Here is a 123,895-nt window from a genome sequence, read left to right as displayed (position 1 = left end):
ACGGGAGAGGGGGAGAGAGAGATGGAAATATGAATGATGAGAGAAAATCATTGATCGGCTGCCTCCTGCACGCCCCCTCCTGGGGATCGAGCCCACAACCCAGGCATGTGCCCTTAAACAGAATCTAACCCAGGACCCTTCAGTCCGAAGGCTCTATCCACTGAGACAAACCTGCTAGGGCTGAATGTGATCTTATTTAGAAAAGGGTCTTTGCAGGTGTAGGATAGGATGTGGAGATGAGATCATCCTGGACTATCTGAGGGAGCCTAAATCCAATCACCACAGTCCTTATAAGAAAAGGAAAGTGTACAGACACGGGAAGAAGGCCACTTGAAGACAGAAGCAGAGGTTTGAGTGATGTGGCCACTAGCTAAGAAGCCTGTGGAGCCCCCAGAAGCTGGCAGAGACAGGAAGATCCCTCCTCTAGAGCCTTTGGAGGGAGCGTGTCCCTGCTGACACCTAGACTTCAGACTTCTCGCCCCCAGACCAGTGAGAATAATGTGTGACAGCCGACTCAGGAGAGTAACATGTCTGGGAAAGTATGTGATGTTCCTTTTTGTCTTTTCTGGAGGCTGTGTACTCATCCCGCCATCTATTCACTCACTCACTCAGCCCTTCCTGTCCAGGGCGCTGTCAGGGTCAGGGCATGGGGTGGGAGACAACATGGCATTGCAGGCTGGGATGGCACCCACTCAGGGCTAAAACCCTGCCCTGTCACTTGCCAGTGAAGACCTTTTCTTTCATTAATTTTTTACTTTGATTTTAGAGAGGAAGGAAGAGAGAGAGAAACCTCAATCGGTTGCCTCCCATATGCACTCTGACCAGGGATCGAACCCACAATCTTTTGTTGTACAGACAATGCTCCAGCCAACCAAGCCACCCGGCCAGGGCGCCGGTGATGACCTTTTGAGCCACTGGCTTTCCCTGCCTGAGCCCGGTTCCTGCTCTGTGAGCGATGGCAGCACCCCCTTGGGATTGGGTGAGCGCTGGGTCACAGTGAGCACTGCTCCCCTGGAGGCAGAGTAAACACTGCTGGAGACAGGCCCCCCCCCCCCCCCCCCCCGCTCTCAGCCCCTCGGCCATAATCCTGCTCCCTTCTCCCTGGTGCATGCTGGGAGGCCGGCCGCACTGCAGGTCAAGCGTTTATTGACCACCTGTTGTGCGGAGCCTGTAAAGGTATGAAGAGAGTGGGCCCCAAGGAAGTGACACAGTTAGAAACTTCATGGAGAAAAAGTGTGGGGCGGATCTGGTGTCCTGCAGATAAGGGCTGATGGGCTGAGGCTCTGGGCATTGAAGATGTTTTTAACATGAGGCAGCGGTTCTCAAAGTGGGGTCCCCAGCCCAGCAGCATCAACACCATCTGGGAGCTGGTTAGCAAAGGCGATTCTCAGACCCACTGAATCAGAAACGCTAGGGATGGGCCCCCACAATCTGTGTTTTAACACACCCTCACCCAGGGTTTTGAGCCTTGGGTACCGGGGATAAACAGTCACATCTGAATTCAAGATCTGACTCTCCTAGGCCTGCATTTTCTGGAACAGGACCATTTTTTATACTCTGCCAGCTTAGTTGGCAATGTGTGGGATCAGATTGGTGGTCTCTACTCAAAGGGTGGCCCGGGGACCAGCAGCACCTGCCTCCTGGAGCTTGTGAGAAATGTGATTCTCAACTCCTCTCAAGATGGGATGAATAGGAATCTTCGTTTTAACAGGAACCCCAGGTGATTCTGTGCACGGTCAATGGAGATCTTCTCCACGGTGTACCTGCTGCCCGCCTGGGCCTCTGCCTGCCTCCGTCTACAGCTTCCTGCAGCCCCTGTGAGGCAGGCACACAGACCCCCTGTGCGGATGGGCGTGGGGAGATCATTGCTAACAGGTGACACATGCTGCGCTCCAAGCTCTTTCCTGCCCCCTCATACTGAGGGTCTCAGGCATGGAGGGAGGAGGCACTGGAGAAACTGACCCGGATCACTGCATGAGATCACGTGTGCCCCGTCCTTGATCTCTCCCAGCTGAGCTCCCTCTCCCACTCTGCAGTTGGGTAAAGCCACGCCTACAGGGAGGAGGGGAGGGAGTTTTCAGACTTCCTCAGGCCAGAAGTCTCAGAAGCTGCAAGTTCTTGGGACAGATGGCCCTGACTTCAAGTCTCTGCTCCCCTAGGTTTTGGGACATGACCCAAACACATGCTCTTTAGGGCTCCCTTAGTTCACGACTCACTCATGACCCACCCTTGCAGAGCTGGACTCTTCCTTCTTCCACCTGTCTGGGCCCAAGAAATGCAGCGGAACCACCTGGAGTGGGCCTGAGTTCCCGCCCGTCCATCCGTCCGTCCGCCCGAGTCCAAGGTGGCCAAAGACTGTCTCTCACCTTGAAGTTTGCACTTGGTGGTAAGGACTAGGGCTGTCAGAGAGGTGGGGATATGGGGGAGGGAGCCGGGGGCTGTGATGGGCTGGAAGGAGTTAGAGGTTTAGAAGAGGAAGGGGGAGGGAGGAGGGGTCCTTCGGTTTAGTTTGAGAGCAGGAGTGAGGGTAAGCTGGTAGAAAGCTAGAGGGGGAGGGGCGGAAAGCAGCGAGGAAGAGAAGTGATGGCCAGTGAGTGAGCAAGGAAAAGGGGCAGCAGAGGTGCAGGAAGAGGATGTGGTAGCTGGGACAACTGGGGAGAGACCTTTGGCAGCCAGAGAGTGATACCGGCTATGAACGGGGAAGAAAGTGCGAAAACTGTCTCCTCTCCACCCTTCTGCTGCTTCTAGCCATGGAGGGACAGACCCCGGGAAGCAGAGGCCTTTTGGAAAAGCCTGGGACCGCCAGCCCCGGTCTGTCCTCACTGAGCGCTGCCTTCATCCTCCTGAAATCTGCGCTGGGGGCCGGCCTGCTCAACTTCCCCTGGGCCTTCTACAAGGCCGGTGGGGTGGCCCCCGCCTTCCTGGTAGAGCTGGTAAGCCCCTGGGAAGTGATTGGGGGGGTCTCCCGGGCAGGGTCCAGGCGGCATCCTCAGTAGCAGGTCTGCAGAGCTGCCTGTCTTAGAGACTATGTACATCTGTGGGGTTTGATTTTCTGCCCCCTGAGCTCATGAGGGGAGAAGATAACTGTACCTGGGCACACAACAGCCTCTACCCACCCAGGCTGCTGCCAGGCACAACACTTGGATCCAATGAACCTGCCATCTCCGCTGGGAAAGCGCGGAGATCACTCGGTCTCTGAGCAATCTCCTGGGCAGTTGACCTCACTTGGCCGCTGGTCTCAGGTCCATGTTCAGATCAGGTCAGGACCAGGACTGGCTGGGACACCCCCATGCGAGCTGGGCCAGGCCCTCTGCCGTGTCAGAGGCCGGCAGCCACTTCCAGGGCCTGCCTTCCAGCTGAGCTCCCTTTCCAGGCGGTCAGGGCTGAGCGGCTGTAGCAGAGAAGCACTGATTAGCGCAGCTTTCTTTTGTTTGCAGTGATTCTCTGGCTGCCAGGAGCCCGTGTTCCGTGCTAAGCCCTTTGACAGGCAGCCCACATGCTTTTCCATGGCAGCCAGCTGATAATGGTCCTGTTCTTAATGGTCTGGTGCCGGGGTTCTTGTCCCAGCATCAAGAAGGGTTCAGGAATCTGGAGAAGGCTGTGCGTAGATGTTAAATAGGAATCCAGAGACTAATAAAGAGTCCGGAGACGAGATATAATTTAGAAAGGCATTTGGGGGTCAGAGGAGCTTAGCTAAAGGAGCTAAGTTCCAAGATCTTAAGTCTAAGGCCTTAGGTTCTCCTCGTCCCCAGGACCCCATGCTTTTTATTAACACAACTTGTCCTGAGGCGAGGCAGAGATATACACTGCAAACGGTATACAGAAACATTGTCAGAATGAGGGAATTAGCCTATCGGCTGTTCAGGTGTTTGGCCAGTAGGAGGCAATAACATGTAGATTAAGATGCCCTTTAACTGTCTGGCAGCCACAATCAGTTTCCTATTCAGGTTTGGGGAAATGCCTTCAGCCATTCCCAACAGGTGACTACATGTGTGACTCAACCCTGTTGAGTCCCCAAGTCTCATCAACCTTTTGATGAAACTCTTGAAATTATGACATGCTGGACTTGGTCTCCGGCAGTCCCGTTCTGTGTATAGGCCACAGGGTTGGATACAAGATACTTGAAATATCAAATAAGATATTTCAGATGGTGGGTAGTGTTAGGAGGGTCACATGACAGAGGGTGGGGCAACATAACAGGTGGTCGGAGGACGCTGAGGGGTGACGTTGCTCTGTGCCCCAGTGGAAATGGAAGGACTGTCCAGGTGCATGAGAGGTGCAACATAGCTGTGTTTGGATGGGTGCAACAGGAAGGCTGCCCTTTCAGCTCTTGACCGATTCTCGGTCAAGGGCAGGTACCTGGATTGCAGGTTCTATCCCCAGCCTGGTTGGGGCTGGTGCACGAAGTAACCAATCAATGTTTCTCTCTCTCTCTCTCTCACTCTCTCTCTCTCTCTCTCTCTCACTCTCCTCACCCCCTATCCTTCCCTCCCTCCCTCCCCTTCCACTCTCCCTAAAAAACAGCAATGGAAAACAATATCCTAGGGTGAGGATTAACAAAACAAAACAAAAGGCTGCCCTTTCAGACAATGAGGAGTTAATGCAGGGGGTGTGGTTGGGCACAGAGGTGTCCAGTCTCAGGGTGGCAGGCAGGGCTGGGAAGCAGAGCTGTGGCCCCCACTCCTCACACTCCTGCAGCACTCCTGGGCACCTTGCTGAAATGCAGGTGCTGACTCAGCAGGGCTGGGCAGGGCTGAGGCTGTGCATCCGGACGAGCTCCTGGTGACGTGGACGCTGCTCGTGTGGCTTGCACATTGTACAGTGTGGTCTAAAGACGTGAATGAATTGAAACCCTGGACAAGCGAAGGAATCAGACTGGTAATGGGCCCACTGCCCCTCCCCGCCTCTCCCCTCCTCTTGGGAGACTTCTGCTCTGTCCCCTTTGCAAGGGGCCAGCTTGGACTTGGGGCGCATTTAAACATTCTCACCACCAGGAGGTCAGTGGTGCGAGGTGGTAGGTCTCTCATGGCCCGTTAGCATTGGAGGATTACTAAGACTGAATGAACCTGACCCTCAGTCAGAAGTTGCAGAGGCGGAGCCTGGGCATGAGCAATAAGGGCTCTTTGCTGTCTGTCAGGGTCCCTCTCGCGAATGCCTCACTGGCAGAGGATCCCTTAGTCCCACCCCCTTCCCTTCATCCTCAAGTACCTATCTACTGATTGCCTGCTATGCGTCAGGCACCTCTCTGGGGACTAAATGGTGAGCAGAAAATGCCACAACCCCAGTGTCCACAGAGCTGAGAGGCTCTGGGCGAGAGATGTTGGAGACCCTGTAGTATATGTTGTAAGCATATGTCTAGTAGCCCAAGGACCGAAAACTGAGTGGCTTAAAACATCAGAAATGTATCCTCTCACAGTGCTGGATGCAGAAGAGTGAAAGCAGTCTGCCAGCAGGGCCCTGCTCCCTCCTTCCTGCCTCTTCCAGCTCCTGGGGGCCCCAGGCATCCCTTGGCTTGTGGGCACATCACCCCAGCCTCTGTTCCATCATCACAGAGCCTCCTTTTTATGTCTTCTGTTCTGTCTCGTCTAAGGCACTTGTCATTGGATTTCAGGGTCACCCAGGTGGTCCAGGATGACCCATCTCAAGGTCCTTAATTACTCCTGCAAAGATCCCTTTTTATTTAATTACATCTGCAGAGACTGCCCAGTAAGTCACCTGCACCGGTGGTGGAGGTGAGGCTGTGGACTTGTCTTTTGGGGACCACCATTCTGCCCACGGCAGGCAGTGTACCCAAGAAGGCAGAGTTCTATCAGAGCCTGAGATGAGGGGCTGAGTGCACCTGAGGGTGCAGTGTCAGGAGGGCTTTCTGGAGGAAATGGCCTTGGAGAGGAGGGGGAAGATTAGGCGTTTGCCAGGTGAGGGGAAGTGGTGGAACTGGCATGGGCAAAGGTTCAGGGACCGAAGGGAGCCATGTGTTCCTCCCAACTCGGAAGTTCCAAGTTCCTCTCCCACAGTCCAATTAGATGTTCCTCCTCTGCAGCTGTGTTGTGGCGTCTGGAGTCACAGAATGAATCTGCTGGTCAGGGCCGTGCCCTGTCTGAGCGTGTCCCAGCTCAGCATTCTTCCCCAGAACCCGGGGCAGGGGTGTGGAGGCCTGGAGACCAAGTTCAGTTTGGGGCAGGTAGCCACCGGTCCTGCAGAGGCTCAAAACCATTTAGCTCCATGCAGCAAGTGGGGCTCCCATGCACCGATGGGGGTGTCCAGTGGCACAGGCACTTGGGAAAGCAGTTTGGCAATTTCTTAGTTAAAAACGGGTCTAATCTACGACCCAGCAATTCTCCTGAGGGCATGCCCAGGAAGACAAAACACAGGTCCTCACAAGGACTTGTTCCGGGTGCTCAGCGCTTTATTCACAGTAGCCAGAAACTAAGAACCACCAGGTGCCTGTCAGCAGCAGGCTGGAAGAAGCAACTGTGACTGCATCCATACAGGGGGTGCCACTCGGCAAAAATAGGAGTAACCCGTGATCACCAGTGTGGCTGGATCTCACAAGCACGACACTGAGGAAGAAGCCAGATACCAAGATATGTAAAAGTAGAAAAATATTAGACCAGTGGTTTCTGGGAACAGGATTGGGGCATAAAGTGACTGGGATGGGACAGGAGGGCACGTCAGGGTGGTAGAATGTTCTGTGTCTTGACAGAGGTGCATTTGTTGTGCCTCTTCAGGGGATAACCCTTGTATACATGTAGCCCGTGCAGTTTTAGCATCATCTGCGTTTCTGATACCTCATCTGTCCATCTGGGCAGAGTAGTATGAATCCCAGACTGACCACCAGCAAGGCCTCAACAGTCCACCTACCCTGCAGCTCTAGTTTCAGGGCAGGGGAGGGGCCCCGGGCCATAGGCAGCATGACTTCTACAGGCGAGAGGCCCAGTGGAGGGAGCCGTATCCAAGTCCCCAGGGGCAGCTGGCTGGGTGGTGGCCTTTGGGAGCACCCTGGCCCACAGTCCTGCTCTGCAGGTCTCCTTGGTCTTCCTGATCAGTGGGCTGGTCATCCTGGGCTATGCCGCCTCCGTCAGTGGCCAGACCACCTACCAGGGCGTGGTTCGAGGGCTGTGCGGACCTGCCGTCGGGAAGCTGTGTGAGGCCTGCTTCATCGTCAACCTGCTCATGATCTCCGCGGCCTTCCTCAGGGTGATCGGGGACCAGCTGGAGAAGCGTAAGTACTTGCACTGGAGGTGGGTGGCCTCAGGGTTCGGTGCCCCTTATGCCCCCTGGGGCTCCTGGTTTGGAACAGGACGTGGACACCGAGCGGGACCCTGGGGGACAGCAGAAACCAAGACACCCCTGAGCTCCTAACGTCCTGGAGACGGGAGACTTGGAATTAGTAATCACCAGCACAGGGAGAGTCCTGGGGGGGGGGGGGGACAGGGACAGGCTGTGGGTGGCTGTCCAGTGGGGTCCACTGCAAAGAAGCCCTGTGGGAGGGAACCAATCACATCTTGAGTTCTGGGACGTTGGAGACTAAACCCCATGCACCTGGGCCTCTAGTTCCCCACTAACGATTTCCCTCTGAGCACGGCTTTAGTAGCATCCCCATCAATTTTGATATCTATTTTCATTTTTGTCCCATTCAAAACATGTGTTAAATTTTGCTGTGATTTCTTTGACTCACAGGGTGTTTAACGTTGTGTGGTTTGATTTCTAATTATTCGGGACTTTTTTTAGATCCCTTTTTGGGTTCTATCTTCATTGCATTGTGGTCAGACAACACACTTGGTGATTTCCGTTTTTTTGGTCTTTGAGACTGCCCTGTGGGCCCCCACCTGTTCTGTGTTGGTGGGCATTTTGCGTGGGGTGCAGTGTTCTGGAACTCTCCAACCGGTCAAGGTTCTCCGCAGCTTTGAGCAGGTCCCCATGCCCTTGCTAACGTTTTGGGTCTAGTTATTCTATTCGCCTGAGTGAGGGTGTTAAGCCTGCAATCACAGTTGAAGATTTTATGTTTCTCACTTTTAACTGTCCAGTTTCGCCTCATAGTCCTGGAAGCTCTGTCATAGGCACCCACCCACCAACTACCCTTTTATTATGAAATACCCGCTTTTGTCTCTGGTGATACTTGGTCGCTAAATCACCCTCCTCTACTGTAAATGTGGGCGCTCCAGCTGCCTTCAGATTAGTGGTTCTGCAGTGTTTCTCTTCCCGTTCATTCTCTGTGAACCAAATTGACATGGGCTTCCCAGTGCATTTCTCGTAGGTAGCATATGGTCGGATTGTGCTTTTTAAAAAAAATCATCTTGACGATCTCAGACAGACTTCTAATTGGAATGTAATTATTGATATGGTTAGATTTCGCTCCGACGTTTTGATGTTTCTTTGGTTTGCTCTCTCTGTCACTTTAACCGTGAATAAAAAGGCCCCTGGCTCTGGGGTGCTGCGATGAGAGGCTTCTATGTTTGGGGCAGCATTGAGGTTGGTAGATCTGAGCCTACGGTGGGTAAATGAGTACAAAACGCCCTGCTTGCAAGTGGCAAGTCGAGGCCACGTCAGTTTCACCTCGGGTCACCGGCCGTACTGCCATGTGAGGAGGATTCTGAAGCTGCGTGCAGGCTCAGCTGTGGAGCCCAGAGTGATCAGAGTTGATTAGATACAGGCCACCTGGTTCTGGGGGCGTTGACTGGGGAGGAGAGAGCATTGTGTGTGTGTTTCCGGTTAGGTACTTGCGGGGGGAGGGGGGGGGCGAGGGGCGGGGTCTTTCTGGGGCAAGTCCAGGCTTCTCCGCAGGAGGACTACCTAGAGCAGTGATGGCGACACATGTGTCAGAGGTGACACGCGAACTCATTTTTTGGTTGATTTTTCTTTGTTAAATGGCATTTAAATATATAAAATAAATATCAAAAATATAAGTCTTTGTTTTACTATGGTTGCAAATATCAAAAAATGTCTATATGTGACACGGCACCAGCGTTAAGTTAGGGTTTTTCAAAATGCTGATGCGCCGAGCTCAAAAGGTTCGCCATCACTGGATGAGGGGGTCCATGTGGAGAGGCCCCAAAACTGCAGGGAAGGCCCAGCTGAGCCACGGTGCCCCCACCAGGCACCTGATGTGGGGAGAGCCATCGAGAACCCTCCAGACCAGCCCTCCCACCAGCCAAATACCCTCAAGTGACCCCCGTGGGTTCCACATGGAGCAGAAGTAGCCCGCTCAGCCCTATCTCATTCTTCACATCCTGCTCATGGCAGATAATCAAGTGGACGCGCCAGGCCATGTTGGGGTAGTTCGTTGTGGAGCGGTGACAGAGAACATGGCTTTGCCCAGCACCAACAAGCCACCCTGGCCCCTGCTAGACCCACACCCCCGCTGAGCTCCCAAGCAGAAACAGAAGGATCTGGTACAACAGTGGTTCTCAACCTTCTGGCCCTTTAAATACAGTTCCTCATGTTGTGACCCAACCATAAAATTATTTTCGTTGCTACTTCATAACTGTAATGTTGCTACAGTAATCGTAATGTAAATATCTGATATGCAGGATGGTCTTAGGCGACCCCTGTGAAAGGGTCGTTCGACCGCCAAAGGGGTCGCGACCCACAGGTTGAGAACCGCTGTGTTACAAGCACATAAGGGCGCAGGTGCCTCAGGGTAGGTCCTTTGTCTCACTTGTGGCTGGCTTCCAGCACGGGGAGCAGTGCTTGGCTGGGAGGAGCCCAGTGAGCCTCTGTCGAATGAGTTTCTGCAGCCAGATCCTTCCTTCGTGGTGGCACATGATGGGGTCCCCATCACGCTTGTCCCATCCCTTTAGACTCACAGGGCTGACAGTGTCCATGGCAACCCCGGCCAGGGATGGAGATCGGGAGCCCGGGGCAGGACTCTGACTGCTGGGTGAGAGCCACAGGCTCACTGCGGCCCCCCTTCCTCCGCCTTCCCACCAGTGTGCGACTTCCTCCTGCCCGCCCTGCAGCCCTGGTACGCCGACCAGCGCTTCACCTTGACCCTGCTCTCCATGCTGGTCATCCTGCCCCTGTCCGCCCCGAGGGAGATCAGGTTCCAGAAAGTCACGAGGTACGGGGCTGCAGGCGTCCTGGCAGGGCAGCGGCTTTGACTGGGTCCCCACTGCCCTGGGTTGGTATTGGGGGTGGGTGGGAAAAGGGGGGGTCTGTCTGCCTCTGCTAGGGGAGCTGTTAGCGTTGGCCTTCCCATTTGGAGAAGGGGGAAAACATTAAAAATCACACAAGTAACATGTGTGTGTGATAGGAAATAGAAGCAAAAGAGAAAACTACCATAATGGCATAACCTGCTGCTGCTGTTTTCTTTAACTGTTACAGACTTCATATGCCCACGCGTGCGCACTCACAGGCACAGAGGCAGACATACACGTACTGTTTTTCATACTGTGGTCTGTGGCTTTACATATATTTTTGAAGAAAAAAGCCTGGCAAAAGTATTCATGCAAATTTGCCACTTGTGTTTCCCTGTTGTGTTCAGAGCAGCAATGGACGTCTTACCTTGGAAACGGAGAAACGGGGGGTAGGGGACTAGAGCCCCTAGGTGCCCCCAGCCCTCCAGTCTCTCGTCCCGCCCCACTGAGTCAGGGGTCCTCCTCCCCACAGCCGGTGTCCTGGCTTAGCTGCCACATCGCGGCTGAGTGGCCGTTGGAGAGACGGTGCCGGTGGTCACCACAGCCTCGCAGGTGCGGCCAGTTAGGAACTGGCCCAATCCGACCCTGGGCCTGAGCACAGTCCTGCCTGAAAGATCTCCCACATCCCCGCTTGCAGATGAGGGACCCAATGCACGGAGCCATGAGAACTGCCTGGCACCTTGCCCGTGTGGGCAGAGCCGGCATTCAGACCCCCTCTGTGTTTGTGGTCATGCATCGTCTGTGTGTTAGCTTCCTAGGCACCCTGGCCGCCTGCTACCTGGCCCTGGTCATCGTGGCACAGTACTACCTGAGGCCCCAGGACCTTGCTCGTGAGCCCCGTCCTGAGCTGAGGTGAGTCTGAGGGGATGGCCTTCCCTGGCTTCCTGGGGTGCTGCAGGGGATCCTGCAGGAAGGACACTTCTCCCCACTGTTTGCACAGAGCCCCGCTCCTCTCAGCGAAACGCCTGGTGTCTCTGATGCCTGAGGTCCCAGCGAAGGCCCCTGTCCCGCCCAGAATGGACACAGCTGTGGGCAGTAGGAACCAGGGACAGGCCAAGGAACACAGCTCTAAGCCCCTCCACCCTGGCTCCTGGGCTTTCGCAGCAGTGTCCCCACAGCCTGGAGCCGGTGGAACCGGCCTGCGAGATGCCGATGCCTGGGCAGAGGGAGCAGGAGTGACAGAGGCCAGTGTGACCCCACCGGCCTGAGGCCTGAGCAAGGCCAGGAGGGGGTGGGTGTCCTGTGGGGACGCGGAGCCTCACTGAGGAAGGGTTTTGCTGGGCAGCTGCTTCAGGGTGTGAGCACAGCAGGGGCTTGAAATCGGATCTTTGGGTGACAGCCAGCTCCGTAGGCATGTGACCTATGAACTTACCCAGGGCTGCGCGCAGAAGGGCCTTGCACTCGGTTTAATGCCCTGCTGCCATCATCCCAATGTTCTTAATCGTTGTCGAACGAGGGTCCGCCATGTTCATTTTGCACTGGGCCCCGCAGATTATGTGGCCCCTCCTGGCCGACAGATTGGAAGTGGAGCAGGAGAGAGCGGAGTCCAGGGTGGCTCTGAGCTCTGGCTGAGCACCGGGAAGGTGGCAGTGCTGTTTCCTAGGACGGAGGAGGCGAGAGGAGCAGGTGGCTGGGGGAGAGGGAGAGGGTGTGAGGTTGGAGTTGGCTTTGAATGCCTAAATGAAGGAACAGGTAGCTTGTCAGACCTGCGTCTGGATTCAGGGAGAGAGAAGCTGGGCTGGAGGGAGGAATGTGGCTGGTGTCAGCCCAGAGATGGCATTTTAGGCCCTGGACTGGGCAGGGTGGTACACTCAGAACCCACAGTGCTCTGTCCGGCACTGAGAGGTCGGGGGAGGAGGAGGAGCTGTGGAGGGGTGGGAGTCGGATGTGTTAGCTTTCTGGAGCTGCTGTGACAAATGACCACAAACCTGGTGGCTTTACACAAAAACAGCTTATCCTCTCTCAGTTCTGGAAGCCAGGAGTCCAAAATCAAGGCGGGGCAGGCCAGGCTTCCTCTGGAGGCTCCAGGGGAGGGCCCTGCCCACCTCGTCCAGCTCCCGGGGCTGCCAGTGGTCCCTGGCGGGAAGGTGGATGCCTCGCTCCAGTCTCTGCCTCCGTTGTCACGCGGCCTCTCCCTGGGTGTCTGTTCCCTTCCTAGAAGGACACCCGTCATTGCACCAGCTCCCAACCTACTCCTGTGTGACCCCATCTTAATTTAACTAATTGCCTCTACAGAGACCTCTTTCCAAATGAGGCATTACTCTGAGGTTCCCAGTGGATGTAAATTTGGGGGGACACTATTCAGCCAGGATAGAGGATAATAGTAGGTTGGTCGCAGATGTTGGTGAACAAAATTTCAGGAAGTTGGCGTGATCATTGCCAAATGTTGCTCCTGGTTACAATGGGCTGAGCCCTGGGCATGGATTTGGAGGCTGCTGGTGGTGTTACTTGGTCAGGGCAGGAGAGGCAGTGAAGGCCCAGGTGGATTGGGTTCAGGAGAGAAGGAAGGAGGCAGGAAAGAGCTCTTCTGAGGAGGGGAGCAGAGGAATGCCCAGCCCTATTTATGCTGACGGACATCTCTTAGCGAAGGAAGAACCAATGAGGAGAGGGCAGGCTCACTGCTAATCTGCAGCCTCGAGTCAGGGGGAGGGGAGGTCCTGTGCTCTGGGGTCTCTTTCCCGGGGCCAGGGGCCTGCACATGTGGGCCCAGGGGATGCAGGCGGGCAGATGGGGCCGTGCCTACATGGGCACTCTGGTGGTTACAGGAAGCCTGGCACCAGGGACAGGGCAGTTGAGGAAAGTGTGGGAAGCCCAGCCCGGTGGGGCGGCGCCATGAGCGGCTTTTAGAGTTAAGTCAGCGTGTGCAGCACGAGCAGGAGTCGGCACTGCGCACGTGTCCCGTGGCCGCTGTGACAACTACCCCCAACCGGGGGCGTACACAGCACAGATTTACTCTCTCTCATCTCTGGAGGCCAGAAGTCCAAAATGGGCCGCGCGGGGCTACAGTCAAGGTGTTGGCAGGGCTGCATTCCTCTTGGAGGCTCTGGGCGAGAATCTGTTTCCTGGCCTTTCCCAGCTTCTGGGGGACACTCGCTCTCCGTGGCTCACGGTCCTGCCTCCGTCTGTAAAGCCAGCAGCATTCCTTCTCTGACCCTATCTCCGTAGTCACAGCCCCCTCCGCCCACCCCCAGGGAAGGTTCTCATCTCAGGGATTCATGCGGCACATTGGGCCTAGATAACCAGGGTCACCTCCCACCTGAGTCCTTACCCCGATGCACACCTGTCAGCTCACTTATTCCCGGGTTGCTGGGATTCAGACATGGGCCTCTTTGGGGGCCATTATTCTGGCACAACCAGGAAACCCTGATTCTGTAGCAGGTGTTATTTACTCCCCACTTCACTATATGTCCCTAAAGGTGCTGGATGCTGGCACCTAGAGCTGCTTGCCAAAGGAAGCTTGAGGGCCACTGTCCTGAAAATTCCCATGCACACCTCTGTCCTTTATGGAGCTTGGGCAGAGGTCAAACCATCCCTGCACTGCTGGGGTCTGTTTGAATGGAGGTCAAACCATCCCTGCACTGCTGGGGTCTGTTTGAATGGAGGTCAAACCATCCCTGCACTGCTGGGGTCTGTTTGAATGGAGGCTGCCTGAGCTCCCCAGCCCTAACCTCACAGGAACAGGCAGCCTCAGAGGGAGGCTGGGAGTTCCTGCTCGTCATGCCCTTTCCAAGCTCTGCCAGCCCACAGAATGTCAAGTTACCAAAATGTCAGCTCAAATGTAATTAGAGAGTGCAACACAGAGCATGCCTCCCTTCCCATCTCCCAAACCCGGGAGTGGACGCAACAATTAAAAATACATTTTACAGCCGAGCTCAGTGACACCTTTCTGGTCTTTAAAACTCATCTTCAAGTTGAGCGTGGCTGTGAAGTTAGCCTTTGTAATGAACACCTGTTCTTGTCTGTTTGCAGCCCTTCCTCCTCGACCTCTGTGTTTAGTGTCTTCCCCACCATCTGCTTCGGATTTCAGGTAAGCTCAGCTCTGTGTTGGCGAGCGTGGCATTGGCGGGCTGTGGCGACTCCCTGCTCCCGTGGGAGACTGTGGCCTCCCTGGCAGGAGAGAGGGGTGAAGGCTTGTTCCAGGATGTGATGGGCTGTCTTCCGGAGACGGCGCGTGTGTTGGAATCTGGGTTCAGTGAGGTGTGACTTGCTGTAGAACTGGGGAACCCGGCCCCCACTGGCAGCCAGCAGCAGCAGCAGCAGCAGCAGCAGCAGAGTGGGAATTCGGCACCTGTCCCTCGGTCTGTAAAACCCTCGCTGGACAGTTGCCGTGCCAGGACACCCAGAGTTGTCCATGTCCTCAGCAGATCTCTGTCCCAGGGGCCTCAGAGAGGAAGCATCCTGCCTCTGGGGGGGGGGGGGGGTCTGGAAGGTGTGCAGGGGCTGCGTGGTGGGGGTACGGGGCAGAGTGTCTGACAGTCATGGACTGAGGGTGGGCTCTGTGCAGTCCAGCTGAGGGGCTTCTGACAGCCCTGGGCAGGGCACAGTCAGACGCCCTTTTTCAGGCACTGATGTCTGAAAGGATCTTGAAGAATGTGTGGGGGGCGCCAGGTGAAGGGGAGGGCGGTCCAGCTAGAAGGGACGGCACAGGTGAGGGGGGGAGGGGAGAGGAGGTAGAGGAAAGGGGGGGAGCATGCCTGGTGGGGCTGCAGGGCTGTAAAGGGCTCTGCTAGGTGGGGTCCCCGGGGTGCCGGAGGGTATGGCGGAGAGCATGGGCTCTGCTCCCCGCCTTCCGGGTTTTCCAGGCTCCTAGCAGGTGGCAGCTGACTCCATTCTTCCATTGTTTATTTGAGGAAAGATGTGCCTCCCTCCTAAAAACCTACCCAGCACACCAATAGCAGAACCACCCCAGAGCAAAGTCGAGTTGGTGGGGTGGGGGTGGGGGGGGTGTGGTTCAGGAGCGACAGTATCTCAGCTTCCTGCCCTGAGTTTTTTCTTCCCTTAGCCGCCAACTGGCGCCTGTTTCTGTTCTTCATCTTGTATTTTCTTTGAGAAACAGTTTGGGAAAAAATCTTGAAACATTTCCATTTCTCTTGCTTATAAATGAGTTGATGGTATCACTTCTGGGGCTTAGCAAGCCATTTATAAGAAATTCTCACATTTTTCCTTGCACACCCAATATTTTGAAAGATCTAGAGCAGCGATTTTGCTGTCAGCTGTTCGTCTGGATGTGGTTTAGCGCCCCTCTCCAGCGTCTGAGCACCATATGGCGCGGCAGGCTCCACTGGGGGCTGCTTTTCAGATGCTTCCCGGGGTGGCCCCCTCACCTTTGCCTCAGCTCCCTCATTCCATTCTCCTAGCAACCGAGGCCTGGCTGAGGTTTCCAGGGACACGGATGCAGGATGGAGATTTGGGAAAAGATGTGAATTGCCGGGTGGGGGAGGGGCTGAGGCCGGAGGCCAGAGGCAGGGCTGTGGGGGTCTGGCTGGGAGAGTCTGTGTGGAGGAGGGCAGGAAACAGGGAGGGAGGGGGCAAGGCTGGAGGGCCGTGCGAGGAGGGGAGGTCTCCTTGTCGTCAGGAGCTCTGACCTGGTTCAAACACTACCCCCCCCCCCCCACATGCAGCAGCCCCACCACCAGCTGCGCGGAGCTGGGAGGAGGGGCCTGCGGAGCAGAGTGGCTGCGGGCTCTGCTGCTGCCATCCCGGCCGCACCTGGGACTTCTCTGTTGTTGTTTTTTAAACAACAGCTTTATTGAGATAGAACTCACATAGCATGCATGTCACCCACCTGAAGTGTACGATCCAGGGGTGTGGTATGTTCACAGAGCTGTGCGACCATCACCACAGTCGATTTTCGACCATTTCATCTCCCCCAGAACCCTGAACCTGTTACCAGTCACCCCACCCCCTCAGCCCTCCCTCAGCCCCTGCAACCAGGAGTCTCCTTGCTGTGCCTGCCTGCTCTGGACGGTTCACATAAATGGAATCCCACGATGCTGGTCCTTTGTGACAGCTCTCACAGCATCGTGCCCTTGAGCTCATCCACCTGGTGGGTGTGTCAGTGCTCTGTTCCTTTTTATGGCTGAGTCATATTCCCCCGTTTGCTTATCCATTCCTCAGCCATGCACACCAGGCAGTTTCCAGTCCTTAGCCAGCGTGGGCGCCTCTGCCTGCATCGCGGCTCAGCGAGTAGCGAGCCTGCACAGCCAGCCCCTCCCACACTTGTTCCAGCAGGGCACCCCCCCCCCCAAATCCCGGGGAACCTGTTGTACCTTCCCTATGAAACCAAACGTGACCCAGGAATCTTAGAACAAACAGAGGAAGAAGGGCAGGGCTCCTCCAGACACCTCCAAGCATTTCCCCCATTTCTGAGTTTGGGAGACAGGAGGGGGGGAGCATTGATCCACGGAGTTCCCTGCCCCTCGGTTGAGGGTCCCCAGGGATTGAGGGCTCCTGTGAGGTCAGAGAAGTCCCGGGAAAGAAAGCCAAAGTGGCACTGGTGCCCGAGGCTAGTCTGTCCTTGAAGGTACATGTGAGCTCCCTGGGGACCATGTTGGGCTAGTTTCCGTGGTACCCAGACTTGCACTGAGTCAGACTGATAAGACCTGAGTCCCGGAGAGCGTGGGCTGGGTAGGGGCAGCCTCCCTGTTGCGGGTGGGTTACTTAAAGGGATGGGTAAACGAGTAACCCCTGGAGCATTCCCCAGCGGTGGGCCAGGCTCCCCGCTTGGCTGGAGCAAGACAGACGTGGTCCTTGATGTCAGGGAGCTGATGGCAGATGCTGAACAAGCAAACCCAAACTTGCTCGCGTGGGGTGGGGGGGTCGGGGGGAACACATGAGAAAGGAACTTGGCCAGGGTAGGGGGGAGGGTCATGTGGGAACACATGAGAGAGGAACTTGGCTGGGGGGGGGGGGGGCGTTTTGAGAACACATGAGTGAGGAACTTGGGTGGGGGATGGGTTTGGGAACACATGAGTGAGGAACTTGGGTGGGGGGTGGGTTTGGGAACACATGAGTGAGGAACTTGGGTGGGGGGTGGGTTTGGGAACACATGAGTGAGGAAATGGGTGGGGGGTGGGTTTGGGAACACATGAGAGAGGAACTTGGTGGGCGGGGGGGGGGGGGGGGGGTGGCGGGGGACATAGGAGTGAGGAACTTGGCCTGGCTGGGAGGCTTTCCTAAGGCATGAGAAGGAGCTGCCAGGCCAGGAGAGAATTCCAGGGAGAGGAAACGGCTTGAGAAAAGGCCCTGTGGCTGCGCAGAAGGACAGGTGGGCCTTGCTCAGTGAGGGAGAGGAGTGGGCCCGGGCCTGGAGAGAGGGCAGGAGTAGATCAGCACGTTTGGTTTTGACCAGAAGTGAGCAAGCATGTGACAGTGGGAACCCTGACCCAGGAGCCTGGGAAGGTCCCAAACCCACAGGGCACATCCAGATACAGCGGCGCCTCTCAGCCCTGCCTGCGCGTCAGGGCCTCCTGGCTGCCTGTAAGGCACCACTGCCCAGGACTGCCCCAGGGAAACAGCGTCCCCGGCACAGGTGGGCACTTGCATGGGCTAGATGTACTTTAAATTTATGACAATCCTATATAATAAAAGGCTAATATGCAAATTGACCAAACGGCTGAACCACCGGTCGCTATGATGCACACTGGCCACCAGGGGGCAGACACTCAATGCAGGAGCTGCCCCCTGGTAATCAGTGTGGGAGCACTGCTCAGCCAGAAGCCAGGTTCACAGCTGGCCAGTGCAGCGGTGGTGGTGAGAGTCTCTCCTGCCTCCGCGGCAGTGCTAAGGATATCTGACTGATGGCTTAGGCCCACTCCCTACATCAGTTGGACATCCCCTGAGGGCTCCTGGACTGTGAGAGGGAGCAGGCCAGGCTGAGGCCCCCCCCCCCCGCACCCCCCTACCCCCCACGTGCACGAGTTTCATAATATGAAATATATGAATCATAAGTATGTGTGCTCCCATGCAGCCACCACCCAGTCAGGACAGAGAACACTGTCAGCTCCTATGGAAGACTCCCTCGTGACATTTTCCACCAAGTGACATCCACCCCACCCACACACTGTTCTGCCTGTGTCACCATAAGTGGTGGTTCTCAATGGGGGTGACTGTGCCCCCCTCCCCCAGTGGAAATTTGGCATTGTCTGGAGACATTTTTGGTTGTAACACTGGGGGCAGGTGTTCCTGGCATCTAGTGGGTCGAGGTCAGGGATGTTGCTCAATATCCTATGATGCCCTCGATGGCCCCTGTTTGGGCTGGTTTGGCTTGTATTTTGAACTTCATGTACAGGAAAATGTTCTTTCATGTCTGGCTTCCTTTGCAGAAACATTAAAGCTGTGAGGTTCTTTCTTGTTGAGGTGCATAGTGTGTACATCCTTTTTCATTGCCATGTAATATTCCACCAAATGACTATCTAGTGGTTTACTTAAGCCTTTTACTGCTGGTGGGCGTTCAGTGGTTTTCTGTATTTTGGACACTTTTGAGATTGTTCTGGGTGAGTCTAATGCCCAGCCACCGACTGCGCCCACCTGTCTTCTAGTGTCACGAAGCTGCTGTCTCCATCTACTGCAGCATGCGCAACCAGAGCCTGTCCCACTGGGCCCTGGTCTCCGTGCTGTCCTTGCTGGCCTGCTGCCTTGTCTACTCGCTGACAGGTAAGGCCCTGCCTGGGGCACCTGGGTAGGGATTGGCAGGAGAAATGGCAATCATGATGAGTATGTATAGAGAGCTTACAGTGTGCAAAGCACAGCGCTATGCAGTTCGGATGCCTTCTCTCATTTAATCCTTAACTCCCCCTAGGAAAGGCCCCATTTCATAGATGAGCAAACGGAGGCTCAGAAGGTCCAGGGCCTGCAGGGTCATGGGTTGGCCAAGGTCTCCAAACTCACCTGGCAAAGCTGTGACCCTAACCCTGGCCCAGCTGTCTCACAGCCCCTCCCTGCTCTGTGCTCCCGCTTGCTGCTGCCTGATGGGACAGTGATAACAATGGTCATCATCGCATTACATCTGGGTAGCCGTTTGCAAAATGTTCTCATGGATTCGATGGATGCGGGCGCTCACAAACCTGTGCTGTACGCAGAGGGTCTTCAAAGGTGACGGCATTGGCTCAGAGAGGGGCTGTGATCTGCCCAGGTCACTGCATGCGCACGGCACAGCCCAGGTCCAGGCTCAGGCTGACTTTGGGGCGCCTTCCTCCAGCCCCGAGGCTGGCCCTTTCGTCTGCCTGTGGGGGCCTCTGGCTGGGGAAGCCCTGGGGCTACAGAGAATGTGCCTGGTGCTTTGGACACCATGGTTTCAAAAAACTTTCTGGGCAACCTCTCCCCAAGCAGGGGGAGGGGTCCCTGTCAGGCTGTGGCCCCTGCATAGGAGGGCCATGACCTGGTCACTGAGAGTCACATCCAGGTGGCTCAGGTCGAGGGCCAGTAGGATCATGAGACTAAAGTGAGCCATATCTCTTGGCCAGAGATGGGTGTCTCAGGGCAGGCAGGTAACTAGGCTGTGAGAGGCAGCATTGGGTTGCAGGCAAGGGGCCTGGTGCGCTGTACCCAGTTCTGTGCTGTCTGTGTGATTCTGGCAGTTGTTGACACCTTGGGTCTTGGTCTTCCCCATCAGGAAAATGGGTGTGCTGCCAATGGCTTTCTGTGGGTGCTGTCGGAGTGGGATGATGGGCATGAAAGGCACTGATATCGTCTGCAGAGCGCTGTGTGCCCCTGCAGTGCCCACTCCATGAACAGGCCCTGGTGGGCTATTTGGAAGAAGGGTTCCGATAGCTTTGCCCAGTGGGAGTTTTGAGTCAGAGGAACAGAGTCTCCCGTAGGCTGAGGACAGGAACACCTTGGGAAATGGCAGAACAGAGAACTCTTCCAGAACCTTCTGTCGGCTCCTAGGAAAAGCCTTACAGGTGGGTGTGTCAGACAGAGTTGGGAGGGGCGCAGCATTTTCTCATCAGCTCCCTGCCCCACCTCCCTCCCTCCCAGGCGTTTATGGCTTCCTGACCTTCGGGACCGAAGTCTCTGCCGACATCCTGATGTCCTACCCGGGTGACGACGAGGTCATCATCGTGGCCCGAGTCCTCTTCGCCATCTCCATTGTGACCGTCTACCCCATTGTGCTCTTCCTGGGGAGGTGAGCTGCCTCGGGGTGGGGTGTGCTCAGTGCAGGGCACTGATACTGATCATGGTTGAGCCGTGCCAGGCACTGCTAGCCCGTGTGTGGTGGGGCGGCCGTCATCTCTGCTTCATAGAGGAGTAAGCAGGTCAGGTGATGAGGTCACTGGCCCAGCATCAACAGGGAGCAGCGTCAGCACTGGAGCCTGGTCTCCAGCCGGCCCTTGACCACCCACTGCGTGGCCCCTCGCTGCTGGCGCGGTGCCTGGGGAATAACAGCCCCTGGTGGAGCCGGAGCCCTGCCAGGTGTGCAGGGCAGGGGGCGGGGCCTCTAGGGCGCCCGAAGGCAGGCAGGTGAGAGGGCTGGAGCCCGGAGCCGTGCGTGCCTGTGCTGGCGTGGCCTCCAGGTCGGTGATGCAGGATTTCTGGAGGAGAAGCTGTTGCCAGGAGTGTGGGCCCAGGGCCCTGGCCAACCCCTCGGGGCTGCTGACCGTCCTGTGGGTCACCGTGACGCTCGCCATGGCCCTGTTCCTGCCGGACCTCAGCGAGATCATCGGCATCATCGGTGGCATCAGTTCCTTCTTCATCTTCATCTTCCCAGGTGAGGTGCCGCTTCCCCCTGCCCCATACCCCCTGCTCCTCTCAGCAGGGAGTCCCTGTGTTGCGGGTCAGGGGTCGAGGCGGGAGTCCTGTGTAGACAGGATGGTTCCCAGCCCTGTTTCCAGGCCAGGCATGGGCTGGCGGCTTTATAGACCCTCCCTCAATAAATCGCTCTGTGCCCTTGACACTCCTGACCTCCTGACGGGGGCTTGTTACTCCCACTGCAGATGGGGACCGAGGCCTGGGGCCTCCCGGTGGCATGGCGAGCGTGTAGCAGGCCCAAGTCCACCTCCCACGGCTGCCGCTCGCTGCAGGACTTTTATTTCTTAAAAATGTTTTCAATTACACGACATTCATAAGGCTCAAAGGCACCCTTGCAATCTTTGTCCCACCTTATCCCCCCGACCTGGAAGGCACCATTTCCGACAATTGCTTAGGAAACCTTCCCAATGTTAGTGAAAGTCCTGAGGGTGAACCTGGAGGCCAAGGCCTCCGGGCCACGCTTGCATCACCTTAAACCCCTTCTGCCCACAAGGAGGCGCCCTGGAGGTGCTGCGGCCTCAGGGCGGAAAACCCAGCCTGCGCTGCCCCGGCTCTGGGAAGCGCTTTCAGATGACAGTGCTGTGGTCAGCGCGCCCCCTTGGCCTCCTGGTCCAGCTGCTGCCGCAGTCATGCTCATTTGGGGTCTGAAAGATACATGCGTTGGCCTCGGTGCCCATGACCTAGTGGTGCCTCTAGCTCCAGCTATTTCTCGTGCTGGGAAGGACTGGCGGGGACAGGTTTGGGATGGGGACATGCCATGGAGCTTTAGGCAGAGCTGCCTGGCTTCAAATCCCAGCAGAATTATTAAAAAAAAAAAAAAGAAAAAGAAAAGAAAGAAAAGAAAAGAAAAGAAAAGAAAAAGAAAAAGGAGAGAAAGGAAGGAAAAGCTGCCAGTTGCTGAACTCAGCCCAGGTGTCGACCTGCGTGTGGCCCTGAGCATCTCACAGAGACCCGGACACGCAGCTGTGCGGCAGTGTCATCTGGGAGACAGAGGCTCAGGAGCCCAGGGTTCGGGGAGATGTTGAGCTGGGACGCACAGCAGGCCTCAGCCACTGCACTGTGCCCCTCGCCCCGAGCAGGGTGAGCCGGGGGCCTCGAGCAACCGTTTAGCTGGCCTCTCAGGTCCCTGCTGGGTGTTGGCTGAGCTCTGAGAGCTCAGGGCTGCTTTAGGTTCCATAATGAAGAGCCGGGGACCCCGTCTCCTTTGCAGGTCTGTGCCTCATCTGTGCCATCGGCACCGAGCCCATAGGACCACGAGCCAAGTAAGTGTCTCCCCGTGAGGTGCAACAGGGGCATTGGAAGGGGCCTGAGTGAGGAGCATGCGAGTGCTGCAGGGAGACCCATCGTCTTGCAGATGAGAAAACTGTTAGCCATGGGGGTATCAGGCCGTGTGCACACAGGCAGAGGGAGTCTGAGCCAGGACTCGAACCCAGGCCAGCAGCACATGGCCTATTATCTTTCCCTTCGGCTCTGAGGGTTGTGGTGTGTGGCTGGAGCTTCATGTGGACTCGGGGTCTTTCTGACAGAGACCCTAGGTCACATTCACAGGTTCCAGGTAGATGTGAATTTGGGGACCACCATTCAGCCCAGTGCAGATGCTCACAAGTCAGAGCAGCCATGGCCTTGGGTCCCACCTGCAGGCCGGGCTCTGTCTCCCCCTCCCCAAGCTTGACTCCCAAAGCCTCAGCTCGGCTTATCTCCTTCTGGGTGGAGAGGGGTTTTTCTGGATGTGCCTACCCCTCCCTGGGCTTAGGGCTGGCCGATGGTCTGTGGCCCCTGCACAGCCCTTCCCTGTAGCGCCCTTTGAAGTCCTGCTGCTTTTGTTTTGTGCCTCGGTCCCAGCTCACAATAGTTTAGTGATGGGCTTTCACCATGTTTTTAATTCTGGAACTGCTTTAGGGCCTTCCGACCCATCAGAGCTGCTCTGAGAGCGCTGCCCCCCCCCCCCCCCCGCCCCCGCCGCCCCCGTCACCTCGCTCTCCCACTCTGATGGGTGGATGTTTATGGCACCAAATGGCCTTCTGAGATGCTGCTTGACTGGAGATGGTCTTTCCATGACAACGGCTCCTCATGGCCTTTGTTAATGGGGCCGGAAATATCTCTGGCGGCCCTGCCATTGTGTGGAGATCTTATCATCACTGTTCTCATCTCACTGTTGCGCCATCTCTTTTGGTTACATTATGAAGCTCGAGATGTGGCCTTGGTGGCGGCCGGTTCTAGCCACCTCTGCCTCCTGCATGCTCATCCCCTCGCCCCTGTTCCGATCCTGTGTGACAGGGCTTTCTTCGTCTCCCTTATTTTGGGGGGCTTCGCCTCTCCCACCCCAAAAGGAACAGGGGTGGACAGGGAGTTTGAGACTAGTGTCTCCCTCCTCCCATTCCTTGGGCTTTGATAACAAGTTGAACAGGATTGAGGTTATGAGATGGCAGGTGGCGGTTTTTTAATTGCCTCGGGTTCTTTCTTTCCTCTTGTTTCAGAAACCCATTCCTACAGGTGGTGGTGGTGGGGGGGGGGGGTTCCCCTGACTGTTTTCCCAAATCGATGACTCTACTGGGCTTCAAATAATGTTTCTCTGTGTGTGTGGCTTGTCTGCGCCAAACTCCCGAGACGTGCGTGCTGACGTGGCTTTGTTGACTTGGCAGGTGCTGCTTGGAGGTCTGGGGAGTAGTGTCCGTGCTCATCGGCACCTTCATCTTTGGGCAAAGCACGGTGGCAGCCCTCTCGGAGCTCCTATGAGGGGCGGCCACCATGGCAGGCGGGGGGCTTCCCTGGGCCACCCTGGTCCCCGCATGAGACCGATGTAACCCCATCATAAAGATGCTGGAGAAACTGGTACCTCTGCCTTCTCAGGTGCTCATTGGGGCTTCTGCTTGTCCGAGGGTCTCTGGTGCGATGGTGAGGGGGGGGCTTGTCTCCGGGGGCTGCCCTAACAAGTGACCACAGGCTGGTGGCTTGAATCAGCAGGCATTTATTCTCTCCTAGTCCAGAGGTCAAGGTGTGGGCAGGGCCAAGCTCCCTCTGAAGGCTCCAGGGGGGCATCCTTCCTATTCCAGCTCCGGGGGTTGCCGGCAGTCCTTGGCTTGTAGACGCATCTCTCTCTGCTTTCCTCTCTGCATGGCCTTCTTCCCTCTGTGTCTGTGTCTAAATTTCCCTCCTCTTATAAGGATGCTGTCATGGGATTAGGGCCACCCTAATTCATCTGAAGTTACTTAATTATGGTCTGCAAAGATTCTGTTTCCAAATAAGGTCACATTCACAGGTTCCAGGGATAGGACTTAATATTTCTGGGGTACACAATTCAATTCAGGTGGCTGAGGCCCAGACAGCCCTGCTTTGGGGCACCAGGATCAAAGACATGGGGTGAGGGTAGCACACAGAGAGCCCCAAAAGGGATTTCCAGTGGCATCCACTGGACGTGGAGGTGGACTCAGGCTGATCCTCGGCCAGGGCACAGGGAATGTGGGAGATGCCCAAGGCGGTGAATGCCCAGAACTGGCCACACAACCTTGCACCTGGTCCACGCTCCAGTGGGGTATCCTGAGGAGAGCCCCCTTTCCTCCACTGGCTGGACTGAAGGGCCTACAGGCCAAGCGGACTGTTTGCTCCATAGTTCCCTTCCGACCCCAGGCCAACTCTGCAGGGAGGAGTCACACCTGGGGCTGAAGATGGGGCCCCAGGGCCTGCCCTGGGCCAGGGACGGGGAAGAGATGGGGGGGGGTTCCAGTGGCTCCCCCAGGCGCTGACCCTGCACAGGCCCAGCATGTTGCTGGGCTCAGGCCACTCCTCGCCCTCGGACGTCTGACAGAAGCCGGCAGTGCGGGGCTGACGGCCCAGGACACCACCGCAGGGTAGGTTCTCTGTGTCGTGCAATGTGCATGTGACCATGAGAGGGTGGTGGTGACAGAACCGTTTTTTTGTGTTTTTCCAGCTTGTCCACCTGCATTAATTTTTTTGAGATATAATTCACATACCAAAATATTCACCCTTTGAAGTGTAGAATTCAGTGGGTGTTAATTGATACACAGAGTCGTGTAGCCATCACTGATGTCTAATTCCAACCCATCACCCCTAAGAAACCCTGCACCATCTGCAGCCACTCTCCCCCCCACCGCCCCTCCCAGCCCCCCAAGTCCCTGGTAACCACAAATCTGCTCTCTGTCCCCACGGATTTCTGTCTGGCCACCTCATGCAATGGACTTGTGCCCTATGTGGCCTTTGTGTTTGGCTTCTTTGACTTAGCATAACGTTTTCGAACCTGTCCATTTCACAGGTGAGGCAACTGAGGCTTGGAACAGTCAAGGCTGCCTGTCCTGAAGGTACAGAGTTAGAGTCGGGACCAGTTTGGGGTTAAATTCCCTCATCCGTTTCCTTTCCACTTCACACTCCTCCTCGAGGGGCCAAGGGGGTGGGACTGCTGTGCCTGACCCCATCGGCAGGGGTGGACCCTCTGTCCTCCTCCATTCTGGCTGCTGGTGGAGACTCTGACGCAGGGAGGGGGACACAGGACCCTGTGCCCACCCCCCTCGCCCCGCCACAGCCTGTGTTCATTGGCCACAGTGTCCTCCTGGACAAGGACATGTGTCAGGGCCAGATTGCTTAAAGGAGCAGTTCTTCTCCCAGTGCTGGCAGTGAGAATAGAGAGTCGCTTACTGGTTGTACCCTGTGTGCTTCCTAAAAGTGCCTCGGTGCTGGCCACATGGCTGGGGCTGTGCTGGGGCCACTCACAGAGTCACAGAGAACAAAGCAGGATGGGGTAAGGGCTGTGCCAGTGTATGAACTGGCTGTGGAGTTAGACTAATACATTTTAAACATTTGTTATCTCAAGATTTGGGAGTTTACAAACCTAAGAATCAGTTTCTCCACCAGCAAAATGGAACAGGCTTATTGTATATGATGCACTGTGGGCTTACTGTGAGGATTAACCCTTTCGGTCCAATTTTATTTTTGGAATTCAAACAGTCTGGTCTAAATTAATTGACGGGATTGAATATTGAACCGGTTTGCGGTGTCAACCTCAGCCTTGACATTGGACCTGCTCCTAGCGCCTGGTCTGTCAAATCAGCCTCCACGTTGGACCGAAAAGGATTAAAGGTGATTCTGTATCTACAGCAGCTAACAGGGAAGCCAAACAATAGTTTTATTTCCAGAAAAACCTACGTTGATATTGGCAAATAAACACTGAGCTTCCTGGCAGCCAAGGGAAAAGGGGAAACATGACACTAAGTTCACCCAGAAGCAGGAAAGCACATCAGGAAGGAAGTGGCCTGACATTAAATGCTACAAAGAGATGAGGTGATGCTGTTTAAGGGGCGACAAACATCACCACTGGGGACAATCGTTTCTCCTTCTGTGACAGGTGCAGATGTGACCCTCAGAGGATTGAGCCTCAAATCAACCATCATAATGCAAAGAAACGCACGCTGGGATGTCACCTCTGATGTCGGACCCAGGAAAGGAAGGTACGTGCTCTCCCGTGGACTGTCCTGCTCCAATACGAAGTGGTGCCCTCAAGTTTCCAACAGCCGCCAGGTGAAGTAAGGGCTGAAGGGGCATCCTTGGGCTTCACGCATGGGCTCCGAGCCTAAGAGCTGAGCTGCCTGCCTGCCCGCCCCTTTCCAGGCCTGTCCCCCTTCTTAGCTGGGCATCCTCCCGCAGTCCCCGGTGAACAGCCCCCCTTCCCTTCTTCCTTCCGGAACCTCGGTTGAGGCCCTCTTCATTCTCCTCTGACACCTGCCCGGGATGGCCATGAGGGGAGCTGGGATTTTCCTGCAAAGCCCATGGCACAGAGCCTGGCCTGTCACAAGTTCCTGGTCAGTGGTCACAGCTGTGCTCGAGTGGAGAGACCTCCGTGTCTCAAAACGAATGTGAACGTGGCCGAGGGGCGTTTTGTAGTCTAGGTGACTAGTTCTCTTGGAACAGCATGGGCTGCAGGGGCTCTGAGGCTCCTGGGAAGCAACCTCCCCCTGGCCCAGGTGCCCCAGGTAACTGCACAGGGAGGCAGCCCGGGGCGCCGCTGCCCCCGAAAGCCCGGACTGCCCACCTCCCACTCAGGATTGCCCCGTGCCCCCCGAGGAAGGTCAGGGGTTTGACCTGGACATGGGAAGGGTGCGGAGCGGCCACTGGATGCAGGTGGTAAACTTCTCTGTTTGGGCAGGTAAGTTGATTGGGATGTTTTCTGTTGTGATGAGATTCGTGTAACACAGAATTAACCGCTTTAGTGTACCATGCAGTGGCATTTAGTACATTCACAAGGTTGTGTAACCACCACCTGTGTCCAGTTCCAAACATTTGCACCATCCCAAAGCCACGTGCCCATTAGCAGTCACGCCTGCTTCCTCTTCCCCCAGCCCCTGCAACTGAGCGTCTGCTTCTATCGGTTTAAGTCTTCTAGACATTTTGTATGAACAGGGTCATACATCTGTGGTCATTGTGTCCGGTTCCTTTCGCTTAGAATGTTCCCAAGGCTCATCTGTGTTGCAGCGTGTCAGAGCTTCCTTCCTCTTCGTGGCTGAGTAACATTCCATTGTGCGGATCGAGCACGTTGTTTCTCCTTCTGCAGTTGTAGGCATGCAGGTTGTTTCCACCTTTTGGCTGTTGGGAGCAGTGCTGCCAGGAACATTCGTGCACATTTGCTTTAATGTGTCTTTTCAATTCCCTTGGGTACCGTCCATACAGACATACGCAGGAGTGGACCTGCTGGGTCATATGGTAGTTGTCTTCGTTTGAGGAGCTGATTGGGATTTTAATGTTCTCATCTGGAGCTGCTTCTCCGCACATATCTGTGTTGTGTGGTGCAGGGTGAGGGTATATGGTTGGGGACAGACAGCTCTGGGTTTGGATATGTGACCCACCTGCTGTGTGACCTCTGTGAGTGACTTGCCCTGTCTGTCTCCATTTCCTCACCTGCGGATCATAGGATGGCGCAGGCAGCGCTGAGGGAGCCACTGCCTCCCAAGTGCCTCACCCCGTAGTGTAAATTAAGTGGGAGCTCTCATACCTTTTAGGGTTGAAATTTGTTCTCTTCAGAGCCCGTTTCCACCCACTCGGAATCGAGGAGGCTCTAAGTTGCTTGTGGGCTGCAATCAGCAGAGATGCTACAATGTGGGGAGAGCTCGGGCGGGCGTGTGATGTGTGGAAGTGGAGCATGCCCAGCTGGCAGTGTTCCTCAGCTGCACCCCGAAGAGCGTCAGCCCCCTGTGAATAGTACTTTTTAAATAGCTGAGCTGATTGGAACAGTCCCAGCTTCTGGGTGAGGTGGGCTGGGGCAGCTGTTATGCCTGCCGATGCCGCCAGCAGGGCCCAGTGCAGTGGCCTTCTCACGAGCCAGGCAGTTCCTTATCGTCATAGGGGTCTTCCCCCCACTTCACAGATGAGGACAACAGGCTCTGAGGGGCTGGCTGCCAGGAAAGTTGGCTCAGAGATGCACCGCTGGGACCCGAATTTGCGTTTCACTCTTCCCACAAGCCCGTGTTGTGCTTTGTGTTACTGCTATTGACTGAGCCGTCGGCATCAAACCTTATGAGGAGGTGGCAGGGGCGTCAAGGTTCAGGCAGCCAGAGGAGGCAGCGTGGGCAGGGACCTCGCCCAGTGTGATGGCTTTAATCACAGCACGTTTCACAGGCTGGCTGCTCCAGGCTGGAGCAGGAGGCGGGAAGATGCACATCGTGGTCCCGCCTCCCCAGGGCTCCCACTGGGCCCAACTCTCCGCTACCAGGTTAAGGCCTGTCTCCTTCCTCCTCCTCCTCCCCAGCCTCAGCTGCTCTTAGTGTCTGTTCCCCACCTACCCGCTCTCCATTCTGCCACCTCTGCGCCCTGAGATTGTGTATGACGTCTTTCCTGATAACCAGGACAGGGAACTAGAAGCAGGGATGTCACAAAGGTTCCAGAATAGGACTTAACTGTTATCTGACGTCCAGGGCCTTGGTCTCCTGTCTTGTTGGAAGAGCTGATGGAGAGGTGTGCCCGATTAACTGTGCCCTGAGGTCTGGCCTTTGTGCCCAGCTCCTGGGAGGTGACCTCGTGCCATCAGCCCGACCTTCAGGGGGGCTGGACCCAATGAACTCCCATCACCGAGGCTCCGTGAGCGTCCCTGGTTGGCAACACTCTGTAAAACGTCACCCGTTAGTGAGGGAGAAAGTCGCTTTCTATACCTGCCACTGGGAGGACCTAAGTGTGGGCTCTGCTCCTGGCGTCTCCCGGACCTGTCCCTGGCGCTTCCCTTTGCTGCCAGCATCTGTGACCGTGGTCTCATGGCTTCGATGAGTCCTAATGAACGGCTGACACTGGGGATGGTCTGAGGTCCCTGAACTTGGTGCCGGGCACAGACTTATTTGTCACAATAGGGTTAGTGCCTCTGTTTTGCAGATAAGAAAATGGAGGCTCAGGGTGCCTCGGTCCAGGTTTCATGGCTAATGAGGGCCCCCTGCACCCCAGTGGCTTCACTCCTCCCGCTGTTACCAACTAGAAAACAGGAAGCAGAAACACAGCATGTGACGGTTCCCAACGGGAGTTTATTTTGTGCTTATCCCAGCGGCGGCTGTTTGCCTCGTATGGCACTGGCTACGTGGGCTCTACTGCCGTGTGCAGACTTGGCACAGGCCTAGGTTGGGCACTACAGGGTGCTGACTCCTACCAGGTAGAGGAATGTAGACCAGGAGTGGAAGAGATGGAGGGTGAGGGGTGGCCTGCGAGGAATGAGGCCGGAGCAGTGGGGCATGTGAGAATGCGGGGGGAGGGGGTTCGCCTTCACTTCGAACAGTGGGAAAATACATTCTTGTTTGAAAGTATATGGAAAAGACCGCTCATATACCAAAGTTTCTAGAAAAGAGGGGGCGACCTTTATAAGAAGAGAGGGAGGGTGCCAGGCTCGTCCGCAGGGCGCTGGGGAGCAGGTCAGTCTCGGCCCACCGTGCACCAGGCAGCTAGTGAGGGGCAGGAGAGACACGTTAAGCAGGGAAGGTTGTTGGGAACCTGTAGCCCCTTCCCCGTGACCCATGGGGACTGTAGTGAAGGGCAGGAGAGCAGCACCTGCAAACACATCCCTCCTTCCCCCGGGCCCACTCTGGGTGCTGGGCGGGCTGGGCTGTGAATCACAGGCCTGTGGAGGGGATGTCAGTGGGGCTGTGAAGGTGGGTGGGGCCTGCCCTGGCCTGGGGGGGCTCATGCCGGGGCTCTGGGCCCACCTCCCTAGTGACCTTGGCCTCCGGTCTTGGCTGAGGCCCTGTCCTGTGGCCTCTCCCGTTGTTCCAAGGTTGTAGGGCCAACTTGTGTCTCTGCCCTGCCCTCCCCTCCTCACCTCTCGGACCCTCTGCACACCTGGCACTGATGTTGCGCACCCATTTGTGGACTACAATTCCTGGCAGCTAAGGGGGCAGAATAAAGGGTCGTTGGAAGATTTGGGCCTTGCCCTTTCTTAACTCAGCCCTCGGTGCCTGGTGGAGGCTGCTGCTCCTGTGGGCACCCCCCCCCCCCAGTGCCATCCCAGGCCTCCCCCCACCTGCCCTCTACCTGGCACCGAGATCCTGGAGAGGGCCTCCGGCTGGCTCAGCGTGTCCACCTTGATGTGCCGGAACGCCTTGCACACGGAGCTCTGCAGGTGCCTGTAACCCACGGGGCAATGGTGAGCCCTTGGGGCTGGGGCTGAAGCACCTGATGTGGGCTTAGCTGTGGGGTTTAGCCTCATGTGAAGATAAGAAGGTGAGGCCCCAGGAAGGCAGATCTGTGGGGCCCTAGAGAGTGAGGGGCAGGTTTGGGACAGAAGAGCGTGTTTCTCGCCTCAGTGAGCATCGTTAATGAGTAGCCTTCGTGGGTTTTTATCCCTTGGGGCAGCAGTTTTCAAACAGGAGTGGCTGGCCTCAGATCCCAGGGCCAGGGGGGACCTGCATTCAGGACCCAGCTGAGGGGGTCACACCCCACACTGAGAAGTGCTGCCTCCCGCTGGCTCCAGGGCGCACGAAGCCCAGGAGGCCAGCGTTCGGGGTGGTGGGTGCTGCTGGAAGTGGGCTCACCTTACCCTCCCCTCTGCACTGTCTGGGACAAGGAAAGGGGCTGGGGCTGGCGTTAGTGGACCTGCGTGCTTACCTCTTCCACTCCTCCTCTGTCTCCCAGAACTCATAGACCACGAAGGTGAAGCCGTCCGACAGCCTCCCAGCGGCGATGCTGCAGGGGAGGGGCGAGGTTGGAGGCAGGATTAGCCTGGGCTGCCCTCCTCTGGAACTCGGTTCCCTCATCCCTGTCCCCCACCACTGCCCTCAAAGAGCCTGGACAAGACACCCCCAGAGCCAGGCTACGGGGTACCCTGAGAGCCTGGCAGAAGCTGGGCACCCAGTCTGTCACCCGCCAAGGCCGTGAGCCACAGTGCTGCTGCCTTTCTGACGGGAACAACCCAGAGCCTGCGGGCCAGCCCGTCCCTCCACCAGGGCAAGGCCTGGCCCCAGACAGTGGCCAATTCATGCTGTTGAATGAATTATAACGAAATATCATTTTAAAGGCTGAATATTCACTTTCTCCTGTCATGCTCTCCTTCATTTAATCCTTAACCCCGTGAGTCAGAACTGGCCAACTGCGGCTGGGGCAGGGCCCCGCTGCGTCGGGCTCCTGCAGGCCCAGGTCACTCCCTCATTACCTCTGTGAGGGCAGCAGCCCACTCACCTTGATTTAAATAGGACTGGGGGTGCTTCCCAGAATGTGGCAGAGCTGGGGGCACCGAGGGCTGACCGCCACGATTACATCAGCGCTAGCACGCCCCTCTGGCCTCCCGCCTGCCCCCAGCTGCTTCTCTTTCCCACGCTCGGCAGAACAGAACCCCGCAGCCCGGGAGGAGAGCTGCCACGGTGGCGGCTGCTGTATAATTACAGGCAATCCCAGGTTCGCCACCAGGACAGACGCAGGGAGGGAAACAGGGCCGCTAATAGTATCATTAGTTCATTAGGCTCCAGCTAAAATTACAGGTGCCTGCGGGCTTGTAATTTGATGAGAGCACGGGGGGCCGGGGATGCGTGCCGCCCACTGATCAGATGTAGCCATGGCCTTTCGCCAGATCCAGAAAGCGCCGCTTACGGGCCTGCCTTTGCGACAGATGAAGGTCATCGGAGCAGCTTGGTGCATCTAAGTCTGTAGCTGCAGCAGAATGAGGCACTGATTGGTTTTGGGGGTGGGGTGGGGTGTCTCTGGATGGGCAGGAAAACACAGCAGGCTGGCATGGGGTACAGAAGGACAGAGTGAAGCCCTACTGCGTGCTGCCTGTGTACAGAGGAGGGGCAGCCAGGCCCCTCTCCGCTCCACCCCACCCAGCCCTGGGCCCTTTGACCCGTGCCGTGAGCACACCGCTACTGTGGCTTTCGGTGCCATCTGCATGCCCACCGCTCCCAGCCCGCCTCTCCCAGGATCTCCACACTCCTATGTGGCATCTCGAATTTAACGTGACTCCCCCGCACCAGCCTGACCTCCCTGACTCCTCTAGGTCATCACACGACACCAACCGCTATCGAGTTTCTGAAGCCAGACAATCTCAGGTTCCACCTTGTCTCCTCACCACTGTTCTCCACAACAGCTCCCCGCTCTGACCATGTCGCACCAAGGCCGTGCCCCTCCCTGGGTGACCGCAGGGCCTCTCCCTGCCCCTGCTGCACACCAGAGACCAGCCCGTGTCTCAGTCCTGCTGGCACATCTCCAATACGGTCCACTGTACTCCAGACGAGCAGCGCGGGAGTGGGTCCTGCCCGCCACCCCCGGCCCTCGCCCTGTCACCTTGTCCAGACAGACCTGCTTGTTCTCAAACTCGGCACCCTCGCTGCCTCCCAGGCAGTGGCACCCGCTGGTTCCGGCCCACACTGCCCTTCCTCAGACTCTGCTGGCCGAATGCTCCGGACGCAGGCCCCCGTGCACGCGCAGCCTCTCCCCTCCCCAAAGCCCCTTCCTGGCCTCCACAGCACCATCACCCTTCAGAACCATCCCTCGTCCTCTGCCCTCTCCCGCCACCTGGACCGCATGTTCAGTAAGAGCAGCGCCTGATTCACGCTGCGCCCCAGCTGCCCCCCAGCGAGAGGGTGAGGCGCGTGCTCTCAGGGTGCAGAAGGCAAACTGGACAGGGAGGGTCGGGCAGAGAATGGCACAGACGGGTGGGCCCGGGACAGGAGAGGACCCAGCGACTTGTGCCAACAGCCCTCTGGGACCACCCTCAGTGAGGGAGAGGGCTGTCGTCTTTTGTGGCCCAATCTGACATGGCCACGGCCACGGCCACCTGGTTCAGCTCTGACAAGAAGCAATGCCGGCCTCGGCAGCAGGGACCAGAGGGGGAGGCCCTGAGGGGCAGCCACATGGTAAGAGTAGCAGCTGACGTTGCACAGCTCCGACTGCTCACCAGGCGCTGACCTAAGCCCTTCCCATTCCTCATTCCATTTACACCTCCAACTACCAAGGGCGTGCGTCCAGTCCGTGCTCCCACGCTACAGATGAGGAAGCTGAGGCCGGGAGATGCAGTCGCTCGCCACGTTTGCACAGCGGGGAAGAGCCCCAACTAGGACTTGACCCGCTCTCCTAACCACCCTGCGGGGCCTTCCCGGGGGTATGGGAAGGCCCTGCCCTGCCCGCCACCCTGCCCTCAGCTTACTCACTGGAAGCAGCTCCTGGCCCCAGCGGTGCCCCGCAGGTACTGTCGCAGCGAGTCCAGGAACTCGCTGAGCTGCTCAGGACACACGGCCATCTCCTGCCGGACCAGCTGCAGATGCTGTGGGGTGCAGGGTGAGTGAGCTTCCTCGGGCTCCCTGACTGGCCTCTCCCCGCACGACCCCAGCCTCCCACACCTCCCTCCTGAGGACAGGACAACTGGGTCAAAATAAAACCCCATGCACACACGCCTTCCATTCCTACACATGAACACTGGCTGAAACAGAACAAGAATAATAAAGAGCCAAATGCAGGTAGCAGTCCCACAAATGCTGAAAAACAGGGTGTGAAGAGGCTCTACGGAGGGGCAGGGCTGCCAGCAAGGCTTCCAGGGCTGAGACAACAAATCAGTGACCAGCAGCATTCATTTCCAATCACGTCAGCATTTTGGTGTCACTGTCCTGTTGATCACCTGGTTCCAGGCCAATCTTTTTTACCAAAGCCCTGGCATCTCCAAGAACACCCATGGAAGGGGAGGGCGACCAAGTGCTGGGGCCACATCTCCCCACATGTGCTCCCTGAGGATGGGGTGGCAGGGCCATTGAGCCACCTGTATCCTGAGTCCTAGGTTCAGGCAGGGATGGGGCCACAGGAGGGTGAGGGAGGCCTCAGGGGAGGGGGTCCTCACCATGTTAGTGCCGTCTTCATCTGAGAGGCGCTGCTGCAGGTCAAACCAGAGGGTCTGAAACAACAAAGCATAGAGTGATGCTGGAGACAAAGGCCACCTCCATCAGGGAGGCCTCCAGGACCTCCACAGTCATACCAGAGTACCCAGGGCCAAAGCAGAGCTCCAGCCCCTTCACACCAAGGTCCCAGGGGCTCGAGTCCCCAGGCTAGTGGGAGCTCCCAGGGGCCAGGCCTCACCAGACAGGGCTCACTCGCCCCTCCATGCACAGTGCTGGCTCAGAGGGGACCCAGGAAGCCAGGCTGGGCGGCCAACCACAGGAAGTGGTGGAGATCCCTTCTGGCCCTGGCATCTGGGGGCACTGGGAGCCACGGAGACCAAGCAGATCTACTGCAGAAGCCATGGAGACTCCATTTTTCGGGGGGGAGGGTGGTTGGGGGGTCTTGGTGGGGGGAGAAAGCAATTGGAACTTAAGATTCCCGAATCCAAGATGCTGGAATTTTGCCATAATTGCTGGCAACAGCCCTGAGATTCCCCATCAACTTACAAATCACCCCCAATCTCAACCCCTGATGCCCCGTGAATCGAATGGTCTAAATAGGGCCTTTTTCACTGGCCTCCCGCAGGCCCTGGGCTAAATGCTTTACAAACACACCTTATTTAACCTCCAGACTCCCTGCCCCACTGTACGCTCCAGGAGAGCAGGAACCCGTGCCTGCTGTTTACGGCCACAAGCCAGGACCCCGAGCAGGGCCAGGACGCTCAACATGCTCAGTGTCACTACTGAGCAGAGGCCTGGGCTCCAGAGGCCACACAAGCTGGGTAGGTGCTGAGCCTGGATTTGAACTTGGGGCCTCTCTCCTCCTGACACAGAACCCGGGTTCTCCTCCCTTTAACGTGGGCGCCCCAATAAACCCACCTGTGTGCCTATCCCTAGCCCCCTTCCCGGAGGACGGCCTGTGTCTCTGGTGCGATCCTACGCCGGGTCTTTCCTCTCTCAGAGCCCGCGCGCCCCTCGCTGGTTTTTAAGGGAACAGACTGGCCGATGTGTTGGCCTGTGACTGTGCAGGTACCACCTTGCAACCCTTCATCATTGAACAAGGGGCCCCGCACGCTCATTTTGCACGAGACCCTGCACATCACACCGCTGGTCCCGGAGCGGGTGCTGACTTCCCGGGGCCCGCGGGGTAACCCTGCTCAGTGGGCAGCCAAGGTGCGTCCGCCGGGGGCTCATCTGCTTCCAGGCTTTACAGCCTGTGGGGGCTCCTGGAGGGCAGGGCCACCGGAGGAGGGGAGGGGAGGGTGGGGGGGGTTCCGTGGCGCCCACGGCTGCCCCACCCTCTCCCAGACTGCGCGCCCCGCCCCACCCTCCAGGCCCAGGCAGAACCCGGTGGCTCAGTTGGTCCATAGAGGGCGGGGCCCGGAGGCGGCCCTGGATTGGCCCCTACTCGGGGCCTGGGCCAATCAGAGGCCGGCGAGCAGGGCCCGCCCCGTCTCCAGGACGCCCAGGTGCTCAGCGGTTACCAGCCTGGCCCTGCCTGTTGTTAAGGCGACCAGGGCGCTAAAAATAAACTTCAAAGAGCCTCCCTCTCGGGCGCCCGAGGGGTTGTTATGACAACCGGGCCACCGGGTCCACCGAACCGCTGGCTCCCACCCAGCACCCCGCTCTAGGAGGGGGGATCCCACCCAGGCCTCAGCCCTGCAGGAAGGATTGCTGCCACCTCCCTCCAACTCCCCGCCTCCCACCTGGGCCTCCCTCTGCCCCCACGGATACTTCAGAACCAACCCCCAAACCCATCAAAGTACTTTTTTTTTTTTTTTTGCCCTTTTGCAAAAGATGTAAGAAATTCAGAAAAGTCAGAGAAATGTAAAATTGCTGAATCCAGGGCTCTGAGATCCTTGGTTTAGTAGAGAGATGGGTGTGGTGTGCACATCTCTATAGCATAGTTTTTAGCACCAGGACGACTAATCGTAATTGCTAGCATCGCTAAAGTTAAGTGCCAGCTTCACACACAGAGCCCAGGACAACCCTGTGAGGGGCGCTATTCTCACGTCCTTCTCTATTGTTAGAGGAGAAACCCGAGTCTCAGAGAGGGTAGGCCACTGGCCGAGGCCGCACGGCTGGTAAGTGGTGTGGCCGGGCTTCACACAGGGCAGTCTGACATCCGAGTCCGCAGGGAAACCTGAAGGCAACCTGTTTTCCTTCTTCCAAGAAACGGTCAGTGTCACGGGCTGCTCTGCGCCTTCCCCAGATTGAAGGCCCGATCCCCAGCACCTCAGAATGTGACTACATGTGGAGGCAGGGTCACCACAGAGGCCTTTAAGTAAAAGTGGGGTCACAGGGGTGGACCCTAACCCAGGATGGCTGGTGTCCTTCTGAGAGGAGGAGACTAGGACACCAAGGAGCACAGAGGGGACCCCATGTGTCTTCTGAGGGGAAGACAGCTGTCCGCAGGCCAAGGAGAGCGGCCCCAGCAGAAAGCAGCCCTGCCCACCCCCGATCTCAGCCGCGAGCCTCGAGCTGTGAGAGAATAACTGCTAAGCACAGCCTGTGTAGGTACACGATGGTGGCAGCCCCGGGAAACAGGTGCAGCGCGTTGGACCTACTGAGTCATGAACTGGTCTCTGGACACACGGCTCTGGAGGGCCGAGTCACTTCCTATTATCTGTGGACGTGCGATATCGTCTTGGAAAGCTCGCACGCTGCTGGCCAGACGTTCATCTCTCCTGGGCCGTCACCATCCCTCAGGCCCTTACAGCTCCTCCAAGCTCTGTCCCCTCACCCACGGTGCTGCTGACTACTGTCTGCTCCTGCGATGCCCCCCCCCCCCCCGTGCCCGCCCACCCTCACCGCTTCTCCTCCCCCCAGGCCCCTCTCCCTGAGCCTGCGCACTGGGCACGGCTCTGGGGTCTGTCCATATCTCAGTCTGGTGATGCCTTTCCAAGGCTCCCTGACTTCTGTCCCACACTCTCAGCCTAACCCAGCCCTCCCTGGGGTCTGGGGAATGGAGGGACGGAGGTGGGGCCAGCGACCTTACCTTGCTCTCCAGCCGTCCTATTAGCTCTGCCAAACGGCTGATCTGGGCTTCCAGGCCCTCCTCCTTGGGGTCCGAGGTGACTGGGGAAGAGGAAGAGAAACCGATGTTGGGCAGGGGCAGGCTGGGGAGGGGGCTCCCAGGACCCCACCCCATGCCCCCGGCCGGGCCACTGCCTGCTCTCACCAGAAGGCACGCTCCTCTCTCGTTCTGTGGCCATGAGTTTGTGGCTGGGGCCGCAGGGGGCACTGGGACTCCCATACCAGGTCTGCACCACGCCGGAGCCGGGCTTGCCGTGGTTCTGGCTGCAGTGCGAGTGGGAGAAACACACGGTGAGGGAGGCCGAAGGGCCCTGACCACTAACATAAGCACCCACCGTGGGCTGAAACGTGCAGCTCGCTCCATGGAGCCGTCCCCGTGAAGTGGGCCTCGTGCCTTTGTTGTAGGAGGAAACGAGTTGGCCAAGACCACGCAGCCCAAGGGACTGAGTCGAGATATGAACTCAGCCCCATTCTAGGCCTCAGCCCAGGCCCTGTTCCCAGGAGGTTCAGTTCCAGGCCCCTGCCCCCACCCAATGGCTCACAGCTCCCACCCCCTGCCTGCTTCACTAGGAGCCAATGTGGTGCCGTGTGTGTGTGTGTGTGTGTGTGTGTGTGTGTATGTGTGTGTTGGCGGGCAGGGGGAGGGCTGGGTTTGTACTCTCTCTGAAAAGGGGAGCCTTACGACCTGGATGAGAGCAGGCATATGACAGAATAGGGAAATCTGCAATCCTGGCCTTGGCAGGTCCTAGAGAGGGGCCTGCCTGCCTGTCCCCACCCCCACCACGCACACACGTGCCCACACGTGCCCACACGTGCACAGCCCCCGCAGGCCCTGACAGGCACACTCAGCTCATCAAGCTCTGTGCCTGGCACAACAGCAGGGACTCAACCAATGCTTGGCAAAGGTCGAACACCCGTGTGCGAAGAGATGCTGGGAAACTCGCCACAGGCACACAAATACACACTGACACGCGTGTCCACACACAGCACACGCACACTCCCTGTGCACGGCCGCCACACGCCGTCCGGACTCTTTGGCCTTGAGCTGCCTTGTGTGGTCAGGTCTTTGTGAACCTGCAAGCTCACAGGCCCCCTGCAGAGGGCAACCTCCCCCCGTCCCCCCACCCCCCACCCCCCCACCCCCCGCCATTCCCTCCACCCCGCCTCGCTCCCCCGCCCCCTGCAGTCCCAGAAGCCCAGTCTCTGAGGTCCAATCCTGGCGGCTCTACAACCAGCAGCCAATTAAATGTGGCCCTCGGACCCTGACGGGGCAGCGGGAGTCCCTGGGGTGGCGGGGTTTGAACTAACACCTTGTGCCGGGAACATGACACCCCCCAGGGCTGAGAAACAGGGTGGCTCAAGGGGACTTGCGGCCCCGGGGAGCTGAACTAGCTGAGATTTGGGGCAGCCGGAGGTGGGAGTGTGTGTGGAGCAGATGTGTCTCCCAATGAGACGTGTCACCCCCGCCACCGACATTCCAAAGTGAGGTCCCACTGTGGGGCAGACGAGATGGAGCTAGCGAAGTGCAGGAAAGTGGCTACGAAAATCGTGCAGCCATCTTCTCTGTTCTACAGCAGGAGAGAAACAGCAAGTTCTTAACCAGGATAAGTGACAAAAAACGAAGGAAACCTCAGTGTGTGGCCAACTTGGGACCCTCAGAATCACAAGAGCAATCACGAACGCAGAGCTCTGGGCTCACGCCCAGGGATCCCCACCCAGTGGGCCCGGCCGGGGCCCCGGGGCCCTGCATTTCCCATTTCCCAGGGGATCTGGCTGCAGGTGTTCAGAGCAGACACATGTCAGGAACCGTATCATTGAGCAGCTTTGCGAGCACACCTGACTGGGACCAGCCCCCCGCCAACCGACTGTAAGACACACTCCAACCCCACACAGCACCCCACACCCTGCCTCTACCGGGAAACCTGCGGCCGCACGGAAACTCAAGGGTCAGTGATGCTTGGACCAGCACCTGGCTCTTGCCCTTGTCTATCTGAATGCCTTTATGTCCCTTTCTGCCGGGCAAAGGGCTGTTTCAGCTGTTCTGCAAAGAGCAGGCAAACAGAAGTCTCAACTCGGGACAGTAAGTGCAAGGACTCATGGCCCAGAACTGTCACTGCCCCTTCTCTAGGCTAACCACCTCGTGTCCCCAGCAAAGAGGGGGACCCCAGGAGCTTGTCCATGGCTTCAAGGACATGCAATCGAGGCCTTAAATCACACTGCAGCAACACGTGAGACCATCGCTCCACTTCCCTTTCGATCCTCCAGAGAAAGGGGCTTGGTGCCGCCCTGACCCCACGCGTGGATGGGTGCCAGCCTCTGACAAGGCGGGAGCCGGCCTCAGGGTCCCAGCTGACAGCAGGTGCGGCTGTCCAGTGACTCGTCTATGGCACGTGATGCTTGTTTCCAATTATGGGAAGCACATACAGTTTCCAAAATTTACCCCCACTTTTCAACAGTAAGTCAAGCAATAGAATAGTCTTGGGCAAAGAATAACGTGAGTGGTGTGGGGACGTGGTAGAATGGATGAGTCTGGGAACCAGCCGTAACTGTATGTGTTGTATGGTACTGCACGACAACAGGCGTTCACTGTATGTGTTGTATGTATGTACTGCACGCACACCAGGCGTTCACTGTATGTGTTGTATGTATGTACTGCACGCACACCAGGCGTTCACTGTGTGTGTTGTATGTATGTACTGCACGCACACCAGGCGTTCACTGCGTGTGTTGTATGTATGTACTGCACGCACACCAGGCGTTCACTGTGTGTGTTGTATGTATGTACTGTGCGCACACCAGGCGTTCACTGTATGTGTTGTATGTATGTACTGCACGCACACCAGGCGTTCACTGTATGTGTTGTATGTATGTACTGCACGCACACCAGGCGTTCACTGTATGTGTTGTATGGTACTGCACGCACACCAGGCGTTCACTGTATGTGTTGTATGTATGTACTGCACGCACACCAGGCGTTCACTGTATGTGTTGTATGGTACTGCACGCACACCAGGCGTTCACTGTGTGTGTTGTATGTATGTACTGCACGCACACCAGGCGTTCACTGTATGTGTTGTATGGTACTGCACGCACACCAGGCGTTCACTGTATGTGTTGTATGTATGTACTGCACGCACACCAGGCGTTCACTGTATGTGTTGTATGTATGTACTGCACGCACACCAGGCGTTCACTGTATGTGTTGTATGTATGTACTGCACGCACACCAGGCGTTCACTGTATGTGTTGTATGTATGTACTGCACGCACACCAGGCGTTCACTGTATGTGTTGTATGTATGTACTGCACGCACACCAGGCGTTCACTGTATGTGTTGTATGTATGTACTGCACGCACACCAGGCGTTCTTCAGCACATACGCCATTCGGTCCTCATAGCACTAAGGAGGAGGGTATGTAACTGTCCCCATTTTACAGTCGCGGAATGGAGGCCCAGAGAGGTACAGCAGCTTGCCCAAGGTCACCCAGCTCTCAAGTACACAAATAGCCCTACCCCAAGTCACAAGTTGGTACGCGCACGGCATACCCCCGTGTGACCCTGCAAGGGCCTGGACGCACCGGATCTGGCTGGTCTGCTCTTCAATGGCCTCCACCGCACTCTCCACGGAGCTCAGCAGCGACTGGATCTGACTGGCCGTCTCCTTCAGGAGGAAGCGGGTCACAAACTGGTCCACATTGCTTCCTCCCTCGTACACCTGTGGCGGGGAGAGCAGGGACAGCAAGGGCTAAGGGTGGGGAGGGACCTGGGGTGTGGGGTCTGGCATGAGGTGCAGGGGCACCTGGGGTCTGTGCTTTTGCCTTACAGTGGGGAGGGGGAAGCCCACTCCACTACTGCCTTCTGTATCTTGGAGGCCACAGAGCTCCTGGATCAAGGCAGGGGGTATGGACTCGGAGGCCAAGGTCTGAGCCCTGGCTTCACCGCTTACTCGCTCTGTGACCTCTAGAGCCATACCAGCAGTCACTGTAGTAGCTATCTACGAGGTCATGGTGAGGATTAAATGACAACATGGACTTAAAATGCTCAGCACAGTGCCTCAGCACGTAGCAAGTACTCAATAAACAGCAGCTGCTATTAAAGAAGATGGTGATATGATGGTGGTGGTGACCATAGTGACAGTGGTGAGGGTGATGGTTGTGATGATAATGGTGGTGACAGTGGTGTGATATGATGGTGGTGGTGATGGTGACAGTGGTGAGGGTGATGGTTGTGATGACAATGGTGACAGTGGTGGCTGTGGTGCTATGATGGTGGTGGTGATGGTTGTGATGACAATGGTGGTGATGGTGGTGGTTATGGTGGTGATGATGGTGAGGGTGATGGTGACAGTGGTGAGGGTGATGGTTGTGATGATAACGGTGATGGTGACAATGGTGACAGTGGTGGTTGTGGTGCTATGATGGTGGTGGTGATGGTGACAGTGGTGATGGTGATGATTGTGATAATGGTGGTGGTGACGATGGTGACAGTGGTGGTTGTGGTGCTATGATGGTGGTGGTGATGGTGACAGTGGTGAGGGTGATGGTTACAATGGTGACTGGTGCTATGATGGTGGTGGTGATGGTGACAGTGGTGATGGTGATGGTTGTGATAATGGTGGTGGTGACAATGGTGACAGTGGTGGTTGTGGTGCTATGATGGTGGTGGTGATGGTGATTAGTGGTGAGGGTGATGGTTGTGATGATAATGGTGGTGGTTATGGTGATGATGATGGTGAGGGTGATGGTGGTGGTGATGGTGATTAGCGGATTGTTCCTGATGTTGCCGTTGACAGAGACAAAGCATTAGGGGAGAAGAACTCACAACCTCCTCTCCCCCTTCCTTCTCCAAGAAGGACTCTGCGGGCGCCTGGGCCTGCACACTGCTAAGCAGAGAAATGATAGATGAGAATCAAAAGCACCCAGAGACCTTAAACTGGCTCCCCAGAGAGGGTGCCCGAGCCCCAGTCTCAGAGGGAGGGTGAGCGGGGAGTCTGAGGAAGGGAGAAGCTGAGGGAGGGAGACAGGCCACCGGAGAGACATCGGGAAAAGGTGGGTGAGGACGGTTTTCTAGGAGTTTTGCTCTGAAATGTGAGACAGGATTTCCCCTCCTGCTAAGAGGCTGCAGCAAAGACCTTTCTCAAGCTTTCTGGAACCAGTTGAGTTTCTTTTGCTGCAAAGGCTTTACAGTGGAAGGTTCAGCCGGGTCGCTCAAGGACGATAACAATCAAAGTGGCGCTGTGCTGGGAGACGCTGGTCCCCAACGCCGGTGCTCGCTCCCGCCGCCTCCGCAGGCCTGACCTTCCACAGCCACCTGCCCCGGGGAACCTTGGAACTCTGCCCGGCCTCCGCAAGGCAAGGGAGACCAGGAAGCAAATGAAACCATCCATCACTCTGACTTGGAATTAATTAGCAATAATTGCACAACGGGAAACATGGCTACAGACAGACGGAGAAATGGAGGCAGGGAGCAGGGGGAGAGTGGGGTGCAGGGAGGCCGAAAGGAGGGGCACACAGGTGGGGAGGTGTGGGGGTGGACATCCTGGACCCGCCACCAGACCCGGCACGCTGGCGAGAGGCCCCGGCAGAGAATGAATTTGTGGCAGAAAGTAGATGAGCTTCTGGTAGCCCAATGCATTGCAGTGATCGATTATCCTTCCTGGCAGGCAAGTGAACTCACAACCCAGTGATCAATGGGCTCTGGACAAGCGAACAAGAAGATCCGTGGTAGAAAGTGTGAACGCAGAGGAAGGCTGCCGGAAGTCATCAAACAGAGAAATGAGCTAAAGCGAGTGGGTTAGAAGCACCCGACCAGGGACTGAGGGCGTGTCTGGTCAGGGATCAGCAAGTGTAACTGGTCAGTTCAATTCCAAAGACAAGTTGTTTTCAAAGGAGGAGAAATGCAGCTTTTACAGATTTCGCCTCCACAACTGATGTCTCAGCTGAGAGGCCGCGCCATGTTCCAGAGGAAAAGGGTCAGGTCCAGGAACTCTGCACCACACGCACAGATTCCTCATGCGCACAGTAGCAGGGAGATCATGCAGAAGTCTGCAGGTCGAGGGAATTGACCGGATGAGCACCTTTCCTGCAAAGAACGCCCAGGAGTTTCTCCCAAAGCATCCAGGCTGAATCAGAGAGAGAATTCAGCAATAGGAACGCTGTGAGGCGATGGTGAGCACCCAAGTGAAGCAATAAGTCACAGAAGTCAGGAGGTAAAAACAGTCACCACTCCTCATTAAATTTTAACTACACTGATTAAGTCAACAAGGAGTGTGAACGTTTGGAAAAACAACGGAAAATCTCAAAGATCTCCCTAATTCCCTAAAAGAGAACAGGAAGTATTGCTGTCAGCCAGGTTTAAAAACAGAAGCAGAGTCCTGGCTGGGTGGCTCGGTTGGAGCACTGTCCTGTGCGCCAAAAGGCTGCGGGTTCCATTCCCGGTGAGGCACACACCTAGCTGGGGAGTTCCATTCCCGGTGAGGCACACACCTAGCTGGGGGGTTCCATTCCCGGTGAGGCACACACCTAGCTGGGGGGTTCCATTCCCGGTGAGGCACACACCTAGCTGGGGGGTTCCATTCCCGGTGAGGCACACACCTAGCTGGGGGGTTCCATTCCCGGTGAGGCACACACCTAGCTGGGGGGTTCCATTCCCGGTGAGGCACACACCTAGCTGGGGGGTTCCATTCCCAGTGAGGCACACACCTAGCTGGGGGGTTCCATTCCCGGTGAGGCACACACCTAGCTGGGGGGTTCCATTCCCGGTGAGGCACACACCTAGCTGGGGGGTTCCATTCCCGGTGAGGCACACACCTAGCTGGGGGGTTCCATTCCCGGTCGGGGCCTGTACAGGAGGCTATTGATCAATGTTTCTCTCACATGCATCTCTCTCTCTCTCTCTCTCTAAAGTTAATAAAAACATATCCTCAGGTGAGGATTAAAATTTTTTTTAAAGAATTACAAATGTTAAAAATGTGTGTTTTAGAAGTCACTAGTGAAATGAAAACTAGAATGTCCACCTTTGAAATCATAATCAATGCTAGAAACAAAGCAGACCATCAGAGGGTAAAATGTCAGAGGAGGAGGCATAAAAACGCGGGAAGCACAGAGGATGCCAACAGCAGTCAGACCAGAGAGATCATAGTAACAGAGAAGCAGCAAATCCCCCCGTGGGGACTCAGCCCCAGATCTGATGAAAGGAGACGCAGCTGGGGCGCCTGCAAGCCACAGGATCTAGGAGAGAAGTCTGTGCTAAGACTCTGCAAGCAAATTTGAGAGGAACAGGGGAAGTTGCAACATCACTGTGCCGGCAGGATGTAAGCGAGAAGTACTCCACGGAAGGGTAGGGACAGAATGACAAAAGCACGACGCATAACAAGGACAGAGCGCCAAACCTCTGAGCCGTGGGAGAGGATGTCGCTAAGCGTGGCCATGGGGATTCAGACGGTACCATCTCTTCAGAAAGCCTTGTATCAGGAGCCTCACACTGCTCATAACTTTGACCCAGTAATTCTCCACTTTTGATCATCTATCCTTAAGAAATTATGCAAATACTTATGTCCCAATGTTATTCATAATATCAAAAACCTGGAAATCTAAGATGCCCAACAGAAGAGGAATAGTAAGTAAATTTAAATAAGAAAATTTAAATGGATGCTTCTGAACAGTTTTAAGGGAAAAAGGTTTAAAAAAAGCAGAAAATAAATTTTTATACCCAGAACAATATTAAATATATTAAAGAAATACACATGGAAAAAAGGCTCAAAGGTAATAAACTAAAATGTTAATAATAATTAGGGACAATGGGAATTAGAAGTGACTTGAAATTTTTCTTTATACTTTCCTCTACTTCCTAAAATGTGCCTGTTGAATATGTACCATTTTTATAATTAAAATATTGTACCAAAGTTCTATAGGTATCAAGTAACATGGGCAAAAATATTAAACATATAAAGATAAATGACAAAACACAATATAGTGTGAAAAATTAGCTCATCTTTATCCAATAGGACAGATAAATTAGACAAAAATAAATAGGATGCAAAAGACAGTCAGGGAAAAGTGTACAAGTCTTTAAAATGGGCTGAAAAGATTACTGGGCTCCTTGTCTATACACCCTCAGGCTTATCGATATCTTCTTCCCTTGTGTTGGAGCTACTTTTAAAACTTGAAGACAAAAAAAAAAAAAGTGATGATGATGCCTAAGTTCTCCACAGAAATGCATGATTCCGTTTGCAGAACATAATGGCCACGCCCCGAGGACACTGGCCGCTCTTACACTTGCTCAGACTCCTGCAGAACTCCTGGGCGCCCACAGACATGGTGTGTGCTGTCTGGATGTCCCTTTAAGCGAGCTGTGACATCTCACCGGTTCTCACATTAATGAATGAGTTAAATACGATCCTGGACACATGTGTATTTTGTATTTGTCCCAGAAACACGATTTCACTTTTTTGGCAAAGTTGTCTTTTAACAGCATAAATTTCATAACAAGGATAGCTATTTTCAAACTGCACATTCTGAAAGTATGATCCACATCTTCTCAAGCATCCATAAGCTACTTATAAAAATAAATTAAATAATACGCCATGAAGACATCACCTGGCTGGGTGGCTCAGTAGGTTGGAGGATCGTTGTATACCAGAGGGTTCCATTCCCACTCAGGACACACACCTAGGTTGTGGGTTCGACCCCTGGTAGGGGCATCTAAACACCATGCCCTAGGTATACCGGTTAATAATGCGGATTTTTTTCACTAGATGGAGTTACACATATGTTGATATATATACGATTTGATATGTATGCTATTTTGTTGTACTGACAACACGCTTCAAAACTTCATATGTCAGATTTTCTGAAGTGTTAACATCATAGATATTTTTACACTTAAAAATGTAGAATTCCATGCCCAAAAAAGAGCATTTGCGGGAAGTTTAATTCATTATTTTAATTTGAAGAAAAGTGCTGCTGAAAATTATTGTATACTTCGGGAAGCATATGGTGAACATGCTCCATCTCAAGATACTTGTGACGCTGGTTTAAATGCTTTAAAAGTGATGATTTCATTGTGCAAGACAAAGAACGTCCAGGTCAACCGAAAAAGTTTGAAGACCAACAATTACAAGCATTATTGGATGAAGATGCGTGTCAAACTCAAAAACAACTTGCAGAAAGCTTAAACACTGCTCAGCAAACATTTTCTGATCGTTTACAAGCAATGGGAAAGATTTTAAAGGAAGGAAAATGGGAGCCACATCAACTGAACGAAAGACAAACGGAAAACCGAAAAGTCATCAGTAAAATGTTGCTTCAGCGGCACGAAAGGAAGTCTTTTTTGCATCGAATTGTGACTGGTGATGAAAAGTTGATTTATTTTGAGAATCCCAAATGCACAAAATCATGGGTTGATCCAGGCCAACCATCAACATCCACTGCAAGGCCAAATCGCTTCAGAAAGAAGACAATGCTCTGCGTTTGGTAGGATCAGGAAGGTGTGGTGTGTTATGAGCTACTAAAACCATGTGAAACCGTTAATATTGATCGCTACCGACAACAAATAATTATTTGTTGATATGTGTAACTCCATCTAGTGAAAAAAACCTGCATTATTAACCGGTATACCTAGTGCATGGTGTTTAGATGCCCCTACCAGGGGTCGAACCCGCAGCCTAGGAGTGTGTCCTGACCGAGAATGGAACCCTCTGGTGCACAACGACACTCCAACCTACCGAGCCACCCAGCCAGGCGATGTCTTCATGGCGTATTATTTAATTTATTTTTATAAGTAGCTTATGGATGCTTGAGAAGATGTGGATCATACTTTCAGAATGTGCATTTTGAAAATAGCTGTCCTTTCCTTGGTATGAAATTTATGCTGTTAAAAGACACCTTTTCAAAAAAAGTGAATTGAACCACGCTTTGTCGTGAAACAACCAGAATGTTCCAGAAGAAACGGCAAAGTAATTTTGCTTCATGATAACGCACCATCACATACTTCAAAACAGTTCAAGACTCGTTAAAAGATCTTGCCTGGGAAGTATTAACCCACCCGCCCTGTTCACCAGACCTTGCTCCTTCAGATGACCACTTGTTCCGATCGATGGCACACGCACTTTCTGAGCAGCACTTCAAAACGTGCGAAGAAGTGGAACACTGGGTCTCTGAATGGTTTGCCTCAAAACAAGAAAAGTTCTATTGGGACGGTATCCACAAATTACCTGAAAGATGGGGAAATGTGTAGCTAGCAATGGACATTACTTTGAATAAAGCACTTTTGATGTTTCTCTTGAAATTATCGTGTTTTCTTTGATTACAAAATCCGCCATTATTAACCGGTACATCTAGTAATAAGTGAGGGTGCAGCCTGTTAGAGAATAACATTAAAATCCATGGTTGCACTGAAAATATCATTCAAGGGTAAATGTTTAAATTCAAACTTTAGTATAAGAAGTTTAAGCATTGTAGTTCACATGTAAAAAGAATAGCAACAACAAATCGAAGGAAAGGGGAGAAAGGAAAAAATGATGATAGAAACTGAAAATATGGCAGAAAACATTGTGAAATTTAAATAAATGTGTCGGGCTGGTTATTAAAATGACTAATGAAAATGAGCAAAACTTGTCAAATGTAAGTTTTTAAAATGTAGCAAAATAGGACAAAAATGGAAACAAGAACTGAGCTATATCAGATGTTTTATTCAACTTAATCTGCATTAAGTGCCTGGTTTGTGTCAATGTTTTAGATTTTTTAAAAAATCCTAAGAACATACAATGCATAATCCTATATAATAAAAGGCTAACATGCTAATCGTCCCCCCAACCGGGAGTTCAACCAGGAGGCAGGGCCGGCTGGCCAACTGCCCATGGCCCTTTCCCCCAGCCGCCCAGCCTGATTGCCTTGATTGGGGCCGGCCAGCTAGACTCCACCCATGCACAAATCCGTGCACCAGGCCTTTAGTTTCCCATAAAACGGATCATGTCTGTGACAGTTTTATTCAAAACTATACTAAAATGGACATAAAAAGTAAAAAAAAAAAAATTACTCTGCTGTGGTTCAGTGGTTAGAGTGCTGGCCCAGGCAACAAAGGGTCACGGGTTCGGTTCCCAGTCAAGGGCGTGTACCTCAGTCGCAGGCTCGATTCCCAGCCTGGTTGGGGTGCGTGTGGGAGGCAATTAATCAACATGTCTTTCTAACATCCATGTTTCTCTCTCTTCCCCCCTCCCTCCCTTCCACTCTCTCTAAAAACATCAATGGAAAGAAAATTTAACTAAAACTAGAATTGACCTTAACATAACTATTAAAATAATCCCCTCCCCTGTTCAGTACCTGGATCCAAGCCTCATAGATAAATTCTATTTTCGAATAGAAAAGTAATTCTGTTCGAGAAACTGATTCAAAGCCACCTACAGTTCATTTCCAAACTATCCTCGATTCTCAAGTCCCAATAGAGAGAAATAAACACTCAGCTGGTGACAGGATCCAGCCATGTGATAGAATAATGCCTCATGGAGGGCTTATCAGAGGAAGCTGAGGGCTGTTCAATAGGAGAGCAGCTAATAATAGAATCCACCCCATCAACAGCTTGAGAAAACGCACACCATCATTTTTAAAAGACAAAAAAGACATTTCAGAAAATTCACTACCACCTCCGAAGACGGAATTTAACGAAGGGAACGCAGAAATAATTTTTGAGCAGGCTGAGGGGATCCTAGAGTAAGAGCTGGCATTAATATAATAATTAGTGGCAAAACACTAGAGAGATGCACTTGGAAATCAGAAGCAAAACGAGGATCACTGACGCAGCGCCATTAGGACGTTTTACGATTTGGGACAAATGCCAGAGGACTCACAGAGACACAGAGGAACACCTCCGAAACGAGGGGCCCGCGGCTCCCAGCGGATGCTCCCACTGCACAGCGACAAAAGCCACCGAGGCAACCAACATCCATGGGTGCATTTGAAATAATGAGCTGCATTTCTATACACACACATCGGTTAGAAAATACGCAAGAAAAAGCAATGCCAGTCACCACGGCAACAACCCGCTGTCACCGCCACCCGAGACGTCCCAGGGCTGCACCGAACGAGAGTGCGTGGTGTCTGAGAGTGCAATCCCCACACCGGTCCCCTGGACGCGGAAACCCGCTCCTGGGCGGAGGCCGGGGTCACAGCGCTGAAGTTATGACCGAAGACCAAGCAGCAGCTGTGAATGTTATAAACGGCTCTCGGCAACGGTGCCCCTCACACGTGAGAAATCCGGGGCTCGAGGGGGTGGGAGCACCACACAGCCTGTTGGGAGCGGGGCTGGGCCGACGCCCTTGTCTGGGTGACTCGGATTCTGGGGTCTGGCCTCTTTCCATGCTCCCCGTAACCCACCGCCCGCCTTGATACTTGCAAATACCACACAGTCTAAAGACAAACAATGAAAAGGAGTCGGCTTTACATGTTATTAAAAGACACTTTAAAACACCAAGACTCAAAACAGCATGACTCTGGGATGTGGGTGGTGGAGGCTCAGGGTGAGGCTTGGCTATTTCGGGCTCCGGGAAGAAAGGGATTCTCTAATCCTCTGCGGAGCCGTCACTGAGCAGCATTTGAAAAATGTACAGAATGGCGCTACCTGTGCCTGGGCCATACAACAGGAGCCTACTAATAAAAACTAGTCACCTTTGCTCGGTGCCAGGCCCTATGCTAAGCAATTGGAGACCTTACTTCATGCAGTCCTCATAAAGATCCTACAGAGCGAATGCTCCCATTCCACAGATGGAGAAACTGAGGCTCAGGAAGGAAAGTGACGGGCTCCGGGTCCTTCAGGCAGGCCTGGCTGACTTTATCAGTCTAGCTCCCTGTCCCCACCCAGCAGACGGGGCTGGCCTTTTCTGAGGTCCCACGGGTCGCTGCAAGCCCTTGGTGTCTAGGTGTCCCTCAGGGCCTGGCCTGCTCCCCGCTCCCTCCCTGCGTGCCCTGGTCAGTGTACCCAAGCGGCCGCCCCTGCTCCTGGCTGACTAACACTCCAGTCACCCCCGGCAGCCTGAAGTCCCATGCTGTGCTCTATACCTCCTGACAGGTCCCTGACTCAGTTTCCCCTCTCATTCCAGCCAGTAGGTCTGGCTGTCTGGCTACCACTCTGCAGGGTTCACCTCTCTGAGCCTCTGTTTCTGTAGCTATAAAATGGGGGAAGTGAGAGCAGCCACCCATGGGGTTGCTGTGAGGATTAAACTGAGTGTTTAATCCTGGGCATCGTGGGTCCTTCGGAAGTTTCTGCGCCTCTTCTCCGTGAAGGCAGAAAGATCACGCCTACCCGTCCCCTCTGCAAGTCGCCAGCCAGAGGAGGTACAGTCTCAGGCAGGAAATGAAGTTGGGGGGTGGTGGGCTCTGAGTTATGTGAAGAAGGCGCAGTGAGCCCCAGCCCATACCTGGCCTGATCTCCCTGCCCCCATCCTCCTCCAGGTCATACACGCAGACGAGGAGGCAGGACGAAAGGCAGAGACTTTGGAGCCAATCGGAGACACAGCAGGGTCTGCACTCCTAATGGCCCCTCTGCCCAGCTCTCGGCTTCAGGCCTGGGCACGTGTTCTCCCACCAGACACCATCCGATTCCTCACGTGAGCCCACCCTTCCCCTTCCCCTCTCGTGACCCTGCTGCAGAAGGCACAGGCCCGGCAGCCATGATGCTCGTCCACGGGCGAGGGCTGGGCTGCCTGCTGCTCCCTTCCCAGGACCCCATCCGAGGGCCACGGCCGATGCTGGGAAAGGGTCTCACCCTCCAAACCACATACGAGACACCGGGTGGACAGGGCCATTCACGGAGCCGCTCTGCTCACTCCACCTCCGCTCCCGCTAGGAGAGCCAAGCAAAGCCCGCCCAGGGCCAGGCCCACCCAACACTTGTCCTCACAAACCCAGGCACCCGTGGGTGTAGATGCCCCAGAGAACATCGGAAACCAGAGCTTGGAACCCCAGGGCCACCCACACCTGCTGACCTTCTTGGTGTAGCCCATGGCCTTCAGGACAGAATGGTTCAAGGTCTCCAGGGAGGCCAAGACGTCCTCATAGTCCCCCATGTGGTCCACAAAGTAATCTGGGGTAGGAGAGAGCAAAGATCAGGGGTCACAGGAGGATTCTGCCCCTTTCACCAATCCCCCGGTGCCCCCTATTCCCACTACCCAGTTCCCCTCCCTCCACACATCTTGGTCCCTGCATTGCCTAACCGGGTACCTACCACACAGCTCCTTCGTGTCCACGTGGCTGCAGAGAGAGAACAGGGGAAGGGGGACTCAGAAGCCGGCCTGTTGGGTCCCATCCTTCTGCCCTCCCTCCACAGTGTGCCCGGCCCATGCAGCTGGTAAAACGCCTGGTGCCTTCCCTCTTCATTCCATGCCCTGGCATCGCAAGCCCCACTTCACAGGTGAGGGTGCAGCAGGTAAATGGCACCAACCCTTCCGAAGGCCCAAGCAGGGCTCCGTCGGCACCTCAGTCTATCCGACCCCCTCACCACACCACCCACCTGCTTCCTCCCCCAAAGTCTGCTGATCGCATCATGAGCAGACGGGACCAGGATGGAGCTCAGGAAAAGGGAGGCGAAAGGGAGGAGATGACATTACAGGCTGAGACCAGCTCTCCTGCGACACGCTGCCCTGGGCACTCCTGCCTGCCTGGTCCTGGTCCTGGGCGAGCGTCCGGTCCTCACCCAAATCCCAAGCCCCAGGGTCTGCACCCCATTCCTACAGCCTGGATGGGGAAGGGTCCTGCCCTTCCTGGAGGAGGCTGAGCACGAGGGCCGGCCCCACGGGTGCAGGTGCGGGCAGCGAAGCAGCCTGGGAACACAGATGCGACGCAGGAGTGTGCCCGGTGGGCCCCCAGGGACCCGAGTGTCTGCAGGTTCGAAACCTTCACTTTCTGGGCCCCAGTTCCTCACTGAGTGGAGGGGCTGGCCTAGAACCTGAATCCTCCCAGCCCAGGCTCATCCACACGCCTCCGGGAAAGGCGCCTGAGCACTCCCGCCGGCTGAGGGCACCGGGATGGGGCTCAGCCAAGGCCCAGGCCCAAACCGCTGGATCCGGAGTCAGAGGCTGTGCGCGCTGCCCGGGAGGTCCCCTGATTCGCTGTCCTAGTAAAAGTGCTGACAGGTCTCGCAGAAAGGAAGCCAGTTCACTTGTGCTTAAACTAGCATTTCCCCGAGCTTCTGGCCCGGGGGAACTGTTCCGGACAGAAGCCTAGCCAGCTCCCCCAGGAGGGAATGCCCACGCTGCCTCTGGGGAGCCCTGGAGAAAACGCCGAAGGTGAGACCTCCCCGCTGGCTCCCCACTCACGTGCTCTCATGGTCAAATGCACAAAACCTGCACCTCTTCCTCCCCACCCGGCTGGCCCAACACAGAGGCACCCGATGAGAATGCATCATCAATGGGTCTCAGCCCTGCCAAGCTCCCGGGCCGGGAGGGACCCCTCAGACACCCCTGTCTGATGCAGAGACACGCCCTTCTCTGGAGTCTGTGCTAGGAGCTGTTTCCTCCAGGCGCCTTCCCTGGACACGACACCGGCTCCACCTGCCCCGGTGTCGGCCCCTGCCTTCAGGACGCTCAGCCCCAACCCCTGGTCCAGGCCTTCACGGCGCCGGGTCCCCTGCAGATGAGCCTGGGGGCAGCGCCTTGTTTCCACATCTCTGGCCTGTCTCAGGGGACCCAAACTTATCGAATCTGCCCCAAGCACCACCCCCCGGAACTCTGGTCCTCTTCCCCGGAAGTAGGCCTGAGGAAGGTGACCAGGTGTGGGCTGAACGGGAACCCAAGGAAAAGGAGAAGGTGGGATTAAGGCTGCGGCTGGGGCAGGGTAAGCAGCATTTGCTCCTGAGTCAGGGATGGGTGGGCCAGGAGGTTCAGATGGATTCTGAGATGTGGGTCAGGGTTATGACTGAGTTGATGAAAGGTTTAATTAGATGAGTCAGAAGTGGGATTCACATTAAGAAGTAGAGTTATGGGGCGATGAAGCTCAGGGAATGTAATCAATAATACTGCGATAACGATGCATGGTGCCAGCTGGGTACTGGAAATGTTGGGGTGAACACTTTGTAAAGTATATGATTTCCTAACCACTACGCTGTACACCTGAAACCTAGGCAAACTAATACTGAAAGTAAACTATAACTAAAAGAAATAAAGTGAGGCGCCAGCCGGTTTGGCTCAGTGGATAGAGTATCGGCCTGCAGACTGAAGGGTCCCAGGTTCAATTCTGGCCAAGGGCACATGCCCGGGTTTCGGGCTTGATCCCCAGTAGGGGCTGTGCAGGAGGCAGCTGATCAATGATGTTTCTCTCATCATGTTTCTATCTCTCTCTCTCCCTCTCCCTTCCTCTCTGAAATCAATAAAGATATATTAAAAATTAATAATGAAATAAAGAAACAGAGTTAGGATGAGCATCTGGTTAGTTTGGTTTCGGATGGGAGCCGGTGAGAACAAGATGGCAGCGTTGGTGTTGGGTCGGGAAAGAAGCACCAGGTCCCGGCAGAACTGGGCTGAATTAGCAGAAGGTGCTAGAGCCGCCAACTTCCCTTCACCATCCAGAGTGATTTCTGCAAAATCTAGGGTCTCTCTCCGCTTAGCCACATGTGCCAGAAAAGACCAGCCTGCCAAGGCGGCCGCTGACTTCGGACGACGGAGTTCGGGGACGGCAGGGGTGGGCAGTGGAGGCGGGCGCCGGGCAGAAGGAAGGGCGTCCTCCCAGCCCACGGCGCCGGCTCCAGCGCGGGGACCCCGGGCCCCGCTCACTTGGTGTTGTCGGAGTCGATGGTGTGGAAGAGACCCTCCAGCTCCGTCTCGTTGAGGACGCCATCCGCAAAGAAGAGCTGGAACTCTTCCAAGGACAGCTTCCCATCGTCTGCAAAGGGGGAAGGAGAGCAGCTGGCGTCTGAGCGACAGGACGTCCCCAAATCCAGACAATTCCCAAACCAACAGAGCAGTCCCGTCGGCGAATCCCAATCGGCCAGCGCACGCCAGTTCGCGGGGAATGACTGACTCACGCAGCCAATTCCCGAACCAGAGACCCACACCTATTGGAGATAATCCTCAAACCAACACACACAAGCAGCAGCTCGTCTGCGGGACTCACGCTGCAGGAATTCACCCAACAGCCAGCACCTGCCCCGCCAGGCACTGGCCTCGCATCGACCCGCCTGACCACCTGGGCCGGCACTGTTCACAGCCGCTCCACACCTACCACACCTGCAAGAGGGCCCGAGGGCGGGCAGTCTGATGGCCTCTCTCTCTCTCTCTCTCTCTCTCTCTCTCTCTCTCTCTCTCTCTCTCTCTCTCTCTCTCTCTCTCTCTCTCTCCCTCCCCCGTCCAGGTACCCAGATGATATCCCCACATTTAAATTACCTCCAGCGCCAGCACCCACATTCTGATTGGGGAGAAGAAAGACCCCTCGCCCTGTGCCCCATCCACTCGGCAAGCTTCAGCCCAAACCTTTGAAAGGGCTGATGTGTGACGGTTGCCAACAGTTGGCACGGAGTTCTCTCGGTGGCACAGATGCCGCCTTAAAGATGCCAAACCACGAGGAAAGGAGGTGCCTGGCCTGGGCCCAGCGCTGGCCCGCCCGCCCGCCCTGGGGCCGGGAGCTGTGGCTCTGGGATGCGGAGGGCGTGGGGCTCTGTAAGGGGCACCACAGCTGAGGCATGCCACCTGCCACCCACCCCCCTCCTCCCTCTCACCTCTGCTCTCACCCACAGCCCCCTGGCACAGCGTCTGGCAGGGAAGCTCTCTGAGCTGAGGGCAGAGGGGCCGCTGAGGGAGGGGCTCACAGCAGACCTGTGACTCCAGGAGAAACAGCCCTCAGTTTCCCCCTCGGCTCCTCCCACCCCGCTGCTCTCCACCCCTGCAGCCAGCAGCCCCTCAATGAGCCTGCTCTTCTTAAAGGAGCCATGCCTGTGGGCGGCAGTGGAGGTCAGGCAGGACGGCAGGCCTACGGCACGTCCCAGCCTCCAGCCCCCATGCAGACCCCCTCCCATGGCGTCCAGCCAGGCTGCCTCAAAGCCCAGCGAGCCCACCTGGCACCTGTGGGTGGACTAGGAAGAGATGCCCTTTCCTGGTTGGGGTGAGGGCCTTGCCCAGCGTCAGGGCACAGGGTTGTGACGGATGCAGGCTGGGTCTGAGGCTCCCGATTCCTTAGGCAGTGGCCCTCGTGCAGGGCACAGCTTGCCTATGTGAGCCCAGAGCGAAGGTGTTCTTACATCTTAAAGGCGCTGGAGTGCCCGTCTCTGCTCCCAGCAGCTCTGTGTGGGCTCAACGTAGGGCTAAAGGACAAGCTGGGGAGAGGGAGACCCTCACACTTGTCCTCACTTCCCTCCCCGTCATCAAGCTCAGGAGAGAGTAAGGACTAACTGTGAGCTGTGAGTGCTCGGAGCCTGGGGGTAAGGGCGGGGTCCCGGATGCCTCCGCCATCCAGGCTCAGGGTTCAGTGTCAAAGAGGGAGGATGAGTTTGTAACTTTCAAAACCTAAGAGTCCCCCCAACACTCCCGCTCAGAAGGCCCAGAACCCAGCCACGCACGATACCAGCTGTGAAATAAACTCTAAGCTGTGGGTCTTTGTCATCTGGCCAAGAGGAGACGTTCCCTGTCCTATTTGGCAAGATTGGTGATCAAGCCAGCAACCACAGCACAGAATCAGGGCAGACACACGGGGCTCTTACTGCGTAGTCACTCATTCAGTCCTCACCACACCCCATGGCACGGTAGCACCGTCACCCCCATTTCACAGACCTGTAAACCGAGGCACAGAGCCGTTAAGGGGCTTGTCCAGACCCCACAGCTGGGGCTCGAACCCAGGCCATCTGGCTCCTGAGGCCACGCTCTCACCCAACGTGGGGCAGGGTCTGGTGGCAAGAGCTCCAGCCACAGGGCGGCCTGGACACGCTGAGGTCAAGTCCGGGCTCAGTGGAAGGGAGCTGGGATTGCTTCGTGGTGTCTGCGTGGGCACAGCCGGGGGTCTCCCTGCCTCACCCGCTCCTGCCTGTCAGGTGCCCCGTTGTCTGCACTTGGGAGAGCGGCAGGGGGGCCCAGGCCTCCTGAGCACAAAGGCTCCCAGCTGACATTTATCTCGAAGGCCCCACCACCGCCCTAAGGAATCAGATCAGCCAATGAGGGAAGCACCCTCCCACCAGGCCCCGCCCATTAGACCAGCGGCCTGGCACCCCCGCCCAGCGGGCATTGGCAGGTGTCTCTCCCAATTAGCAGGAGCTCAGCCTCTAGTCAGTGACCTTTCAAATGCCAGGAGTCTGCATCCCTGCAGAGAGGCGCCGGCACCTGCGCCTGCCCTCCGGGCTCCACCCCCAGGCCGCCCCTCGGAGCCCTGCCGTCTCCATCTCTGTGAAGATCTCTGTCCTCAGAGCAGGACGGCTGGCCCGTGCTCCTGTGATCCGAGGGCCCATCCCTCCCAGCCTCAGCCTGAGCCCGCACTCCATCTTCCGCCCCCGCCCCCGGCATCTTATTCCGCTGGGTGCCAGGGGAGGGCCGCGTGCGCCTGTGATCAACAAGTGTGCGCACGAGCCTTTGTGTGTCTCTGGTCTACACCCACACTCACCCTACGTGCACACCGCGCCCATCCCCTGCCCACACGTTTTCAAACTGAGCCCGAACCCATCTGCCACCCCCCGCCCGCCTCAAGGGAGGACCTGCAGTCTGTCACTTGCCCTCGCCAAGCCTTGCTACTGTCAGCTGCGGCAAGGGGTACGGTGCTTCCTGTGCCAGTAGGAGCAGAGTGAAGACCAAAGGAGGAGGTCCATGAAAGCTCGGTGCCCGGAGGCTCAACGGCGTCGGCAGCCTGCCCCGCAGCGGGCACCTGTGCAGCACAGGAGGGAACCCAACACCTATGGACAAACCAAGGCTATTTCCACGGCGCGCGACGCTCCTCAGCTGTTCAGGGCTCGCTGCTTCCTCAGGGGCAGCCCTCTGCGCTGCGGGCTAGTTTCATCACCCCCACTACAGATGGGGAAACTGAGGCCAGAGAGTTTGGGGGCTGGCCTGAAGTTACAAAGCTGGGAAGTGGCTGAGCCAGGGCTTGCACCCGGGCAGTCTCTGTGACAGAGGAGGGGCCCCGCCCCCTTCCACAGGCTCCGCATCCCACACACCCTAACCCTGGTGACACCCCCACGGCCACTCCGCGGTGGCTGGGAAGACGCAAGGCCCCAAGGGGAGCAGCAGGCTGGGCCTGTACGGGGCCCGCAGGAGAGAAGTTGAGAGCCTACAGCTGTGCTCAGGGGCGGAACCACGGCCTCTGACTGGGAACAAGTAATGGCGAGGAAAGCCCAGCTGTGCCTGGAGACCAGGGTGCCACCCACCACGCACGGATGCACGGACAATCCCACATCCACTGGGAGACCACAGCCAGACACACTGCTACGCCCCAGGGCTGCACAGCCACACTCGCATCCATGTTCAGGCCCATCACCTAAATCCACAGGCACTTAGCAAGCACCTACTGTGTGCTGGGCGCCAGGCCCACGACAGGGACAAGCCTCTAACCCCCTCCTCTAATCTCTAACACTGTTCAGGCCACGATGCCACTGTCATTTCCTGAGCCCCACCGAAGCCCCCCATCTGTTTCCTTTCTCCTTGCTCCAGATGCAATTGCTCTGATGGTCCTTTGGTCCAAGAGGCCCGGGAGGGGCCATCACGCCCAGGGATGGGGTCAAGGGGTAGAGACCCCAGGCACTGACTTCCAGCCAGGCCTGCGCACCACCTCCTCCCACCCCCTCCCCAAGGCCTCAGGTTCCATCCCCAACACCATGGGGGGGGGGGAGGGCAGGGAGGGGGACAGGTCAACTCACAGGGGCAGGGAGAAAGGGGGTGCTGGGACCCAGGCTAGAGCTGCGGCCTTGAACTCCAGCCTACGACGGAGAGGGGCTGGGACTGATGCTCGGGGCCCTGAGGGGCAGGCACATCTGTTCCCACTTCCCCCAGCAGAGACCTCGGCCCTCAATCAGCTTGTTTCAGTAAATGAGCAAACACTGAGCACTGCTTAATTTTCCCTAAAACACCTATCCCACACCGCCCTGTATTTTCCCAATAGCCTAGGCAAGTAGACAGGTAAGTGTTATCACCCCACATTACAGACGGGGAGACTGAGGCCTGGAGAGGGACTGTGCCTTGGTAAAGCCATGTAGCGTCGCTGTGGGCCGGAGAATGACTGCAGTATTTATAGGAAGTTGTCCCGCTCTTTGCCACACCTGTGAGGTTCGGGCCTTGGGGAACCTGGTTATCCTCACACAGGTGGGAGCCTACCCAGCAATCAAGAGGGGAGCGTCAGGCGTTCTATGGCAAAGCAATGTGCTGCTCACACTGTCGGAGAGGCTGGGCTACCCTGGGCAGGTCACTTAACCTCTCTGAGCCACGACAGCGCTGATAGAACACGGGATGCAGCACCCACCGCACCAGGCAGCCGCGAGGAGGAAGTGTGCCCCGGCCTGTGAAGGGCCTAGAGCAGTGGTTCTCAACCTTCTGGCCCTTTAAATACAGTTCCTCATGTTGTGACCCAACCATAAAATTATTTTCGTTGCTACTCCATAACTGTAACGTTGCTACTGTGATGAATCGTAATGTAAATATCTGATATGCAGGATGGTCTTAGGCGACCCCTGTGAAAGGGTCGTTCGACCGCCAAAGGGGTCGCGACCCACAGGTTGAGAACCGCTGGCCTAGCGTGAGGCTGGGGGCTTCCTTACAGCGTGGCCCAGCCCAGCTGTGTAAGGGTTAAAGCACACCAAGCATTTACCACGGGCAGGACACCCTGGCATCAGACATCCCTTCACAGAATCCTCATGGCATCCCCGCTGTGTAGGAACTAGGGCGTCCCGTTGTACAGAGGGGAAACTGAGGCACCGAGCAGGACCAGGATTTGGCCTTCAGATTTCAGAGACCTGTACCCTTAACCTTTAGGTTCAAGGTGGCCCACTCCCCACCCCTGGTCCTTTCCCTTGAGGCGTCAGGACGGAGAGAACCAGGTCCTCATTCAGGGGCAGCATGGGAGGAAAACTCACCATTTTTGTCCGCGCGGCGGAAAATCTGCAGGGAAGAGAGATGGGTTGAGTCAGCCCTGAGCAGAGAGCAGGTGCCCTCCAGCGGCTCCTGAGCTGGAACAGATGTCCCCTCCCCCAGCAGGTGCCCTGGGAAACTGAGCCCCCACTTTCTCCCTCCCCGGGGAGGAGACCCGCCGGCTGGGATCCAGGGTGGGAGAGGGAGGGATGTTACAGGCAGAGGCCCTCCCAGCCACCCCAGCGGAAGCAGCCGCCCACGCTCCCTCTGTGCCGCCAGCCTGCCCACAGCCACGCTGACAGACACATGCACACGCGTGTGGACACTCTGGCTCACACTGTCCACATGCTTGGGGGTGCACTCCCAGCGCCACCGGTCCATGGGGCTTCACCCACTGTCGCACCCTGAGTTGCACAACCCGAATTTGTGTCCCGAGGACACAGCCACAGGCCTTGCAGCCTCAGGGCGCTCCAGGGAGGTTGGGTTAAGTCCGAACAGAGGCCTCTTCTAAAGGAACCTCCAGGCTTGGCCACTGGACCAGCCACAGGCAGGAGGGGCCTTTGGGCAGGGGAGCGAGTAGAAGCAGGTTGACAGGAGCTCAGGAAACCAGCTGCCACCTCAGGTAGGAAAGAGGAGCGGCCAGCCCACGCCCCCACCCCCACCCCCAGCCTGAGCTTGGAGACCAGATAACTCCTCCTCCTGGCATTTCGGGGCAGTAGCCCTGCTGATGGAAGGAGGGAGAGGTAGATCACACCTCAACCACCCACCTGGTGCGTCCCTGAGATAAAGGACAGAGGCCCCTGCAAGCTATGGGGCGGCATCCATTATCCACCCGAGGCTGTGACACACTGACACAGCAGCTCAGGAGTTCAGCCCCTTCCTTAGCTGAACCCTGATGCCAGGGTCCTGGGCAGGAAGGGGAGCACTCTCTGGCGCCCCTCAAAGCCTCAGCCCAGGGCCCACACTCCTGCTCCGAGGCTGGGTTCCACCCTCAGGTGCCAGCCGAGGGCCTGGGTGTTACTGAACACATGACCACCTGCTGTGGCTCCAGAGTCTGCACGAGCATGGAGCCCCCCCATCTGCTCATCACCCCATTTCACAGATGAGGACACGGAGGCTCAGAGCCCGCACGCAGTACTCCAGGACCCTGGGGCCCACCCCCTGGACTGTTAGAGGAGAGAATGGGAGGGGTCTGCACCCAGGGTCTGCGCCCCCCCCTTCCCTGCAGGGCGGGCCCAGGGCTTTCAGCTGCCAACTCTGCTGGGGTCTTGAGAGAGGGTCCGGGTGTGTTGGGCTGTGCATGTGTGTGTTTGGGAGCACCAGCACCAGGACCCCAAGCACTCCCAGCAAAGCTCCACCCTCCCCGCCCTGCCCAGCCTTCTCTGCCCAGAGCCAGCTGTGGGTTCCAGGAAAGGAGAGAGAAAATCCACTCGTGCTCACGTGCACAAGCGCGCACACACACACACACACACACACACACACACCCCTCCCAGAACACCCGCCCGCACTGCCAGGGGCCCTGGCTGGGACATGCACTCCCCATTGCGGTGCTGTCTATCTCTGGGGTACGGGGTGGGGAGGAAGCCCCTCCACCTCCGCCTGGCACCCCACCTCCCCATCCCCTGCCACCCACCCTACAGAATCTCCCTCCCATTTGGGGAGTGGGAGGCGGGAGCAGGCTTCCCCTGGGAAGGCAGTTTGGGTTCCAGAGAGGATGGGGGAGGGGTATCGGGGGAGGGGGAGGAATGGACAGGGGGACTCAGGGCGGCATGGGGGTGGTGATGGAGCTCAGAAAGGTCCGGACAGGGCTCCTGGGGGTGGTTCCAACTCTCTGGAAAGGAGAAGCGAAGACAGCGGTGGGGAGTGGGCTTTGCTGGCAAAGAGCGGGTGGCAGGCTGATAGGGGCTCAGGGTCTAGCGAGGAAGAGACCGGTGGTCTCAGGAAAGTAGCCACCCACGCAGGGACCAGGCTGGAGAGCAGGAGGGGGTTGGGGCGGTCAGGGGCTCCCGTCCTGGGAAGGAAGGGGGGTGAAGGATGATGTTCGGGCTGGGAAAAGATGGGGATTGGGCCAAGACAAAGTAGGGGGATGGTGGTCAGGTCGAGGGGGCTCCAGGATCCGGCTCCGAGAAGCTGAGGGAGGGGGTGCGTCCAGGTGGAGGGATGAGCCTGGACCTGGATGGAGACGATGGGAATGTGGAGGCGCTGGGGGCGCGCGCTCTGGGACGCAGAAGGGCCGGTACCTGCTCTGCGCTGCCGAGGGGGATGGGCAGGGGGTTCCCTGTTTAAGGAAGAGGGGGGCCAGCGGGTCCCGGCGGCGACGAAGGAGGGCGACGTTGGGGGTCTCCCCGTGGAAGGATGGGGGCTCGGGGTCCCGGCCCGCGCGTACTCACGTCCAGGATGACAGCGGTGCCCCCGCGCGGCGAGGCGGGGCCCGGGCAGGGGCCGGGGTCCACGGCGGGGTCCACGGCAAGGGCGTCAGGGGCGTCGGGGGCGTCGGGGACCAGCGGCACCCGGGGTTCCCCCATCCTGGCGCCCACCCAGCGCAGCAGCCCGCCCAGCGCCCGGCCCTGCGGCGGCGGCTCCCGGAGCAGCCTGTGCGCGCCGGCCCTGCACAGGCGCGCCGCCCGCTCGCACATCGCGCCGCGCCCGCCGCCGCCGCCGCCCGGAAGCCCGCCGACCCCCGCCTTCCCGCCGCGGCCCGCCCCCGCGCGACCCCCTCCCCGGCTCCGCCGCCGCCCGCGCCGCCCGCCCGCCCTCCCTCCCTCTGCCCCCGCGGCCGCGGCCAGCGCGGGGACGGGCCGGCGCCGGGGGACCGGGCGGGGACGGGCGTGCGCTCCGCCCGGACCCCGAGCCACGTGCCCTGTGTCCACCCCCCACTCCCAGCGGCCGGGCGCGGCGGCAGAAGGCTGCCCGCGGGGGTGCTGAACCCCGGCCTGGCCAGGGAGGAGGCTGCCCAGCAGTCGCGGGTTTGGTGGGGGTCTGGGTGCGGGGGTTTCTCCCCCCAAAAGTCTCCCGCTGCAACCCGGCCCCCCCCCCCCTCTGCCCCCATGTCCCCCTACTCGCTCCTCTGGGCGCCGCCTCAGGGGCCCGAGCGTGGTGTCCGACGAGACCCGAGCGCCCTCTGCTGGCTCCAGCTGCCGGACTCGGCGCCCACTCCCTGGGCTTCCACCGCCACTGCCAATTCAGGGGCACCCCCTTCCCTCCTGGGGGCACGAGGCTCCCGCAGACCTCTCCTCCCAGAACCAATCTTTTCCCAGAACACCCTCTTCCCCTCATTCCAAAGCTACGTGCTAGGCCCTGGGTCCCAACAATGGGCAAAAGGGATGGGAGTCTTGGCCTCCTGGAGCTTACAGCGGACTGGGCAGACAGATGCCGGACAGATTCCACCAATCAATGAACCATTAAAACGGAACTGCTAGGAAGTGGTGGGACCTTGGACCCTGAGCTGGTAATTTCCCTGGTGCCCATGGAGGGGTGTGTGTCAGAAAGTGCTTCCAAGAGGAGGTGATTCTCATGCTGAGGGAGTGGAAAGAAGAGGGAGGGTTCAAGAAAGGAGGAGAAAGTGGGCTGGAGGCCTGCCTGTGCAAAGGCCCTGTGGCAGGTGAAGGAGGCACGGTGAGCACGAGGGACTGACTGAAGGGTAACCATATGCTGCGCCCCATTCCTCACACACACCTCCCCTCCCCTTTCTAACACACTGCCGTCACATCTGCCACACTCGGGGCACCGTCCCTTGTCCCCCAACCCCCAGCACAAGGGCCTCCTCCCATAGGGCCCTGTGCTTGCCCCAGCTTAGAGCAGGCTCCTCGGCACCACGCTCTTCCCCAAGCACAGACGTCTCAGACCCATGAGTGGAGGCAGGTGCTGGTTTTATTTGGGACCTGATTTTGGAAGGAGCGAGCCTGGAGTCAGACCCCGATGGTCCCCGCTCACACTGGGTCCCCTTTCACCCCAAGTTGCAGGTCTGGGCCGTAGTTCCGGCCCTGAGCTCTGGTCTGAGTCTGTAGCCTGGGTTCCCCACTCTTCAACTGAGGAGCCTGTTGCATGAGCTCATGGCTACTCCTGTCTCCTGCCGGGAGAGGCCCCTTCCCTCAGGGGGCGTCTTGTGTCCAGCAGGGCTGTGGTGATCTCCCCTCCTCTTTAGGGCCTGGGTGTGAGGATGCCCGACCGAGGGCTAAGGCGGTTTCCTGGCCTCCTTTCTCAGCAGGGAGCTGGCCACGGCCAGGGCCCCGCCCTGCACAAACCGCACAAAGTTGTCCCCGGCCAGCGGCCCCACAGCGTACAGGCCCTCCTGCTGTGTGCTCTGGTAGGTGAAGGGCTCCACGTCGATGGGGTTCCTCTTGGCGCTCAGAGGCTGGTCAGGGTCCATGGCGAGGTGGGCGCCTGCCCCCGGGAGGAAGGAGAGGTCGGGGTGGGAGCCGATGAGGACCAGCACCAGGGAGAGGCCGAAGACCTTGTGGAGGCCCTGGGGGTCCTGGAACAGCGCCTGGCGGTCCTCCTTGAAGAGCAGCAGCTGGTGCTCGGGGAGGCTGCGGTAGCCCTCGTAGGGGCTGGGCGACAGGATGGACTGCTCGCGCATCATCTGGTGCACCTTGTGGTACTCCGGGTACAGCATCTTGGGCAGCTGGTTGAAGACCAGGCCCGGGTCGTCCACGGGCCGGCGGAAGGCGTGGATCACGGGGATGTTGTAGTGGCGCGCGTAGAGCACCGCGTCGGCCGCCGACAGCCCAGCGCCGATGATGAGGACCGGGTCCGAATCTGGGGTCACTGTGCCCGCCCTGATGGCCACCTCCAGGGCCGACAGCTCATGGTGGACGAAGGGCAGGGTCTCCCCGGGGATGCCCAGCCGGGCCGGACTGTCCGACGTGCCTGTGGCCAGGACCACGTTGTGGGCGCACAGGGAGAAGGGCTGCTGGCCCTGGTCCTCGGCGGTCAGGAAGCCGCTCACCTGGAAGAGGGGGCTGGGGTCTTGGGCCCCAGAACCACTGGGCTCGGGGATCCCCCACTCCACAGCCGTGACCACGGCGCCGGACACAAAGCTTTGGCCCAGACCCTTCTTGTTCACGTAGTCCCTGTAGTAATGAGCGATGTCCCCGGCTGTGGCGCGGCTGTTACGGAGACCTCTGGGGGGAAGGACACGGAAGGGTGAGTGACAGAGAGGGCACTGGGGTCGGGGCTCGATCAGGTGGGACAGGGCTGGCATCAGGCCCTGCAGCCGACTACGGCTGTGCCACCCTCCAGCCTTAAGGCTTGGCCAAGGGGCTTAGTCTCTCTGGAGCCTCAGTCGCCTCTTCTGTAAAATGGAGCCGATAGAGCATCTTATTAGGGTGGGGCTGGGTGTGGCCTCTGAAGGCAGATGGCCTGCGTCCGTACCCTGACCTGCCACTGGTGAGCTACTTCCTCAAACTCTCTGCCTCAGTTTCCTCATTGCAAAATGAGGGTGACCATGGCGACAGCACCTATTTCGTGCCATTGTTGAGAGGATTACATGATGATACAAACGAAGAGCTTAGAAGAGAACCTGACAGGCAGTAAGGGCCACGTGAGGGTCGGCGGCTGTTATTACCGCTAAGGACTAAGTAATACCATACACACGTGTGGTAGGAGTCCATTTTTATAAAGTTCAGAAACAGCCACAACTAATCTGTGGAGTTACAGGTCAACACAGTGGTTGTCCTCGGGGCGGGGAGCTAGGGGGTATTGGGAGGGGTCCGAGGGGGTTCTGGGGAGAAGGGATCTATTTCCTGAGTATGGGTGGCTGGGCACAGGTGTGTCCACTGGGAAATTCCGTCCGCCTGTACACATGTGCACACATGTGGGTTGTGCACGTTTCTATACGCATATATATTTCAGTAAACAAGTTGACTTAAAAAATAACCATGTGAAGCACTTGGCCTAGTCCCCAGCAGGGACTAGGATTATTATCGCCACCATCATCACTGTCACCACCTCCTCTGGGGCAAGGGCCGCAGGCCAGTGTGGCTGGTGTGGAGCGGTGGCTCCTCTCAGCGCCTCCGTGTTTCTACCTGCGAGCCCTCAGGGGGTCCCTTCCCGCCTGTGGACTCACTGTGAGAGATGAACTCACTCAGCTGGAGTCCCGAGTGACAGCCGGCACATCCCCCAAGGCCACTCCGGCCCCCCAGCTCCCAGTCGGCTCCTAAAACTGGAATCCGGGATTGACTCCCTCTCCGGTTCAAAGCACTGTCCTCAGATGATGCTACCTTGGTGTTCCTTACAGAAATGGCACATTCGAAGGAATGGAAGCTCCATGACTGGTCAGTGGCTTAGGAATGGGGCAGCCCTGGGGGCAGGGAGGGCATCTGCCTGCTTTTTTTGGCTCAGCCATCTAAGCACTAGGCCCTGCACGTAGATGCTTCCCCTCCCTGGGGAACATTCCGTGGCCATGTAAAAGGATGGCTGCAAGGGCTGTGATCGCCACGTGAGATGCTCACACAGTGTTAAATTTTGAAAGTGGGTTATGAGAGGAAATGCCTACAAGTGAAATTTAAGTTCCTGTCTGTTAAAACATCACTGTGTGCTAGATGTTTTCCTAGCAGATGAATCCTGGAAGCCTGGGTGCCTGCTGGGTGGGAGTGACGTGTGCCCTGTCACAGCCCTGAGGGTGGAGGAAAGCAGGCAGACACCTCACAGCGGGGATCCTCTGCCTGGACCGCTGGGCAGCCCTATGCCTCCCGCCCTAGGAATGCATTTACTCAGTGATTTAACTTTCTCCAGGGCGGTCAGAGGTGTGCAGTCTGGGCTTTAGGAGAGGAAACAAGATGGGAGGAAAATATGCCGAGATGTGGCAGCAATGGACAGAAGTATGGGGTTGGGCGACTTGTTCCTTTCTGTTTTCAGTTTTCTGTAGGGTGGTTGTGCTTCTAATACAAGAGCATTAAAAAAAATAATAATAATCTATATATATAAAAGCCTAAGGGACAGAATGACCAAACGACCAAACAACTGGCAGACTGGTTGCTCTCATGTGCACTGACCACCAGGGGGCAGACACTCAATGCAGGAGCTGCCCCTCTCATGGTCAGTGTGCTCCCACAGCCAACCTCCCATGGTCCCACCCCCACCCCCAACCCCTCGTCGGCCCACCCCAAACAGCCTCGATTGCTGGCCAGGCCGAGGGACCCCACCAGTGCATGAATACATGCACCAGGCCTCTAGTAATAAGCAAAGGAGTGCAGCCTTTTAGCTGACCTAGAAGCAAGGAGACTGTTCCACGCCAGGCTCAGAATTGTGGGAGGGGCAGCAGGGAGGCCTGAGGATTGGGGAGGGGGGGGGCAGGGTGTGGGAGCAAGGGAGGCTGTCTCCTTGGAGACTGGGATGCTATAGGAAGGCCAAGTCAGGGGGTCATGGGAGAGGGGGAGGGAGCACTGGACAAGGAGGCCCGGGGTGAACCTGGTGCTGCAGACCCCGGCCTGTGGATCCTACACAAGTCCCTTCCCATCAGCGCCTCGGTCTCCCACCCAAGCGCCTGGAGGAAGAGGAGGGCAGATGAGAGGATCCTTGGAGCCCCTTTAGCTCAGGCTCCTGGGCTGGTGTGGGGGGTGGGCCTGGGTCTCCCTGCCCACATGGGCTTCCAGGGCTGCCTCACCTGCGCTTCCGGCGCATCCAGTCCTTGACTTCCAGGTCCGGGAGCCCCATCCACTGGCCTTGGCTCAGGGTCACCATGGAGCCTTCAATGGACTGTGTGGGAAAAGGGTCCTTTGGTCCAGACCTCTGCTAGCCCCCAACCCACTTGGGCTGGAGGACATGGGGCCTGAGCTCACTGGGAAAGGGAGGAGGGGGAGGAGGGGGAGGGGGAGGAGGGGGAGGAGGGGGAGGGGGAGGAGAGGGAGGAGGGGGAAGCTAATAGGAAAGCTGGGAAATGGAAGAGTCCTAACCCTGACTTAGGGAGGGAGTCTCCCCAAGACCTCGGTAGATTCGCCCCAGATCGCCTCGCACCCTCCTGGTCCCACTTACATGCCAGGCTCCCCCAGGCGGGTTCCGGCCCAGGACCACGTGGGGGATGGCTCGCTCCTTCTGGAGCTTCCAGGTGAGGACAGACTCCATGTTCCCCCCAAAGTCTGTGTCTGGGCGCAGGAGGGCGTCAAAGAGCAGGGCCACAGGGCTCTGGCACCGGCCTTCGAGGCCCTCAGACAGGTAATCCAGGTCCTGGAAGGGAGCGAGCGGCACGGGTCAGGGGCCACCAGGGGAAGGGCCGGCTCTGCATTCCCATCCTCGCATCAGGGTGGCCGGGGAAGTGGGGATGCTGCCTCTCGAGGGCACGTTAAGGGGTCTGACGAGTCCCGCAGCTGCCCTTTGCCTGTGTCTCTCAGATGCGCATGAGTAGGAACACTTTCTCTGCACATCATACTGAGGAGCTAGCCTCCTGTTGTGAGAAAGAGCTTTGAAAAATGCCGATCTACACCAACCATCAGCTTACTTCCTCATCCACCAGCTCGAGTGGCAGGTGACCTGGAGGATGGATGCTGCCTGAAGGGGGCGAGGGTGGGGGTGTGGTAATGTGTGGCCTCCAGGAAAGGCAAGCAGCCAGGAGGGGGCTCTGTAAGCCCCGCTGGGCAGGAGGCAGGAGAAGTGGGAAGCCTGGGGCAGGTTTCTCAGCCTGCACTCCTGGCACTGGGGCTGGATCACGCGTTAGAGTGGGCGCTGCCCTGTGTGTTGTGGGATGTTTAACAGCATCCCTGGCCTCCAGCCTCTAAGCCAGGGGTAGCATCCCTCCAGCTGTGACAACTGGCATTGTCTACAGGTATTGCACAAAATCGCCTCCCGTTTAGGCCCAGTGGTCTAGGGGCGGAGACAGCTGATGTGGCATTTGTGGGTCTCGAAGAATAGCCCTGGTTTCTTTCAGTTTCCACGGCTGATTTTTGTGGCCTCTCATGTTCCGGGTTTGGGCTTGTGTCTAACAAATGCTTACTTTGGTGTTTGCCCTGGGAAAGCTGGGAGAGTTTCCCCAGAGGGGTGTGTCACCCCCCCCACCCCCCCACCCCCCACCCCCACCCTGCTCTAGCCCACCTGGTCCAGGATGGAGACCCCCGGGGCCTCGGAGAGCTTCCTCTGCAGCAGGGGGTGTGGGTGGACGGCATCGGGCTTCACGTAGGGGGTGTAGCCGGAGAGCAGGTAGGACAAGCAGATGCCGGAGGGACCATTGCCTGGGGAGAGAGGGATGGAAGGTCACTGCTGCCTCGGGCTTTCGTCTCGATCTGCCTTGTTCACTGAATCACTCTTCATTCATAAAAATGACACATTTATTAAGCCCTTGTCATGTGCCAGGCACCGTGCACACTGACAGTAACAAGTCATAGCAATTGCTGAGAGCCTGCTAGGTGCCGATAGTAGTGCTGTTAGGGGCAGTGCTACTTAAGTAACAATAAAGTGGTAATAGCCGCTGGAATTCATTCAGTGCTTACTGTGTGCCAAGCTTTGTGTTAAGGGATTTTAATAATAAAATAACGATATACTGACAGATGCTGCTGCTGCTGTACCAAGTCCCTGAAGTGCCTGCATTCTTCCACTGAGCTCTCCCAATGACTTCGGCGCGAGGTACACGCTACTCTTTTCCTCCTTTTATACAGAAGGAAGCTGGGGCCCAGAGATGTTAATTAACTTGCCTGTGGCCACACAGCAACACCACCCAGAGTCTGAGATAACTAAGAACTAGTTCTGTCTGGTTGGTCAGAAGACAAGTGAGTCATTGTAGTGCTGACTGCTGCATGCTCAGGGCTGGGGGGTGGGCCCCAGGGCCTTGGATGCTCAGGAGGGGAGCTAAGCCACCGTGGGCCTCCTGCCCCCAAGTCTGAATGAGCCTCACAGCTTATCTGTGGAATTTCTTGGGCAATTACCTCAAGACATTGCTTCTATTCTTATCTTCCCCTCTTTCTTTATCTTGCACTATGCAGAACAGTGCCCAGATGTAGAACACTATGAAAGGACAGACCGCATGGAATGGCTGATGCTCAACTGCTTTGACTTACAAAAAGGAACACATTTCATGGAGTTCAACCTGACGTCTGCATGGCGAGGGGCCACCTGTCCTCCGTGCTTGCAGACCTGAGGACAGGACTACACGCTTCGGCTGTGCCCCCCCTCACTCAGCACCCAGCCTGGTGCCAGGTACGGGAGAGCACAGGACAACACAGACTGAGGACCGAGCCCCCACCCCTCGCTGCCCTTGCCTTGCAGGGTCTTTGAAGGATTACATGGAATGATACCGCATAAGTTGTAAGCATAGCCCAGCCGGCGTGGCTCAGTGGTTGAGCGTCGACCTGTGAGCCAGGAGATCATAGTTCAATTCCCCGTCGGGGCATATGCTTAGGCTGTGGGCTCAGTCCCCAGTGTGGGGCCTGCAGGAGGCAGCTTATCAATGATTCTCTCATTGTTGATATATATCTCTCCCTTTCCCTTTCCCTTTCTCTCTGAAATCAATAAAGATAGATATATATTTAAATTGTAAGCATAGCACTGGGCACAGAGTGAATGCTGAGTGGTGAATTTTAAAGACAACAAAAAAATGAATGAATAAATAAGTAAATAAAGGCCTGGGCTGGCCCTGCCTGCCTCCTGACCACTGATACTGGAGGCCCCTGGAAAGCTCAGGGCAGCCCCTCCCCTGTCCAGGGCAACACTCACCGATAATGATGACCTTGAGGGGCTCTGAGCTGCTGGCACCCAGGTGGTCCTTCCTCCAGTTGCTCATGGCTGCAGCTGATGGGGGGCTTGGCGCTGGCAGCTGACCTGGAGGCACAGGGAAGGAGGGGCCACTGGGTGAGCGTTGGGTGTCATGTGGTCCCTTCCCACCTGTAGTATAGGTGTCCTCCTGTGGCCCTCAGGGTCAGGTCCAAGTCCTCCCAGAGGATATAAAATTGCCAGTCTCTCTCCCGTTTTGCTCCCTCACACCTGCTCCATTCCAGCCAGGCCCTTTCCCCTCCCCCAATTCTTCAGGGTCACCTCTGCCTCTCTGAGCCTCAGTCCACTCTCCCCATCTCACCAATGGGGCCGTAACAATACCCGAAGCCTATTATTCACCCTCCTTGAGGCCCCCTCTGCCCAGCCTGAGGGCCAGCCGCGCACAGCACTTCCGTGCCGGCCATAGCGCCAGCCTGCAATCCAGCTACAGGTCTTGGTGTAGGCTGGTGGACTTTGGAGCCATCACCTGGCCCTAGCAAGGCACTTCCTAGCTGGTGACCACGGCCCATTTCTGGACTTCCCTGGGTCTGTTTCCTCATCAATAAAATGGGCTGTTGGGGACATAGTGAGGTCATGTATGTGAAAAAATCTGCCACTAGGGAAAGACCTGAGCTCACTGCCTACCCTAGGGGCTGGGCCTGGAGGTGGGGGAACTTTGGAAGCGTAGAGTAATTTGGTTTGGGGAAAATGCCTATAATCCTGAACATTTCTGGAGCATCAGCGCCCCCTGCAGGCCACAGACTAAAATCACTCAACAGGACCCAAACCCAGTTCTTCGGGTTGTAGGTGCTGGAGAGTCCAGATCCACTTCACATCCCCCAACCCCTCTAACAGGGCCCCGCCTTACCCACTGTCCAGCAGCCCTGCCGTCCTGAGGGCCACAGGCAACATCCAGGTGAGTGTGTGAGGAATGGGTGGGCGTTTGGCACTTGCTATCTACTGGGTATTTAGCAGAATTTTCTCAAGTCCTCCTCACACTAACCAGATGCAGGAAGTACTGTCAAGGCTACCGTCCCGTGTAACAGGTGTGTAAACAAGGGCGTAGAGAGTTCGCACAAGTGTCTCAGTGTCTTGCAGCAGCGTTTTCAACCAGGGCTAACTGTGCCCAGGCTTTGCCTGTGACCATGCCTGTCCCCAGGTATGACCCAGGGCTCCTCGCCTCATCTTGGGCCTCGGGCCGGGGACAACCACCCTCTCCTGTTGGGGTGAGCCTCCTGTCCCCCAGCATCTCCCTGGGGAGACAAAAGGTAGCACCCAGCTGACACTGGGGTGCACGGTCTCCATGCCTGGTTCCCTGTGTGCCCGAGGAGAGGATTTGAGGCGCATCACTGCCACTCATAACAACAACAGGCTACCATTCCTGTATGTCTATGGAGTGGCTTGGTGCCAAGTATGTTGTAAACACTGTGTCCATTCACTAATTGAATCCTTATTTAACTGGGCTGTTATAAGTACTCTTACAATCACTCCCATATGACAGATGGGGAAACTGAGGCCCAGCAAGCTTCCTACAGCCTGTACGGTGTTGCCAGGAGTTCTGCCCTGGCTTGCACGGGCCCAGCTGGCTGGAGCCCAGGCCACCTCTTTGCAGAGTGCAGTGTGACAGGGTGTGGCAGCTCCTGCCAGAGGCCCTTCCCCGCCTGGAAGTGTAGCACACGCGCCCGTCCCTGCCCGCCCTACTGCTCTGTCCCTGCGCTGGTGCTGGGGAGGGAGCCGGGGGGCCGCGTTCCCAGGTGGGTGGGCAGGTTTCTCAGTAACCACCGCGGCCCTGGAGAACAGGGCGGTCGCTCCCAGAGCTCTCCTCTCACTCTCCTGGTGCCTCCAAACAGCCCTGGGCACCGCCCCCGGTCGTCACTGTCCCGGGAGTAACAGCAGAGCGGACACCTGTGTCCTTGCTAAATGCTCCCTGTGCTTGAACTCCTTCAAGCCTCACAGTAACTGCTTTGCAGATGAGAAAACAGGCTTGGGGAGGTGAGGCTATGCCCCTGAGGTCCCAGAGCCTGTGGGTGACGGAGCTCGAGTTTGATCCCAGAGGGCTGAGACCACCTAGTCCCCCCATGTCCCCCCAAATGAGTATGCGAACCTGCTCCGAGCCCCCTGGCACGCCCACGCAGGCCACCGCTCACCACCTCTGTCTCTGAATCCTCCCAGCACCAGTGAGGAGCTGACGACCCCTATCACCCGCCCGGGAGGCGCAGGGGCCCGGGTACCCCCAGGGCTTTGGACTCCAACCCCAGTGCTCACTCCCAGAAGCTTCTGGATGTCATGCACTTGAGGTCACCGCCCAGGGCCGACCGGAAGGGTCATTTCCTGTGCAGCGACACGGCCGTCCCGGAGACCTGAGCAGCGTCCAGTTCCCATAACCTCGGAGGAAGGCACACCGCCAACGCACAGCTGCCAGTTTTCCTGTTTCCATTCTTTTCACGCTTCCTAGCGTGTGGAGCCAGGCAGGCAGCGTTTAATGTTAACTTTTTGTTTCAGCCCCTCTGGCTGAAGAGGGCAGGTGTCATCTAAAAAAAGTTCACATTGCCCTGGCCGGTTGGCTCAGTGGAGAGAGTGTCGGCCTGCGGACCAAAGGGCACGTGCCCAGGTTGCAGGCTCCTCCCCGGCCTGGGCCCTGGTTGGGGCTCATGCAGGAGGCAACCAATGGATGTGTTTCTCTCACATCGATGTTTCTCCCTGTCTTTCCCTCTCTCTCTTCCACTCTCCCTTAAAATCAATGGGAAAATATCCTCGGGTGAGGAGCAACAAAAAAATAAATAAATAAGCATGTAAAAAGTTAACATTAAAAACGGATTCAAAATCACCAAAGCAGAGAAGCATCAACAAAGCGGAAATCAACGCCCTTTCAGAGAGTGTTTCCCGTAGGCTTGCAACACCGTCCTTCCCAGTCACTGACTTCAAGCGGCTCCGAGGCCCTGGGACGCCTGCGTGGCTGCGTGGATTGGGCGCCTCTGGTGGCCTGGAGCCCCGACACCTGGACCCACAGCAGCCTCTCCAGGTGGGTTTTTTAACCAGAGGGAGGCCGGAGGTCAGGAGGAAGGAGGTGGCTTGCCTAGGCCGCCCAGGGGTGTCTGAGACAGGCCCACGCGCACAAATCCAGCCCCTGGATACCTGTCAGTGCCACCAAGCAGGTGACATGAGCTGTGGGCGGGGGGATGAAGAGGCGCTCTGTGGCCGAGCCTCTCCCACCTGGAGGCCCCAGAGCTCCGAGGTCCCCAGGCTTCCTGATCTCAGCCCCTCCCTCCTCCTCCCTGAGAAGCCAAGGCCCTGGGGCCCGGGCCGTGCTCGGGCACCAGGGGTGAGGTGGGGGGGGGGGGTGCTGCCCCACTTGAACAGGAGAGGCGGGACCCCAGGGGAAGCACCCAGTCTGGCTTCAAGACCCAGTGGCCTCGAGACACTGGGCAGCATGCCTGGAGTTAGCCACACCCCTCTCTCTCTCCTGCCAAGAGCAGCATCACATGGGCAGGGTGAGCTCCGACTGTGGGCAGCAGGGCAGTTGTCCTGCTGAGGTTGCCAGGCACCTGGAGGTGGGCATGGCCAGGAGGAGGAAACTGGCGGTGGGGGGAGAAGCATGCAGACTGGGAAGCCAGGGTGGACCTCCTCTCAGGACCACCTGGGAGCTCCCTTGCCTGGCTCCAGGGCCCTGCTGGCCACCCCTGCCCAGGACAACTACCATGTCCCACCCCCATGCCTTGTCCAGCCCACTCACCTGACCTACAGGGGACCAGGGAGACTGCTGAGCCTGGTCTGGTCCTGGTCTGGTCGGATACTAGGAGAGCCCGCGAGGGAAGAAGCTCATTACCCTTTAGGGATCCGAGAGGCTGTGAAAGGCCAGGGCAAGCCAGGGTATTTCAAGAGGCGGGTGGTGGGCGGGGCCAGGAAAATCACTTTCATAAGCGTGAGTCAGCAGGGGCCCCTGGATGAATGAACTTGGCAGTCATCCTGCCTGCCCCAGGGCCAGCCTTAAAGGGGTCCCCCCACAGGGCTGTCTGTGTGGCAGAGGGACTTGGGGTGACCAGGCTGCCCCCTACCCCACTCCACCCTAGGGGCTCAGTGAGTGAATGGAGGAACCAGGGACGCTGAATGAGCCAACCTGCAGTTCCCTTAGGGAGCAGGAGAGGATCTGCACCTTTAAGTGGAGAAAGACTTCCCTTCCTTCACTCCCCCTGGCTCCATGGTGTCTCCACTCTGGCCCCCACCCCCAAAACACCCTCTGGCACCAAGCTGCCCAGCTGAGAACCCGGCTCTGCCACTTCCTGGTCAAGCTGCCTCAGTTTCCTCATCTGAAAAATGGGGTCAAGTAACAGAGTGTTCCACTTGGGGTGGGGGTGGCATTTAAATGACCTCATCCTGGGTTACCCCGCCTAAAACGTGAAGCCTGCTCCCTGGTTCTTATTTTTTTCCTGAGCGCGTAGCAGTGCACACCTCCCATTTTGCTGATTCTTACTTATTTTCTTGTCTCGCTCCCCAAACCAGGATGTGGTTCTGTGTGGGGAGGGAAGTGTAACTGTCTGTTTTATCCCATGTCTCCAATAGTGCTCAGCACACAGTCGGCGCTCCAGAGGAAGGAAGGGATGGAGTTGGGACGGGATTTGGCCCATGGACCTCAGTGTGCGGATTAGCTGTTATTTTCTTGTCCATGTGATTGTCCCCCATGTGACTCTCTCTCATCGGGGGACTTCCCTGCCAGCCCTGCCAGGGATGGGCGTGGTGACAAGTGGGGCACCAACTTGCATGTGAAACTTAAGGGGTGCCCAAAGCACTGAGAGATCAAGAAAATGTCTTAATGCAATTTTTTTAAAAAAAATCAAAATTAATGCAAAAAATCTAGGGTAAACAAAATACTAAAATTTCGAATGAAGACGGGCTGTGCCAGGGCTGCGCTGAGCCACAGGGAGGCCTGATGCAGAGAATCAGAACACTGCTGCTGTCTTTGTTTAGATTCCGAGCGGTTCTCAACCTGGGGGTCACGACCCCTCTGGGGGTCAAACGACCCTTTCACAGGGGTCACCCAAATACATCCTGCATATCAGATATTTACATTATGATTCATAACAGTAGCAACATTACAGTTATGAAGTAGCAACAAAAATAATTTTATGGTTGCGGGTCACCACAACATGAGGAACTGTATTAAAGGGTTGCGGCATTAGGAAGGTTGAGAACCACTGGTTTAGAACTTTGCCATTTTACTCACCCTGCATTTGGCATTATTTTTTCTTTTAAAAATATTGCATGAACGCATTGTGTGCCTCGATTTTTGGAGTGCTGTGTGCCCCTTGCAGTTTGTGCCAGAGGTGATCTCTCTCCCAGTCCTGGCACCAGGTCTGACTGCAGGGCTCCTTTCAGGGACAAAGGGTGGGGCACCTCAGAGAATGAGAGACCTGCTGGGACCTGCAAAGAGAGAGGGAGTGAGGGAGAGAGAGAGAGAAGCGGAGTGCTGGCACAGGGCGGGGCTGGGGAGCACCCAGAGGGCTTGGGGGCAGCATGAGCTGCTGGGGTGAGGAGGGTCCTGGGTTTAGGGAGGAGGTCAGGCACAGTTGGGTTCATGGCCAAGGGCCCCAGGGGCTGGGGAGATGAGTAGGGAGGTGGGCAGCACAGGGCCAGCCCTGCCCTCGGCCCCACTCTTCTGCCTGCCTGTCCCCTGGGTGCTCCTGGGAATTGCTGTGTGTCAGGACTCACCCTCAGAAGGGCCCAGCACTTGGTTTAATGCTCTGTTGTCATCACCTTAAAATCCTTAAGAATTTTTGAACAAGCAATCCCACATTTTCATTTTGCTCTGTGCCCCACAAATTGCATGACTGGTCCAGGCTGGGCATCAGTGACCCCTGGGGTCATGTAGCATGTAGAGTGGGGTAGAGGAAGCCACTGCTCCAGGCCTCAGCACTGCTGCAGGTGTGCTGTGTGACCTTGGGCTGGCGGTCTACCTCTCTGGGTCTCTGGTCCAACCATGGCCTTGTTACCAACACTCTTTGACACTCTGAACCCGCACCCAACACACAGACCAGGATTAGTGGGGGTCTGACCACACAGAGAGCCTGTGGGAGTTAGGAGCGCAGTTCTGGGTCTGACCACACGGGGAGCCCGTGAGGGCCAGGAGTGCAGTTCCGGGTCTGACCACACGGGGAGCTTGTGAGGGCCAGGGATGCAGTTCCTGGTCTGACCACACGAGGAGCCCGTGAGGGCCAGGAGTGCAGTTCCGGGTCTGACCACATGGGGAACCCGTGAGGGCCAGGAGTGCAGTTCCGGGTCTGACCACACGGGGAGCCCGTGAGGGCCAGGAGTGCAGTTCCGGGTCTGACCACACGGGGAGCCCGTGAGGGCCAGGAGTGCAGTTCCGGGTCTGACCACATGGGGAGCCTGTGAGGGCCAGGAGTGCAGCGTGGGGACCTACCTCTTGCACAGTCTGCATCTTTCCCCAGCAGCCATGTCGCTGGCTTCACTTCCCCATCCCAGGGCTCTGGTTTGCAACTTCCCAGTGCTTTGGATGTGTAAACTGAGGCAAAGAGAGATATCCCAGAGTCAGAGACTCCCATCGGAGGGCGAGGCTGGGCTTGGGGAAGCCTGGGGATGGAGGTCCAGAGGGGAACCCAGGAAAGAGGGGGCTCCTGGGACCCTCATATCCTGGGTCTGGCGGGTATTTCCTCCCTGACCTGCCCGCTACCCCCACCGGCCTTGACCCATCTTCTGGATTTTGAAAATTTGCTGATATGGAGAATCGTAGGCGAAATGTGGACTTTATTCCCTGTCACAGGTTCACTGGCCAGGAGATTATCAGAAATAGAATGTGTTGAACTGCTTCCAGGAAATCGCAACTAAGACAAAGACAGATCATGTCACAGGCAAAGAGGTGATGGTTAAAGAGTGGGGCACAGCGAGGGAAGGAGCAAGATGCAGGCTGACTTTCAGGGAACTTGTGCTCTTGGACTCCAGTGGGCACCCCAGTTCCTCTAGACCAGTCTTGTCCCCATTCTCCACCACGAGTTCAAGTGGCTATTAAGCACCTAACGCGTGAGCCTCTGAATTCAGATGTGATGAAAGTAGGGCAGCAGATGCACGGAATAAAATACAGGGGCCCAGGTGATTTGGAATTTCAGATAAACAAGAAATAAACTTTTGGAGCCCAGCCAGCATGGCTCAGTGTTTGAGCATCACCTCTGACCAGGAGGTCACGGTTTGATTCCGAGGTCAGGGCACATGCCCAGGTTGCTGGTTCAGGAGGCAGCCAATCAACGATTCTCTCTCATTATTGATGCTTCTATCTATCTCTCCCTCTCCATTCCTCTCTGAAATCAATAAAAATATATTTTATAAAAAGAAATAAACTTTTGGTATAAATATGTCCCATGCAATATTTGGGATATGTGCATATTAAAATTTTTTTCATTATTTATCTGAAATTCCAAGTTACCTGGGCAGCATGTATTTTCTTTGGCAAATCTAGTTGCATTAAACACACACTAGATTTCAAAGAGTTAGGACAATTTATAAAAAGAGGAAGGTAAAAATGCTGGCTGCTTATGCAAATTGGGACATTCCCAGAGTTAGACTGACATCCCCCCCGCCCCCTCCCCCCATGTTCCAGGAACCCCCTCAGTCCTGAGCAACCAGGACGGTTGGTCGCAGGGGAGCACTGCAAGGGGCTGGCAGCGTGACTTGGGAGCGATGCTTCCCTTCTGAGCCTCAGTTTCCCCATCTGTGCACTGGTATTGCCAGTGGGGGGCTTGCAAGGTGGTGACAGCTGGTCAATGCAGCTGAGGGAAGGGACCTGGCACGTGGTGGGGGGGACTCAGACTCAGCAGTCTGTCCCACTGGTATGGCAGCGCCCCCTCCAGGCCTCCTGCAGGTGCTCTGGAGCTGGGGACCCAGCGGAAGAAGGTAGGGTAGCCTCAGGGTGCTTCTCTGGGGTCCTCTGCCCCATATCAAAACCACCATTCCTCTCTCCCTCAGACCTTCCAGAAGCATCCAAAGGAACCACTCCAGGCCCCTCCTCCCTCCTGTCCTCCTTGTCTCTTCTCCCTTGTGGTGGCTCCCACAGCGCGGCCGCTTGCTGGGCACCTCCAGGCGCTGGCCCTGTGGACAGACGTTTCCTTCCACACAGCTGAGGCTCAGCCGCCAGCCTTGACCCTGAGGCCGCACAGCAAGGGCAGCAGAGCTGGGGCTCAAACCCAGGGCCACTCCTGAGAGTCTGGGATCGCCCAGAAGAAAGGCAGGCGACGAACTAACAAGAACAAAGGTCCTTCCTGTCTCAGGGGCAAAGGCACGGCCCAGGGACCCTCCTGAAAGGCCCGCCCATCCCCACAGCCACCCCTTTACCACGTGCCCGCACCCCAAGGCGTTTCAGGGACCCATACGCCTGGTCTGTACCCCAGTCCAGGAGGAAGGCAGGGTGTTATTATTCTCCCATCTACAAGCGAGGAAACGGAGGCCTGAGCGTGCAACATGTGGCCTCCGGTCACGTTACGGCGCTGACCCGGGACGTGACCAGGTTGTGCACAGCGCCCTGGCACGCGAGGCCAGGCCCCTCCGGGGCACGCCAGGAGAACTAATATTTGCCGGTGCCCCGCCGTTTACAGAGCCTTGTTATTCACCTTCACTCATTGATCCTCCCGCCGACCGGAAAGGTGGGCAAATATTTTCAACAACAACTTTAGTTTGCAGATGAAGAAACCAGAGAGACCTGCCCAAGGCTAGGCAATGAAGTGGAGCAGCAGCCCTAGTGGGTTTGGCTCAGTGGATAGAGCACCGGCCCGCAGACTGAAGAGGCCCGGGTTTGATTCGTCAAGGGTACGGACCTCAGTTGCAGGCTCGATCACTGGCCCAGGTCAGGGTGCATGCAGGAGGCAACCAATCCATGTGTCTCTGTCACATCTATGTTTATCTCTCTGTGTCTCTAAAAGTCAATGGAAAAATGTCCTCAGTTGAGGATTTAAAAAAATAAAAAATAAATGAAGTGGGGCAGGTGTGAGCTGCCAGGGTTCAGCATGGATGTTTGACTCGGGGAGTCCCCGTAGATCCCTGGGAGACAGTGCCAATGCTGGGGAGGGCTGTGCCCTGCCTCCACCCCTCATGGAGACCAGGGAGGTGGGAGCTAGAGAGGGAGTGTGGGGCAGGCCCCGGGAGGAGCATCTGCACAGGGGTGAATTCGGGGGGGGGGGGCGCTCCAGCCACATTCTGTTTCTGGATTCCCTCATTTTTTCCTTAAAAACCAGGGGGAAAGCTTTGGCTGAGAGTGAATGTGCTTGTCCCACAGTCAGGGTGGACAGAAGTCCAGCCCAGGAGTCAGACAAACTGGGATTCTGGCTCCATCACCTTCAGCTGTATGACTCTGGGCAAGTGACTTAACCTCTCTGAGCTTCCATTTTGTTGTATATGAGATATGGATAATGAGATACGGCTGCACATCAGAATCACTTGGTGGTGGTGGTGGTGCGGGGAGGGGGGTTGAGGGAATTTGAAGATACATTAATGCCCAGGCCCCAATCCCAGGGATTCTGACATCACTGGGCTGGGGTGCGGGTGGACATGGGGAGTTTCACTGGCGATTCCCACGTGCAGCGGGGCGGTGCCTCTGACCCTGTGGCTGTTGGAGGAGGAGCTGAAACACAGTGTGGAAACCATGTGAAGTCTTGTCTTGGGAAGAGCCAGGCTATGGGGCCGGCAGGGGTCAGCTGGTGACCCTGATGGGGGCCTTATGAAAAGCCCAAAGAACCATCAGCGCCACCAACGGGGGGAACCTCGACGTCATCTTGCTCATTTACTGCGACTCGGTTTCCCTGACTCAGCTCGATAACCTCTGCAACTCCCGTGTCCGACTCCCGAGAACCGTTCAGTCACCGTGGTGAAGGCTCGGCCAGGACTGTTCTGCGGCCTTTGGAAGCGGCAGTTGCAGAGCCGGCTGGCAAGGTGGCAACTCTTTATGACAGAGGCGAGGGCAGCAGGCTACAAAATTATGGGGCTGCCGAGCTTGATGTGTGGGCCCGTGGGCAGGCACTGGAAAGGAATCAGGGAAAGAAGAAAAGGAAGCTACAGTGATGGCCGGGGCCCAGGAATCTTACATGGATTTAAAAAATTCTAATTTTCATTATCTTTGTATAAACCATAATGATGATAAGTAAGAACAGTTTGGGACAAAGATTTCCTGTGTTCTATTTGGTTCACTGATGTATCGCAATGCCTAGCTTGGTGCCTGGGACACAGTAGTGGCTCAGTAGTAATTTGAATGAATGAATCACTCTTGTTGCTTTCAGACTTCCCTTAGAACATTTTTGACCAGAATGGCCCCTCCTGGCTCTATATCGTATGCATATGGGTTGGCAGGCCTTCCATATACTTAAATCTTTGATGACAATTTTGAATTGGTCAAGGTTGAAGACAGAGCCCTTTCCTGGCCCTGGGAGTCCTGCAAGGGCCGGGCCCAGGCCACTCAGCACTCGGAGAGGGGGCTTGGCAGCATGAGGAGGCTGCAGACTCCAGACTGCCAGGGCGTGACTGAGCAGCCCCTGCTCTCAGGCCTTCGAAGGGGTATGTGGTCCATTCTACTCCATGTTCATTGCCATCAACAGAGAGGCCAGGAGCAGCCCTGGGACTGCTGACCTAGTTTCTCTCTGGCATCGTGACTGTTGCCCTTTGTCCCTGGGAGGCGGGCATCACTTTTTTATTTGCCATATATTCTGCTAAAAAAAAAAAAAAAAGCCCTGTTTGCCACTGTTATCCAGTTTCACAAACCTTCAGGCCTTGACTTTTCGGGCAGGTGGGGTCAGGGCCCCGGCGAGCTAATTTAGTGGCAGGTGAATTAGACCTTTTCCCAGCGACAGCACAGACCAGCCCCGTGCGGAAGAGCAGCTGTGCCAGCAGGGAGTCCACGTGGGCACAGGGTTCCAAGCCCTGCCCTTTCTACTGAGGCCCTACTGCCTCCAGAGTCTCTTACCAACTCATAAATGGCAAAGTAGGCCCTGCACTCCCTGCTGGGCCACCTGCTGGGATGCCCGCTGCCCTTAGTCTGACCTGGAGGCCTCTCCCATCAGCCCTTCCTGGGCCTCCTCCAGGCCCCCAGCACACGATGCCATCCTCACAGCCTCCCCCTGCTCTACCCAGAACACCCCGCCTTGCTTCCCTCTGGTTCTGGGCAGACCTTTCTAGGTCCATCTTGGATTCTCTGCTGTTCAACGTGAGGGTACCTGGAGCTTGCATTTCCTGAGACCTACTGTGTGCTGGGCTCCTACTAAGCACTTTACAAGCATGTTTGTGGTTAACCAATAGGGCCCCTGTCCCTGTGGACAAGCCAAGAAGTGCTTGACACCCAAGTGTCCTGAGTTAGAGTGAAGACATGGAGGAAGTGGGGGTGCTGGGGCCACGGAAGCCCTGCTGGAGGGGTGGCACTTCGGCGAAGCGGGCGTGAGCCCTGGAGAGTGGGGTGGGGAGACGAGGGAGGCAGGGCAGATGCTCACGTGCAGAAGCCCAGGCTGGAAGGGAAGAGAGGAGAGGCCGGGATGACGCCGAGAGGACGGTGCCCTCCCCACAGCCTGCTCAGCGCTCACACCCCACCTTCGAGGAAGCGTCCTACTCCGCTGGAGCCCAGCAGTGCTAAGGGCTGCGCTTTCACAGGCGTGACTTCCCCCTTTTGGTTTTGACTCTGGAGTCGCCTGGACCACAGGCAGACCCCGTGAGGACCTTGCAAAGCAGCTTAGAGGCCCCACTGGCTCCAGGCCAAGGGGACAGGGCAGGCAGCCCGGGAGGGAGGGCGGCCTGGGCGGCAGCAGAGAGCGGCGAGCCGAAGAAAAGAGAGTCTGGAATAAAAAGGAGAATCAGGAAAGCTATGGCTTACGGCATCCTAAGCAAATGCCAGGCCTGTGCTCAGCGCTTTGTGTAAATCAATCTTCACATCACTCTCAGGCAGGGAGTATTTTTTTAAGTATATTTTTTTATTCATTTCAGAGAGGAAGGGAGAGGGGGAGAGGGAGATAGAAACATCAGTGAGAGAGAATCACTGATGGGCTGCCTCCTGCACGCCCCACACTGGGGATCAATTCCAGGCATGTGCCTTGACCTGGAATTGAACCGTGACCTCCTGGTTCATAGGTCGATGCTTAACCACTGAGCCATGCCTGCCGGGCGACAGGTAGTGTTATTAGCACGTTCACAGATGAGCAAGTAAAGGGACAGCAAGGGGCCGAGCTAGGCAGTGTGTTGGCCACACCTTCTGCAGCTTATTTTCCCGATTTTGCCCAATTCCCTTCCTGGAGGAGAGAGAGCTTTTTTTTTTTTCTTATCCTCACCCGAGGATATTTTCCACTGATTTTTAGAGAGTGGAAGGAAGCGGGAGAGAAAGAGAAACATCCCTGCACGCGCCCCCATCACAGCCAGGGATGGAGCCTGCAACCGAGGGATGTGCCCTTGACCAAAATTGAACCCGGGACCCTTCAGTCTGTGGGCCAGCACTCTATCCACTGAGCCACACTGGCTAGGGCAAGACAGAGCCTTTTTGCGAGCCTTTTGGTTTCTGAGGAAAGGGGGCCCAGTTGGTCTTCCTCGACACTACTGAGCTGAGACCAAACAAACATGCATTCTGGTTGGTCGCCATCATCATCTTCACCACCATTACCTCCATCAGCGGCATCACTGGGTAGGAAGGTAACGGACTATTCCTGATCTCCAAGTTTTCTGTATTTACACGTTTTCTGTATTTACACGTGTCCTGTCATAGGTTTTTAGAGAAGGGCGGTCCGGTGCCGGCACTGCGCTGCTGTGGTGAGTGCTGGGCAAGGAGGTGGCTGAATAGACAAGAGCCCGCCTTGCTCACTGGGCTGCACCCAGCAGGACCTGACAGGCCCTGGGGCCCTTGGGCTGACTTCTCTCTGACATGCTGGGCAGCCTGCCAGCTGACCCCCACTGCCTGCCCTCTGCAGTGCTGGGTGCTGCCCACGGGCACAGTCAGGTCTGGGCAGGGCTGGGAGGCTCTGCATGTTTGGAGCATGGGTGGAGGTGGAGGTGGAGGAGCAGCCTGGCTGTCTGGGTGTGCAAAGCAGAGTTGCAGACATGTCTGCTGCACGGGCAGGGGTCCCCAGCCATCCCCATCTCAAGACAATTCCTGCACTACCGGCCTGAATGGTGGAATCTGAGGCCTCACCATCCGGACCTGGCTCCGCCCCCTCACAAGTCCGTGCAAAGATAGGCTTGTCCACCTCTAGCCATCAAGGGTACCAGACCTGACTCCAGGCGACATGGCTCTCTTCTGGCTTCGGCAGCTCCACCCTCAACCCTCCACGTGCTCGGGGTGGGCAGTCCCTGTCTCCCCAGCCAGCGGGCAGGATCAGACCTCCCCCTGCTCCTGTGCCCTCCTCACTGCGGACCTCTGTGGCCTGCTCGGAGCCTAGACATTTGCAGAATGGTCAGGCACAGAATCCTGGGCACAAGGTTGTCTGCGCTGGGAGCCCGAGGCCCCATTTCCCAGGTGGAGAAGCTGAGGTCCAGCGAGGGAAGTGGTTCATCTCCAGAGTCACACATGGGAACCTGACTTGGAGTTCAGCCCCTGCTGCTGCCCCTCAAATGGCTGTGTCCTGGGGGAGGGGCTCAAAGGTCCCTGCTTCAGTGTCTCCCTGAGCAGAATTCATGCATCGGGTGCTGTGCTGGCAGGGGGACATACGGCGGTGGAGAAAAAGACACAGGTCTTTCCCTCAAAGGAACGATGCGGGGGAGAGGAACAAGCAGGTGGACGGCGCACTGTCACTGACTGACCAGTCTGGGCACACTGGGGAAGCCGTCCTGAGAGAGACAGTGGGCGGGGCATGGAGGGGGGAGAGGGAGTGGAGCTTGCTGTGGGGATAAAGGTCCAGGGTGCGTGGGTGTGGTCACTCCTCCTTCCCAAAGAGAGATGCCCAGGGCTCTCCGCCCTGAGTCCGGTGGCCCATCCTGGGCGGGGCAGCCACCCCCGGCTCCCTCTTCCTCCTCTGGAACTGGTGTGTGTGGCTTCGGGAGCAGAAAGGCCTGAGACTCCGGCTGGGGTGACACGGGCCAAGCTCCTGAAGCCCAGCCCAGGCCTACCAGCCTGCAGGAAGCTGTGGCCGCAATTGTCCCTTCGTCCCCTGTGCTGGCACCTCCTGGGGGACCTCACGGGGAGGAGAGGAGCCTGGGTCCTGGCAGGAATGGTCCTTGTGGGTCTCCTCCCTTGAATCCACCATAACTGTACCCTGACTTCCCCACTGTCCCCAGCAATGGCGGGACTGCCCGTGTGTGTCTAGGAGCCCCCAATCCCCATCTCCACCCTGTTCTGGTTCACCCTACCCCAAACTGCCCGAGGCCCCTCTCCCTGGACCAGAACCGGAACAGAATACGGAACATGCAGGCCCAGGGCAAAATGAAAATGCGGTGCCCCTTGGCCAACAATGATCAAGGACGTCAAGATAGTAACAGCAGAGCGTAAACCCAGCCTGGGCCCTTCTGAGAGCTGCACGCACACCCATTCATAGGCGCAGGGGTGGGTCTGGCAGCCAGTCATTTTTAGGACAAGAAATGCCTCGCAGCCCAAGAACTTACTAGGAGTCTGGCCCTGACCTCCTCTCATTCATTCATTCATTCATCTGCTTATTCACTCGTTCAGTCTCTGAGCTCCTGCTGGGCACCAAGTTCCCCTGAGGCCCCAAGATTAGACACACATTGGTCCTGAGTCTGTGCTGGCCTTGGAGGAGCACCCCACGCCCCAGTTTCCATGACCGCTCCCGGCCTCTCAACACCCACCCAGCCCAGGGCACTCTGCCGGGCACCTTCCCTCGCGCGGTCCAGGGTGGGTGCCTGGGACTCGGTGGCTGAACGCATTGACCCCCAGGAGGGGCCCCCACACAATGGAGCATGAAGTCCTATTGCTCACCCTTCACATCCCTCTGCCTGTCCCCTCCCCGAGGCCCCTTGTCTCTCGCCTGCGCCATCATCATTTAATAAGCGAGGTGCCCTTGTAACTGACGCAAAGCAGACAGCAGACCTCTTTGCTGACTCCCACACGTGCTGCCTGCTCTTGGCCGTGACGTCAATGAGTCACTCAGAATGCTCTCTCCTGTGGGATCTTTCTCGACGCCGAGGCCGGGATCACCCACGGCGCCGAGGGGGTCAGTGCTCCCTCCCTTTCTCATGAACGGAGTCCCCGCCTGCCAGCGGCACGGCTTGTTTATCCGTTTCCTGGACGTTTGGCTGCCTCCCTCTTGTGCTTCGTGCGGACATCTGCTTTCGTTTACGTGGAGTAAATGCCTAGAAGTAGGGCTGCCAGGTCGCAGGGAAGGCAGGCGTGAGTTTATGAGAAACTGCGCCCGGCTTCGGGGTGGGGGTGGGGGGGCCCTCCGCTGGGTTCTGCAGCCGCCTCCTGGCAGCCGCCCTCCAGGCAGCCCCTGCCTTTAGGGGAACGTTCAGACCCAGCAGCACCGCGGGGCCCTGCAGTCCTGCTTATCTCCCAGCACATCTCTGGCTCCCTTCCACCCCAGCCTCACACTCCAGCCGCAGTGGAGGCCCTCGACGGAACACGTCACTTCGTCCTTCTGCACGAACTGTCCTTTCTGCCTGGAGCATGTGCCCCGCTATCGCCTTCCCGGGACAACCTCCTTGTTTCTAAGATCTCGCTGGAGCAGCTTGGCGACCTGCTGACGTCCCCCAGGCCCTGACCTGTGTCCTGGGGCCCACCTCCCCGCCTGCTCTGAGCCATCTTCGCTGGGGCTCTTCTGAGCATGGCAGGCTGGCACTGTGGTGGAGGCCTCCCAGGCAGGGCAGGCATGGGCTTCTCCTCCCAGCCGTGCCCGCACAGCCGAGCAGGAGGCCTCGCACAGCCGAGCAGGAGGCCTCGCACAGCCGAGCAGGAGGCCCCGCACACAGGAGGCCTTGGTAGATGTGCAGTAAATGAATCAGCAAAGCCGAGCCCGGACACATGTGAGGTGTGACACCGTGTGGTAGAGCACATGCATCTTACACGGGCAGCCTGGTGAGTTTAGCAGATGTGCACGCTGGTGTGGCCATGTCCAGGCATGGAAATGCCCAGCTCTTGGCCTGATCTGTGTCCCTGCGGATGAGTGCCGCCTGTTCTTGAACTTGCTATAAAAGGCCCCACACAGATGCGCTCTGCTGTTTCAGATCCTGCTCAGAGAGGTGGGCCCTGGGCCCGAACCCCGCTGCCCCTGAGGGAGCGTTTCCCTCTCTCTCCCTCTTCCCACTTCCTGTTCCCGTCCTCAGGCTGGTGCAGCCTTAACCTCTCTCTTCCTGCTGTCGGCAACTTATTCTTAAAATGAAGAGGACCTGAGGTGGGCACTGCCCTGGTCCCTCTCACAGACATCCCCCTCCCCCTTGTCCAGGCCTCCTGTTTCCTGGTCTCGCTGCTCCTTGGCCACCCCTGGCCTTTCAACCCCTGCGAAGTCTGGCCCACAGCCACCTGGCCCACCTGGCCACCTCCAGGCTTGTGGGTGTGAGGACACACAGGCACGTTATACGAGTTGGGGCCAGTGGCTTCCCAAAGTGGGGTCTCCAGACCAGCGGCATCAGTGCCGCCTGCGACTTACAAATGCCAGTTCTCAAACCCCACCCGACTCATGACTAGAAAAAACTCAGGTTTCTGTCATTTACTTCCACACTCGCCATACTTTGCCCACCGGGTCTCAGACACTAATGTACTTCCACACTCGCCGTACTTTGCTCACCGGGTCTCAGACACTAATTTACTTCCACACTCGCCGTACTTTGCTCACCGGGTCTCAGACACTAATGTACTTCCACACTCGCCGTACTTTGCTCACCGGGTCTCAGACACTAATGTACTTCCACACTCGCCGTACTTTGCCCACCGGGTCTCAGACACTAATGTACTTCCACACTCGCCGTACTTTGCCCACCGGGTCTCAGACACTAATGTACTTCCACACTCGCTGTATTTTGCCCACCGGGTCTCAGACACTAATTTACTTCCACACTTGCCGTACTTTGCCCACCGGGTCTCAGACACTAATGTTCTTCCACACTTGCCGTACTTTGCCCACAGGGCAGGGTCTCAGACACTAATTTACTTCCACACTCGCCGTATTTTGCCCACAGGGTCTCAGACACTAATGTACTTCCACACTCGCTGTACTTTGCCCACAGGGCAGGGTCTCAGACACTAATTTACTTCCACACTCGCCGTACTTTGCCCACCGGGTCTCAGACACTAATGTACTTCCACACTCGCCGTACTTTGCCCACCGGGTCTCAGACACTAATGTACTTCCACACTCGCCGTACTTTGCCCACCGGGTCTCAGACACTAATGTACTTCCACACTCGCCGTACTTTGCCCACAGGGCAGGGTCTCAGACACTAATTTACTTCCACACTCGCCGTACTTTGCCCACCGGGTCTCAGACACTAATTTACTTCCACACTCGCCGTACTTTGCCCACCGGGTCTCAGACACTAATTTACTTCCACACTCGCCGTACTTTGCCCACCGGGTCTCAGACACTAATTTACTTCCACACTCGCCGCACTTTGCCCACCGGGTCTCAGACACTAATGTACTTCCACACTCGCCGTACTTTGCTCACCGGGTCTCAGACACTAATGTACTTCCACACTCGCCGTACTTTGCTCACCGGGTCTCAGACACTAATGTACTTCCACACTCGCCGTACTTTGCCCACCGGGTCTCAGACACTAATGTACTTCCACACTCGCCGTACTTTGCCCACCGGGTCTCAGACACTAATGTACTTCCACACTCGCTGTATTTTGCCCACCGGGTCTCAGACACTAATTTACTTCCACACTCGCCGTACTTTGCCCACAGGGTCTCAGACACTAATGTACTTCCACACTCGCTGTACTTTGCCCACAGGGCAGGGTCTCAGACACTAATGTACTTCCACACTCGCCGTACTTTGCCCACAGGTTCTCAGACACTAATTTACTTCCACACTCGCCGTACTTTGCCCACAGGGCAGGGTCTCAGACACTAATTTACTTCCACACTCGCCGTACTTTGCCCACCGGGTCTCAGACACTAATGTACTTCCACACTCGCCGTACTTTGCCCACAGGGTCTCAGACACTAATGTACTTCCACACTCGCTGTACTTTGCCCACCGGGTCTCAGACACTAATGTACTTCCACACTCGCCGTACTTTGCCCACCGGGTCTCAGACACTAATGTACTTCCACACTCGCCGTACTTTGCCCACAGGGCAGGGTCTCAGACACTAATTTACTTCCACACTCGCCGCACTTTGCCCACCGGGTCTCAGACACTAATTTACTTCCACACTCGCCGCACTTTGCCCACCGGGTCTCAGACACTAATGTACTTCCACACTCGCCATACTTTGCCCACAGGGCAGGGTCTCAGACACTAATTTACTTCCACACTCGCCGCACTTTGCCCACCGGGTCTCAGACACTAATTTACTTCCACACTCGCCGCACTTTGCCCACCGGGTCTCAGACACTAATGTACTTCCACACTCGCCGTACTTTGCCCACAGGGTCTCAGACACTAATTTACTTCCACACTCGCCGTCCTTTGCCCACAGGGCAGGGTCTCAGACACTAATGTACTTCCACACTCGCCGTACTTTGCCCACCGGGTCTCAGACACTAATGTACTTCCACACTCGCCGTACTTTGCCCACAGGGTCTCAGACACTAATGTTCTTCCACACTTGCCGTACTTTGCCACCAGATGTGCAGGTGTTTTCCCATGCCCACCGGGTCTCAGACACTAGCCGGTGTCCTACAATTCGATTCTGACACTAACTGGAGTTGGCACAGACCTTGCAGGTTAAGGGCTCAGCCCCATAAGACTGCCTCTACTTCAAATGCCAGTTGCAAGGAATGGGTCCCCGGGTTACCCACGCTTCTGTCCAACTTGGCATCAAATTGAAGGTTCCACGACCCCTTGCCCAGGGCCACTAATTTGCTAGAGCAGCTCCCAGAGCCCCGGGAATCAGTTGCTCACTATCGTGGATTCATCACAGGGGAGACTTTACGGATACAAATGGACAGCCCGGTGAAGACATGCAGAGGTGTGTCCTGCGCACAGGACTCTGTCCCCAGGGAGCCGGTGGCACCCCACCCGCCCCTCCATGTGCTCGCCAGCCTGGGAGCTCTCTGAGCCCCGCGCCTCGGGGCTTTATGGGGCTTCATCACGCAGGCAGGCACGAGGACTGCTACTCAGCCTCCAGGCCTCTCTCCTCCCTGGAGGATGGGGAATGGGGCTGAAAGTTCCAAGTTTCTAAACATGGTCTTTCAGGTGACCAGCCCCCACCCCGAAGCTGGCCAGGAGCCCACGCAGAGTCACCTCATTAGAACAAAAGACACCATCATCCAGGACGTTCTAGGTCAGCGGTTCTCAACCTGTGGGTCGCGACCCCTTTGGGGGTTGAACGACCCTTTCACAGGGGTCGCCTAAGACCATCAGAAAACACATATATAATTACATATTGTTTTTGTGATTAATCACTATGCTTTAATTATGTTCAATTTGTAACAATGAAAATACATCCTACATATCAGATATTTACATGATGATTCATAACAGTAGCAACATTACAGTTATGAAGTAGCAACGAAAATAATTTTATGGTTTGGGGTCACCAGAACATGAGGAACTGTATTAAAGGGTCGCGGCATTAGGAAGGTTGAGAACCACTGTTCTAAGGGGGTTAGGAGCTCTGGGTCAGGAACGGGGGTCTGAGATCAACTGTTAGAATAAAAGATGTTCTGAGCACCTTGATCATGTAGGAAATGACAACGATTTTAGGAACTCTGGCCAGGAGCTGGGGATGGTGACCAAAATACATATTTCTCACTTTTTTTTGGTTAATCCTCACCCGAGGATATTTTTCCATTGATTTTTAGAGAGAGTGGAAAGGAGAGGGAGAGACAGAAAGAGAAATTATGAGAGAGAGAGACACACTGATTGGTTGCCTCTCGCACACACTTGGACCAGGGCCAGGGATGGAGCCTGCAACCCAGGTATGTGCCCTTGACTGGAATCAAACTAGGATCCTTCAGTCCGCAGACTGACGCTCTATCCACTGAGCCAAACTGGCTAGGGCTATATTTCTTATTATATGACAATATCACACCCACTAAATCAGAAAGTTAGGGGGTGGGGCCCAGCAATCTGTGTTCCCACAAACCCTCCAGGGGTTCTGATGCAGTTCAAAGGTGAGAACCACTGACTCATAGTATGAGAACAGGATGGTGATGAATCAGTCAAAATGGAACATCACTTTCTTTGAGTAGAAGTACATTATCATTGTTCTAAAAATACAAAGGAGTTCTGGTACTCAGGGCTGATGTGGCTGATATGTAATCAGAGCGCGAGCCCAGCCTCCTCGGTGGGCCAGCTAGATCCTGGCTGCCCACCTGGGTCAGACCCGGCACAGATGCCAGCCCCACACACGGGAGAGGTGATCATAGGTGTCTCTCACCTCCCTGAGAGTCAAGGCCCGGCATACTGATTACTTTCCACTGGCTTCTCCCAGGTCCATTCCTACCTTCTCTGCCCCACGCTGAGCCCAGGGAGGCTGGTGCCCGGGCCAGCGGCCTGTGGTTGGGTTTGATCAATGGGAGACGGTGGCAGGAGGGCAGAGGGCAGGAGGACAGCGTGGTCCGTGAAGGGGTGCGTTGGCAAGCATCTGCCAGGCAGGCTAGGGGAGTGCTATGGAAGCCCTAATTTGCAGTGTTTGTCCAGTTCTGTGGTGTAACTACATATACGGAAGTATTTCCATCACACAGATGCGTAGATGTGGGTAACTTCATGAACACAGTTAGTAGTGAAATGTAGCAAAATCACTATGGACTGATGAGTTTTGAGCATTATCTTTGTTCTGAATATAACTTATTAGTTATAAGTTGATGTGTTTAACAACTGGCTCACAAATTCCTGAAACTTTTACAGTTGGCCTTCACAAGCGGGCACGAGCCTGCTGGGGCACTCTGCTGGTGGGGCAGCCCCATGGCCAGGCCTATCAGGAGGGTCTGTAGGGCCTGCTCTAGGGCTGCGACTCCTCCCCCTGGTCCAGCGCTGCGACTCCTCCCCCTGGTCCAGCACTGTGACTCCTCCCCCTGGTCCAGCACTGTGACTCCTCCCCCTGCTCCAGCACTGTGACTCCTCCCCCTGCTCCAGCACTGTGACTCCTCCCCCTGCTCCAGCACTGTGACTCCTCCCCCTGCTCCAGCGCTGTGGCTCCTCCCCCTGCTCAGCGCTGTGACTCCTCCCCCTGCTCAGCACTGTGACTCCTCCCCCTGCTCCAGCGCTGTGACTCCTCCCCCTGCTCAGCACTGTGACTCCTCCCCCTGCTCCAGCACTGTGGCTCCTCCCCCTGCTCCAGCACTGTGACTCCTCCCCTTGCTCTGCTCTCTCCCAGCTTTCCTTGTCCCTTCAGCCTGGGAAGGACTGGCTTCCTGCAGTGCTATCCCCAGTACGTCTCAATGACTCTCCTTGTTCCTTTGTTGGGTAGCCCAATAGTGGTATCCTGGGGGTGGGGGACAACAGAGCAGACGCCCACCTCCGTCTTTTTTTAACTTATCGACCTTCTGCATAATATGTCATTGGAAGAAACGATTCTGAGGCCAGAACCAGAAACCCAGAGGGCACGGTGGGCTCTCGAGAGCAGAAAGATCCTCAGAAAGAGTGACTGCACCGGGCGCGGCAGGTAGGCGTGGCCTCACCTGTCATAACAATGCACAAGGCCTTGGACCTGGCAATGCCCTGTGAGGTGTTTGTCTTAGAGACAGACTCGCACCATGTGAAATGATGTCTGTGTGAAGTTATTCATTACAACACTCTTTAGAAGAGCTGAAAACGAACACAACCCAAGTGTCATCATTAAGAGGTTCATTAAATAGGTCCGGGCACATTCTTAAACGGAACAGTTGCAGCCATTCTTCACAATAATGACATGAAAGGTGCTCCCTGATCACCGTGAAAGCAGACCTGGTGGGGGGAGGAGTCTGCTTCCCCACAGGCCATAAGGAGGGGCCTGCTCTCCCACCCCCTGCTGCATTCCTAGCCCCACAAGGGCTTTGCTGAAAGCACGGGGTGTGGGAGAAGCAGGAAGAGGTGTGGACTTGGGTCTGGGGTGGTCAGGGAAGGCCTCCCTGAAGAAGTGACATTTCCACTGAGACCGGAAGAACGTGTGAGAAGCCAGCCACACGGGAGGAGCGCTCCAGACGGAGAGGGAGGCAGGGGCACAGGTCCTGGGCTGGAGGGCTGGTGTGTGTGAAACGGCAGCAGGGCCAACGGTTCCAAACTCTGGGGTTGAGGACTGGGGGAGGTTGAAAAGGCGGGCAGAGGACCAGCCACGCAGGGCTTCAATTGGCAGCACGTGGAGAAACTTGCCTTGGGGCCACTTCCCAGCTGTGTGACCTGAGGCAAGTGACTTAACTGATCTGGGCCTCGGTTTGCTCGTGGGGAAAATGGGGAGGAACCACTACACAGGGTTGGGAATGATGTATCACATTGAGAACTACGCCTGGCGCATGGTAAGCTCTGCAGAAGTGCTAGCTGCTATTATTATTATTATTACTATTATTCATAGAGGATCCCGGGAGACAGAGCCAGGCCTGGAAACCAGGTCCACTGGCTTGGGGTTCTGGGTGTTTTCCATTCTACCTCTCCCTGCACACACCCTGATTTGGAAAACTGCAGCTGGCAGAGGCCCCGGGTCTGGATCCTGTCCAGGCCTCTAATTGGGAGCTTCCGTGTCTCTAGCACTATGACCGCATCTCTGGAAAGAGGGCTCGGCGTGCCTGCCCACCCCTGCAGGCTTCCAGTGTCCCCGCAGGTGTCCGGGCAGGCCTGAGGCTGCATCCTGCTCTGGGGGGGAAGGAGCTGGAGAGTGGCCCCAGGCTGTGTGCTGATGGGGTGGTGGCTAAGGGGCCTCAGGGGCCTGGCTGTGGCTCTGAGGGCAGTGGGGAGGCGTCCCAAGTGCTCAGGGACACGGTGACCCTCTGCATGATCCTCCAAGCTCTGGCAGGCATGGGTTGGGCTGAGCCCTGGGTGGCTGCTTGAGTCCCTGGCCTGACCTGCTGGCTCAGGGCAGGCAGCAACTGGCGAGGGAAAGTGCAGCCAGGAGGAGAGGGTAGACTTGGAGCAGGACCTGCGGATGCCTCCCAAGCTGGGCCACAGAATCGCTTTTCCTTCCTTAGCTGCTCAGAGTCAACCTTGACTCCTCTTCATTCACACCCCAACCCATCAGCAGGCCCCACCAACTCGACCTGCAGATGCACTTGCAATGTGGCCGCTCTGCACCACACCCAGACGGCTGCCAAGCCTCCTAACCACAGCCCATCCTCCAACAGCACCTGGCACGATCACAGGAAGCCAGGTGGCATCCCTGCTCCTGCAGTGACTTCTCACCCAGAGTATAAACCAGTCTGGTCTGCCCCTCCCATCCTGGCCCTCCTGGGCCCCTCGCTGCCCCCAAACACTCCCACTACAGGGCCGTGCACGCTGTTCCCTGGGCCTAGACCAGTGGTTCTCAACCTTCCTAATGCCGTGACCCTATAATACAGTTCCTCACGTTGTGGTGACCCCCAGCCATAACATTTTTCGTTGCTACTTCATAACCGTAATTTTGCTACTGTAATCAATATGTAATTATATATGTGTTTTCCGATGGTCTTAGGTGACCCCTGTGAAAGGGTCGTTCGACCGCCAAAGGGGTCGCGACCCACAGGTTGAGAACCGCTGGCCTGGACAGCTCTTCCTTGACTGCCACGTGATTCGTTCCTCAGTTCATTCAGGTTTTGGCTCAAGTGAATTCTGTGGCCAGAGTACCCCATATAAAGCAGTATTCCTACCCTCCTTGGCCAGCTGTGTTTCGACATGGCCCATACCATCACATCACATACTGCATGCTTAATTGCTCATTTTGCCTGAATCCCCCCCCCCCCACACTGGGATGGATGCAGGTTCCCAGAGGGCAGGCTGTTTCTGTTCTGTTCCCTAGTCCAGTGGTCGGCACACTCATTAGTCAACAGAGCCAAATATCAACAGAACTTCTTCAAAACAGACTCGCCCAGGCTGAAAACCGACTTCTGCGCATGGGCCACGAAGTTTCAATCGCACTGTACATGCGTGCCCGCACGTGGTATTTTGTGGAAAAGCCACACTCAAGGGGCCAAAGAGCCGCATGTGGCTCGAGAGCCGCAGTTTGCTGACCACGGCCCTAATCCATCTCAAGCCTAGTATAGGGTCTAGCACATAATAGGTGCCTAACAAACACCACTGCATAAATTGAGCCGTGAGCATTCCTTAAGCAAGGCACCACGAGGGCCAGTCTCCTGGGCTCCTGCCTCTGGGACTGCCCTTTCTGTCCCTGGTGACACAGTGTGTGTGTGTGGGGGGGGGACGCCTTCAAACCCGGGCTTCCCCTCCAGCAGAGGTTCAGACACTGGAGTGGGAGCCAGGAGGGCGGAGCTGGGCCTCTTTCTGGCCACTGATTGGGCAGGTCTCATTTCATTCATCCAGCCAGCAGGGCTAGTGCTCAGCTCAGAGCTAGAACATGGTGCACAGGCCTGGGGAGCTCAGGGATCAGGGGAGGGGGCTGCGGAGAGCAAAAGGCAAATGAAAAATGGATGAGAAGCCTGTGGCCCCAGCTAGCAGAGTCGGGCCATTTTCTGCAGAAGGAAGAGGAAGCTGGGGGGAGGGAGGCTGCCTCCGGGAGGGGCAGTGTTGGCAGAGCCAGCGGCTGCTCTCCACGGGACATTCCATCTCAGCTGTCCCAGAAGTCAGCTCTACCCCCCTCTCCCCCTTTCTAATATCAATGGCTTGGGGAAGTGGTGGGAGTATGTGATAGGGATTATTGGTCAAGCGTGGAAGCTTAGCCACCTGTTACAATGCACACCCTGTACATCTCTGAGTTCAGATACCATCATATCTTGGAGAGAGGAGACGGGGAATAGTGGGCTAAATGGTGGCCCCCAAAAGATATGTTGAGGTCCTAACCCAGGAACCTGTGAATGTGACCTTATTGGGAAAAGGGGTCTTTGCAGACATAATCAAGCTAAGGGTCCTTATCAGAGGCAGGGAGATCTGAGACACAGGGAAGGCTACTTGAGGGAGGCAGAGCCCAGAGTGATGCAGTCACAAGCCAAGAAAGCCTGGAGCCCCCAGGCGCTGGAGGAGGCTGGGAGGACCCTCCCATAGAGCCTCCGGAGGTATCCAGGCCTGCCCGCGCCTTGATCTAGGACTCTGACCTCTGGAACGGAGAGAATAAATGTCTGGGTGTCAGCCCCTCCGTCCCCAGTTTCTGGCCATTTGTTGTGGCAGCCCAGGCCACGCCTCCAGGAAGGATTGCAGGGGATTAAAACCTGGCTGAAAGGTGATTTTGTTTAGGATTAGCTTTCCTTCCAAGTTTCAGGTTTGGGCTTAAGTGAGGGTCCTGCCCAGCTGCGTACCTCGCTGCCCTTTCTGGGAGTTGGGGAGGCGTGGTGCCTCCACAGGCAGAGAATGAGGTTCCCAGCAGCGAGGCCCTGGTGCCTCTCCCCTCCCAGAGCCCAGCTCTGAGGTTGCCCAAGGACAGGGACGCGGGGCAGCAAGTGGCGCAGCGGGCCTGCCTGACCTTGTCTGCGTGGCTGCGGCCTGGCAGCCCAGGAGCTTTGCTGTCAACCTTGGAGGCCATTGGAAGCAGGAAAACAGCGTAGGGGAGTGAGGCTCTACCAATCATGGCGAGGGCCCCTGCCCCCCGCTCCAGGTGATTCTGAGTGTGCAAGGGGTGTGCTGCTCCCTAGAAAGGTGATGGGGGGGAACCGTTTAAATACAGAGCATTCACCCCGCCCACAGAGCTTAGCATGTCATGTGCAATACTTCACAGGGCGCCAGCTTCCTTCCCAAGGTCACCCCCCAGCCAGTGGCAGGGCTGGGCTCAGAACCCGAGGAGCTCAATCTTGGCAGAACAGCTGAGAAGGAATAAGAGGGGCTCCTGACCAAGCCAAGGACCCGGGGTGCAGGAGGGGTGGCAGAGGTCAAGGGTTCAGGGGGAGCAGAGGCCAGGGTTGGGAGGAGCAGGAGTGGGCTGGAGTGACCCGACAAGGCCAGGCTAACCCAGATGTGGGTACCGCCATCATAGCGGTTGTTCTGGGGGTGGGGCTGGTGGAACTGATTTGGGTCTGGGGGTGGGACTGAGTTCCAGGTGCTGCCCATGGGCAGTCCCTGGTGTGTGGGTGCAGAGAAACCAGGGCTCACACCGTCCATCGCTCTGCCTTCGCTCAAAGGGCAGGGAGCGCACTGTGAGTGCAGGGAGACCCCTGGTGGGGTCAGCTGGACAGAGAAAGCCAGGCTGGGAAACAGTGCGAGCAAAGGCTGGTGTGAGGCTGCAGCGGGGGTGGGGAGGTGGGGTGGGGGCCTTGGGCATCTGCCAGGCCTGCAGTTCTGCAGGCGTCGAGGCCCCACTGAAGCACAGAGGTTCAGTGTGCGTGTGTCGGGGGGGCGGGGGGGGGGGGAGGTATGTGAGAGGGGGCTCGTTCACCACATGCCAGGCTCCGCCCCAGCCTGGACTCCAGTCAGAAAGCCTAAGGCCTAGCGGAGTCAGCCTGACAGAGCCCAGGCGAGCACCGCCCTGTCTCCCAGGCCCGGTGACGGGTGGGTGGGCACTGGCGAGGACTGCTCCTCAAGAAGGGGTGGCATTGGGGCCGGTGCTCTGGAAGCCACCCGCTCCTAGCTGCAATGGGAGTGAGTGCGCCATCTGTGTGGCCCGATGGCAATGGCCGGTGGCGTGTTTTAACCACCTTCTGCACATGGGGTGTGTGCTGGGGCGTCCCACGGAGGAGCGCCCTTCACCCTTCAGGCAGCCCTTGGCCCCTTTACTATTGGGGATACTGAGGCTCAGGGTTGCCGTTTGGCAAACACGGTGCTGGGGTTCTCAGCCAGGCTCCCTGACTCTACAGCACGATCACCCGTCCTCACTCCAGGGCAGAGCCACCCTCTGGAGACCCTCCTCCTCTCTGGCCCCCATACCGGACCCCACGGCTCCCCTAAAGAAGGCCCTACCTCTCTAGGCCTCTGGCCCCCTCCTTACCTGATAATAAAGGCGGGGTGCTGGGGGGCTGACAGGTGACCAGCACTAGATGGAGAGGTGCAGGCACGGGGAACTTGCCCTCCTCCGGGGGCCCCACCTGCGTGTGGCAACAGGAAAGTTGGGGGACAAGGGGTCAACCTGGCCTGTTTGTCGCATCACAAAGTCCTGCCTAGTCTGGCTGGGTGCTTAGTAGGGGGAAGGCTCAGAGGGGCGTTAGTGGCCTGCCCAGGCCCAGCTCCCTCCCACAGTGCACTCAGTCACTCAGCCTCAGTGGGGGCACCTTGAAAATGGGTACATCTCGCCAAGGTAAGTCCAAGGCAAGAGGCTGCCAGGTGAGGGGCCCTGCAATTGGGGCTTCAGAACTCTGGGCGGGGACAGGTGTTACTAGGGCCAGCCAGTGCCATCACCTGCTTGCGGCCTGGGCTGGGGCCCAGGTCTGAACCTCTGCAAGCTGTGTGTGGGACTGCACCCAGGACCCAGGCCGTGTGCCCTGGGCATCTCAGGCAGCCCTCCCCACCTGCGGCCGGCAGCTACCTTTCTCTACCTACTGGAGCTTTCTGGACGGAGCCGCAAGGAGAAGCTAGATCACAGAGCCTTCCAAAAGGAGGCGGAGCCAGTAGCTGCCCTATGGCAGACGTGAGAATAGACTGGGGGCGGGAGGAGGGGTCCCAGATGCCAGAGTGGCCCCTGCCATTCAGCAGGGCTGCAAATTATCTCGTTCAGCATCCCCAAACGTTCCCCCCAGCAGCTGCAAAAGCTTTTAATCAACAAAATTTCACTTGGAGTACCAGTATCACATATTCTAAAGTAAAAAAATTATTTTACTGGTTCATATCTGTTTTTTGTTTATATGTTTATAAAGTAAAATGAATACACTTACTTATTGTAAATTCAGTAATGGCCACCCAGCTCACAAGTAATGATGCCAGGATTACCACCATATCTGGGTTTAAATAAAATGCGCCCAAGCCTGTGTCATAGCCAACAGTCCTTTGTAATCACAAAATTGAAAACAACTTTAGGAGCTATGATTTCGCTAAGTCTGAAGGCCATAGATATAACAAAGATGGCCAAACAGAGTCATGCCTGGGGTTCTGAGATGGGCTGGTGAGTTTGGATGAGTAAAAAAGCACAGGAAGACATAATTCATAAACTTTCATAATTCATAATTCACACCATCTTGTGGGAAGCCAGGCTTGGTCCTGCAGGAATCGTTGGCTTTCCTCTCAGGGAAAGGACCTGACAACTGAATGGATGTGTCTTCCTCTCACCTCGTCTCTCCTGCCACTCGAATCCTCCCTCTGCTCTGAAGCAACGTCATTGCCTGCAGGAAGTGGGGGTGGGGGTGCAGCACCACCTACGGCCTCCCCCGCGTTTGGGCACACTGGCCTTTGACTCAAGGACATAAAGCAAGAGATGTGAAGCATGTTTCTCTGGGCTCAGCCGATGTCGGTGCATGGGTGGAGGTTAGTTTGGAGGGACAATGGTGTCAGGTGTCTGTTAATCAATTTCTCCCGTGTGCGTGTTTGCCTGGGTCTAAGGCCAGGACTATTGTCACTGTTGTTTCTAATACATCACACTCTTCAGAAGTCCAGCTCTCAGCTGCTTCACTGGAGGGTGGTGGCTGCATGACCCTGAGATCTTGGGTAGAAATCTTAACTTTTAGCAACAAGGCTATTTGGAAACAGCAAACATTGGAAAGGAGGGGTCTGGGACGTCTGGTGCTTGTTCTGACAAGATGATCTGTGTGGCTGCACAGTACAGAGAGCTCTGAGCCACGCTGATAAAAAGCTGCAAATTATTATAGGTTTAGAGAGTTCTCTCAGGGTGCTCAATTCAACAGATTTTGGGAGAGGCCAGGGTATTCTGAGGGTTTGATGAAGTTGAGATTAGCTTGTACCACAAGCTGGCAGGTTGGTGGCACCAAAATTTGATAGATCACATTGATGAACAGATTTTCACTTCAGTTAAAAGTTACAAATATGATTTTTAAGTGAAAGCTTAATAAAATACTCGTGGAGCTCCGGAAGGCCCACAGAGCCTGGCCAGTCGCCCCCCATCACGGTGCCAGGTCCCACTGGGAAGCCACCGCCTCCGGCCACCGAGGGCAGTTCCTCTGGCCAGGAGCCGGCTTCTGACTTCTGCCTGCAGGTGGCTTTCCTTGGCTCCTCGCACTTGTTGCTGGGCTCTTGGGAACATACCTGTAGCACCAGCCTTCGAGCCCAAGAGAGAAGTTCACTCTGTGTCCAGAGCCAGGATCCTTCAAAGTGCTTCCCTTGTGAGATGGGTGCTACTCTGGTGGCTCCTGGACAAAGGGATCAACTCGTTTCATCCTTTTCCAATTTTTGTTTTTTTAAAAGTCTCTCGAGGACCTTTTGCGTCTGTGGGGAAGTTATCCTAGAAGCAGGAGAGCAGCAGGCTCAGGCGGGCAGCCCCAGATCCATGCCCTTGTGAGAGAACGGGGAGCCTGATGTGTAGGATCTGGGTACAGGTTTAATACCAGGGTCGGTTTATACCTGTTAACTTAGGTTAAGCTCCAAGTTCAGGAAAGGAAGAGACAACACTGCCATCTAGTGGCAAATGGGGTGGACAGCGCACACAATGACAGCTGATTCGGATCCAGTTGTTCAGGTCAGAACCATTTTTAGCATCAGAATGAGTCTCTACCACATGTGACAGCGACCCGAGGCAGCAGGGGGTTTGCAGGCTCCTCCCTCTCCAGCCAGGGCACCCTCACCACCCAAGGAGCCAGCTGACGCGTGCAGGCACCACGCTACACTCCACCTGCCTATCTCCTCAAGTCCCCTCAGTCCCAGGAGGGAGCCAGTGACATCAGCATTCTGCACAGGGAGCTGACGTGGGTGCAGACCTGTGTTCACAGCCAGGCGGGCGGCCCACTTCACCTGGGGGGGAAGGGGACACTGTCTAGTTTGAGAGGTGTAAGTGGGACTGCAGAGAAGTGTGGCTTTCTAATTTCCCTTTGTGTGTGTTTGAAGGGAACTTCCCTGATAGGCCTCGGTCACACAGCAGTTCTGTAAGAGCAGGGCTCCTCCCCTGCAGCTTTGCCTGGGCTGCCTGGTTGGGAGGCAGGTCAGTGTGGTGGAAACGCACGCTCTGGCACTAGTCCGCCCTCCCCAGCTGCTCGGTCCTCTCTGAGCCTCAGTTTCCCCATCTGCTAGTGAGAAACACTCCCTCAGGCTTCAGTGTGGAGAATATCTGGCCCAGAGCAGATACTGTTTCGTTCTCCTTTGCTGGATGACTAAGTATTAACTATTTGGTAAATGCAAATGTAATTCAGAAAAAAAGAGAAAAAGCCAGAAGTGCAAGAGACCTGGGGTTCACCTCTACAGATTTTGCTAAATTGAAAATAATGCAGAGCTTTCTGCAGTGAGGAGAAACCACTGGGCTGCTTTTGTTTCTAAGAATAGATAAAAATGGATTTGATATTCCAATGAGTGTCTTAGAATCCAATCAGAAATCAGAAAGAGATGTTTGCTCCATTTAAGTCTTAAGTGCACCTTATGCCTAATTTCAAACAAAGCCCAGAATAAGCTGATACAAAATGTTAAAGAGATACCAATTCCTTTTAAGCCACATACTGAACAAGAAGTGGCCCCTTTTCGCAGGAGTGTTATGTCCTCAGAGGACCGGAGGAGGGCAGAGCAACACCACCCTTAGTTGCTATCCATCTGGATCCAGGGAGGATCCAGCTCTGGGAGAGGAAGGGAGAGATGGAGGAAAGGGGGAGGCAGGCATCAGAGTGACTCCAGCGCACCAGGCAGAGCTGGTTGGGGGCTGTGGACAAGGTAGCAGCTGGGGGAGCTTGGGCCATGCTGCTTAGTTGGGTCCCCAACTGGAATTGGGGTGCTGCTTAGTTACAGGGGTGCTGAGACTGCCTCATGCAGTGAACAAAGTAGAAATTCCTGGGAACAAATTACTCCACTTAGTCACCTTGTAGAAACTGTGAACAGAAGCCAGAAAACAGCCAAACGCTGACAAATACGGGGCTGACAGATCCCAGAACCTACATAAAGCAAGTGCAACAAAGTCCAGAGGTCTGGCTTGTGTGGCTCACTGGTTGAGTGTCGACCTATGAACAAGGTCAAGGTTTGATTCCCAGTCAGGGCTCACGCCCAGATTGCAGGCTTGATTCCCAGGAGGGGGTGAGCAGGAGGCAGCCAATCAACGATTCTCTCTCATCATTGATGTCTCTCTCTCCCCCTGGCCCTTCCTCTCTCTGAAGTCAATTAAAATATATATATATATATATATATATTTTTTAAAAAAAGTCCAGCCCTAACCAGTTTGGCTCAGTGGATGGAGCATCAGCCTGCGGACTGAAGGGTCCCAGGTTCGATTCTGGTCAAGGGCATGTACCTTGGTTGCGGGCACATCCCCAGTAGGGAGTGTGCATGAGGCAGCTGATCGATGTTTCTCTCTCATTGATGTTTCTAACTCTCTATCCCTCTCCCTTCCTCTCTGTAAAAATCAATAAAATATATATTTTTTAAAAAAGTCCAGATGTCTGAACATTTGTAATAAGGACAGTAACTGCACTTATATAAAGCTTTCAAGTGCACAGTTACTGTCCTTATTACAATGCTTTATATATGTTGTTTTCCTTGACCCTCTCAGTAGACCCTGAGGTAGGTGCTGTGGTTACACACATTTATAGACAGGAAACTGAGGCAAACAAGAGCAGGAGGCTTGCCCCAGGCTACCCAGATGAGGAATGGTGGGGCTGGGATTTGACCTGGGCAGTGGCTGGAGCCAAAGCTGGTAGACTCAACCATTATGCCATGCATTGTCTTCCAGAACAAAAGGGGACCCATGAACAAGTCAGAGCAGGTTGGCCCCGAGTCCATTATCGCCGCTTGAACCAGAATTATTCCGAATTCTGGCAGAGCCCACAACTGGGGTCTGTCTGAATTACAGACACCAAGGCAGTGAGAGATGAGGATCCCGGTGGTGGTGGGGGAGACATCGAGGAGGAACAGGTTCTATGGGATGGTAGTGGAATATGGCTTCAGCCTTGAACCTGGGGAGCTATGGAAACCACAATGACAATTTATGGAGCACCTACTACGAGCCTGTCACACTGTGAGGCATTTTTCAGAGGATTGTGGTCAGAGGGATTGCTAGGGCCCACTAAGAGTAATGGGATGGACACCAGGCCTTGGAGACAGCGCCTACACCCAGAGCTACTGGGTTGCCTTGTGATGATGTCACCTGGGCAAGGGGCAGGGCTCTCCTGGAGGATGTGAATTTCCAATGCTAATATCAGCTGAGTAACCAAACCTGGCCACTGATACTGTCTCCTGCTCTGCTGTGATCATTGTGCAAAGGACAACGTATGTACAACTGGGCAGTCTAATCATCCCTCAGAGGAAGTGGGAGCCAGGGTAAGCGTGAGAAGCAAGCAATGAGGGGTTTCCTGCGACATTCATGAGGCGGGGAATTCTGGCTCAGTGCATTGTAAGCTCTTTCCTTCAGTGATTTGGACTGAGGCACGGGGAAGGAGGACCCATCCCCCTCAGTCCGTTCAAGCTGCTATGAAATACCACTGCATGGCTTATAAGTAGCAGAAATTTCTTGCTTACAGCTCTGAAGGCTGCAGCATGGTCGGGTGAGGGCCTCTCCTGGATGGCAGAACGGGTGAGGGAGCTGTTGGGGTCTCTTTTATAAGGGCACTAATCCCATTCATGAGGAATCCATCCTTATGACCTAATCACCTCCCAAAGGTCCTACCCATTAACACCATCACCTCCGGGGGTTAGAATTTCCACATGTAAATTTTTTTTTGGGGGGGAGGGGGCACAAACATATAGACCATAGCACCATCCATATCCACTCACCTTCTCTATGGCACGCCTGCTGCAGAGCAGCTGTTGATCTTGGAGCCTGGGGGTAACTAATAGGGGTGGAAACTCTGGTGTAGTGGTTACAGACACTCGAAGGGCATGGGGCACTGGCAGACCCCATCACCACCAGGAGGAATTCCGTCTTTAAAAGGGGGCCCAATGGGATGCCAGGACTGCTGACCAGGATTCTGCAAGTAACACTAGAGCCCAAGGGCTTTCAAGATTAGCTCAAAGCAATGCAAAGAAGCATGAGACAGTTTTGACCAGGATTCAGAAAAAGCAAAAGTTCTCGCAGAGACCACTGCTACGCTGACTATCACATGCAGAACATGACAGGGAAAAACAGGGGACAGCTGTGGAAGATGAAAAGCAAGGAAGGCAAGGTGACCTCTCTGCCGGAGGACAGCAAACACTGTGAACAGACATGCAGAGACACACACCTGCCCTCCATCCTGTAACCATGGTATCATTTCTCTCTACATCTCGGATGAAGGCCACACACTAGGGCCTCTTCATGCAGCCCCCAAACGTGCCAACAGGCTGGCTGGGAACCAAAGGCGCAGCTGACATTTCAGAGCTGATTCTAGCTTGTAAGGTCTCAGATCTCAAAGACAACCACCACGTGATCTTAAATGAGTTTAATGCTTTGCAGAACAAACATGTTCTTTACTATTAAGTTCATTATGAACTTGAATCACTAAAAATTGTAAAGTCCATAACTGGTTTTAAGCCCTAAGCAACACCACCTTTGGTGTTCAGTGATTTAACTTAGTAAACTCTGTGCAAAGTCATGAACCTTTCCATACATTTGCAATCTCCAAAATATAACTAGTAAGTTGCAGCATAGCCCTCTACCCCTTTGCAAAGAGTGGAGAGCAATGGCTCAAGTCACCATGGCTGAATTATGTTCTAAGCTTGAAGAAAAATCTGCTCTCACCGGGGCCATGTGCCTGCATCCCTGGGAGGCTGACCGATCCACCTGGGATGACAGCCGGCAGAGGCTCCAAAGCTTTCTGAAGCCGCAGGTGCCACAGCACCGGCCCTGGGCAGGGAGCCAGGCCAAAGGCAACAAGAGAATCTTGGGGAGAAAGCACTGCATCCCCGCCGAGTCTGTGTCCACCTGTACCCGCCACCGTCTCAGTCAGGGCCCGTACCTTTCCTTGCATCATGGAAGTTAGGGCCCGGCCTGCCAGTGTAACCCTGCTGCGGGCAAGAGAACACAGTGTCACTTTGCTTTACTAAAAGAGTTCCCTTTTGATACATCATCACCACCACCACCCGACCCCCCCAGAAAATTATCCTTTTCCGAGCCGGGACGTTACATCTGCTTCAGACAAGGTTTAAAGTTTGCTGTTCTTCTGGAACTGGGCCACCAGGTTGAGGACCTGCTCAGAAGCCTTGATGTTCTTCGAGCCGAGGTAGGAGGTGCTGTTGGTGGCCGTCTCCTCCAGGTAGTACCGGTAGTTGACCATCATGCCACACGAGCCAGTGATGCCCTTGAAGCTGAGGTCTGCCATCCAGTTGATGCGCCACATCACAGCCCCGTTCTGCAGGTGGAAGTTTGCCACGGGGTTCAGGGCGTAGCCCCGGTGTTTCTCTCCATACAGGTACCAGGCACAGAGCCTCATCAAGGGGGCCTGGAGCGCCTTGGCCAGCTTCTCGGACTTCACCCACTCGTTACTGCTGAGAAGGGCCTTGAGGGTCTCATTAAGGGGACACCCTATAACCGCAGAAATTTCTTTATACTCAGAATCTGTAAATAACTCACTCCTCCCATGATCCTTTGCTTGTGAGTTCAGAAGCCCCAGGAGCCATTTGGTGAAGCCAGGTATGGGAGACAGACTTGAAAATGTCCCAAGGTGAGGAAACTCTTTCTGTAAGGCACGTAGGGTGGGGAAAGGAGGTGGAGAGAACACACACACAAAGAGAATTCAGCAGGGGTGTCACTGACCCAGAAGTACCTGTCCATTTATCATTTATGTACTATTAGCCTGGGTATGCTGTGTGGCTTACAAAGTGACGTTTGATATGCACTGACTTTCTTCTTTCAAAGAACATTATGCATTTGACGTGGGCCAGGCCCTGGAGGCATCCTGAGCCCCCAGGCAAGCCTTTAGGTGGTGTCTCCATCTGCACCATTGAGAGGGTGGCAAGTCGGGGAACCGCGGGAAATCAGAGCCATGCTGCAAAGTGGGACCTGGTGTGCAGTCTTCTGACTGTAGAGTGTGTCTTTCTGGCATACATTCTCCACCCAAAGACATCTGTGCAGCCACACAATCTGGTTTGGTGCTTGGCACACAGTACCCAATGACTGTTCGTTGAATAAGTAACTGATTTCCCAGCTATACCACAGTGGATGCAGGATGGGATAGAAGGGGAGGCAATGGGTCTTTTTCCACATCAGCCAATACAGGTCAATCATTATTATTCAAATTACAGAGATCTCAATGATCATTTTTAAAAATCCAGTATTTTTGGTTTATAAATGTAATATATATGCTCACTACAGAAAGTTTTTTAAAGATTTCTGACAGAAGCAAAGAAAACCATAACACTCCTCTACTCTGAGATAACCACTCTCAACAGTTTGATCAAGTATAACTCCTGGTCTTTCTCTAGGCAATTTTTATATGGGTGAGACTGTTACTTTATATCCTGCTTTATGAACCTATATCATGACCATTTTCTCATTATCTTTACAATTCAAAAACAATTTAAACAACAGAATATCCAAAGATGAGACTATTGCATTACTTTCCTAACCACGCTGTCACCGGGCATTGAAGTGGCTCTTAGTGTTTGCTGGTATAGCCCTGACGAGCACTCCTGTGCAGGAGGGGATACGCTTCCTTGAGATCCTCTCTGATGACTCTCTGGTGCAGAGCCGAGTGGTGGCTGAGCAGCCAACCGTCAGGATGGCTCCTGGGCTGAGGGGCTAACTCTGACTGAGAAACAGAGCCTACGGGTGAGTCCCCAGGACCCCGGATTCTGCCCCCTTTGATCGCCTGTCTTACAAAGTCACCCCTTCCTGCCCCATTCATTTACACCTTCAGCAAAGAAGAAAGAAATAAGAAGTTGATATTAATTAGACGTGGCTTCTTACCACCTCTGGGGAAAAGAGACAGAGTGATTCTAATGAAGCTGATATGCATCTGAGTCCTCAGATTTAAAATTGATTATGAATTTAATACGAAGCACATACACATTTTAATTCCACTCCATCTCTAAGGATGAACTTGGGATGCAGCTGTGTTGAAACTACCCAAAGCAGAGAACATCACTCTCAGAGCCAATTATTAACAGTCCAATTATTTTACCTAATAATTAGATTCTACTCATTATAGTTTACCCCTAGCCCCTTATGAGACAGTTTAAAAAGCCTAGTGAACCTGAACACTGCTGTTGTAGGGTGGTTACAGTATTTTTAAAAGCCAGTCTTTTGTAAGCTGTCTGGTCTAACCTCGACACTCCCTCTAACGATGAGACAGCCCAAGCTGATGAAACCTCAGGGGTCAGAAACCTGGAGAGTGGGTGAGGGCGGGTGGGTACTGTCAGGTGTGGCTAGAATGATCATACAATGTATCATCCAAACTGGGACAGTTGAGAATGGAAGGCGGCACTCCTATTGATTATGCTGCGACAACACATGCAAATCAGAATCCAAGTCCCTGAGAAGCTGATGTCCTCAGAACACATCTGCATTTGTGGCCAAGGGAGAAGCTTGTTTCTTGACACCATTTTCTCCTCCCCTGAGTGGTCTCAGGGCTCCTGGGAAGTGCCCTGGCACTCTGCTAAACCCTCTTCCTTATCCCCCAGCTCATATCGCATCCCTTGCCCATCACCAATCCTAGGACCTGGTTACTGATGGCACTGCAGCAGGGGCACCTCACTCACCTGCAGCTCCTTCACCACGCGCTTTATGAGGAAGGTCCCCAGCTCCACCCCCTGCAGGCCTTGCTGGGTCAGACTGATGGAATAAAATATGGCGGCGGCGATTTTGTTCTTCTCCTCTGTTTCTGCCGGAGGACACTCCTTCACGATTGACTGCAAAACATGAATGATGGTGGTGAGCGGGCTTGGATGCTCTCACATCCTGCACCTCACCCGTTCACTTCCAGCCATGAGACATTCTCTCAGGGTGTCCCCCTCTGAAGACTAAACACTGCCTGAAATCTGGTCTGGTATCTCCCTGAAGGTGGCAACGGCACAGCTTCCCTGGGTTGTGCGCTCAATATCACGTCATTTTGCTCTTTGAAAGTTTCGTGCAAACCTTGTTGAATAGCAATTTATGTCCTTTTTGTCCTTTTCAGGCCGCTGTGCAAACTGAAATGTGATTAATCTGCTCCCCTTCAACACCCAGAGAAAACACCGACCCTTTGTCTAGGCCCCATGCCCCTTTCTGTACGGCCTGCTTGCTCCTCGCTTTAGTTATTTGCACTCCTTTCTCGGAACTATAGTGTTTTCCGTCTCTCCAGAGACCAGTGAGTCCTATATACTTTGTCTTTCAGGAAATTTACCTTTTCCATGTACCTTTTTAAAAATATATATATTTTACTGATTTCAGAGAGGAGATAGAAAAATCAATGATCAGAGAATCATTGACTGGCCGCCTCCTGCACACTCCCTACTAGGGACCGAGCCAGCAACCCGGGTATGTGCCCTTGACTGGACTAGAACCCAGGACCTTTTAGTCCAAAGGTCGACGCTCTACCCACTGAACTGAACCTGCTAGGGCTATGCACCTTTTTTATTTTGTGCCACATTCTTGTTTTTCCTTGAAGCAATATGAGATATGACTTGCCAAGTCTGATTTTATTAGCTTTGAGTTTTGACTGCGCTGTTTTTTGAACCCTAATACTCTGCAGGTCACTCGACAACAGTGGAATAGCGGGTGTTACCTTTCAGTTTGCTTTGATGAAGGCACCAGCTTGCTTCTGAACACAGTTACACTGCTCTATCTTCCGTCAGCTACATTTGATTCCTAAAGCTGGGGGTGGCTGACCTAGTGCCCATGATGAGGCCTGGGAGGCCACAAACTTTCTGAAATTGTGGATGGAATGTGCAGGTTTTTGCACGATGTCCCTGGGGAAATGTCCTTAGCTTTCACCCCCTTCAGATGCTCCGTCTTTTCTGTGACTCCTGAGAAGGTACGAACTGCGGCCGTAGGAAAGTGGGGTCGACAGTGAAACAGGCAGTGACACCTCCTGGGGCTGAGGCCAGGCCCCTCTCCTACACCCGTGCTACGAAGGACAGACCTCACTTTCCATCACTATTAATCTTCATCTCGGCGATTTACTTACTTTGCTTTTCAAGAATTCTGTAGGTTACCTTGTGGTTCCTTATTCAAAAATTTCCGGCAACTCCTTTTTTAAAGTTTTCAAAATAAAAGCGAATCTTTCTTTGGTGATACAAATGAGATACACACAATGTGCAAGAGGCAAAAATAAATTCACAAAAAGGAATCACAAATTACTCCAAAACCTAACACCAAGTCCTGCTGTTAGCCATTTGATGAACAGAACTTTCCAGGTCTGTCTCCTTGGCTATAGGTAGGTATACACAAAACTGTGTATTCACGTAACTCTCTCACAGGCCCAGACGCTCCGTTACACACACACACACACACACACACACACACACACACACACACACACGGGGGCTGCTCCAAGGGCTCTGGCGAGAATCCCAATCCCACCCTTAATTATTCTATCGTCACAGGCAAATGACTAACGTTCTCCTAAGCCTCGGTTTTCTTAGGTCTAAAATACGGACCATCACTGATAATACTAGGAATACCTAACTCACAGGGTGCTGGGAGCAGTAATGCATGGAACGTGCTCCAAGGGCTGACAGACACTGAGCAAATGCTCAATCAATATTATAAATAAGATCATCCTGCACGCGCTCTTCTGTAACCTGGTTTTTCCATGCACTAGTTTGTCAATGTTGGCTTTCCATGTCAACAACAGAAAACGAAATCAGTACCTAAACACACTCTTCTGCCCCCATGCGCCTGCAGGAATGTCCCATGCATGAGGATGTACCGGATGGATAGGCCATCATGTCTCTAATGCACCCTCTCCAGGTGGACCGGTCATCGTTTCCAGCCTTTCAACACTGTACAATGCCGAAACCACCTGCACTCTTAGGTCCGAGTATCTCCCCAGGATAAATTCCTGAGCGTGACATTTTTTTTTTTTTTTTAAGGAAGACTGGTTGAAAGTTTATTTGAAAAGAATCCCCAGATCTCTTCCCCAATTTCCTGATGTGAGGCAACTGCCCCTCACCCAAGGAAAGACTGGAGTTTTATTCTTTTTTTTTTTTTTTCTGGGGAGTTTTATTGTTTTTAAAATTAAAAAAATTTTTTTTCATTGATTAAGGTATTACATATGTGTCCTTATCCCCCCATTGCACATTTTATATTTTAATGGATATCACCAAACTGTCCTCAGAGAGTTAGTAATAAATAATTCTGGTGTGAGAGTATGCCAACTCTTTCAAACACAAAATCCTAAGGAACTTCTCCCTGGTGATAAAGAACACCTGTCATTTGCCTACTCAATTTCTCTACCTTCTGATACTAGAAATGCCACCCAGAGGGTCCATCCTGTGACCTGGTATCATCTCTCCAGCTTCCAAAGAGGCCATTTCCATACCAAAGCCTTTGCCCACCACAGCTCCTGGCCTAAGCAAACCCGCTGTGATCCAGGTGTCCCTACCTTCCCTCACCTGTCTTTACTTCGTCGAGATCTGCTCGATTCCCAGTCCCCGCACCGGTTCTTCTGTCCCCATGCGTCTGCAGGAATACCTCAGACATTCTCGCCCACTCCTTAAGGAGCAGCCAAGCTTGCCGCAGGCAGGGCCTATCAAACACGGCCCCCCTCACCTCCATTTGATGAACAGACCTGGCAGAGCTCTGGGCCTGTATCAGGCACACAGCACTGAGTCTCTTTTTCAATCACATGTTGTTTAAAACTACCCACAGGCATTTAACAAATGGGGTAAAGATGAACCATGCCCCCTTCCTTCTCTTCTGCCCTCACAACTCTTTTCTGCCCCACAAAGCTGTTCTGTAATAGGCTTCAACCCTGTCTCAACTCCAAGTCAGTAGACCCAGATGAATGCTCTCCTCATTTCAAAACTGTCTACATACTACCCATCTACATTCTGTAGCTACTAAATTAGAGGTTTTACCCAGCAATTCAAAAGTCCACAAAAGCCTAAAGCTTCTGAAAAAGGGCATAAAACCAAGTTTAAAAACTGTAAGGGCTCGGTAGGATGCCTGCCTTGCCCTGAATTGACGTCCGCAGGTACCTGAATGTTGCTGGAGATGTCACTGGTCAGCGCCACATGCAAGACCACCAGGGGCTCCTCGGGGGTGGAACAGTGAGAAAAGAAGTAACATCTTCTGTATGGTCCGACACGTTGTTTTATATCCATCCAATTCTTTACAGGGTGCACAGCCTCAGACCTGATAAGATTGTAATGAGGTAAGACAAATGTTCAATTACAAGTTAAATAACCATTGCTGATTCTGATTCATATTACTCACTAAAGTCAAATAAATCCTTTAAATACAGCTTCAATAGCCTCTTCAGGAAAATTTAAAGAAAATTATTTTAATGTGAAACAGCAGACTAAAAGGAACTACAATTAATGACTACTTTACACGCAAAACTGTGCTCTAATTTTTAATACCCGGTGTGAAGACTAGTTTGCGAGGCCCTTGGGAAGCAGTTATGCAGCAGATTGTAACGCAGAAACTAACCAGATGCTTAGGCGTTGAACATTCTATGTCTTTTATTTCCTTTGAATCTGCAGTTTGAAGTCAATGTTGCAAATACAGGTCTCTTGGTTCCCTCTGACTAGCAACCTCAGCCACCCACTGTTCTGTCTTCAACATGTGCAATGGCAACACTGTCTCGAGTCGGTTACACCTCAAATAGTACAACATTTTCCAAACCTTAGATCATGTAAGGCAGCACGAAGTGTGAAGATCCTGAGGCGGGAAGAGCTGCCCATTTGTGAGAACAACCATGACATATTAGGCTGCATTTTACTGTGTCTTTGACATGTTGGAATTATGTTCAATATTGTTAATTTAGAGGTTTTTATCCCAGGGAGAAATTTTAACGATGAGATAGATGCTGTTTAGATTAATGCAAATACTCGGTCCAGTGAATTCATACAGCTCTGATAATGGGATCTGGAGAAAAGGGGGTCCATGTGCTTTAAATACGAGGACATAAATGAGACCCTGCATGTCACCTGCGGGGACAGCCACCTTTGTGTTTGGGTTTTATAGGGTTGGAACAAAATATACATGTGAATGGAGACTGGCTTTCAGCTAAGATATAAGAAACGTGACAAGCTGAGTACTTACTCACTGATTTTCTGAAGCACTTCACATGGCGAATGCCAGGTCACCCGTTCGAGGTTTAGGAATCCCGAAGAAAACCACTCCGTGAGCATGCCTTTCAGCACACCATTCATTTCCTGAAAAGGAGAGGAGAAAGTGTCAGCTTTCCCAAGCCCATCTCTGCACTGTCACCAGCCCAGTGAACTAAAACACGAAACACAAGCTCAAAGGAGACTGCAAGATGCTTCTCTAAACGGCCTTTTCTGAGACAGCGCTACTGCCCTCTGACCTCAACCAAGTTACACCGAATGCAGCGCTTCACTTCAATCTGTAAGATACCTGAACGGGAGCAGTCAACTTGAATTAACTTTCCCAAATCAAGTAATATGCTCCCATTGATTCCATAGTGAACACAACTACAGCCAGTGAGCGGAACAGTGAGTGTGCCGTAGGGAGGCACTAACGCAGGCAGCTCTGAGCTCCAGCCCCATGCCCTCAGGAAGTCTCTGATAAGCCAAAGCATCATTCCTCGTTTCCTAGGAGAAGCAGGCACTGGGTCCAGGTACCGTATTTCATCAATTCTAAGATGCTCATTTTCATACTTGAACATCTCTCAGGTCAGGATGCATCTTTCAAGAGGGCAGGGCACAATTTAACTGACAGCATTTCCCCCCCTTAATGGGACATAAAATAATATTGTATCTGACAATCAATGCATCCAGATTTGATGAAATTATTCTAATTTTACTTCACTTACTTATATCCAATCTATTTCTGAAAACGGAGTCAACTTTACTACTGAAGATAATTTTCACTGAAACCTCCCAAGCAAGATTGGAACAAGAGGTGCGTAAGGAAAGGACAGGAGCAGAGCCGTCTCAGATTAGCCTGCTGTGACCACACTAAACATGTAACAGCAGGGGGCTTTCTATAGCCAGAGTGGTGGGGGAGGGGGTAAATCTAGGACCAACTGGGGGAGACACAGAGTCAGACTCAAACTGAACTTAAAGAGCTTTTGAATAGCTAGGGCTGTCCACAGATGTCCTCCTAGGCGTGTGAATCTCCCCACGGAAGTGACCAAGCACAGGGTCGACAATGTGATGGAGCTGTTTTAAAAAGGATTTAAGCGCCCTGGTTGGGTGGGTCAATTGGTTAGAGTGTCATCCCATACACCAGGGGTCCTCAAACTACGGCCCACGGGCCACATGCAAATACAAATATTGTATTTGTTCCCGTTTTGTTTTTTTACTTCAAAATAAGATATGTGCAGTGTGCAAAGGAATTTGTTCATAGTTTTTTTTTAAACTATAGTCTGGCCCTCCAACGGTCTGAGGGACAGTGAACTGGCCCCCCGTTTAAAAAGTTTGAGGACCCCTGCCATACACCAAAGGTTGCAGGTTCAATCCCAGGTCAGGGCGCATATAGGAAGCAACCAATTAATGTTTAAATCTCTCTCTCTCCTCTCTCTCATTTCCTCTCTCTCAAAAAATCAAGATACATATCCTCAGGTGAGAATTAAAAAAAAAAAAAAAAAGCATTTGGCTCAGTGGTTGAGCATCGACCTATGAACCAGGAGGTCATGGTTCAACTCCTGGTTGGGGCATATGCCTGGGTTTTGGGCTTGATCCCCGGTGTGGGGTGTGCAGGAGGCAACCAATCAATGATTTTCTCTCATCATTGATATTTCTATTTCTCTCTTTCCCTTCCTCTCTGAAATTAATAAAAATATATATATTTAAAAAAATAAAAAAGGACTTAAGCATCTGATAGGCAGTTGGACCAGATTATCTTTGCAATTCTTTTTAACTACTGATTAATTCCACAATCTAGTCTCCATTACTTGGCTCCAAGCTCTGAAAAGGCACAGATCATTTCCAATTCATTCCTCTAGTTCCCAAAGCATTCAGTGGGGCCGCCCATGTGGAAGATGGCTAACAGATTGATATCAAATGAAAAAGAGAAGAAAAACTGAGAATTGGGGATTACGAAGTAGAAGGGAGGATATGAGATGTCATTTGCTAGGCAATACAGAATGGCTCCTTATGAAACTGTATTTACTGCATTTGGCTTCAATGGTTCTTAATCTTCCTGGGGTCCTCCCATCCCCTTATGCATGTGATAAAAACCAGAGCCACTTCCCCAGAAAAATGCACACACATCAATTAAATTTTGCATACTATTTCCTGGAGTTCATAGACCTTTTGAAACGCAACTATGGATCATCCTCAGGGGTTCATGGACCCCAGGTTAGGAACTCTGCACTAAATGGTTAGAAATGGATTAGTCCAGATCCATGTAAAATGTACTGGCATCTCTATTACGTTCATAAGAGAAAAAGCTGGATCTAGTTTCAGTATTAATTCAGAAATAATTATTAAAGAAATGATTTGGCTGATGAAAGCTCCTCGTCTAAAAGTCTCTTCATTCTATTTTGGGCTACTGACAGCTATAAAATGTGACACTGGTCACAAGAACCGGGAATCTGGGTTAAAGGTTACATGTCTCCACTTGGTTCTGACAGTACAAGAAGCTGTTCAGGCTGGGATGAGCCACCCTGCAGCAAGGCTACCGATCACAGAAAGCAGGAGGGAAAGAACTCACTGCTGCAGAAATCTGCTCATTCATCCTGCAATCCTGTATCCACAATCCAAGACTGAGAAATACAGCTCCCGGGACCACTGTGGCGATGCCAGTCAGCGTTAGGTCTGTCTTTTCTGGACTGCCAATTCTAGTTATCCCGGGTGACTGTTCAGAAGGCCAGCCAACTCTTTCAGCAGAGAAAAAGCTGTCTCCCAACTGCCCTCTGAAGTCTTTGGCTATAAAGGTCTCCTTATTTTTGATGTGAAGAAGAGTTACTTTTCATTGCTCAGAAGCCCTGAGGGAAGGGAGCTGAAAGCTATGCAGAAGGGTCATAGTGCTGAAGTTACAACATTTTAGGTACAATTCCAACTCACGCAGCTGCTACACTCCAGGTGGCTGGGGCCCACTTTCCTACCTACAAATAAGGCTTTTTAAAAGCCTAGCTAAGCACAGAATTTAGTAGAACCAACAAGGACCACTATACTAACTTAAAGCAGGACAAGCCACCAAAAAATGTTGTATGACAGTGCCTGCCAGGGCTGGGCATTGCAATGGTGAGGATGCTAAGCGTGTCTGACACACGTTTAGTCCTTCTCTTATGTTCTACCTAGGCACACCTCTCATTTCACCATAGTTTCTATGTTTAAATCACCCATCAATAAACCCTTTCATTTTCTAAATGCCAACTTCCCTCTAGTGCCCACAGATTGCTGAACAGCACTCAGACCTTCTGCTATAATGGGGTTCGGTTCAGTTTCATTGGGGATTTAATCTCAGAAATCTAACTCTTCAACCCAAAAGGGCCTTTGGGAATGTTCCAGGGGAAAAACAAAAAGCCTAGAAACCAACACAGAAACCACATAGCACCCTCCCCTCCACATAACCTTTCCCCACCATGTCCCCCCCGCCCCCCCCACAACACACACCCCTCCAAGCAGGGCTGGGCACACACCGACAAATTCACAGGGCATTTTGTTCAGGAGGCATCTGTGTATCGGATCTGCAATGTCAGAAAACAACACAGATCTTTGACTTTGCCAGGTTGTAAAAACTTTCTTCAACGTAGCACTTGTATCTTCTCAGCAGAGACTTGACACTTACTCTGAACTTCTTATCAAAAAGGATGAAGATCCTCGTGGGAGAGAAAAGAAACCGGTCTGATTTAAACTGTCCATGGAGAGACAGACCCACGTGGCCTCATGTCTTTAATCTTCATCCTGGGCGACACTCGAAATGCAAGTGTCAGTCTTCTGGATTCTTCCCACATTTCCAATAATCACAACCCTTGGTCAGAGCAGAGGTCTTAACAAACCTGCCCTCATTTGTAAACCGTATTTTTAGCAAAGCTCCACCAGATCCCTCAGGGTACTGCTTAGGAGAGAAGCAGGCTGACCTTGAGCATATCAACCACCAGCTGAATTTCTCACCTCAGTGCAGAACCAGCGGGCCCAGGGAGTTAAGTGGCTTGGATAAAGGCACATAAAATCGTGCCTCTAACCAGTGGATGGCAAAGACAGGATTGGGAACCTGCCTCTTGTCTCCCCACCCAGTGCTTCTTCCACTACACTGTCTGGCCAAAGACACTGAGAATCAGCACCCTGTCTGGCCTCACATAGCTAGTTATTCTAAAGACTCCAGTGAACGAGGACCCATGCCAGCCACACAGTGGACCAATCCATTCCAGGGTAAATGCTCAGGGTAAATCCATTCCAGGGTAAAAGCCCACACGTAAACCAGCGTGTGTTCACTTGACTTTACCTAGCAAGCCCTAAGGTCAGCAGGGGCCAGGCAGGTAGCACGCCTGTGTGACAGGGTGTCTGCTGTGTGCACACAGGAAGGGGGGCTGACATGGGGAGCAACTGTGGAGGAGTTCCGCACTCCCCAGTGTCACAGGCCCCTGGGGGTCTGGGACTCCTGCCCTACGGCACCACATGCCAATCATCTGGTGGTTTCTAACACTGAGTCCCTAAAAGCAAGAAGGTCTAGCTCTATCCCTTCTTTAACTTGAATGCAAAATCCAGAACGAGAGCGAAGGGAATCAAGATGGACTAAGTGACTCTGGTGATAGATTACAATTTCAGATCCCAGATGACAATTTTTTATAGATTAAAAAAATCTGAATGATTTCAATGATAGGGATTTAAAAAAATGTTTATGTAACTATGTAGAGCAAAGAAGGGAATCACCAGGTTTAGCCACTAACAGACATACTAGTTATAAGGACAGGATATTCAGGTAGAGAAACGGCGGAGGCATGATAGAAACTAGAAAAGGTTTCTGCACCCAATGTGTCCACCAGGTGCAGAGGCAAAGGTCAGGCTATCATTATTTATCCTTTGTTCAAGAAATATCTTTGTGCCCAGCTGGTGTGTTTCAGTGGTCAGGGCACATGCCCAGGTTGTGGGCTTGATCCCATGTGGAGCGTGCAGGAGGCAGCCCATCAATGATTCTCTCATCATTGATGTTTCTGTCTCTCTCCCTCTCTGAAATCAGTAGAAATATGTATATATTTTCAAAAAATATATTTTTGCTGTAGGTACACATTTCCCCCTCACCTGCGTGGACAGCTTGGTTAAATAAATAAAGAAAGCCTGAACATCTGAGGACCTGGTGCTCAAAGCCCTGGATTTCCCTGGGCAATCTCCTCTCTTCCAAATCAAGTCTCAACGTCACAGCTTTCAGCTGCCACTATGTTCCTTCTCCACTGCAGGGTAACTAAGCATTTTCCCATGTGGGCAAGAGCAAGGGGACGCATTGAGTAATGTGTCAGAGAATCAGAGGATTAGAATGGGATGAAGCATTAGAAACCTCCCAGGGCCAACACACGCTGAAATCTGCCAAGGGCAGCCTGAATGTCTGATGTCTCTCTCCACTGTACAGAAACCCTCCCAAGCCCTCTGGGCTTCCTTCCAGGAGCAGAACCCTGTGAGTGCAGCAATCTGACATCAAGACAAATGGCAATGATTAGTGTGCTGACTTTGTCTTACTGCGGGGCACCCAGGAGTCTATCTCAATGCTTCATTCATCATTTTGCTATGCAAGAAGTTTAAGACAAGGTTTCCAGTTTTCAAGGAGCTGATCATCTAGTTGGGAGCAGAGGAAGTAACACCTTTCCAACACTAAATTCTGTGGTTGATGTATACCATCCAAGTGAGGGGTGCAATAATCTCAGGAAGCTTAAAACTGGGTGAGACCACTTTGATCTGGAGTGGCTAGAAAAGCTGAGTGAATGAGCTAAGGGTGGAGGCCACTCGAATGCTCCCAGGCCTCCCAAGCAGGAATCACACAGGGATGCGGGTTCAGGAAGTTTCCATCCAAGAATCAGCATGGCTGGAGAGGAGAGAGTAATGGAGCGTCAAGATGGAAACGTTGTCCAGGATGGTTTGTTGTGCATCATAAATGCCAAAGGAAAGACACTAAATGCGATCCTTCTGGGATGTGAAGCTCGATGACTTTTCAACAATGGAATAAAGGCTGACTCTGGTTTTAGAGAAAGATGGGCACTGGGATTGCTGATAAGACAGACGCTTGCACCAAGTATTAGTCACAACTAGAGAACCCTGAAGCCCTGATCAGTGAAATTAAACAAAGCTACCAATGAACTGATTGTTTTACCCGCCTTCCACTTTAGAGAAACGGGCAAATTCTGAGAGAACAACCCATTTTAGATCCAGTTAAAAATGGTCAACTCCAAGAGTCAACTGCGTAGTGATGAAGTACACAACTGTGGAGCCACTGAGACTGGCTCTCTCACCAGCTCTGTACTCCGGGCACTGCACCTGGCCTCACCTACGACACAGTTCCCCACGGCTTGCTGAGGAGGAAATGAGCAAATGTGTGAAAAGCACTCTTCCCATTCTAGGACGGAAACTCCTGGACCAGGTGACCTGGGAGTCTGGAGCAAGCCTCACACAAGATAAATACTAGACAGCCACATGTCCAAGGGTGGATGGACGATTTCATTGAGACAGGTGACATTCTACCTAAGTCTCCAGACTCCTGTGCAGTAAGAATCAAGTTCCAGTAGGCACCCGGACTCTAGACCGCGGGGACCTCAGGTTCTAGTCATCTCTGTGTATTTCACAGGACTTCTTAGGGCCGACGGCTTACACATAATGGGTTGCACAATCAACTGTGCTGACACAATCCAGGTTTTTAGAAAGGCTTTTTGGGGCTCAGTTGGGTACCCGTTCCAAGTATACCACACAGATGAAACCTCTCAGCTACAACAGTAAGTCTTTGTGAAGCATACTAATCATGAAGGAGGCATGCCAGTCTCTTAAAACTAGGCGATGGCCTTATCTAACAAGCTGTGCACAGTAAGGACTGGAGCCAGACATGACCAGAGGGAGCTAAGATTCTGAAAGCCTGGGAAGGAAAGGGACGGGGTCTGGGGACTCATCATGGGATGTGCAAGACTCCAGGCAGGAGAAGCGCAGTGTCTGGGGCTGGAGGAGCAGTGAGGACTACAGAGGGGCTGCCACGGGCCCACGGACCTGGATGCAATGGAGGGCGCGACCCGGGCTGTGCCCGGCGCCAGGGGGTCAGGGCGGCCCTGGCGGGGGCCTTACCCGGACGTGCGGCCCCTCCACCAGCTTGAGGGCCTGCGCCTCGATCAGGTCGGCCCGCAGCTGCACCAGGAAGCGCACGCCGCCGTCCAGCTTGCTGATGTGGTGGAAGAGGCCGCGGTAGCGCGGCACCAGGGCGTAGCGCAGCCGGTCCTCGGCCTGCAGCAGCACGGCCGCCTCCCGCGGCTGCTCGCGCAGCTGGAGCACGCCGGCGCTCTGCTCGGCCACCTGGCCGTGGTCCACGCCGAAGCCCTGCGCCAGGCGGCCCAGCAGCTCGGCGCGCTCGGCCACCTCGGTCAGGCCGCCGTAGAAGCTCACGAAGTCCGCGCACTGGCCCTCGGCAGGCGCCGGCGATTTCTCCCGCAGCTCGTAGACCGGCGTCGCGGGCACGGCGCGGCGCAGCAGCTCGTCCATGGCCCGGTCCAGGGCGCCCGACACCGTCGGCCGGCTCGACAGCCGGGGACCGGGCGGCCGCTGCGGCCGCGGGGGTAACCGCAGCGGGAGGAGTCGCCGCACCGCCAGACCTGGCCCGAGGCCTCGCATGGCGCCGGGGGGCAGCTGCCTAGGTGACGCCGCCGCCACTGATGCCGTGTTCCGGCTTCCGACTTCCGGCGTGCGCCGGCCCTATTGGCCGAGGCCCAGGGACGGGCGGGGCGGCGGCCTATCGGAGGGCGCGGCGTCGGGGCGTGGAGGCGGGGCGGGGCGCGGCCCGAGGCCAAGTGCGACGAAAGGTCCCGGCCCGGAGGCGGGGCTGGCGGCCGCTTCGGGCCTCTGCTCCCCCGACCTGCGGCCAGTCGCCGGACGTCCGCGTCCCCGCCCCTCGCCCCCCGCGCCAGCACCTTCCTTTCTCTGGAGCCGAACTCGCCCACCGCAGGTGCATCGGAATCACCCGCGGAACGTGTCAGCCTGCGGATTCCTGTTCGCGCGTCCCAGGGATGCTGGTTCAGTGTGGCGGGGGAGGAGCGGGGAATCTGCATGTCTCCCATGTTTCGCGGTGGGGGTCCTCTGACAGGGTAGCCTGGGCGCCCTCATTTCGCCGTCAGGGTCTGATTATACCAGTGACTCCCAGAGCTGCAGCCCTTCTCTCTGAGCTCGGAACCCAGGCCCTGGCTGCCCCTGGCGAGCTGTTCATGGGTGCGGCCAATGGGGCTCTCCTGAGCGCCCGGTTCCCAACCTGTTCCTCCCTCCTTAGTATTCGCTCGCTCGTTCGTTCATTCATTCATTCATTCATTCATTCATTCATTCATTCATTCATCCATCCATTCATTCATTCATTCATTCATTCATTCATTCAACAGAGTGTTTATTACCCACTTGGTATGTGCTAGGTCCTACATCAGGTACGGTGATAAAATAATGAACCAGACAGACCCGATAATGCCCCATGGAGTTTACAGTCTAATGAAGGAGACAGATGATAACATAAAACTAAACATTGTGATAAGTTCTATAACGGAAATAAACGTCGGAAGCAGCGTGGGCCAGCGTGGACTTCCCACTGTGAACAGGGTCACCGGGAAGGCCTCTCTGAACATGTGACATTTAAATGTAGGAGCTGGCAATAATTGTAACAGTGTTTAGAAAGGGGAGTAAGTGTTGGTGAGGATGTTGAGAAAATGGAATTCTCGTGCACCGCTGGTGGGAACGTAAAGTGGTGTGGTCATTCTGGAAATCGTTTCGGTCTCAAAAAGTTAAACACAGAGTTACCTTATGGCCCAGCAATTCCACTCCCAGATACGCAAGGAACTGTAAACATAAATTCACAGAAAACCTGTTCATGAATTTTCATAGCAACATTATTGATAATAGCCAAGAAATAGAAACAACCCAAATGTCAATGAACTGATGAATGGGATGAACCAAAAACTGCATATCTATACAATGGAATATTATCAGCCATAAAAAGGAATGAAGTACTAATACACATTACAACATGGATGAACCATGAAAACATTATGCCAAGTAAAAGAAGCCAGATAACAAAAGACCACATATTATATTGTTCCATTTATATGAAATATCCAGAATAGGCAAATCTATTGATTCAGAAAACAGATTAACAGTTGCCTAGCACCTGGAAAGGGGAGAAAAGGGAGTGACTGATAATATCTATGGAGTTTCTTTTCAATGATGAAAATATTCTGGAATTAGATGAATATTGTGCATGTACTAAAGACCATTCAACTCACTTTTAAATGGCTAAAGTTGTGATTTTTGTTACGTAAATTTTATCTTAAAAAAAAAAAGAAGACTGCCCCAGGGAGATTAGATTCTAGAGAGAATCTGTAGAGAGAATCTGATTGGTCCAGTGTGGATCAGGTATCCAGGTTGGGATACAGGGTTAGATGGACCAAGCAGGAGGCTGGGAGGGAGTCACCCTTTTGGGTGGGGACTTAATGTTCAGAGGAGAGGGGTATGGGCTGGGCCACTGTCCCAAGAAATGTCTACTTTATTATTATTTTTAAATATACTTTTTATTGATTTCAGAGAGGAAGGGAGAGGGAGAGAGAGATAGAAACATCAGTGATGAGAGAGAACCATTGATTGGCTGCCTCGTGCACACACCCTACTGGGGACCAAGCTGCAACACAGGCACATGCCCTAGACTGGAATCAACCCGGGACTCCTCAGTCTGCAAGCCGACGCTCCATCCACTGAGCTAAACTGGCTAGGGCAAGAAATGTCTACTTTAAGTATGAAAAAATAGTGTTAAAGAAAATCCTGGAGGAAAAAAATCACCCATAATTCTAGCATCTTAATGATGGCAGTTTTTATTTCTGCAAATCCTTCCAGTATTTGCTCACAGGCCAACGTACTTTTTCTAGTTGTAATTACTGTCTGTGCTGTTTACTTCCTGTAGTTTTCACTGCTCGTCCTATCACATATCATTCTCATGTTTCCAAATCATCTTCATAATCATCAGTTTTAATGGCTGGCTGACATTCAGTTGAGTTGCTGTACCATAATCTCTCTCTCTTAATCCCTTTGCCATGTCTGGATATTTACACAGCTTCTACTTTCTTTGGTTGGAAAAGCATTTAAATAGTCATTCTGTAGGGAATACTTCCATGCATGCTGACTCTCATGCTGACTTTTTCTTTACTGGAGTTGCCCAAATTGCTTAAAAAGACCAACTAGGAAAAATTTCCCCATGAAATGTCAAACTAACAAGAAACCTAGAACGAAAAGAGACTCATGAACTCACTGACCTAGCTGGGAATGCAGCTGCAATTCCTGGGACTCCCTCCTCCCCCCCACCCCCCAGGGAAGTCTCTGTTCTCACTGGTGTGTTTATGCCTCTCTCCCCACCAATAATTCAATAAAGTCATCTCTGCTATGAATATACAATACTAATGCAGATTTACCTCTTCATTTGGGTTGTATCAGATTGGGTTGTTTTTGCTGTTACAGTGCTACTCTGAACATAGTTATGTCTTTCAGTCCTGGGGTACACGTGCAGGGGTCCCTCTAGACCAGTTTCTCAACCTTGACACACTAGACATTTAGGGATAGATTATTCCGTGTGATGGGGGCTGTCCTGTGCATTGTGGGATGTTTAGCAGCATCCCTAGCCTCTGCCTAGATGCCAGCAGCATATCCCATTTGCGACAACCCAGCATGTCTGCAGACATTGTCAAATACCCCCTGGGGGACAAAGCAGCCTCCCACTGTTAAGAACCACTGCACTAGACCAGTGGTTCTCAAACTTCGTTGCACTTTAGAGTCACAGTGGGGAGCTTTTAAATATTCCATGCCCAGACTGCACTCGGTCCAATTAAACCGGAAGCCCTGGGGCACACTGCTGGCACTGATCCTCACATTGCCTGCACCCTGAAATCACCTGGGAGCTTTAAAACACGCTGATGCCAGGGCCACAACCCAGAGGTTCTGATGTAACTGGTCTGGAGTGGGACCCAGAAATTAGGTTTTTAAAAAGTGAAGCCTCAAGTGAGTCTAACGTGCAGTCACAGTGCCTATGAGATTGCTGAGCCGCAGGGCTGCACTTTACTGAGTATCAGAAAACGGTTTCCAACCACGGTTTCCAATGGTGTCTTTGACTTACGTCTGCCCTCCTCCCCCATCGCTGCCCTCAGCGCTGAGCTCCATGAAGGCAGTGTCTGCCTCATTTATCTTTAGATAACTGTTGCCTAACCCAGTAGCTGGTACAGAGTAGCTGCTTAATGTATATTTGCTGCTAAATGGGTTATATTTTTGCTGCAATTTTAAAGCACCTTGTTGTTGGAGCCAGTAGGGAGAGAAGCAGAATTGAGACAACTGGACATGGAGCCAGCACCCCATGGATCTCTAACACATTCCTCAGTGTCAGGCTAAGAAAAGTGGTCAGTGTCAGCAAGTGTGAGAACTTGTAGATGCTTCATTCGGACGCCTCTGAGGACTTCCTGCTGTTGGAAGCAGAGAAGTGAGGGGGTGCCAGGAGCGAGGGGCTTTGGGTGCCCGTAGAAAGGACTCAGGACTGTGATGGGGAGCTGAATGGAGACTGGGGTGAAGGTCTCCTAGGTACCATTCCATGAATGCTGTCCTCCCAACATGTCCATGTCATAATCCCTAGAACTTGGGAATGCTGGGTCACCTGGCAAAAAGGAGTTAAGGTTGCAGATGGAATTACAGTTGCTGCTGACCTTGAGATGGGGAGGTCACCCTGTGTTACCAGCGGAAGAGGGAGGCCGAAGAGTTAGAATGAGAGAGAGATTTGAAGATGGAGGAAGGAGCCACGGGCTAAGGAATGCAGGTGGCGTCTAGAAGCTGAAAATGGCAGGGAGACAACATCTCCTCTGGAGCCTCCCGAAGGAACTGACCACGTGTGATTTTAGTCCCAGGAGGCTCGGGGTGGACTCTGACCTCCAGTCTGTGTTGTTTTAAGCCACTAAGTTTGTGGTCATTTGTTACGGCAGCCATAGGACACTTACATACCTCCCAAGGTTTGCTTTGTTTGCTCCAAAAGGAAATGCGATGGGGAAAGTATGTTTTGTATCAAACTCTGGTCTTTATGAATAAGAAAAGCAAATGGTTGATATTGGGCGTGCTAGGTACCCGACATTATCCCGTGCGCTTCACATGAACTCAGTCCTTTAACCCTCACAGCAACTCTGAGAGATTGGTTCTATTTTTATCTGTATTTTTTACTATTAAGGTAAACTGAGGCACAGAGAGGTTAAGTAATCTGTCCAAGGTTGCCCAAGCAGTCCAAGTCCACAGTCCACGTCACACGCTGCCACGCTTGTTTGAGGGGAGAAAGCTTTGTTACTGTAGAGCAAACACATTTCTGTATCGGACAGATGAGGGTTGGGATGATGGTTCTGTGAGATTCCAGGCAAGTTACTTAATCTCTCTGTGCTTTAGTCTCCTTACCAGCAACAAAACAAAAAAACAACATGATACTACCTTAAAGGGTTGGCATTTTGGTGACATGAGGAAAAATATGAGAAACCACTCAATAACATATTTTCTTATTTCTTGCCCTTACAATATACACTTAAAATGGTAGATAAGTGGTTTAGAGAGAGAC

At 54.8% G+C, this 123,895-nt stretch overlaps 4 protein-coding genes and 1 long non-coding RNA gene across 5 annotated transcripts; 2 read left to right on the top strand and 3 right to left on the bottom strand.

Moving 5' to 3' along the window:
• The first annotated feature begins 2,241 nt into the window (after nt 1–2,241).
• Nucleotides 2,242–23,644, top strand: SLC38A8 (solute carrier family 38 member 8). The gene is made up of 10 exons (XM_081108116.1): nt 2,242–2,933; nt 7,024–7,222; nt 9,931–10,060; nt 10,887–10,988; nt 14,106–14,163; nt 18,677–18,791; nt 20,115–20,262; nt 20,651–20,844; nt 22,096–22,147; nt 23,528–23,644. The coding sequence occupies exons 1-10, from the start codon at nt 2,751–2,753 to the stop codon at nt 23,619–23,621; spliced, it is 1,275 nt and encodes a 424-aa protein (XP_080964242.1). The 5' UTR covers nt 2,242–2,750; the 3' UTR covers nt 23,622–23,644.
• Nucleotides 23,645–24,018: 374 nt separating this feature from the next.
• On the top strand, nt 24,019–26,344 carry LOC308531216. Its single transcript, XR_013996909.1, has 3 exons — nt 24,019–24,733; nt 25,156–25,201; nt 26,242–26,344. It is a non-coding gene; the product is annotated as an uncharacterized lncRNA (long non-coding RNA).
• A 3,031-nt stretch (nt 26,345–29,375) lies between these two features.
• NECAB2 (N-terminal EF-hand calcium binding protein 2) lies at nt 29,376–61,939 on the bottom strand. The gene is made up of 13 exons (XM_081108115.1): nt 61,660–61,939; nt 59,275–59,299; nt 54,011–54,119; nt 51,469–51,494; nt 51,230–51,327; nt 40,831–40,967; nt 37,398–37,516; nt 37,215–37,294; nt 34,180–34,233; nt 33,500–33,612; nt 30,966–31,043; nt 30,393–30,484; nt 29,376–29,806 (listed from the first exon to the last, which is right to left on the bottom strand). The coding sequence occupies exons 1-13, from the start codon at nt 61,903–61,905 to the stop codon at nt 29,778–29,780; spliced, it is 1,206 nt and encodes a 401-aa protein (XP_080964241.1). The 5' UTR covers nt 61,906–61,939; the 3' UTR covers nt 29,376–29,777.
• Nucleotides 61,940–63,121: 1,182 nt separating this feature from the next.
• Nucleotides 63,122–73,789, bottom strand: OSGIN1 (oxidative stress induced growth inhibitor 1). The gene is made up of 6 exons (XM_081107448.1): nt 73,680–73,789; nt 69,911–70,015; nt 68,297–68,433; nt 67,244–67,435; nt 66,876–66,967; nt 63,122–64,392 (listed from the first exon to the last, which is right to left on the bottom strand). The coding sequence occupies exons 2-6, from the start codon at nt 69,975–69,977 to the stop codon at nt 63,444–63,446; spliced, it is 1,437 nt and encodes a 478-aa protein (XP_080963574.1). The 5' UTR covers nt 69,978–70,015; nt 73,680–73,789; the 3' UTR covers nt 63,122–63,443.
• Nucleotides 73,790–103,484: 29,695 nt separating this feature from the next.
• On the bottom strand, nt 103,485–118,951 carry MLYCD (malonyl-CoA decarboxylase). The gene is made up of 5 exons (XM_081107447.1): nt 118,372–118,951; nt 111,245–111,357; nt 110,176–110,332; nt 106,756–106,905; nt 103,485–104,735 (listed from the first exon to the last, which is right to left on the bottom strand). Exons 1-5 carry the CDS (start codon nt 118,909–118,911, stop codon nt 104,202–104,204), a joined length of 1,494 nt encoding a protein of 497 aa, XP_080963573.1. The 5' UTR covers nt 118,912–118,951; the 3' UTR covers nt 103,485–104,201.
• Nucleotides 118,952–123,895: the final 4,944 nt, after the last annotated feature.

This window comes from Myotis nattereri (genome assembly GCF_964212035.1).
Source record: "Myotis nattereri genome assembly, chromosome: 15".
NCBI classification, from domain to species: domain Eukaryota; kingdom Metazoa; phylum Chordata; class Mammalia; order Chiroptera; family Vespertilionidae; genus Myotis; species Myotis nattereri.
This window is presented reverse-complemented; position numbering and strand designations above follow the sequence as displayed.

Bases quoted from the DNA above. Each gene is read 5' to 3' on its own strand.
- SLC38A8 (XM_081108116.1), top strand. From the start codon at position 2,751: ATGGAGGGACAGACCCCGGGAAGCAGAGGCCTTTTGGAAAAGCCTGGG. The intron at 2,934-7,023 runs GTAAGCCCCTGG...CCTGCTCTGCAG, and splicing joins CCGCCTTCCTGGTAGAGCTG to GTCTCCTTGGTCTTCCTGAT. The intron at 7,223-9,930 runs GTAAGTACTTGC...CCTTCCCACCAG, and splicing joins CGGGGACCAGCTGGAGAAGC to TGTGCGACTTCCTCCTGCCC.
- NECAB2 (XM_081108115.1), bottom strand. From the start codon at position 61,905: ATGTGCGAGCGGGCGGCGCGCCTGTGCAGGGCCGGCGCGCACAGGCTG. The intron at 30,485-30,965 runs GTAAGCACGCAG...CGTGGGTTACAG, and splicing joins ACAGAGGAGGAGTGGAAGAG to GCACCTGCAGAGCTCCGTGT. The intron at 29,807-30,392 runs GTAGAGGGCAGG...GCCCCTCACTAG, and splicing joins CTCCAGGATCTCGGTGCCAG to CTGCCTGGTGCACGGTGGGC.
- OSGIN1 (XM_081107448.1), bottom strand. From the start codon at position 69,977: ATGAGCAACTGGAGGAAGGACCACCTGGGTGCCAGCAGCTCAGAGCCC. The intron at 67,436-68,296 runs GTGGGCTAGAGC...GCTCCCTTCCAG, and splicing joins GGGTCTCCATCCTGGACCAG to GACCTGGATTACCTGTCTGA. The intron at 66,968-67,243 runs GTAAGTGGGACC...TTTCCCACACAG, and splicing joins CGCCTGGGGGAGCCTGGCAT to TCCATTGAAGGCTCCATGGT.
- MLYCD (XM_081107447.1), bottom strand. From the start codon at position 118,911: ATGCGAGGCCTCGGGCCAGGTCTGGCGGTGCGGCGACTCCTCCCGCTG. The intron at 110,333-111,244 runs GTAAGTACTCAG...CAATCTTATCAG, and splicing joins GTGCTTCAGAAAATCAGTGA to GTCTGAGGCTGTGCACCCTG. The intron at 106,906-110,175 runs GTACCTGCGGAC...CATGTTTTGCAG, and splicing joins ACATCTCCAGCAACATTCAG to TCAATCGTGAAGGAGTGTCC.